General features: G+C 38.1%; 8 protein-coding genes across 9 annotated transcripts; 3 read left to right on the plus strand and 5 right to left on the minus strand.

Moving 5' to 3' along the window:
* The first annotated feature begins 2623 nt into the window (after nt 1–2623).
* LOC104084986 (large ribosomal subunit protein eL39x) lies at nt 2624–4714 on the plus strand. Its single transcript, XM_009588951.4, has 3 exons — nt 2624–2763; nt 2873–2976; nt 4393–4714. Exons 1-3 carry the CDS (start codon nt 2761–2763, stop codon nt 4439–4441), a joined length of 156 nt encoding a protein of 51 aa, XP_009587246.1. The 5' UTR covers nt 2624–2760; the 3' UTR covers nt 4442–4714.
* A 921-nt stretch (nt 4715–5635) lies between these two features.
* On the minus strand, nt 5636–11182 carry LOC104084987 (3-isopropylmalate dehydrogenase, chloroplastic). The gene is made up of 6 exons (XM_009588952.4): nt 10875–11182; nt 10326–10646; nt 10011–10247; nt 9743–9852; nt 9592–9664; nt 5636–6073 (listed from the first exon to the last, which is right to left on the minus strand). The coding sequence occupies exons 1-6, from the start codon at nt 11034–11036 to the stop codon at nt 5882–5884; spliced, it is 1095 nt and encodes a 364-aa protein (XP_009587247.1). The 5' UTR covers nt 11037–11182; the 3' UTR covers nt 5636–5881.
* Nucleotides 11183–13323: 2141 nt separating this feature from the next.
* LOC104084988 (ATPase 9, plasma membrane-type) lies at nt 13324–19616 on the plus strand. The gene is made up of 15 exons (XM_009588953.4): nt 13324–13664; nt 14277–14396; nt 14491–14589; nt 14683–14820; nt 15341–15655; nt 15766–16092; nt 16193–16312; nt 16405–16527; nt 16608–16712; nt 16807–17116; nt 17203–17717; nt 17801–17974; nt 18176–18358; nt 18451–18629; nt 19243–19616. Exons 1-15 carry the CDS (start codon nt 13614–13616, stop codon nt 19337–19339), a joined length of 2856 nt encoding a protein of 951 aa, XP_009587248.1. The 5' UTR covers nt 13324–13613; the 3' UTR covers nt 19340–19616.
* A 3149-nt stretch (nt 19617–22765) lies between these two features.
* Nucleotides 22766–27959, minus strand: LOC104084989 (uncharacterized). Its single transcript, XM_009588954.4, has 9 exons — nt 27753–27959; nt 27587–27644; nt 26822–26930; nt 26557–26680; nt 25916–25967; nt 25684–25830; nt 25478–25589; nt 24684–24810; nt 22766–23607 (listed from the first exon to the last, which is right to left on the minus strand). Exons 1-9 carry the CDS (start codon nt 27908–27910, stop codon nt 23148–23150), a joined length of 1347 nt encoding a protein of 448 aa, XP_009587249.1. The 5' UTR covers nt 27911–27959; the 3' UTR covers nt 22766–23147.
* A 771-nt stretch (nt 27960–28730) lies between these two features.
* On the minus strand, nt 28731–35453 carry LOC104084991 (DNA replication licensing factor MCM5). The gene is made up of 18 exons (XM_009588955.4): nt 35053–35453; nt 33681–33824; nt 33397–33576; nt 33214–33312; nt 32979–33115; nt 32768–32873; nt 32227–32361; nt 32076–32153; nt 31795–31899; nt 31604–31695; nt 31394–31526; nt 31201–31296; nt 30675–30766; nt 30493–30583; nt 29961–30070; nt 29611–29740; nt 29419–29520; nt 28731–29225 (listed from the first exon to the last, which is right to left on the minus strand). The coding sequence occupies exons 1-18, from the start codon at nt 35353–35355 to the stop codon at nt 29142–29144; spliced, it is 2217 nt and encodes a 738-aa protein (XP_009587250.1). The 5' UTR covers nt 35356–35453; the 3' UTR covers nt 28731–29141.
* Nucleotides 35454–41800: 6347 nt separating this feature from the next.
* LOC104093754 (dicer-like protein 4) lies at nt 41801–97349 on the minus strand. 2 transcript variants are annotated; one of them, XM_070188006.1, is made up of 25 exons: nt 97034–97349; nt 83207–83384; nt 82206–82316; nt 81258–81398; nt 81096–81168; nt 79705–79745; nt 79138–79272; nt 78926–79054; nt 72391–72529; nt 64926–65022; nt 64278–64470; nt 63971–64131; nt 63681–63887; nt 63260–63522; nt 62895–63169; nt 62397–62821; nt 61614–61708; nt 60143–60348; nt 59676–59885; nt 57897–58355; nt 57508–57780; nt 50004–50330; nt 47195–47504; nt 47010–47124; nt 41801–42272 (listed from the first exon to the last, which is right to left on the minus strand). In XM_070188006.1, the coding sequence occupies exons 1-25, from the start codon at nt 97189–97191 to the stop codon at nt 42119–42121; spliced, it is 4875 nt and encodes a 1624-aa protein (XP_070044107.1). In that variant the 5' UTR covers nt 97192–97349; the 3' UTR covers nt 41801–42118. The 2 variants fall into 2 exon arrangements, with proteins under 2 accessions (XP_070044107.1, XP_070044108.1); XM_070188007.1 differs by lacking the exons at nt 83207–83384; nt 97034–97349 and having other exon boundaries at nt 62397–62824; nt 81258–81342.
* LOC138900914 (uncharacterized) lies at nt 69520–71944 on the plus strand. Its single transcript, XM_070188575.1, has 3 exons — nt 69520–71222; nt 71310–71428; nt 71518–71944. Exons 1-3 carry the CDS (start codon nt 69833–69835, stop codon nt 71932–71934), a joined length of 1926 nt encoding a protein of 641 aa, XP_070044676.1. The 5' UTR covers nt 69520–69832; the 3' UTR covers nt 71935–71944.
* Nucleotides 97350–101126: 3777 nt separating the features above from the next.
* LOC104120606 (leucine-rich repeat receptor-like protein kinase TDR) lies at nt 101127–104704 on the minus strand. Its single transcript, XM_009632410.4, has 2 exons — nt 101985–104704; nt 101127–101617 (listed from the first exon to the last, which is right to left on the minus strand). The coding sequence occupies exons 1-2, from the start codon at nt 104581–104583 to the stop codon at nt 101313–101315; spliced, it is 2904 nt and encodes a 967-aa protein (XP_009630705.1). The 5' UTR covers nt 104584–104704; the 3' UTR covers nt 101127–101312.
* Between the last annotated feature and the right edge of the window lie 39475 nt (nt 104705–144179).

A 144179-nucleotide genomic window follows, 5' to 3' on the forward strand; every position in this document is an offset into this window, starting at 1 on the left:
ACTATTAACCATGCGGTTTAAACATAGTATTGTGTTTTATTATTTATAGAATAATTATTTATTTAATTTATTCAATTCAATAAAGTACTATTTTAAATAGATAATTTGTTACATGCATGTCCTTTAGTTATGTAGTAGACAATTTAGTGTATGGAATCTTAGCTCATGCACAGAAGATTAAATTGTCGGTTCTCATAATTAATAAACTATGTTCATAATCGATGATATTATTAGGCAAAATATCTTGATGATTGTAAGCACAAGATTATAGTATAATTTGTCTTGATTATGGGAGTGGTTTTACTCCGACTTCTTGTGACAGTATAACAACAATAACAACCCAGTAAAATCTCACTAATGGGGTCTGGGGAGGGTAGTATGTACGCAGACCTTACCCCTACACCGAAGGAGTAGAGAGGTTGTTTCCGAAAGACCCCCGGCTCAAGAAAACAAAAAGACAAAATGACAATAGAAGACAATATTAGTATCACCACAACAATCATAGGAAAAATAGGAACACCGTAAAATCTGGAAGAAAGATGCAAAGCAAAAGCGATAGCAAGTAAATAGGACCTGCACTGAAAAGCGAAATAGTAAGCCACAACATTGCCACTAGCTATCTTAGACAAAACCCCTACCTGGCTAGTCCTACAATGGTACGAAGTAAGGCAAGATTCAACTACCTCCTAACCTACAACCCTAATACTCGACCTCCACATCTTCCTATCAAGTGTCATGTCCTCGGAAATTTGGAGCATCGCCATATCCTGCCTGATCACCTCTTCCCAATACTTCTTAGGCCGCCCTCTACCTCTTCTCGTGCCCTCCACAACCAGTCGCTCACACCTCCGTATCGAAGCATCTAGGCTTCTCCTATGAATATGTCCGAACCATCTAAGCCTCACTTCCCGCATCTTGTCATCAATGGGAGCCGCGTGCACCTTCTCCCGACTTCTTGTGCCAGTATACTTAGTGTATATTGAACGGACCAAGTAGACAAAAGATGTTTTTGTACTGAATATATATAAAATATTTTCTCTAATTCATTGAATGAGCTTATACTCCTAATCTTGATATAATTATTATGATCAATGTGATTTGTTTGTTGTTTTGATTTATCAAAAGTACAATTATATTCAGAGTTAGTGTATGCCTGATAGATTGGACAATAACGAATAATATTTGTGAAATAATAATTAGTTGATAGAATCCATGATTCGTTTTTGAGTTTGATGATACTCCTTTATGTAAGTGTAACGACCGACTAGTCGTTTTGAGTATTACAACCCCGTTCCTCCATTTACTGCTCAATTTATGCCTTACAGTTGATTTATGACTTATCGAGTTAGTTAGTTCGGGTCCGGAAAGATTTTCATTCGTTCGATTATTCACAAGTTATTGTAGTGGGGCATAATTTTGGTACAATATTCGTTCTCCTATCTTGTTTAAAGGTACACATGTCCTGCTGGATTGACAAAAACTACATTTATTTACAAGTTATGATGGCGGGATATAACTTTAGTATCAATCTTAATTCTTATATCTTATTAAATTGTTCACATATTTTGTCGGATTAGTAGAACATGCATGTATTTAATTCTCCACAAGTTTTGACAGCAAGGCTTAACTTTAATACAATCTTCATTCTCCTCAACAACGCAAAAATGGCCAGTAGATGCAAATCTCCTCAAATTAATTTCACTTGAAGGCTTGCTCCCACACTATAACTCCAAATAGATTAGAAACATTTTTGTTTATTCCCAAGGATTTTTGTTTTCCAATCCCCCAATTAACCAATAAAAAATTAAAGAAAAAAGAAAAAAGTAACACTTTGAAAATGAAATGTGCTGTAATACCTACTACTCTTAGCTAGCGTTTGGCCATAGATTCCCAAATTTATTATGAAAAATCTGATTTGGGTGAAGTTTAGTTTGAAGATGAAAATGTGTTTGGACATCTGTTTTTGGTGAAGTTTGGTTTGAAAAAACATGAAACATGACTTATACCCACAAATTCTAAAAACTATCACAAATACCCAACAATATCATTATCAATAACATTCATTATACTATCGCAAACCATAGTCCTGAACATAAATTAATTTGATACAAAATTATCATTTTTAAAATGAACTACATGATACACTATCATATGACCGAGAAGACGAATCAACATCGTTACAAAATAATAAATGGTGGGCTCTTTTCTAAAATATAAAAGTTTGAGGCAATTTTTAAAAAATATAATAGTGATATTTTGGCCCAAAACCAGCTTAGGATTTAGAATTTGGCCAAAATGTAGGCAAAATCTATGGCCAAACATGTGTTTGTCAAATAAAACCCAAGTTTATTTTGGCAAAATCTATAGTCAAACGGGTCCTTAATGTTTGGGGATCTTTATAAAGATAGCCAACCAGATTCACTGTTTACTTTTTCTAGCCGTTATACATACACATAGAGTATTATATATGAATTATACATATATTATATATTCATCGGTTGTTATTAATTTAAGTGGTTGCGTGTGCGGCATTCTTCCATTATTATGTTTGAGCTGCTCAGAAACATCCTTATTGGGCTTACAGATTTCTGGCCCAAAACGTATTCTTATTGGGCTTCAGTTTGCCCACTGCACCTTCCAAACAAGGCACTATAAATAACCACAAACTAGGGTTTTTCCCCAAATCCTCATACGGTCGTCCGTCTTTCAGCTTCAGCAGCAGCAGCTCCAGCTCCGAGGAGGAAGTCCCCAACCGTGAAAATGGTGAGATCTTGTTCCATAAGTTCCAGCATAAAGATAGTAGCTCGAAAACTTCGTTTAATTTACCGATTTTGTTTATTTTATTTTGATCTTTCCTTATAATTTTGAGCAGCCGTCACACAAGACATTCATGATCAAGAAGAAGCTGGCGAAGAAGCAGAGGCAGAACAGGCCTATTCCTTATTGGATCCGAATGAGGACCGACAACACCATCAGGTATATTGATTTACCCTAATAATCTTACAAATTCATTGTCTTGTTTTATATAAAGTGTTTTTTTGTGGTCCGTCGGTAAATTCTGCCTTTTTTGCACATTTATCTTTCAATTACTCTTTAAAATGTGTATTTCTTGTTGCTTTATGTGTAGGAAACATGTTAAAGTTTGACTATTTTTAGAACTATATTATCGTATTACATTAAAAATCCTAATGTGTTTGTGAATATTCACAATATAATCTACTTGTTTCTTTTTGTGGTATAATAATACTCCATTTTTTGGTCTGTCGGTATATTCTACTTTTGTGCACGGTTAATGTTCAATTAGTTAAGATGTGTGTTTCAGGTCCCTTATGTGTTGGAAACATGTTAAGGTTAGACTATTTTTAGAATTATGGTATCCTAATACATGAGTAACAAAACGGTAGAACTGTAAAAAATCCTACTGCATTTGTGAATACTTCACAACCAAAAGGAGCAAAAGAGCACATTTCAATTAATTGAAGTGTTCAGTCGGTGCATACTGTTTCTTGTGCACAGTTAACTTTCAATTAGTTAAAAGTGTGTGTTTCTGGTCCCTTTATGTGTGTGGAAGCATGTTGTAGTTAGACTATTTTTTAGAACTTTATTATCCTGAAATTAAATGGTGAAATGGCTAAAAATCCTAATGCACATGTGAATATTCACAAGCTAAAGGATTAAAAGCGGCTGGAAAAAAGGATTAAAATCGCACATTTAAATCAATTGAAGCGTTTAGTTAGATATCGCGAGGACTAAAAGTTAGGAAGCATGTCTGAATTCGGTAAGTTTAAGTCTTCCCATACACTATGCCTGTTTTAAATGATTGCCATGCTGTATAAATAGGTTGTTCAAGTAATTAACCTCATAAGATGTTAACAGCTATGTATAGACCCTCATATTTCCTGTAATTGCATAAATTACTCAGGTAGTAATTGTCTTTTGCTTGTAATATATTTACCTTTGTCATCTGTAGTTAGAGTATTTTTAGAACCCTTAAATATGGAATAACAGTAAACTAAACGTAACCTTTGTCATCTGTAGTTAGAGTATTTTTAGAACCCTTAAATATGGAGTAACAGTAAACTAAACGTAACCTTTGTCATCTGTAGTTAGAGTATTTTTAGAACCCTTAAATATGGAGTAACAGTAAACTAAACGTAACACATGAGTAATTAAATGGCAGAACGGTTAATGATTCTAGTAAACCGTGAATATTCACAAGCAAAAGGATCAAAAGCTCAGATTTCAGTTCATTGATGGTTAAATCTTTTTAGTCAGATATTATAAGGATTAAAGTTATAATTTACCATCTAGGAACCAAAAGTGTTGTATTAGCCCTTTTTGTATTTTATCTTTCATTGATTGGGCTAAAATGTTGTGGTTGTGTTTTTTCAGGTACAATGCCAAGCGCAGGCACTGGAGACGTACCAAGTTAGGATTTTAAGGTGGAGGGCTCAAGTTTTGTTCAACATTTTATGGAAAACTTTCCGGGGTTCTGTTATTTTTGATTTTTGTTTACTAGGAGCTTATTCCGAAATGAAATCAAGTAGAGTTTTCTACTGATGTTTTGGTAAAAGTATTGGAGCTTGATTTTCCGCAGAGTTTATGTATTAAATGACTATTTTTGGATTTACTATGCTTTGTTGATCAATCTCTAGCATTTTAACTTGTGCATGGAACTCATATTAATGATCACAAAAGTGAAATTAGTTTTTTATGTCTGCACTTTTTCTTTTGGAAGGTTAGGGTTTATTTTATTGAAGGGCTTTAGAAAATTTCCTCTAAATTATTTTAGTCCTGTCTTCAACATTTGATATAGTTGTCAGCCATTAATACTAGAAAACGTTGTCAACATATGATTACCATAGGTCAAAATATTGTTCTTGTAAAACATCTTCGTACCTACTGAATATTGTTCTTGGAGATTCTTTTCGAACAAAAACCTGACTTGTGAATTTCTTGGTCTTGTGGTCCAAGTGATATTCTACTGAGTCTACATTTATGCATTTCTATCCAGCATTATACAATTGATATTTATGAGCTTAATTTCTACAGTCGTCAGTTTGAACATGGATATACGCCTGTTCTACTTGCAGTTTGAGAACTTTTAGTTTGGTGCTGGTGTTGTTTTGGCTCGCACCTTCTTCAAGTTAGGCATGAACTTATTTGCAATCTTCTGTTCTTATGGTCTTTATCAGTGCTTAACAATGCAATCTGCTTGCATTTTCATATAATTGTCGGTGTTTTTTGGATAATGATGTTTGAGCCAGCTTGGACTTAGCGCTTGGAATTCCATATCCAAAAAAAACTATGCGGTATATTTAGGAAAAAATTGAGTTCGTCCTTTGGTTCAAAATTTGGAAAAAATTAACTTGGTTATCTTTACAAAAGCTCTATTGCAATCTAACGTCAGACAGAAGAGTTATTCAATTTTTAGCAAACACAAAAGGAAGCATGCTCGACAGTCGGCAGAAAATCATGAATAGCGTTGAATGAAACATCAACACTAAAAACCAAACCAAACAGATCTGCCATTTTCCTACAGATACTGAAGAAAACCAACAACCTCCCCAGTATAATCCCACAAGATACTGAAGAAAACCAAACTCAGAAATTATGAATTGAACAGCAAGAAGCATTACAGGATTAAACTCTTATTCCCTGCAAATTAATGAGTCACCAATTACAGGTGGTGGATGCTATTCTTTGAAATATATCCTTTGAAAATGAATTCCAGTCCTAATAAGCAGATCTCAGAGAAACCCAAGGTAGTGTTGTTTGGGTCACCAGAAGCAAATATAAATTATTTCAATTGCATATTTGAAACAAGCATAAATTATGTCAAACCAATGCAAAAGTTGAATGTACATATGGACGAGCATGTTTAAAGATGGTCACAGATAGCATTTGTGAAGTCAGTAGTTGATGAAGTACCACCAAGATCACCTGTTCGGTACTTCCCCTCCGCAATTGTGTTTAGGACAGCACCTTGGATACGATCAGCTTTATCATGAAGCTCCAAATGCCGTAGCATGGTTACAGCACTCAAAAGCAAAGCAGTTGGATTTGCCAAGTTCTGCACAGAGAAAAGTTTGGTTGTCTAGTCAATGGAGAGCATTCAATAGGAAAAGATAAGCATGGCATGCCAACTGATAACAGATGAAGCAAATAGTGAACTAGATTAAGAACAAAACTCACTGAACAACTGGCATCTAAAATATTCCAAGCAACTATTTGGCAGAGGAATCTCTAGCAGCATATTATATAGTTGAAGGAGTGTCAAGCACATAATGGTTGCATCCTTATAGTCCAATTTATATCGGATGTCATCTTAGTCACTGACACCAATTTAGAAATAGGACCCTCTCAATTCCCAATGCAGTGTGTTTAAAAGCGAGAAGCGCAAAAGCAAAAGCAAAAGCAAAAGTCTCTCGAGCTATAAGCAAGAAATGAAGCACTACACTTATTTAATATTAGCCCAGAACTTACTAAAATATAAATGGCAATTCAGTACATACAATGTCAATTCCAAGTAACATCATTAATTTCAACATCCAATTTACAAAATGACAAATTCATCCCAACTCCTCAAATGAAGTATTATTATGTAACTTTCACTAGCCCAAGATAACTTAAATAGAAAATTTGATTTTTAGTTTTCAATTAATAAGCATAGGTTGTTTAATGTCATTTTAGAACGAAGAAGATGCCCGAAGAGTGGAGGTGGAGCACAATGGATCCTTTATACAAGAACAAGGGTGATATCCAAAATTGCAATAACTATCGGAGTATCAAGCTGCTTAGCCATACTATGAAAGTCTGGGAAAGGGTGGTAGAGCTAAGGGTGCGGAGGAGTGTGTCTATTTTCGAGAGCCAGTTCGGGTTTATGCCGGGGCGTCCGACTACAGAAGCCATTCACCTTGTTAGGACATTGATGGAGCAGTATAGGGAGAGGAAGAAGAACCTGCATATGGTGTTCATCGACTTAGAAAAGGCATACGATAAAGTCCCGAGGGAGGTTTTGTGATGTTTGGAGGCTAGAGATGTACCGGTTGCCTATGTTAGGGTGATTACGGACATGTATGATGGAGCAAAGACCCGAGTTAGGACGGTGGGAGGGGACTTAGACCATTTTCCGATCATGATGGGGTTGCATCAATGGTCGGCACTCCGCCCTTTTTTGTTTGCCTTGGCGATGGACGTATTGACGCGCCACATCCAAGGGGAGGTGCCGTAGTGCATGCTATTTGCAGATGATATTGTATTGGTTGACGAGACGTGAGGCGATGCAAACGCAAGGTTAGAGGTATGGAGGTAGACCCTGGAGTCTAAAGGTTTCAAGTTGAGCAGGACCAAGACAGAATACTTGGAGTATAAATTCAGTGGTGAGACTCAGGGAGGGGAATGAGAGGTGAGGCTGGACTCGCAGGTCATCCCTAGGAGAGGAAATTTTAAGTACTGTTGGGTCTATTCAGTGCTTTTGAGAGCGATAAGCGCAAAAAAGCGACAGGGGCTCGCCTCGCTTTTGCTCTTCATTGAAATGAAGCGCAATTCTTAAAAAACATAAAGTAAACCTTGCAAAGAGACAATATAAATAATCAAAAAGTTCAATATATATCCCTATTAAGATATACGAAAAACAAACATAATGAAATAATCTGAAAATATAACACGTATATATATATATATATATATATATATATATATATATATATATATAACTGAAATCAGCAACACCTTAATTAAATTAAATTTAATAACTGAAATCAGTAACATTTCAAAGAAAAAGAAAAAAACTGAAAATAATAATAATAATTAAGTTTAATATAAGCAAAACAGCAACATTTCAAAATATAATAATTAAGTTTAAAAACTGAAATTCACACAAATTAATAAATAAAGGCAAAATAAGAAGAATAAAAGGGAAAAAAAAGGACCACTAGAACCCTAGAGTGGGCAATAGTGGACGCGGCGGGAAGAAGAAGAAAGAAGAGAGAAAAAAAGGAGAAGAAGAAGAAAGAAGAAAAAAAGAAGAAATTACCTGGACAGACTTCTGGAACCCTAGCAGCAGCAACAACGATGCTCGATGGAATGGAAGAAGAGAATGAAATGTCTTCACTTTGGGGTTTATGCTTTGTATAATAAAAAAAAGACCCAATCTTTTTTTAAAAAAGAAATTGACCCTTTTGACTGAAGCGATCGCTTTTTCACTTCTCGCTTCAGATGTTGAAGCGATCGCTTTTGAAAATCGCGTCGCCTCAACTTCAGACAAGTAATGCACTTTAGCTTCGCATCGCTTCTCGCTTAAAGCGATGAAGCGATCATTTTTTTAAACACTCCGTCTATTATACAGGGGGATGAGGAAATTGATGAAGATGTCACACATCGTATTGGGGCGGGATGGATGAAATGGAGAGTTGTTTCCGGTGTTTTGTGTGACAAGAAGTGCCACCGAAATTTAATCAGACCGACTATGTTGTACGGGGCTGAGTGTTGTCCAGTCAAGATCGCTCATGTCCAGAAGATGAAGGTAGCGGAGATGATGTTGAGACGGATGTGCGGGCACACCAGGTTAGATAAGATTAGGAATGAGATTATTCGCGACAAGGTGGGAGTTACCCCTATTGAGGACAAGATACAGGAAGCAAGGCTTAGGTGGTTTGGAGATGTGAGGAGGAGGAGCACAGACGCCTCGGTGAGGAGGTGTGAGAGGTTGACATTGGAGGGCCTACGGAGAGGTAGATATAGTAAGAAGTGGGGTGAGGTGATTAGGCAAGACATGACGTAGCTTCAGCTGACCGAGGACATAACCCTTGATGGGAAGGTGTGGAGGTCGAGGATTAGAGTAGTAGGGCAGGTGGTCTAGATTGTTCATACCGATAGTATTGGTACACACTCTCGCATTCTATTGGTAGTAAATTTCTATGACTAACCGTTGTTTTCTTTCATTGTTGGTCATCTTACTACTTTGTTGTTTTTATTCTGCTTTTATATAGCTTTTTGGTGTTGTCCTTTCTTGTCTATATTTTCATTGATGTGGTGCTTATGCTTTCCTGAGCCGAGGGTCTATTGGAAACAACATCTCTATCCTCACAAGGTAGGGGTAAGGTCTGCGTACACACTACGCTCCCCAGACCCCACGGTGTGGGATAATACTGGGTATGTTGTTGTAATTAATCAGCATAGGAAAGATTAATTTGCAACGCTAACTTTCATATTTAATTGCTTTAGGAACAGTACTAGTAGTTAGCTTTATCTGCAAGTATCATTTTTTATTCTCCTAACAAACAGTTCATAAACAAAGAAGGGGACAACACAAGATAGTGATCGCCTCTTGCTCAGATCGCTTCGGGCTTTGCCGTCTGAAACACACCATAGCTCCACTATACCTATGAGAAGCAAATGCCCCCTTACTTCACATCACTTTCTGCTTTAAGTGATGAAGCATTCGCTTTAACTAATACTGCCAAGACCTGAATATATTTTCCAGTTGTCTTCATTGTTCACGCTCAATGCTATATAGGGGAAAAATAGAGATCCAGCATGCAGAAAGGAAAAGAAATATTCTGAAAAAAATCCTACTTCAATACAAACCTTTCCAGCAATATCAGGTGCTGAACCATGCACAGCCTCAGCAAGAGCAATACCTCCCTCACCAATATTGCAACTGAGAAAAATCGTCTTCAGGAAAACCGAACAAGAACTCAAATGGGACATTAGAATTCAAAGGCAAAAAAGCACATACCTTGGAGTTAGGCCCAAACCACCAATCAGACCAGCACAAAGGTCACTGATAATGTCACCATAAAGGTTAGGCATCACCAAAACATCAAAAAGTGCTGGATTTTTCACAAGCTGTAAAAATTAAAAGGGAAGTAGGTCATGCACAACGAGATTTCCATATAGTAATGGACATTTAAAATGAGGTGTCATTTGAATAGTCTTGTAAAACTTATTCTAGGTATTTAAATAAGATGTAAAGACTAGAATGGCAATGAAGTGATTAGTCCTACCATCATACAACAATTGTCAATGACAACTTCCTCATACTTTATCTCAGGGTACTTCTCTGCTACCTCTCGGCAACACTTAAGGAAAAGACCATCAGTCTTTTGCATGATGTTAGCTTTGTGAATTGCAGACACTCTCTCTCTTCCATGAGCCTTGGCATAGTGAAACGCGTACTCCGCAACCCTTAAGCTTGCTTGACGAGTGATGATCTTGAGACTTTCAACCACACCCCTTACGACCTGATAACAAATGCAAATGAATTTGAAGATCTAAGCTATTTTTCTATATTTAAATAATTATAGAAAGAGACGACTTACTTGATGTTCCAGACCACTGTACTCTCCTTCAGTGTTTTCCCTGATAGTGATGAGATTGACATCATCGTAGCGAGTCTTGTATCCAGGTAGGCTGTAGCAAGGTCTAACATTGGCATATAGATTTAACTCTTTCCTCAATGTAAGGTTCAAGGAACGATGACCTTTCCCGATAGGTGTAGCCATTGGCCCTTTCAAACCAACCTTATTTCTTCTCACTGATTCAAGACTCTCCCATGTCAGAAAACTATTGGTTCTAGGGTCTATCTCCTTCCCTACATAGTGTTCTTCCCATTCAATTGGTACCTCAGCAGTCTTGAAAATCTGTACATATTAATAATTTACTTATTCCTCCATACATTTAATGAAGTAATAAAGAGCCTAAGAAGCAAGTTATAAACCACATCCAAATATGTTCAAATTTTGGTCTATTCTTTGCAATAAGTCTGACTATTACATGTCAAAAAGCAGGTTATAAACCAGATCCAAATAGGTTGACATTCATCAAATCAATTGGAAATCAAAATATATGAGAACAAGTTCGAACCGGACCTGTCTGACGGAGTCGGCGATCTCAGGGCCAATACCATCGCCGGGGAAAAGAGTAGCGCGGATCAAATTCGAATTGGACTCCGAACTGAAGCTCCGATCCAAATACCTAATCGACGAACTAGCGCGGCTACGTAGGAGTCTTCTCGCAATCTGAAAAGCCATTGTCTTTGATTCTTTGAATTGCTCTCAACTGACGCAACAATTGTAGAAAATGGTTGAAATTTTTCCAGTAAAAGTCCGAGAGAGGAATGATAAGGGCTTGGCGCTTGGGCCGTCTACTGTTTGTTGGGAATGTGAAGTCGGGCGAAGTGAAGCAATAGCCACTTTTAACCCAGCTATTTAAAAGATATTCATAATTTATAATATATTTAAAGATTAATCAATTCACCCAAACTTTAGAACTAAGAGCCCGTTTAGACATAAGAAATTTTTTACTTTTTTCCGAAATCAGCATTTGTTCATAAAATTTTCAATTTTCACTTGAAGACGCATTTTGAAAATTTTTGAAAATTTAAAAAACTCCAAAAAATTATTTTTTAAAATTTTCACTCAAATGACTCACAAAACTTCAAAAATAACCCAAAATTATATTCATATCCAAACACAATTCTAAATTTCAAATACCATTTTCACTTTAAATTTTTTTTCCCTATTTTGAAATTTTACAATTCTTATGTCCAAACGCCCACTAAGAATCCTGAATTTGAAAATTCAGCACTTAGTGTCCTGAATTTTTGAGCTGCTAATTTGAAATTCAGGACTAAATGTCCTGAATTTCTGAACTATTAATTTAAAATTCAGGACATAAGATTCTAAATTCAGGACATAATTTTCAAATTTTAGGACACGATGTCCTGAAGTTTGAATTTTGAGATTTAAACTCTAGGACGCAGTATCCTGAAGTTTGAGCAAAATTGGCTAATCTTTAAATGCATTATAAATTGTGGGTATATTTTAAAGAGCATGCCTAAAAGTGGCTACATGGTGTCATTTCCACTGTGAAGTACGCTAACCAATAAAGGCCCACGATCCAATGATAAGGTTGTTGTTATACGAAGTGCAGCAATAGCCCCTTTAAAGCCCGCTATTATAATATATCCACAATTTACAATGTATTTAAAGATAAGTCAATTCATCCAAGACTAAGAATCCTTTTTGAGTTGTTAATCTAAAAATTCAGGACTAAGTGTCTTGAATTTCTGAACTACTAATTTAAAATTCAGGACATAAGATTTGAACTTTTGGATACAATTTTCGAACTTTAGGACACGAGATCCTGAAGTTTGAACTTTTAGGTTTAAACTCTAGGACGTTGTGTCCTGAAGTTTGAGAGAAATTGGTTAATCTTTAAATATACTATAAACTGTGGATATATTTTAAACAACATGCTTAAAAGTGACTACTTGGTGTCATTTCCACACTGTTGTTTAATGGCAAAATACAAAATTGACCGGTCAGCTGAAACTAATTTTATTTGCTAGACAGAATGTGTGTGTGTGTGTATATATATATATATATAGTAACTTATAGTACTTTGTTATGTATATTTTGAAATGTTAACTATTGTAACTTGTAGTACTTTTTATGTATTTTCTAAATGTGTAAATGTTATTTCAAAATACCTAAAAAAATCTATGTCTGAATTGACAAAAAAAAGTCATTTGGCCCTCTAACTCTGAAAAGGTTCAAACAAATTAAAACGGAAGGAGTGCAATTTATCGACTATTATTTTTTAGAGCCGCTGAAGGTATACATTTCTCTTGTTTAGTTGTATGTTAATATTGTAATACTCCTATATTTTATTTCATTGTTACTTTAAATACTTTATAGTTACAATTTATAGTATTGTAATACAAAGGGATTTGAAAGAAGTTTTCCTACTTTTCAAAGTACAAATGGAAAAGATATAACGATAAGCGCGCAGGGACTTCAAGATATTGTTATATACCGATAGTGTAAAAGATTCTTTTACCCTATCATGTCATCTAAACGATAATTATAGATAATAATCTATATATAATAAGTAAAATTAGTGACCTGAAAAATACGATAAATTACCTGTTACAACATATTAAAATCATTGATAGTGTGAAAAGTTCTTTACATTATTGTTGTATATGAATTAAATCCAAATTAAATCCAAATTAAAACAAGTATTTTCCCTTTCTTCTAGGTAATATCAATTAGAGACCAAAAATAAAATATAAAATAGTATAGTAGTTATTTGTAGTGGAATAAATTGAGTCAAATTTTTTCCAAGAAAATAGTACAAAAAAAGAGCAAAATAAGAAATTGTTGTGAGGTGATCCAACTTTTAAGGGAAAAAAGGAATTCAGACATTCAAAGATTTATTGAATGGTATCTCCTTTTTTGTAGACATTTTCAAAGGTAACCATAAACCAAAATTATATGGTTGTATATAAATGAATGGTAGAGGTTTCAAATAAGCAAACATTAATAATTCTCTCTCTTTCAACACCCGAGCCTTATAAATATTTAAGGGGATTGAAAGAGGGAGATAGAAACCGACGTTTTTGTGTATTTGGAGATTCCAAGAAAAGTGAAAAAGTAAAATAAACAACAAAAAAATAAGGAGAGAGACAGAGCAATTCTGCAAATAAGTCTCTCTCCATTTATTTTTTTTAACAAGAAAGCTTTTTTAGTCTTTCTTGTTTTTTCTCATGTGTTGAAAAAAATATTAATTTTCCTTCTCTTGGTTCCTCTTATTAAATTATCATCATGACGTCTAATTTATCATTAGAAGATATAAAAAATGAGCAAGTTGACCTTGTAAGTTACATCTCTAATTCTCCTTATCTCTTTTTTCCCCTTGTATATTTTTCATTTTCTTGAATTTTTTTACTACATATACCTCGCATTAGGGGCACAAGCTAATTCAGTTTCTAGAGTTAATGAGTTTAAAATGAATTTGATCGTATATGTATATATTCTATTTTTTTTGTTGCATAAATATATACATAGTTCAAGTCGAAAGCAATAAGTTTAGTTAAATTGGCTCTAATAAGATGCATGTCATGGAGACCACATATTATACATGCACAAGCACTTACCTTTGGAAAGAGTACATCATGCATTAGGGGCATGTCACGTAGACCATGTATTATACGTCGCGGACACCATGCATTAAGAGGCATGTCACGTAGACCATATATTATATGTCGCGGACACCATGCATCGGGGGCATGTCACGTAGACCATATATTATTCGTAGCGAACACCATGCATTAGGGGCATGTCACGTAGACCCTATATTATACGTCGCAGACACTTATAATGACAATGTAAATATTTTTTATATTATTAGTGTAATTTTAATATGTGATAACAGGTTAGTTATTTTTAATTAAGCAGTTGAAAATGATATATTGAATGAATGTGCAGGAAAACATTCCGGTGGAGGAAGTGTTTCAGCAGCTAAAATGTAGCAAAGAAGGATTATCATCTGAAGAGGGCCAAAAAAGGATCCAAATATTTGGCCCCAACAAACTTGAAGAGAAAAAGGTAGTCTTTTTTCGTTCATTAATAATCTTCATATTCTATTTTAATTAAATCTTGAATATTAGCATTAATAATTTATGTTTTTTTCTAATTGTAGGAGAACAAGCTTCTCAAATTCTTGGGGTTTATGTGGAATCCTCTCTCATGGGTTATGGAATCAGCTGCTATTATGGCCATTGTTTTGGCCAATGGAGGAGTAATTACAATATTAACTTATACAGTTATTTTTTATATTAATAAGGTTAATTAGTGCATAATTAGTAATGGAGAAATCTTCAAAAAAATGCAGGGCAAGCCACCGGATTGGCCAGATTTCGTTGGTATCACTGTATTGCTCATAATCAACTCTACTATCAGTTTTATTGAAGAAAATAATGCAGGAAATGCTGCAGCTTCCCTTATGGCTAATCTTGCTCCCAAAACTAAGGTATCCCATAATTCATTATCATACATGCTTTAGTGAGAGATCAGAAGCGGTAAGATTCAGACTTAATGAGTTCAATCTTTATGTTTTCATCGCTGAACTCAGTGGACTTTTGCAATAATGGCTTCAAGATTTAATATTTGTTAAAATTTTAATGATTTTCACGTATATATCTATGATCCGTGTGAAATATGATGGTTCAGTTGAAGCCATTGAACCTATATTGCTTCCGCCTCTAGTTTAGTCCTCTACAGAGACGGATACAACATATTAACACCGTGTTCATCTGAATCCAATACTTTCAGTTTGGAGTATAAATTTATGTGTAAAAATTCACTAAAATTGCTATATATAGTAGGTCTGAACCCATAATTTTAGAAATATAATAGATTCAATGCTAAGAATCTTAAAGATTGAACCTATAGAGTTAGATTCTGGCTCCGCCTTTGGTCCTCTATCGATTTCTTAATGTGCTATGATGATATTGATCATAATCTTTGAAAAAATTTGTGACTTAATTCAGATTCTGAGAGATGGAAAATGGTCAGAGGAGGATGCCTCAATCTTGGTTCCAGGTGATCTTATTAGTATCAAGTTGGGAGATATTGTCCCAGCCGATGCTCGTCTTCTTGAGGGTGATCCCCTCAAGATTGATCAGGCTGCACTCACTGGTGAGTCCTTACCTGTGACAAAGTTCCCTGGGGCTGAGGTTTTCTCTGGTTCCACTGTCAAGCAAGGAGAAATCGAGGCAGTAGTCATCGCTACTGGTGTTCACACCTTCTTTGGAAAGGCTGCTCATCTTGTAGATAGCACAAACCAAGTTGGTCATTTCCAAAAGGTAAAAGAAAATAACTAATGATTTGTGATCTGAAGTTAAAGATTCACTTAATTCTTGAAAAAACGATTGTGATTTGGGATTCTGAACTTTGGCTGGATTGCGATGATCAGGTATTGACTGCAATCGGAAACTTCTGTATCTGCTCTATTGCTGTGGGAATGGTGATTGAGATAGTGGTTATGTACCCAATCCAAAGGCGCAAATATAGAGATGGAATTGACAACTTGCTTGTGTTGCTTATCGGAGGTATCCCAATTGCCATGCCAACAGTCTTGTCTGTGACAATGGCTATTGGATCTCATAGGCTTGCACAACAAGGTGCCATTACAAAGAGAATGACTGCAATTGAGGAAATGGCCGGTATGGATGTCCTTTGCAGTGACAAGACTGGTACTCTCACCCTCAACAAGCTCACCGTTGACAAAAATTTGATTGAGGTTGGTAATCAGGACAACGTTGTACCTTTTTTCGTGATTATTATAGTTATATTTGAGGAAATATGAAGGCGAAAACGTTATCAATGTTTGGTGGTTGTAGGTTTTCCCTAAAGATGCGGACAAGGATACCGTTATGTTACTTGCTGCTAGGGCTTCCAGGGTTGAAAACCAAGATGCTATCGATGCTTGCATCGTTAACATGTTGGGTGATCCCAAGGAGGTAATATATTTTATCATGAGGTGATATTAGTAATTTTTTCACTATTCCAAGAAATTGTAAAATGGCATTATATGCTTCTTGGAACTTTGCAGGCAAGATCAGGCATCCAAGAGGTTCATTTCTTACCTTTCAATCCGGTTGAAAAGCGCACAGCAATTACATATATTGATGACAAAGGAAACTGGCACAGGGCTAGCAAAGGAGCTCCTGAGCAAGTACGATAGTGTTTCTATATTTGCCTTCACTTCATGTATTTCCTGTGTTCGGCATCTCATCTGCCGTTACCCTTTGCCAGATTATTGAACTTTGTGAGCTCAAAGGAGATATCAGGAAGAAGTCCTTAGATATCATCGACAGCTATGCCAACCGTGGTCTTCGTTCCTTGGCTGTGGCAAGACAGGTAAACTAACATACTGTTAGATAACTCTGTTTGGATAAGTGCATCATATTATTGATTGTCGTTAACTAAGCATGAATACATGATATTTATGCAGACTGTACCAGAAAAGAGCAAGGAAAGCGATGGTTCACCTTGGGAATTCGTTGGCCTTCTGCCCCTTTTTGATCCTCCAAGGCATGACAGTGCTGAAACAATCCGCAAAGCTCTTGATCTTGGTGTTAATGTTAAGATGATCACTGGTGACCAGCTCGCCATCGGTAAGGAAACTGCCCGTAGGCTTGGCATGGGAACCAACATGTATCCTTCTTCAGCTCTTCTTGGAGAGCACAAAGATGCAGCCATTGCTTCAATTCCTGTCGATGAGCTCATTGAAAAGGCAGATGGTTTTGCCGGAGTCTTCCCAGGTAAATATTAGTAGTACTATCATTGAACTACAATATAGAAAAGTTTAGGCAAAAGAACTAACATAAAAAGGTTTGATTTTGTGTAGAGCATAAATATGAGATTGTGAAGAAGCTCCAAGAAAGAAACCATATCTGCGGTATGACAGGAGATGGAGTGAACGATGCACCAGCACTAAAGAAGGCAGACATTGGTATTGCTGTCGATGATGCAACAGACGCTGCCAGGAGTGCATCTGATATCGTCTTGACTGAACCAGGTCTTAGTGTTATCGTGAGTGCTGTGTTGACAAGCAGAGCCATCTTCCAGAGGATGAAGAACTACACCATCTATGCAGTTTCCATCACAATCCGTGTCGTTATGGGATTCATGCTCATTGCCCTTATCTGGAAGTTCGACTTCTCGCCATTCATGGTCCTTATCATTGCCATACTCAATGATGGAACTATCATGACCATCTCTAAGGACAGGGTGAAACCATCTCCATTGCCCGATTCGTGGAAACTCAAAGAAATCTTTGCCACTGGTGTTGTACTCGGGACCTACCAAGCGATCATGACTGTTGTGTTCTTCTACCTTGCAGCTGACACTGATTTCTTCTCTGTATGTTATTCTCCCCCTAAACTTAAACAAAAAATGAAAACATAACATGAAATAAACTAACAAATTTTATCATATATGTGCAGGAAAACTTCCATGTTAGATCAATCAGAAACTCTCCAACTGAGCTTACAGCTGCACTATACCTTCAAGTGAGCATTATTAGTCAAGCTCTCATCTTTGTGACCAGATCAAGAAGCTGGTCATTCGTCGAACGCCCTGGCCTTATGCTTGTTGCTGCCTTCTTTGCCGCCCAATTGGTAAGGATCTTGAAAAATGAATTACTTGACTTGGTTTTTAATGTGTTGTTCTATCGGAAACAGCCTCTCTACCTTCTCGAAGGTAGGGGAAGGTCTGCGTACACCCCCCGACTCCACATTATGGGATTACACTGGGTTTGTTGTTGTTGGTTTTCAATATGTGGCTACCTGAAATTCATAATTTTCTCCTATTTTTTCCAGGTTGCTACCGTGCTCGCTGTATATGCAAACTGGGAATTTGCCAGGATCAAGGGAGTTGGTTGGGGATGGGCAGCAGTTATCTGGATCTACACTATTATTACCTATATCCCTCTTGATATTCTTAAATTCATCATCCGTTTCGCTTTGAGTGGAAGGGCATGGGATTCAATGATCCAGAACAAGGTAAAAGAAGCAACAAAAATTGACATAACATGAACATTTCCATTGAATTCTATTCTTGACTAATTAGTAATATCATTTCTTGAATATATTAGACTGCCTTCACAACCAAGAAGGACTATGGAAGGGGTGAAAGGGAAGCACAATGGGCTTTAGCTCAACGTACACTTCACGGTCTCCAGACACCAGAAAACACTGGCCTATTCAATGACAAGAACTACAGGGAATTGTCCGAGATTGCCGAGCAGGCTAAACGTCGTGCTGAAGTTGCAAGGTATATGAACAATATCATAGATGCTAAATTAAAAAGGGCAGTCAGGTGCACAAAACATCTTGCATTCATGCAGGGTCCAGGGAAGGGCCGCACCCCAAGAGAGTGTGATGTAGGCAGCCTAATGCAAGCATCAGTGGCTGATTCCACGGCTCGAACCCCTGACCTATAGGTCACACGGAGACAACTTAACTGTTGCTCCAAGGACAGCCCGGTGCACAAAGTATCTCACATGCACACAGGGTCCAGGGAAGGGTCGCACCCCAAGAGGGTGTGATGTAAGCAGTCTAATGCAAGCATCAGTGGCTGATTTCACGGCTCGAACTCCTGAGCTATAGGTCACACGGAGACAACTTGACTGTTGCTCCAAGGACAGCCCCGTGCACAAAGTATCCCACATTCATGAAGGGTCCAAGTAAGGGCCGCACCCCAAGAGGGTGTGATGTAGACAGCCTAATGCAAGCAACAATGACTGATTCCACGGCTCGAACCCCTGACCTATAGGTCACACGAACACAACTTGACCGCTGCTCCAAGGACCTATTGATGTGAAATTACTATGATAAATTGTTTTGAGTGACACAAACCTATACTTACAAGAACTATGTTATTGCAGGTTGAGAGAGCTACACACCCTAAAGGGACATGTTGAATCAGTGGTCAAGCTAAAGGGACTAGATATTGAAACAATCCAACAACACTATACTGTCTAAAGAAGCTGCAAATCAAATCAACTTTCTTTTTTTCCCATATAAGGATGGACATTTTTCAGCTGGCATTATGTTGGATGAGGATATTGTTTTGTTGAACAACAAAGGGATAGCTGTTCATTTAAAAAAAAATCTTGAGTATTAACAGTTATCTATAGAAAAAAATAGAAAATAAAAGAAAAAAATTGTAACTAGTAGTTATTTTGTATAGTAATTTATCCTATCTATATGTTGTATGCTATATCTTATTTGGTTAGAACAAATCTCTTTGTCTCCACAATCTTTTGAATTACTTTGTGTTGCAAATGGAGTTCCTCTATAGAAATGATTATTTTTTTTTTTTTTTTGCGGCAAATCAATAAATGAGAGTTGATGCAGATAAAGGGAGTAGAGTGACATGAAAAGCAATGGAAAAAATATGTAGTTATGTATATGTAATAGGTTGAAGATGTTATTGTAATAATGTAGTTTGTAAGGTTATTGGGAATATTAATAGAAATAACCTACTTATATTAATACTATTTATAGCTTCAATGTGCATGTTGTCATGCATGGTTTCGTCTTGCTTTTTTCAACTAAAAGAACAAGGAAATACAGCAAAGAGAAGGGGGGAGGAAAGAATTTCCTTTTTTTTTTAAAGTAGAATAAAATAAAGATGAAGAATATTATAAATAAATCTTGTAAAGAAAATTAAAGAAGCCTGCAATTTATGGCCTCACTTGCACAAAAAGAAAAGATTAATTAACCAATCAACTCTATCTGGATCCCAAATTATTTGAAGCAAGTTGTTAATAAAAGCAATTAATTTTGGTTCCAAGGCTTTCTAAGAAAACAAAGACATCCATTTTTTTTTTCAATTCACAAACTTATGTTTAAATTCTATTATTCCTGGTTATTATCAAACTTTATTAAGGGTGAAGAACTCATAGTTGACATGTAATATAGATCAAAACATTCTCTCTTATATGACTAACTAGTGGCAGTTAGCCCTTGCTTAGCACCGGCCCAATCCAAAACTTGAACTAATTTACATTGTTCTGTGAAAATGTAAAGTTTGGCACACTAATTAATACTTCCTCATGCTCCCTTTAATTAATTTTTTAATCTTTTTTTATAGTCCACAATATTTGATTTTTCAGATATCAAGAAAGGATTAATTTATTTATTTTAAGTTGGCCTTGGAATAAAAAGCCTAGGAGTATTTGTTATATTTTCAATGAGTAAATTAAGGTTAATATGGTCATATTGTTAATTAATGCTAAAAGGTGAATTCCATAATATATGAAAATAAACAAAAATTAAATTAAAGTAGACCGGAGGAGTATGTGGTTTTCGTGGCATATAAACAACTTCAATTACATGTGTTTCCTTATTAATTATCTCAATTAATATCGCCCTTTTAAGTAACCCCAAATAATAGTGAATACTACCTCCATTTTAATATGATCATATTGAGTGCATATGAAGTTGTAGGCCCAAATTCAACATAAATCTTTAATTTAATTTGGATGTACTTCATTTTAGTAATTTTGTAGATTCTTTTTTACTTACCAATTCTACGTATTTGCTGAGAAATAAAAAAAATAAGATAACCAAGAATTTCAATTGCACTCCACATTGTGGAATTCTTGTTAAATCAAGTTATTTAAGATGGAAAATTGAGATTTTAAATTGATAGAACAAAAATATTTTCACAGTCCAGATTATGTGATTCTTCTTACCAATTTCATATTAAGTTTCTCATTTCTGCTACATATACAAAGAATAGTAAATAACATATTTCAACAACACAATAGTAACAACCACAACTTACATTTAAATGTAAGGTCATACCTGAATTTATAAGTACACTAATAAAAATATTATTTGGTCCTTCCGTAGAAATAATATTATTTTTATAATGCACTAATTAATTTTTTTTCACAAGGGCTTCCCACTACAGTCAAAGCTATGGGTGCTCCCGAATAACTAATGTATAAAGATGTCGTGTATTAGAGAAAAATATACACAATCATAACTTGTCAAAGAAGCGAATTATTTCATTTAAGATAAAGTTTACTAATCATAACTTGACAAGAGTGAGTTGCTCTAGTGGTAAGCACCATCCACTTTCAACCAAGAGGTTATGAGTTCGAGTCATCCCAAGAGCAGGGTGGAGAGTTCTTGGAGGGATGGAGCCGAGGGTCTATCGGAAATAGCCTCTCTACCTCAGGGTAGGGGTAAGGTCTGCGTAAACTCCACTAGTGGGATTATACTGTTGTTGTTGTTGTTGTTGCATTAGAGAAAAATATACACAATCATAACTTGTCAAAGATGCGAATTATTTCATTTAAGATAAAGTTTACAAATATGATACACATGGCATTTCTTGCTATTTCCAAAATACTTGATACTCTATGAAAGAAAGAAAAAATAGTAGTTCGTTCTTTTATCCACTTCAACTTAATCTTCTCAACAACCATTCATAAGCGATGATATATTATTTTGTTCGTCATTTTACAGCCTGCTCTTCAAAAAGTAATTTTGTTAACTCATGATTTGTAAGAAAGGATACTCCACTAACATACTTAAAATATGAGAAATACATCACATAAGCATAAGGTGAGCTACCTATTATTGGCAATACAATCTAAACCATTCCTGAAATATTTGTAAAGTTCTTTGCTTCTTTTTGTGTTGTATGTTAGAAATTTCTTATGACATTCTAAAGTACCAAATAATTAGTGTAGATTTTCAAATAGGATCAATTCTAATAGCAAAAGAAAATAAAGTCTTAGTGTTATTCTCCACTCTGCACAAGAAATTTTCGAAGAGAATAAAAATTAAGCTCAAATATTTTATTGATTTAGTCAAACCAAGTAAACTCAATTAACCTTAAAATAATTGTCCACCTTCTTTTCTCTAAGAAATAAATTAAATCAAAGTTAAAGCGGAGAAAATACAAATTCAAAAAGGCTAAGGATAGAATTCAAAAGGCTTTCAATTTTAGAAAGCTAGGCACATATATCAAAAACCCAAAAGCTTAATGAAGGAACTGTATATTGCTAGTTACATAAATACCCTATAGGCCCAGGTTACAAAGTCAGCATATAATTGGCATTTTAACTAAGATCCTGATTTTTTCTGTCATTAGCCATGTTGACCCGAAGCTCCTTAAACTGTGCCGTATTAATAGTAGGAATGTACTGCTGATCTTCAAAAATAAAAATAAAAATAAAAATAAAAAACTTCTGTTTTACTTGCTAAAAAGCCTTCTGACTTAACACATAAAAACTACTACACTACATCATTGTTAAAAGTTCTGAACTTTAGTTACATCTTTTGTGCTTTTGCACAATACAATAATGACTGCGCCTCAATTCCAAGCAAATTAGATGTGACTAATAAGATTACACAACCAGAAACAAAACCAGATATGCTTTTGCACCATACAAAACATAAAGTAATTAGTTTTCTCTATTCTCTTAGCCACCCAACAACCTACCATTACATTAATATACATTTACATTAAAAAATTTGTTGTTACAATAATAGAGCAAGACTATCATTTCCCACTAGAAAGGAAGTGAAGTTGTCGGAGAGACCGCTAGCCACAACAGCAACTACTACGCCTCAATTCAAGTAAGTTTCTGGTCAATTATATGATTTCTCACTATCCATATCGCTCCATTAATAACTACTACAACGCTCAATCCCAAGCAGGTTTGGGGTCAGCTATATAGATATCATTGTCCATGTCGCTCCATTTAAGCTCGTTCTGGTCCAATATTATTATAAGAAAAATAATGAGGACATTTGACGTTCTCTTCTCCTACTGCTTCACTCTATGTTTCCATGAAGTTAGTTCAGAAGGGATCAAGTCTTCATTACATGAAAGAACAGCCTTTGCCATTAGTTTTCCAAGCCAAGCATGGTAGAACAAACCCCTGGAACCAAGGCCTGTAAATAACCAGTACTTACACTTGCTCCGACAACCAATGAATTCATCTATACAACCCAAGAGTGGAGGTGATCCTTCTGCAGTGAGTGGTGGCATTGCCCTTAGCCCTGCACATGCTCCTGTTACGGTCCAATCTTTTATTGCTGGATATACAGCAGATGCCTTTGGCAGTAACTCTTCAAGAGCTTTAGAAGCTTCTTCTTCTGGGACATGTCTGGAATAATTCTTCGATTTCCATTCCCACGTTGACCCCAAGTACAACGTTCGAGGTCCCTGAATAGCAAGCCATGCATCTGAAAGAATGGAAGGACTGTGCTCTGGATACTCCTCTCTGAAGTTTATCATTCAGAAAAACTTCTAATAAGTTGCATGTTGGAAGCAATGAATGTTAAAATAATTTCAACCAATAACTTTGTGCCTTAGATACTCGACATAGAAGAAAATAGCAGAGGACACATCAAAAAAGGTTTTTTTTTTTTTGTTTGGGGGGGGATGATGATGGTAGGTTGAAAATTGAACTAGGCAACAAATCCCTCATGCTAGAAATCAGAACCAACTAAACTCAATCTTCTCAAATAAATATTACTGTATACAGATATTCTGTTATCCAGAAAGAAGAATAAAGGGACACAAGGAGCTGGAATAGCTTCATGAAGCAACAACAACAAGAAGCCCAGTAATTTCCCACAGGTCCGAAATAGCAGTTTTTCACCCATTGGCAGTTTTTAGCTGTGGATTACCTTTTGGGGTAATTGTCTAAATTGTGACCATGCTTTTGAAAAACCCGTGTAAACAGCTCATTTGACACGCCTTGCTCTATGGAATGAAATGCAAGGTATGAAAACGGGAAAGTAATTACAATTAGCCTATCACAATCATGAGAGACTTATTGTCATCAAAGTCTGATGTACAATCAAGAAAGACTAATGTAAATACATCGACGTATTTAAAGATAGGATATTTCAGTATTCCCCATAAAAATGTCACTTCATTGCTAAAGAATATATTCATGATATATGGGAAAATTACAAAAGTCATTCAATGTCATATTTTCTTTATAATATTTAGCAAATAAAGTATGGATAAAAATGAGGATATCAAGAAAATGGAGATATCTGATGGACACTGTAGATATATCCATGTAAGAGATGTATAAACTATAAAGATATCAAGACACCCCAGTTCTCAAGGTTTGAACTCATCTTCTTGAGACAAGAGTGGGTTGGCATAGTGGAAAGAACCTTCCACCTTCAATCTATGAGATTAGGGGGTTTGAATCATCTGGGGGGGGCACTGTTTAGCCCTGGGGGTGGGGGGAGAGAGGAAGAGGCATGTGGTTGGGGTTTGGCATATTTGAAAGGAAATAGAAAAAGGAAATTCTGCTTGATATGGGAATTACACACGTACCTGATGTGATCAGGGAGCTGCAAGTGAGCAATAACACCTCTACATGTCCTCAAAGGAAGCCTTCCAGAGAACTCAGGAAGAAAAGCTGCTCTAGCACCTAGACATACGATGACTGCATCATATTCACCTGAAAAGAATATGCAAATCACTAAAATTGACAAGATCATGAAACAATAAAATCACCTAAAGTCATTGATCAGTCTGCTGTCATATTCACCTGAAAAGAACATGCTAATCACTAGAATTAGACAGGACCGCCAAAAAATAGAAAATCGCCTAAATAATTGATCGGTTTGCTTTAAACACTAGCACATTCTGCCCAAAGAAACCTATAATAGGTAAAAAAATCCAACTCCGACCTAGTCTAGACTCTTCACAAAATAAAGGTATTCACTGTTAGAAGTCTAAGTCTTAACAGTACCTTTGAGGAGTACAAAGAGAAGCAGCAAAGTTAATTCCCTTATTTGTTTAGGAAAAGCGGATGATAATGCAATCGTCCCAGTTAGCTTATTAACCCCTTCACTTTGGACAAAAGAGAAGAAATTGAATTAATTTTACCCTCATTCTGTTGTATGAAGCAAGTAAACAGTTCACCTAGAGAGTGGAGGTTGCAAGCTCTTGAATTTATTATCAACAAGATTTTTCTTTTTTAGAAAAGAAAAAACAAATGAAAGGAGAAATGTTTGTTTTGCTACTTCACTTGTATATGAGAAACCACTTCTTGACTACATTTTTTCTGGTGATACAAAGCTACAGTTGGAATCCAAGGAAGCTAAGGTGATTCAATAAAATACCTGCTAATTCTTGAAGATTATGAACTGATTTCTTGTGCAGATATAACTCTTTACATGAAATGCCTGAACTGCACTTGGATTCCACAAAAGTTCTGCATGCTAAGTAGAGAGCCTGAGAGATAATCAACAGTAAAAACACCTTAACGAAATAAAGGAATAGGGACTAGTTCAGAGTTCTATAGTTATTAGGACTTCTCCCTCCAGACCTCAAGATAATTCTGAGGATGAACATTCACAGCTTCACGCATATGGAACGCCAAGTCCAGGGGCACACACAAACCAGGTACCAGCTTCTGTGCAGCATCCTTGTGAATTGACTTTATTCTGCAGCTGGCAATGCAGTGTTGAGCATTCTACTCAAGGACAAGAAGACACATTCCCATAATCATGAAATTACATATAAGTTTCTTATTCCATGTAATAATTTGATGTACTCACATCATTCATCATGTCCATTTTCTTCACAGAGAGTGCTGGTCTCACGATTCCACTGTTAATCATTCAAACCAATTTGCTTAGACACTAAAAAGATGGATACACCTCTTCCGTATAATACAAAGAAAATAGAAGCTCAATGAAGGAATAAAAGATCTTGAGTCTAGGGCATTGGGTCGACTAAAGTGTACATATCAGTTTTCCAACTAATGGTAGTGAAAATATTTAAAGAAAGAAAAGGTTCACTTATACGCTCAGCTAAACTGCTTCAGTTCAATCATGAGTACATAGTAAATTGGCAGATAATACTAAGTACAAACTACACCAACGAGGGATTTGTTAATGGAATATGCTTAATGTGATGCTAAAGACAAATTGGATTCACAAGGAAAGCAAGTTAAAAACAGGATGCAACAGTGAATATCTTCCCCCCTTCTTTACTTTTCTTGTTGGAAGTAAAATTATTTGGACTTACTTTTCTTTCGGTCAGTGATTTAAACTAAAACGCTTAAAATCAAAGAAAAAGGTATCACCTTTTTTTTTTTTACATTTTTTAAAATTCGAACTCATTTCCATTATACCCAAAAGCATATATCAAGACATCTTCTTAGCAGCTTATATATAACATGCTTTACACTGCTAACCTTCTCCTGACTATAAAGCCACCTTCTTTTGCTACAGTTTCTGGATTTGATCGAGCATCTTCAGCAATATTTAGAAGCTTTAAACTTTCTTTCCAGCATTCTTCTCCCCGCCACAGAAGCTTAACTGCAAATTTTGAGTTAAATCTCAAAAAGGAATAACAGTAAAAATAAATTCTAAATCTTTAAGCAAATGTTGAGAGACAGTGTAAGGAATTAATTTGAAGGAAGAACTCTGAACCCAACTAGTAAAAGCGTTCACAACAACCTTTGGGAGAGTAGGGATGAAGGAGTCCACCAGACATTCCAGATGCACCTCCACCAACACCAACTTCATCATATATATCTATACGTAAATTCAATTCCTCAGAACTTTGCTGCAAAACATAAATAAAAGATGCAGCTGTAAGCCTATGACAATTGAACTAAAAAGGAGCAAGTAACTTAGCATTATGACTCATAGATAAAATAAGTTGTCAACGGATTTAAGTTATACAAGCTCAAAGATTTGGTAGACAGCTAGGGTACTTTAACTTGTTGTTGCAATTTACTTGTATTATTTAACACTATAGACTCAGATAAAATGAATTTGCTAAAAGAAGAAAACAATTGTAAAAGGATCTAAATATACTCCATCCATTCCAATTTGTTTGGTATAGTTTGACTCGACACAAAGACTTTTAAAACTTGTGGTCTTAAACTTGTGGCTATAAAAGTTTCTTAAAATGGGAAGTTTAAAAATAATTGTTTTCAAATACATAAATGTATCAATCTTTTTGGAACGGACTGATAAGAAAATATTGTCAAGCACATTGGAACGAAGGGAATATATAAATACACTGTAAATATTTTTTACATGGTGCTTACCTTATTTCCCAGGTTAGCAACACACTTATTATAGACAGTAGCGTGTAATTAGCTAACATATAACCTCAATTATAAATAACTTAAACCCATTGTAAAATCTGACTTTATGAACAGGATTAACTATTGTGAACTCAGCTAAGAAAGTGTAACACATACTGCATAATACCTGCAACAAATGCCAAGCAACAGACAGCCCGGCAAATCCAGCACCAAGAACTGCATATCTGAATATAAAATCCAAACAAAACCCAATTGAGAAGAGAAAAAAAAAAAGAAAAAAAAATTAAAAAGACAGTGTAATGTACACTCTCCCCATTGGCTTACTAACTAACCGGAGGGGCCTTTGTGAAACAGCAGAATAGCAACGGACAGAGAAAAGGGAAGAAGAAGAAGAAGAAGAAGACACAATTTTGGGAGAAGAATGTAAAAGGCCAAAACTTGCTGATAATTTCATTGAAAATACAGCTGGGTTTTGGATTATAAGCACCATTGTTAACCTCTAGTAGAGGTATTGGTAATAGTGTCTGGTTGCAGGTTTCTAAGGTTTAAGAAAACCCGTTAACCCGAATTTGTGTTTCAGCATATCGGGTTATAAAAACGGATAATTCATTTAAGCTCCTTGAAGTTTCTAAAGATTTTGAAATATCCCCTCAACTTGTATAGATATTCTTTTTACACACCTTTTCTTTTGTCATACGCCTTAAGTTGAAAATTGTTTTATATGACATACTATATTTACTAGTCCACTCAAAAAAAAAATACATTTCTATCTTTTGGAAATAATTTAATTTCAAACTTTTTATTTTATCTATTATAAAAGGTTTTATAATAACACAAATGTTATTGATCCCACAAAGCTTTTATTCATTAAACTTTTAGGATCACAAATTTCAAAAGTTCTTTTTTCTTATTAAATTCTATGACAATTGCTATAAAAAAACTCACACCTTAACACCAAAGATTGTTTGTCCATCTGATAATCTATGGATTTTTTAATTGACCTGAATCATTTTTGGATATGCTTTCCAAATCCATCTGAATTAAGAACTCTTTTTGGATTAAGGATGAAATTAAACTTTATGATTTCATTTTGTACTGTGAAGATCTCTTTGAATGTGAAATGATAACTTTGCTTTGAATCATCTGTATCCACATAAGAGTCCATAGCAAGTTACCAAATATTCAAACAGTAGGTGAAATGTAACCATAATTCTCTTATCTTTTCACGTTGTGTTTTACATTGTGAACTGTTGAGCTCCGACTTCCAAATTACAGAAAAGAAGGTAATCTTGATACCACGATACAAAATGTTGAAGCGAAGAGCAAATTTGGTACTAAACATTTGACTCTTAGGTTTAGAGTTTACAAGATAACCAAATTACATAAATATCCACTTCTAAATTCTGTTGAAATTGCAGAAAGTGCAGAATTCTTAAGCATTCTGGAGTCACACGGATAAATTACATTAGATGGCTCAAAGTAACTCAAACCATTTGACACGAGTGGACGTGCATTCCTACCTTGGACACTGCAGTTATCAGTAGACTAATGCAGAGGTGTTATCACAACACTAATTCCGAAAATTAAATATTTCTGCTTGATTTGCTGAAAGCATTAAAATCATCAAATTACATGTGATTTGATGACCAGTTGACTGGAGATAGTGTCCTTGTGATGTGAACTTGCTGAAAGTGCTTTAGAAGGCCAAGTAGAGCACATCATTAGGCTTTTCGGACTATGATTCTCCGTTCTCGTTTGTACTCCACTTCATCCCTTTGATGCATAATTATCAGCGCTCTCCTTACCTGACAATTTTTTAGCACTTGCATCAATACAAGGTGGCCTAGGAATATTGTTCTGGTATAATTTAGGAGGCTTCTACTGGTTTACTATCAAAGAAAGTCAATCAGATAGCACCAGAAATACAAATAAATGGAGAAACTAGGTGAATATTGATGACTAAATGGTATATAAGTGAAGCAGTGGAAGGACTCTTACAATTGATTCATTCATGCCCATCCTGGTCAGTTCATCAATTAGCCGTCTCTCTGATATATGGCTACCAATACCCATTCTTCTCTTAATTTGGGCTTCCGCTTGCTATTCATCGAGAAAAAAGTAACTTCATCAAAACAGTGACTAGAAGGACATATAACTGGAATATGAGTATTGATTGCCCAAGAGTCAAACCTTTATCTCATGTGCCATCTCAGGAGTAAGATTTATATGTTGATTGATTCCAGATCGTGCTGCATCCATTGTGGAATTTTGGAAGAGCCTAATTGCTTCCGTGACGTGATTCTCATTTGCAATTTGGGCGCTAAAATCATGATAAGAAAGAGGCAGATTATTGATCAAAGAACTGTTTATATAGGCGAATCTTATAAAAGGATAAAGAAAACAGTGAAAAGAAACACATGGAAAAAAGGAGGTTTCCTAAACAGTCTTAAATTGCATAGTTAATAGCAGGATGATTCAAGTCCCTGAAGCTTGATCCTATGCAAGAGACAAAGAAACTACTTATAATCGTGGTTACTTACAGTCTCATTCTTGCAAGAGCTTCACTCAACCTCACTATAGCCTCTAGTTGCCGCACAGTAATTGGTATTGCTGCTGCCTCCCCATTATCATTTGATTGCCGCCTCATTTGCTGCAGCAGATAACAGAAGAAGCAAATATCAGTGAGATGATGTACAACATTTTCACAGTCAAGAAAGGTTTTGGTAAAATGTTGCAGAAACGGGAAATCTAAGTTTTGAACAACTCCCCTAGTGAATCCCGAGTTTTTCAGACGGCCATTTGCAAGAGGTATACTTTTCTGTTATCATCCTAAAACAACTTAAACCTTTTATTAGAGGTATGGAGCATATAAATGACTAGAAAGTTAGTAAACTTCCCCACTTGAGAGCAATCCACCAGAACTGCGTACTTGAACAAAATAAACCAAAAAGTACCCACTTCTAATTTCAGTTTCAGTATTTGAAATTTCTTGATACATCCCATAAGCACTTTTTCAATAAATAGGTTGGTGATCCAGCAGACTGAGCATCAGGAGCCCAATGATGTAATTACCTGCCTAATTTTGACATAACTCTCTTGTAACATTGAGGCTGCAGCGGGTGATAGTCGTGGATGGCAATTGGTCCGACAATATTGTATATACCTGCACGAGGAACTCAATTGCTTCAACATACAGACCTTGACAATTACAACAATAGTGTAGTGCTCAACTTAAAGCCAGGTTAGAAACCAACCTCTTCAACCAATTATACTCCTTAGAAGTTCTAGTGTCATCCCTAGATGCCTCAGCAGATGCATGGACCTTGATGATATGGCTAGCAATACTCTGTAGTGAAAAAAATACTCAGTGGAAGCACAAACTTAAGGAAATATATATCATCTTTAGATGACATAGAAATTTCATTGCTAGCATCAAGTAGACGCAAGAAGATAGTACAAGGGTACTACAATTGAGCTCACAAGGATATTTTGAAAATTAATTACCCATTTATTTGCGTATTCATGCCCAGCATACTAAGCATACTATCTAGATGCCTAGTAGCTAGATTAAAATGAAGTCTACCATACAAATTTTCATTTCACCCACAGACTTGGGAGAGAATCTTTCTCTTACCTTGTCCTGACTACCCATTTATTCGTGTATTCATGCCCAGCATACTAAGCATACTACCTAGATGCCTAGTAGCTATATTAAAATGAAGTCTGTACCCACACAAATTTTCATTTCACCCAGACTTGGGAAAGAGAATTTTTTCTTACCTTGTCCTGACTGAACATCCTAATGTCTTTCACAATGAATATCAAATCGAATCTTGAAAGAATTGTTGTCTGCAAGTCAATGTTATCTTGTGCAGTCTGCAATGCAAACAGCACATCAACTCCTGTTCTATTGCCAACACAAGCTGCAGAAAATTGTAAAAACATTAAAACAATTGAAAGGAATTATATTGACCTTGAGATCATCATAGCGTCCAGATGGAGGATTAGCCGCTGCAAGCACGGAGGTTCTTGAATTAAGGACTGTTGTTATTCCTGCCTTAGCAATGGAAATTGTTTGCTGCTCCATAGCTTCATGAATAGCAACCCTAGGCACCAGTAAGAAGCTCTTTAGAAGAGCTCATGATAGAGTAGACAAGAGTATGATGTTCTAACTAAAATCTACCTATCTTCTGCCCTCATTTTGTCAAACTCATCTATACAGACAACTCCTCCATCTGCCAAGACCATGGCTCCTCCTTCTAGGTAAAATTCACGCTGAATTGTTTCATAAAGAAACTCATCATTTCAAGATATATTGAAAATGACACATTTATCTGAAATGGCTTCTAGACTAGGGAAAATATGGAAACTTACAGAGCTATTATCCCTGATGACAGAAGCTGTGAGACCAGCAGCTGAAGATCCTTTGCCAGAAGTGTATACGGCTACTGGGGCCGTCTTTTCCACAAATTTTAGAAACTAACAGGTAAAAATAAATAATTCAGACTCTCATTTGCATTGGAAATAAAAACTAGGATGAGTAACAAAAGAAAACTTTTGAACCAAATGCCAACTTAAATGGCTCCCTCATGAAGATGAAATTTCAATATTAACAGCAAACTGCCACCATTGTATTCAGTGAAAGTAAAACTGACCTGTGATTTAGCAGTTGAGGGATCCCCCAAGAGTAATACATTGATATCACCTCTTAATCTTACACCATCGGGCAAGAACTGCACAAATAGAGTTAGAAATAAACCAATAAATAAACAAAGAGCATTTAACATTGAAGGCAAAATGACATACCTTCCTTGACCCTCCAAATAAAAGGCATGCTACAGCTTTCTTTACATCAACATGCCCAAATATTGAGGGAGCAATCTTTGAGCATATCTTTTCATAAGCATCCTTATCGGATGCAAATTTCTGAAATTCTTCTTTCTGCAAAAAGGAAGGCCATGAGAACTGATACATACAGGAAAATCCAAACAGAGTAAAACAATGACCAAATTGGAAACTAATGCTGTCCAAACAGTACAGGAACGTCATCGGCGTACTATTAGCAAACTGTTATATCCTCTAACTGCAAGGCATATTCATTAAGTACTTGATCTGCTACAAAGAGGTAAACCCTCCCCCCAGTCCATAGCTTGACCGACATTACTTAATCTTCCCCATCCTTTCTCCACTCTATGTTCATGCTTCTTTGCATGTTTTTCTACTGCGACTTGTGGAGATATGTAGGTGGAGACAATTATCTGTATGCAGTCCACTCACTTGAAAGCATGTTGCTAGCTGTAGTTCAAATCTCTCAATTAGCACATTCTATTGATAATTTAGAAATTACCTCATCTACTGTGAAGTTGGCTGACCCTCGAGAATTGGCCTCATTCGTTTCTTCCATTCCAACAACTCTAATATAAGGCTGCCTAACAGCAACAGCTCCTTTGTGACTGCATCCCAGTTCAGAACATAGATCCCGGAAGTTAAAAGAAGATAACAAAGTGACAACACTACAAAAACAATTAAAGTTCATTTATCACTTGGTAGACTCTTACGATGTTGATGAATTTGAAGCCTGAAAAATACTGTAGATCCCCATTATAGTCAGCCTTGTACCAGGCACTATTGTTTGAACAAGATGGCGATCTATAGACAGAAGCATATTTCTTGGAAGCTCTCCCGTAGGGACATCCTACAATTACCCCAACAGAAAACACAAATGAAATGAGAGTATGATTATAAAGAAAGCCAGCAGTCAAGCTTCTATTCTGGAACTAAATGTTCCCTCACCTCAGGGTTTTCCTGCAATTTGAGCGTCTGCTGGTCAACATACTTACTTTTATCTGGAACCACTACCCATGGATCAATAGGACATGGGTCTTCCCCCACCTGGAAAAAATCCTACCATTAGAATGTCATCCAAATTACAACCTCAAATAAAGAGTTTCAAATTATTATTTTATTCCATCAAACCTGAGGAACATGATCACAAGAACGTGGTACAATAGCTCCTCCAAGCCCTGGGCGACATGGAACGATCTTCACATTTTTGCAGTTCTTACATAGCAAGGTTACATAAGTTGCTTTTGCCTTGGTCCTTGATGCAGCAATAACGATCCCAGATACCTTGACCAGCTTTGATATATATTGTGCCTAAACAAGACAAATAGGATTATAAAAATAGGGGGATAAGTAGATCAATTAGAGCAAAACTTAAGATAATAAAGAAAATGAAAAAGTTCAAACAGAAAACTAACCCCAAGGGAACGCATTGACATTGGATCCTGCTCTGACCTTAAGAGTATTTGTACTTCACCAATCTCTGGCTCCTCCATTTCTCCACTCTCACCAGCTACCCTCGATCTCAAACTAGCCAGAACTTCAGCTGCTGCAGTTTCAAACTAGATAACCCCGAGACCATCCAGTAGAGGACACAAGAAAACCAAATGTTATTCAGTAGTAGGTTCTTAAAAGCTTCCACATTAAAGAAACTACAGTATTTCATGCAATTGAAGACAATGATGCACTATCTAAAACACACTGATCTTAAGTGTACTTTTCACTTACAAAAAGCGTTTTAGTTCAACAGTGAATAAAGGACACAGCCACTACCTTCAGTTGTAACAACATACACACAAAAACTATGCCTCAATCCCAAACTAGTTGAGGTTGAATAGTATATGCCCCCTTCTACAACTATTCCGTAACCCAAAAATGCAACTACAGGGACATCCTGTAAAATGCATATACATTTACCTTTATGAAAATTCAAATTTGTCTAGAAACTCAACCCATTTGGTAAGCATGGAGTAAATGAGGCTATAGCATACATCAGTACAACAACCATCATTCACTCATTTGCCTCACCAAACATAACTCTAACTATATAAACCTCAAGTGCAGAAAGCTATATACACAAACTACAATAACATGAACCATAATTTGCATCAACCGTATCGTTTTCCCTAATCAACGCAATCATAATCCATCGTAATCATTCATTCCAGCAAATCCGGATATAATTTCAAGAAAAAAAAACATGTTACAACTAAGCAGAGCCTTGTGTTTTTAATAAACAATTGCTACTCCCTATACAACTACAAAGAATCAAGCATTCTAATTGGATTAAATTAATATCAAGTGGATCCTTTATGCGTCAACCATTGATGATAAATAACTACAAGTTCAATTCTCTATTAAGCTCTATAGTCCATCAATCACAAATTCACATCAACATATGCCACATATGGCTAACAACGCAGAGAAATGTAATTAGTGCATATTTAATATTTGTGTATCTTTTGTAGATTTCTTAACACGTATCTAGGATCTCCAAAGCTACTATTACCTTTGTACATCCACCCTTGTCAAAGGGTCATAGTACAACATAATCATACATTTCAACAAATCCAAATGTAATTACAAACAAACAAACAAAAAAACTAAATATCCATGGATCCTTTATCAGTCATTTATTGAATTATAACTAACTACCAAAAAATGCTAGGTGATTTATTTCTATTTGCCTAACCCTTGGTGGGCAGAGTATAACTACAAGTGCATCAGCCACAAATTCACATCCACATACGGCTAAAAACGCAGAGAAATGTAATTAAATTGGTTTCATACCAGAGGAAGGTAATCGGCAGGGTTCTGGCGGAGGAGTTCGGGTAGGGTTTGGTCCCGCTCGTACGAAAGGAGGTCTGAAAGGTTAATAATTAGGTAATTTTGGTTCTCGAGAAGTGCTTCTCTGTAAGGGAATACATTCGGCTGAGTTTTGTCGGGGAAGTTTCGTATGAACTCCTTGAATTTCCGGAGGATGACGTGGCGGCTCGCCACTCCATTTTCATTATCTCCGGTTGCTCCGCCGCCGCCGTGTGGAAACTGAGCTTGGTCGCTGTAGTATACTGCTCCTTCGTCCCAGCCTGACATCTCTCTTTCTCTCTCTAAAAGTTCTTCTCTCTTTCTCTCTCTGTTTAACTCACTTTCAGTTTCAGATCTCTCTCTCTTTGTGGCTTCAGCTTCAGACTTTGCGGAGGGTTTTAGAGGGAGTATGATTTTGGCGGGAAACACTTGGCGGGAAAATATGCACGTGAGTAGTGCGTGCGTGGGAAGAGGGGGGGCTCCTGTTCAAATATATAAAACTTGTGAGTCATAAAGAAAAATAGTGAACAATACACATTGAATGAGTGAAAATCATCTCCACCTCCCAACTTTTTTTTTTATATAATATACATTCTTCCCCCTCCTAACTTACGTAATATTTATTTTGCCCGTTGACATTTCCAATTCGCATTGTATGTAATACTTTTTAAAAAAATTATATATAATATTTATTTTACCCTAGATGATATTACTTATTATTTAGATTATTTTATATTTTATTATGAATTGATATGAGTTCAATAAAACTAAAAATACAATAGTTCTTTTATAAATTTTGTTACTGTATCTACCGCTAATTTTTATGATTATTATTTTAATATTATGCGCGCTACGTATATATATTTAAGTTCTACATTCTCTTACTGATGAAATATTTTCTAAATGTAACTTAAATTTCTCTGAAAGTATAAATAGATAATCACTAAAAATACATTATCAAATCTATCTCTATTTATTTTTTGTATTTCCTGCATTAAGTGTATGTAAGGGTTGACAAACGGGCGGGACGGGGCGGATATGTGTGGGTCGAAAATAGGTATGCAAAAACGAATAAATTATTTGACCCATCTATATTTAACATGGATAGAAAATAGGTTAATCGATGGATAATATGAATACTTGTATTATCCATGACTTCTTGAATGTGATCACTTTTGGGGAAATTTCTAGTCTTCTAAATTTAAGGGACTCCCGATTTGAGTCTTTGCAAATGTAACACATTGGTTATCCGTTGAGTATCTATTTTCTAAATGGATAATATAGATTTTATACATATTTGATTCATTTTTAAAAAGTTCATTATCCAACCTATTTTTAGTGGATAATATGGATGGATAATTTTCTTTTTTATCCATTTGTATGTATAAATGTGATGACCCGATATGTCATTTTTAATTTTAACCTTTATTTCTGTATTCCGAGACCTTAAATAGCTCTGTTTAGCCTTCCTCGATTTTGCGTGCGCTCCATATCTCTTTTCTGAAAAAATTTAATGTGAAAAACTAAAGAAAATGTGAAATTTTGTCTTACAAACTCATTGAGTTGACTTCGGTCAACGTTTTGTGTAAATATACCCGGATCAGTATTTTGACGGTCCCGATTAGTCCGTATCATTATTTGGGACTTGGGCATATGCCCGGAATCGAATTCAGAAGTCCCTAGCTTGATTTAACGCCATTTGTCGAAAACTATAAATTTAAGGGTTTAAAGAATTCCTAAGTTTGACCGTAAATTGACTTTGTTCATATCGGGTTCGGATTATGATTCCGAGAGTTAGAGTAGCTCTATTATATCATTTGGTACTTACATGCAAAATTTGAGATTATTCTGAATTGATTTGACATGTTCCCGCGCGAGTTATAGAATTGAAAATTTCATAAATTCATTAAGTTCGAATCGAGGTGTGATTTGTAGTTTTGACGTTGTTTGATGTGATCTAAGACCTCAAGTAAGTCCGTGTTATATTACCGGACATGTTGGAATATTCATACGGGGACCCGAGGGGCTCAGATGAGTTTCGGATCGTTTGGATCATTCTTGGTTAAGTTGGGCAGGTCTATTGTGGTGTGTCCGCATCTACGAGGGCTGGTCCCAGATGCGAGCCCGCAGATGCAGCACATTGATCGCAGAAGGGGAAACATACTAGGCTTGGGGACCATCGCATATGCGGAGAAATGAAGTGCACCTGCGTGCGCTTCGAAGCGAGAAACTGGCGCAGTAGCGGCCTTATATATGCGCGTTTACTTGTCGCACCTGCAATGTCGCAGGAGCGGATAGTTTTCTGCAAGTGCGAGAGCCATTTCTCCAATGACCTTCCGCAGAAAGCGGAACTTCTCTCGCACAAGCGACGCCGCATATGCGGCCAATATGTCGCAGGGGCGAACATGTCTCGACAGAAACACATATTTCGGGGTTTGGTATTTTTATCATTTTTGAGTTTGAAGCCTCGGCTTTGAGCGATTTCAGAGGGATTTTTCACGAGTATGAGGTGGGTAAGTGTTCTTTATCCGAAATTGATTATATTTCGTGATTTCATAACTATTTTATATCATTAGTGTCACGACCCAAACTCCCTATGTATAACATCGTGATGACACCTAGTCTCTACGACTAGGTAAGCCTAACAAAATGCGAAAAATAACAAAACGAAAGTAAAATTTGGCAACTAACAACACTGGATAATTGAATAACTAGTAATAATATCGCTCGACATGTACAATAACCAATACTCTATAAATACACAGTCTTCCCAAAATCTGGAACATCGTAAGTCACAAGCTACAGAAGAAAAATAGCATTTCTATACAGTAGAGTCTAATAAAAGGAATACAGGAAGTGTTTGACATAGGGGGTGAGGTACCGCCTTGTAGTGTCAAAAGTAAATGTGCAGGGAGAACTCATGAGGAACCGCTTCGTAGTCTCAAAAGTAAATGTGCAGGGAGAACTCCTGAGGAACCGCCACGTAGTCTCAAAAGTAATTTTACAGGGAGAACTCCCAAGGAACTGTCTCGTAGTCTCAAAAGTAAACACACAACTCAAACTGATAAATACAACAGTTAACAACAAGATTTCTATAGTTAATACTGATAAAGAACAAGGAAAAATAGAAAATCAACTAGGCATGCTTCACAGAGTTCAAATAAGCAGTTAAAGATTGTAGACATGCGATATTAGACTAAACAGGATAACTACACATGTTGGTATAACGCAAATAAGAATGAAAAGCAAATTACTACTTAGAAAATGGTATAACCCAAATTAAAAGGAAAACAGGTTGCTACTTAGTAAAATCAGGTTTTACAACAAATAGCTCGTGTACGTACTCGTCACCTCGCGTACATGGCGCTCACATATCACAACAGTACCAAATCCTAAGGGGATTTCCCCCGCACAAGGTTAGGCAAGCCACTTACCTCGCACCAAGCTCAATCAATCAGTAAGAATGCCCTTTCCTCAATTATCCGACTCTGAATGGCCCAATTCCAGCCAAAACAATTTCATACCATGAATACAACTATAATAGACTAATTTAATTAATGAAATCAAGACTTTAACAAGAATTTCGAAAATCGCCCTAAAAAGCCTCCCCGGCCCACATTTCGAAATCGGGTAAAAGTCAAAAAATATGAACACCCATTCACTCACGAGTCCACTCGTACCAAAATTATCCAAATATGATATCAAAATCTCAATCAAAACCCAAAATCTTAGTGGAAAAACTTCTTCTCATTTTCCCTAAATTTTCCACCCAAATTCGAAATTAAAAGATGAAATTAGTGATAGATTAGTGGGATATAAACAAAATCAAGGGAAGAATCGTTACCCAATTGATGTCTCTGAAAATCCCTAAAAATCTCGCCCAAATCCGAGCTCTCAAACTCAAGTTTTGATAAAAATGTCCAACCCTCGATTTTGGAAACTTTAACAGGCATTTCCTTAGCTTCTTCGCGAACGCGACCACACCCTCGCGTTCGCGAAGCACAAATTTACTTCGGCCCAAAATCTTCCATTGCAAACGCGATGTCCTTGTCGCGAATGCGAAGACCACTCAGCTCGACCCTACACGAATGCGGGACCAACGTCGCGAACGCGTAGGCAAAAAGGGCATGGGGACCCAGTTGGCCAATACCTCCACGCGAACGCGGGACCTCCGTCGCGAACGCGTAGACCAAGTACCTCAGTGCTTCGCGAACGCGAGACCTTCATCGCGAACGCGAAGCACAAAAATTTTGCCTGCCTCCAGTTCCTCTTCGAGAACGCGAGACTCCCCTCGCGAACGCGAAGAAGGAAACAAGAACTGAAGAACACCAGAAATCTGCAATCTCTCCTAAGTCCAAAATGATCCGTTAACCACCCGAAATCAACACGAGGCCCCCAAGACCTCAACCAAATATACCTACAAGTTCTAAAACACTATATGAACTTAGTCGAGCCTTCAAATCACATCAAACAACGCTAAAAATACGAATCACCCTCCAATTCACACTTAATGAACTTTGAAACTTCAACTTCTACAACTGATGCCGAAACATATCAAATCACGTTCGATTAACCTTAAATTTTGCACACAGGTCATAATTGACATTCGGACCTACTCCAACTTCCGGAATCGGAATCCGACCCCGATATCAAAAAGTCCACTACCGGTCAAAATCTCCAAAAATTCTACTTTCGCCAATTCAACCCAAAATCAGCTACATACCTCCAAAACACAATCCAGACACGCTCCTAAGTTCAAAATCACCCAACGGAGCTAACGGAACCGACAAAACTTCACTTCGGAGTCGTCTTCACATAGTCCGACTACGGTCAAAATCCTAAGACTTAAGCTTCCATTTTAGGGACTAAGTGTCCCAAAACACTCCGAAACCAAAAACGGAACCTCCCAAATCACATAAGCATAAAAAGATACGGGGAATGCAGTAAATAGGGGATCGGGGCTAATACACTCAAAACGACTGGTTGGGTCGTTACAATTAAATGGAAGAAATGAGAATTTTTGTAAAATCTTTCAAGAATTTAAAATGAGGATTTGAAGGGCGATCCGATATCAGAATTTGTTAATTTTGGTATGGTTGGACTCGTATCGGAACGAGTGTTCGGGCTTTGTGAATTTTATTAGGTTTCGAGATGCGGGCCCGGGGGAGGGGGAATGGGGTTGACTTTCGTTAAATTTTTCGAAAATGATCTAAATTGGACCTCTTTAAAATTTGTGAGTAGTTTCTAAAGCTTAATTTGAATTGTTGGCCGATTAATTGCTAGGTTTGGTTGGTTTGGAGGCTTGTTCAAAAGGCAAGGCCGTGGTTGAGTGATTGCTTGAATTGTGGAGCGAGGTAAGTGTTGTGGTTAACCTTGACTTGAGGGATTATGACTTGTTTGCCGATTTGCTACATAATTAACGTGTGGGTACAACGTATATATGAGGTGACGAGCATTTATGTATTGTTGTGGGATAAAGCATGCGGGTGAAATTTGTTTCCTTGTGATTTATTGCCTTTTTATTTATGATATCCATGCCTAGGTTACATTATTACTTAATTGATCATTTCTCCCATTATTATTGCTTAATTAGTAATGGTGGAGTATTTTGGAAGTTGAGGTTTGGTATCGTGGCATCATATTTGACATAAAACACATTCACTATGCTATTTTATCTTCCGAATTTATATTATTTTTACTAAGGGAGAGTGTTAAAGCACGAAGGGTGATGCCGTGCCATCTTTATACCGTATGTTGTCCGTCTTTATTGGTTGATGATTTATTTGGCTATCTTGTGATGTCATACCTGTTGCAGTTATCGTATCTCTTTCCCCTTTGGCATGTCCATTCCCAATTATACATTGTTAAATCTCTATTTTGTTGCTGTCTCGTACACACACACACATATATATATATATATATATGTTTGTACATGTTTATTTACGTGAGTGTCCTATCATAGCCTCGTCACTACCTCGTCAAGGTTAGGCTCGACACTTACGGGGTACATTGGGTCGGTTGTACTCACATTACACTTTCCACTTCTTGTGCAGATTTTGGTACTGGACCTAACTATACGTGAGGTGCGCCAACTCGAATTATCGCATACGGAGGCTTGAGGTAGATATATTGACGTGCGCAAACCTTGAAGTCCCCTTCTACCTTATCCTAGCTGTTTATTTCATTTTAGACAGTTTTACTTTCATTCAGACCATTATTTATATTATTCTAGTCGTTCGTGCACTTGTCACACCAGTTCTAGGATGGTATTTAGACATCATTGTTAATTTTTGGTTTACTCATTCTATTCTAGATTTATTTCGATTATATTGGTTTCTTTATTATTATTCAATTTGAAGTGTTAAAAATGGCTAAAATTATTCTAACGTTGGCTTGCCTAACAAGTAAAATGTTAGGCGCCATCACATCACGTTATTCTAACGTTGGCTTGCTTAGAATTGTATTTTCTACTATTATACCTTGAAAGAAAAAGAAGTGCCTATCATTTTCTTGTTAAATTAACGTTATATCATAAGAAACAATTAAGTAAAACTGATAATAGAAAATGACAGACTTGGTACAAATTAGCAAGTTCCTACATACTCTGTAAGGTAATCTTTTCCCTCATTTACACTCAACGGCAATAGCACAGGAATTTCAAGTAGCAGGCATCTGTGAGACTGACTGGTTTAATCAAGAAGAAAGCGAACAAAAAAATGAAGAAAAAAGAGAATTGAAATAAAAACACCAAGAATGGGATACTTTTTTTCCCACCAAGAATGGGATGACCTCCAAAAAATGGCAGGCCTGATATGATTTCAATGCCTAAAGCAATTTGCCAAGTACAACTAATTACATCATTTAGCACCTATTCTATTTGCAGCGACACCAGGAGTGAGTGAGAAAGACCCCTTTATCACCTGGTTAATATACAAATTATATACCTGTATACATATAGGATAGACATACAGCCGTATTATCGTTGCGCTAAAGATCATACATACATTTTTTGTTACTTTTAATTAAGTCAGTATTCAGAGGGTAAGCACTCTCAGTTATTGAACATATATCCTTCCTGCTTCAAGAACCAAAGTGCCCCTTCCGCTGCATCCTCAGCTGCATCTTTCTTTTTCGCCCGAGGAGCTCCACAAGACTCTATAACTCTCGAGGTTTCTTCAATTTCCACCACCACCCGAAAAGTAAACCTGAAGACGATTTTGTAAAATTAAAGAGGGGACATAATGTATGCAGTTTGGAGAACATGGGGGGGGGGGGGTTGGGCACAACATAAGCTATTTACTTTAACACCTCTCCCTCCATCCCTCCCTCTCACAATAAAGGTAGGTGCCATAGGCTATAAAATGTCAAGGATTTTCAGTGCACAGAAATAATCAAGAAATTGAGGATGATGTTAGTGGTTTTTACCTTTTCTGGTTAGATCAGATGACAAACTTAAAGACATGGATTCCCAAGGACAGCATTAAACCACATAACCAGCAAGGATTTTCTTTATGTTAATAGGTTCCAAGAATTAAACTTGAGAACTACAAGTGCAAAATAAAAATTTAAACAATCAAATAGTGCAGAAATTAACCAGATACAAAGTATGATTGCATATATCCTCCCATCTCAAGCTGAACTTTTCTTCTATATGGTGCATTGATTTCTACTTGGTAGATTCCCCACATCGGTTGTGGATGGAGTAATTGGTCTCCTTATATGGTCTTGGCCAATCTTCACCTTTTGAGCTAACTTTTCGGGTTGAATTAGGCTCAAGGTCCATTATCTTTGTAACACCCCGTACATTTGGACTAGGTGTGGATATGTTAAATGGGTATTAATTTGATATTTTAGACATATGAAGTCCCATCGGGATGAGTATCAGTGGAAATAGTTGTTTTGGAATCAAGATGGAGAGTGAGGTGCATAAGATTCAATAAAATCGACTAAGTTTATGGAAGGTACTGCCTTCTAGAAGAATGTCGTAAATTTATAGCCCTTTGAAATAGCTTTCCAACGATATATTATGGAGCCCAAACGTATCTCTGTGCAAAACGTTACGTGTGTTTTACAGAGCAGTGCACAATATGCGCGGCCAGGTGCGCGCCCAGAGGGTCACGTGCGCGGCCGCGCACTTGAGGCAGTGCTACTGCCATTTTGCGCGGTCAGGCCTTCAGGTGCGTACCTGGGGGGTCATTTTTAAAGCCCTACTTCGTCCCCCCCACCCCAAAACACAAAAATTTGCTCTAGAAAGGGAAGCTCTCAAGAAGCTCTCCCAAGGTCCCTCCACCATCCAAGGTAAGTTCGAATGGTGATTCTAAGTTGATTTCAATTCCTCAATACCTTATTAACATGGGTAAACCCTCCAAATTGTTAGATATTCGATTGGGGCATCATTGTTGAGAGAAGGAACCCTAGAACTCGAATTCAAGAGGATTGAACTTAAAAAAGGTAATGTCTTCACTCTCTAATTGATTATACCATTGATTATAGACTCTATGTTCATGAGATATGAGTTGATGAGTTTAATAGAAAAGCATGAACGGTTATAGGTTTGGGTTATTGATTGTTGATTATTGGTTAAAGGGTGTTGTTTATCTTACGAGTGATGAAGAATGGTATTGATTATAACAATTTGAGATTTTAGTATTATCTAGGAGCAAAAGAATGGGTTGTTGGGTGTAGAAACATCATTAATAAGGACTATGAAGCTTTATGCCTACCAAGTGTTTGATAAAAGGCCTAAGCGGCCAAAACATAAGTATTATTGCTAATATGGAATCCCTTTGACTTGTATTGATATAGATTAAAGTTGAAAGGGTTGGCGAATGTTGTATTACGCTCAAGAGAAGGAAGTTAAGGTATGCGAGGCTAACTCTCTACGTTTGGGAATGTTAATGATTCTCCCTACGTCTCATTCTTATGACTATTACAAATTTCCTCAGAAAGTAATTATGCCTCAGTTCCATGAATAGTTGTAGACGTTACTAATTGCCTCAGAAATATAGTTAAGCCTAGTTCCCTGAATAATTGCAGAACTTCTATTCTCTAGCTTCATAATTCGTTCATGACTTTCATTCCGAACGTTGTGGGCTCAGTGCGTAATCAATATAGACTTGTGTTAACTCCCATGAGTCTCAGCCTAGATTACCAGCATGCCATAAATAGTTGAAACATAAGTCCTCATAATCAGTTCATGAATACATGTCTTAGTTCAATTCTATTCATCATTCAAGTATCATGTAACTCAATATCGTTCAGTATCATGTATTACAGTACGATTCTCAGTTCATGTTTTTAAATCCCTGAATGTTGAACACCTGTATTTGGGCCTGAGGCCGTAGTTTATGCTTTATGCATGTTTGGGCCTGAGGCCGTAGTTGATGCTTTATACATTTTTGGGCCTGAGGCCGTAGCTTGTGCACATATATATTGGGCTCGAGGCCGTAGTTTATTCAGATAAACAGGTTGTTCATCATTCAGAAGAGAGAATATTCATATCCTTACTTCCTTTGTTCAGTTATCATTTCAGTTATCAATTCTCAGTTATCAGCTTAGTTTCAGTTTCAGCATTTATAATTCTTTCTTTCAGTTGCTTTACATACCAGTGCAATTCAAATGTACTCACGTCCCTTTTGCCCGGGGCCTGCATCTCACGATACAGGTAATGATCTACAGGTTGATGATTCAGAGCGCTAGGATTCTCGTACCAGCTATTTGGTGATCCCTAGTTCTTTCGGGGCATTATCATCACTTTGCAATCTTTCAGTATTTATAGATAGTCAGTATTTTCAGTACTTCATTAGAGGCTTCATAGACTAGAGTAACAGTTAGACAGAGTCACACACTTTTCATGTTAAGCAATGTTGGCTACAAATACGTTTCAGATTTATGTTAGTATTTCCGCACTTGATTTATATCATTCAAACTTTCAGTATATCATCATGTGTTAATTTATCTTCCGTATTCAGTATGGGCCCATATTATATTTACACTCCAAATGTCCAGTTCTGAGCTTGTGTGTCGGTGTGTGTGCGTAGGGAGGGGGTGTTAGAGACCTACATCAGTTGTGGATGAGACTTTTGGTCTCCTTACATGGTCTTGAAAAATCCTTACTTCATGAGCTAACTATTGGGGTTGAGTTAGGCCCAAGTTCCATTTCTTATCGGTACTTGTTGGAGGCATAAGTTTCCTAGGCTTCATTCATGAATGTCAAATAAGAGTGGCAAGTGGGCCGGGCCCATGGGCTAAGTGGGCTAAACGGACTGGGACTGTTAGGCCTGCTAGAGGTGGACCGGTTCTTAGCTAGGAACCGTTAGGACCGGACCCGTTTACCCGCCAAGAGACCGGGACCGGATCGGTCCCTTGGCGGGTCCAACGAATATTTTATTTTTAAAAAAAGAGCCGTTTGTTGTTTGAAAAAAAAGAGCTGTTGAGGGTTTAAAAAATAGCCATTTAACTCCCCCAACTTAGTTTTAACACCAAACTTTTTATTATTACACTTTTTCCCTATTTTCTACTATAAATACCCTCTCATTCTTTCATTTTCTTACAAAATCAATATCAATCTATCTAAATCTCTCTCTAATTTTGTTCTATATTTGCTACAATTGTTTACTTTATCAAAACAAAATAGTGAAAAAATTGTGAGGTTGCTACTATTACTTACTTTATTCCAAAAAATAGTAAAACAATATTAAGGTTGTTACAATTTGGTTCTAGTAGTAATTATTTTTCACAACTAAATGAGCTTGAAGTTTATATGTCGCAGCAACTTGAGGAAGTGAATCCCGATGGCACCTTTAATATTTTGCAATGGTGGAAGGACAAAGAAAATACTTTTCAATTCTTTCAAGGATGACCCGAGACATTTTAACTATTCAAGCTTCAATCGTGGCATCAGAGAGCGCTTTCAGTCAAGCAAGACTTCAAATCTGTGATTATAGAGCGTCTATGAGGGAGAACTTGGAAAATCAGTACTTTTCAGAGATTGAATCCGTTCGGAAAGAAGAAATTTTGGACTTGGCTGAATTACAACCAGAGGTAGACGAAGCTTACGAAGAAATGCTAGCTGAACTTGCTGAGGATGCTGCTTCGCCCGACAATGGAAGCGGCGATGACCAAGCTACTTTTCCGCCACCACCAACGGAACTTCCTCCGAACCTTGAAGGATTTATGAAGTTTGTAAAAAATATCATGTAACTTGTATGGACAAAAAATAGTATGTATTATGTAACTTGTATTTTGGCACATCTTGATTGGTTCCTTTTTCTTCTCAATGGTGTTATTAGCACCTTGTTGTGCTCATTAGCACCATGTTGTGCTCATTCCATAGGGGGAGGAAGACTAAGAAAGATATTGCCATATTTTTTATTGCTATAATAAAATTACAAGGCATTGCTTTGAATATCTTTTTACAATATTTTTGTCTAAAAATTTGAATTAAAAAATTAGGTCACAATTCTATAATAAATTTACAAGGCATTACCTTAGATATTTTTTTAACATCTTTTTGTCTCTAATTTTTATTTAACTTTTTTTAAAAAAATTGCTGCTTAGCCGTTGGACCCATTTAGCCCGTTGGGACCACGACCCCAGCCCGTTTAGCCCGGGACCATGAGCTCGTGAGCTCGGTCCCAGGCCGGTTCCTACAAAAAGCACGTTTAGCTCGGGACCGTTTAGCCTGTTTATTTAAGACCCGGGACCGGCCCACTTGTCACCCCTAATGTCAAATGTTATTTTCCAGTACAACTTGTCATTTTACAATTTTGGGCCATTTCATGAAACTCGATATTTTACAATGCTGAATAATTACTTTGAGATGAGTAATTAGTTAATGCATTTTGTTCATTACGGTTTAGTTTACGTTTTCATGATTGCAGGAATCTGCTCAAAATTCTGGAATGAAAATAAAAGCTACTTTTTACTAGTTCACTACATACTCTTTCAAGTGGCTTGGCCCTGTCTCCTTGCAACATTCAAATCTAGGAGGTTTCCAGCAGTTGGCAGCACAAACTTCATGCAAAATTGACTTTGCCGATCCATTTATTGCACCACCTGAATTATTTTGGAGTAAGAGAATGACAACATGGATAAATAAGCAGATAGAGATCCTTGTTATTGATACCTGTAGCTTTTGAATCTGAATTAGAACCATTAGGCACGATGGTCTGCTCAGAATTGCATTGTACAGCTGCCTCTGGGGCCAACTTTCTCGCAGGCTTTAACTTGAAATTGCAATTTCTTGCAAGTTCTTCACTAATAGGGAATACTATCAAGTCACGATCACTTTCAGAGGCTTCGTTCTTCTCCACGTCATTGCACCTAGCAGTAAGAACACAGGGTGTTTCATCATATCCTATCAGTTTAGCTTCCATCTTTTTAGCTGTTTTTACCACTTGCTCCAGCGATTTAGACTTGCGCCTATAGCCTTGAGCCTGCACATTGGAAGACATTACTGAACTGCAAAATAGCTATATAAGAGAAGTCCGATAAGGGAGGTACTAAGATTGGAATACTAAAATGGAAATCAAACTGCAGAAACAATGATAAAATCAGATAAGAAGAGCTGACATCTATAGTAACGACGCCTGATCAGCATGCAACTGCTGAGAGAAGCAAAGAACAAAAGTAGCATAAGTGTTGTCACTGTCTCACTGACCAGAGAGACATTTGAAGAAGAGAAGTAAAAATAGAAGGCAAAAGGAACATCGAAGCATACTTGATATTATGTAAACCAGTCAATAAATTATTTGCCAAAACTAGGTAATTTATCAACTAAAGTGAGAAACTTGCGAAGTTCTGCGAGAAATGTTATAGGTTTTAGTGATAAATCATTATCTTTCCTTATGCATAGAGATGCATTTCTCTACTCTGAATGCTCATAAGGCAATGTAAACTGATCCATGAAACTTGTCCCCATTTCCCATTACGACCTTGAACATTGTGAGGGTCCTAGTACCCCCCTAAAAAACTTTCAAGTGGAATTAATGCCCCCTTTCTCAGTCACCTGGCATAGAAAGTGTTCATCATTCTCTCTTTAAGAGTGTGAGGGACCAAAAAGAAGTTTTATAATTTGTTTTTGCAAGATAATTTTTTGTTAAATGCATGGCGAAGGTACATAGTTGCTCCTGAACTATGAGAAATGGTTTCCTTTTATAAGAAGTTGGGGTTGAAACTACCCCTGTTGTTACCAAAATGGTCTACACTTGCCCTTTTCTACTAATGGAAAATGATTAGCACCACAAATCGCCACGTGTTGAAGCTTAAAATTAAACCACAATAATTGATTTGAATTAAAGGACATGAATGATCCATTTCACATAGTTTAGGGGTAAAATGACAAAAAGTTTTTAAAATGAAATTGACACGTGGAAGCAAGAATTGCATGCTAAGCACTTCCTTTCCTTAAAACAGGGGTTGGCCAACAAAGGGGTACTAATACCACTTAGAAGTTGTTCAGGGAGTAATACGACCCCTGCAAAGTTTAAGGTTGTAAGGGGAAATTTGGGACAAGTTTGAGGGGTCCTTATGTATTATCCAAAATTATATACATCAGCTTATGCCTTGTTTTATTCGGCGGGGGGGGGGTTGTATTTCTGAAGCACAAATTAAGGGGTGCTAAGAAGTTCTTCCCCAAGGAGTTGAACAATTTTTATTACTTTTGAAGGTCTAGAAACGAAAATGGAGCAAGAAAGTTGGCTCCCTGAACTAATGGATAAAGCTATAGTCACTAAGTGCTTGAACAGCCTCTTTTGAGCTCTGTATCTGATGACTACCTACTGTCATAATCCTTTAGGCAAGACTCATCACTAGTACAGAGCGTGAATGCAATGAGAACATTCTCTGCAACTTGATCCACTACAAAGACCAAATATAACTTTGTAACACCACGGTGGTATCACATAAATGAAGAAAGCTGTGAGAGCAAGCAGTTCAGTGATCTCAATCATGCTCCTCCAGCAAAACTGCTGAAGAGATTATCAACATAAAGCAGCAACCTGATGTTGGGGTGAGTAAAGACTTGAATGATGGAATCAACAAGAAAGTCTGTGCTACAAGAACAGTGATGTCACGAGAAGAAATCAATTTGAGCAATAAGCCACCAAAATCGATGTTTTCGTACTATTTTATTGTATGAGGAGAAAGTTCGTTCATAACGAAGAAGAGCACAACAGCAGGATTACAATATTTTGGAGCTAAAAATAATTATTAAAGTTACAGAGATCTCAAAATTCTTTTAGGATTAGTCAACAGAACACCATGGGAGAGGCCTGCAACCATGCACCAAATTATTGCAAAAAAAACCACTCTTTCTCATACATGGCATTTGAAAGAAGGTGATCATGACATGGTCTAGGTTTGCACCCAAATTCAGCATAGTACAGCCACCAAAGCCCCTCACTGTAGGACCTTAGCATTCTAGCTAGTTGCTACAACCAATACCCAAATACCCTAAGGTTAAAATCTCACTAACAATCCACGCAGCATCAAAGGTTTTCCTGAGCAAGCCAAGTGATTCAAGTCATCAGTGACTTGGCGAGTACTTGGTATGAAAGGAAAATGTTTTCCACGGAAAATTTTTCCTGAAAAATAAGTGGTTTTCTTACTTATTTTCTGGTATTTCGTTAGTAAGCAAAAAATATTATCTCAAGAGCATTTATAACCTAGACAGACATTATGGGGGTGGTTTTTTTTTTGGGTGGTGGTGGTGGTTGGGGGGTGGGATGGGTCATGCGGTTAGGGTGTGTGGGGGGTTTGGGCGGGGGGGGGGGGGTTGGAGCGGAGTTTTTGGGGGAGTGGTGGTTTTGGGAGGGGGTTGGGGTGGGCAAGGGACGGGGTGGAGTGGGGGGAGACATTCATTTTGATCATGTAACATACAGGAAAAGAGCTCCAACAAGAAGAAATAACAGCACAGGAACTAGTAAGATGCATACCGTCAAGCTTGAAAGTACTTGCTGGGCAGCCATTCTTTTGGCAGCTTTTTTATTGATATTGGGAGCAGAAGCCGCTTCAGAAACATTCTTCCCACTCACATTGGCCTCAACTAGATATTTGCTATCTTTTTTTGAAACCAGGAACTTTAGATGCCAGCCATGAAACTGGCAAAGTTCATGGAGTTCTCTTTTTGGATTAAGCTGCAACCTGGTAAAGCTCATGACGGGCTTTAAGAAGGAGAGCATTATATGCCAAGCACGGTTCAAGTCAAACCCTGTGTCAAGCAGGATTGCACCCATACAAGACTCCACCAGGTCGCCAAGGGCCTGAACCAACCAGTAAACATGAGAGCACAATGAGGATTCATCTTTCAAAGGTTCAGCAAAAGAAATGATTGAACAATTTTCTTTACTGCTCAGGGGAGAGGGGAGAAGCAATCAACCCCGGTATTACTTGATATATACAAATGCTTCAGCAAAAGAAATGATTGAACAATTTTCCTTACTGCTCAGGAGAGAAGCAATCAACCCCAGTATTATTTGATATATACAAATGCTTCCATGTATACCATCAGAACCCAATTTACTTGACTAACATTCCTTTTCAGTAGCCCTAATCTCTTTGCTTTTTTACTGGACAACAAACTCTCTTTTAAACAAGGAGGTGCAATGATGCAAGAGACAACTTAAGAAAGAACATGAAAACATCTGCTTTTAGTAAGTTTGTGGCCCAACCTTTCAAGGATGCTTATGGTATAGGTTCAAATCTTATTTTAGGTTACGTTACCTGCTAACCATGTCTATTACCCTATCAATATCTTTATCTTGATAGGGTTAAATTTTTTAACCTAGGATTTGCAGTTCATCGATTTATAATAAATAGCACATTATTTAGTTAACGTCACCTGAATAATTCAATGATTCTCATTTTCTTTGGAGCCCTACCCATCCAAGAAGCTAAAATGCAGAAGTTCCCATATTGTTTAGTAGGAATGCGGGTAAACATCTTGCATGTAGTACATAGAATTTCATAATGTTCTACAAATAGAGGCAAGAACAACTCCATATTGTTCTGTACGTAGCCCATGGAACAACTCCATATTCTTTTATATTAATGGTTGGAAAATGCCTATGGCTTTGGCGAATCTTCTGTGGCTTCTCGGTGCTTTATGCATTACATTATCAGGACTCTTCATTTGTCCAGATGCACACCTGTCAATTGGGCACGGCATGGGCATTGTACCTCGTAAGAATCCTTCCATGTAAGGTTAAGGTATATCTAAAATTGCATGCACCTGAGTTAGATAAAAACATATATCTGATGCTCATGTTCAAGTACCTGACTCTGATTGCTTCTTCTTCTATTTCTCACTATTCTTTTACTCCAATAGACTCGCAATACCAAGGTATTCTTCATCTTTCTTCTTAATGCTTTAGCAAAGATACTGTCATGAACTATTAACAGGACCAGAGCATCCCTGAATTACAATGCTAGAGCCCAAAGCCTCCACTGCTTTACCCATTAATGAACTATTAACATCCACCTTTTCTCCTCACTATTTCAGCTCTAAATATACTGCTGCAAGGTTAGGCAATAAAGCTCCTTTCTCACTTACCTAGGAAAAGAAAAAAAGACTATGCTCAATTCTAAACTGGTTGCAGTCGACTGTATGAATCCTTTATATATCATTCCGCTCTAGTTGGGTGCATTCATTCAAATACTCAATAATTTATCTTTTATTACAACTTACAGATTCTCTAAAACTAGAGGTTCACTAAACCTTACCCTACACGGGTGTACAAATTTTTACACAAACTAAAAGACACTGGCAAACATTGGAGTCAAATTAGGTATACCAACACAACTAAGATTTATTTCCAACTAGTTGGTCTTGCATATATCAAAAGCTACTACACCTAATTTATGTTTTTTTCTAGAATGGACTTTAGGACTTTCCCTACTCTAGCACAGGATCTTTATTGCTGGTAAGCCTCGATAAAACGCTAATTGTTCAGTCGAGGCTTACCAGCAATAACAATCCTGTGGGAATGCAGCCTCAACCTGCTGGAAAAGCATTTAACTGGAGTCGTCTATTCCTGATCCAACAAAGGAAAGAAGCCTTGATCCCAATACTAGCTGTGGATTGGAATGTTATTTTATCCAACTGACTCTAATCATGATTATTACTCTAAACAACTGGATTGGATTTTCCAACTCTCTTTATAAATAGACTGCTTTCAATTTCACTTGCCCTAGAACCTCTTTTTATTGATATTGATCTAGAATCAGCTTATCCTAGTTTCTTTATTATTCAACACCATAAGCTATTGTCACGACTTGAACACATGACCTTCATAAAAGAAATGAAATAATAAATTTGTTTTCCAGGCAAGATTTGGTGATTTGGGACATTCCAGGTAAAAAGGTAGTGCATGTCAGAATATAGTCCATTTAGTAATGTCAGACTATTTTAGCTTAGCTAGGTTCGTCTTTTGAGACTTCTTTCAGTTACATCGCTATTCTGGCAAGGCCAATGTCAGAAAGCTGGAGCAGGAATAGAGTTTAGGACCTAAACTGGAAAACAATCAACTCCTGTGTGCAACAATATCAAACAATTTCGCGAGAAATAAGAGAAAAGGAGAATGACAGAGACATACGCCTTACACCTGAAACCTTTCACATCACTTTACAAAGTACATTCTTACCCTTATTTGTGGAGACAATGTCGTTTTGCCTAATACACAATCTGCTCCTCTAGCAATAATATCAAATGATTTGAAGACTCAAATGTCTTATACCTGGATTCTTTTATAGGAAAACTTACAATGACAATTCTTACTGTTAGTTTACAGATATGTATAGTGTAATCTTGTCCCACATTGGAAGAGGAGTAATATCTCCTTGTAGTGTATCGCTATAAATAGGGACCTCTTGTATTGTATTTTTTTTTTATAACCGTGGTGTCCGGGCCAGCTTGCGTGCACCTCGACTAATTCCACGGGATACCTGCCACCTCCCACTAGCAACAGGTACCAGGTAACTCTATCCACCAAGGCTTGGATAGATGGGAAGAAATCACCTAGTATTTGCTTCCGCTGGGATTTGAACCTGAGACCTCATGGTTCTCACCCACTTCATTGACCACTAGGCCACACCTTTGGGTTTGTATTGTATTTATCATCCAATATCAATAACATATTTTCTCCCGTGCCTTCTCACATGGTATCAGAGCATTAGTGAGAAAAGATCGCTGTGCGTCATTCCAACGTTAACCGGGAAGAAAGAACTTAGTCATCGTGCAATTTTTCCGGTGACCTAAGGCTTGTCTAAGTGAAAGTCACTTTCTGTCGGTGTTGTGCTAAAACCAACATCACCACGAGGTAGATCACCCTCCGACGACCAACCCCTGAAATTTTATCCGGCAAAAAAGGCGCCACGCTCCTCCACGCGCCGGCAACAACAACTTTTCCGGCGAGGGTTCCGGCCACTTTCCGGCCATTTTTTTGCGAAGCTTCTTCAGGACAGTGTGCTCTCCTCAAAATTCCGAGCTTACCCATCTAATTCAAATCAAATTCCGATCACTTTTATATTTTTCCGGCGTGAACAGTGACCTTTCCGGCCATTTTTTGAAAACATTTCTTCAGGACAGCTTGCTCGCAAAGGAATTCCGAGTCTATCCATCATGGTTTCGACAAATTCCGACAACTTTGGAATTTTCTGGCGAGCTACAGTGTTTCCGGCAAAGAACATTGTTCTGTTTTCCTGCTGTAAACAGTGTTTTTCAAGCTATTTCTTCAGTTTTCTAACAGGAGTTACTTATTTCTACTATTTCAAGTTAATCCTACTACTACAAATTGTAGCGACATGGGAACCGATGCTTTGAATAGTCGGATGGTTTCTTTAGCAGAGTATATTGAGTTCCTTCAGTATAAAGCATGTAAGCAGACATCTTCTGAGATAGCTTCTGTTGTTCAAATAGGTAATAACGTGACTTGTTTCTCCCAATCTTCATCCGCTGAGTCTTGGGTCATTGATTCAGGTGCATCAGACATATTTCTGGTAACAAATCTCTTTTCACTACTATTTGGTATTCTCAATCTCTTCCAAAAGTCACAATGGCCAATGGGTCTCAAACCATGGCAACTGCAATAGGTCAAGCAAGCCCACTTCCTTCCTTACCTTTAGATTCAGTCCTTTATGTTCCCAATAGTCCTTTTAATCTCATAGCTGTTAGTCGCTTAGCCAAATCACTTAAATGCGCTGTTTTATTTCTTGATGACCATGTTTTTATACAGGAACGTAGTATAGGGCGGATCATTGGTACCGGGCGTGAATCAAACGGACTTTATTACCTTATCCTTGCTAAATCACATGGACTCACATCTTGTTTTCCTTCTACAACTTGTTCTGTTACTGATTCACCAGATTTATTACATAAACGGTTGGGACATCCCATTTTGTCAAAACTTCAGAAAATGGTATCTGGTTTATCTCACTTGTCAGCTCTAGAGTGTGAGTCGTGTCAGCTCGGTAAGCATATCCGCTCCCATTTCCCTCGGCGTCTTGATAATCGAGCAGAGTCACCTTTTACTTTAGTCCATTCAGATGTTTGGGGTCCTAGTCGGGTCAGTTCCACCTTGGGATTCCGCTACTTTGTCAGTTTCATTGATGATTATTCCAGGTGCACTTGGATATTTTTGATAAAAAATCGATCTGAGCTGTTTTCTATTTTCCAGACCTTCCACGCTAAAATTCAAAATCAATTTGGGGTTTCTATTCGCGCATTTCGTAGTGATAATGCCCGAGAGTATTTGTCTTTCCAATTTCAGCAGTTTATGAAATCTCATGGGATTATTCATCAAACATCTTGTCCGTACTCATCTCAACAAAATGGGGTAGCTGAAAGAAAGAATAGACATCTTATTGAAACTGCTCATACCTTACTCATACAATCTCATGCTCCATTGCGTTTTTGGGGGATGCACTTCTTACATCTTGCTATCTTATTAATCGTATGTCATCTTCAGCTATCCAGAACCAAGTTCCATTCTCTGTCATATTTCCCCACTTACCTTTGTTCTCTCTTCCACCCCGTATCTTTGGAAGCACTTGTTTTGTCCATAACCTTACTCCAGGAACAGATAAGTTAGCTCCTCGTGCTCTTAAGTGCGTATTTCTGGGTTTCTCGAGAACACAAAAGGGGTATCGATGCTACTCTCATGACCTCCAACGGTACCTTATGTCCGTTGATGTTACCTTCTTTGAAACCCAATCATACTTCACAGGTTCAGGTCATCACTTAGATATTTCTGAGGTACTACCAGTTTCATCTTTTGGAGATTCAGTCACTCCAGCTCTACCACCTACAGCTCCAGTTGTAGCTCCACCACCTATAGCTCCAGTTCCTCCACATAATCCAGTTCAACCTTCTGCAGCTTCACCACTCTTGACTTATCATCGTCGTCTACTTCCAGCATCAGGCCCAGATGATTCACGCCCCGCATAAGATTCTGCACCTACTGCAGACTTGTCTCCTCTTAGTCAACCAATTGCACTCCGCAAAGGTGTACGATCCACACTTAATCCTAATTCCCACTATGTCGGTTTAAGTTATCATCGTCTGTCGTCACCTCATTATGCTTTTATATCTTCTTTGTCCACTGTTTCTATCCCTAAGTCTACAGGTGAGGCACTATCTCATCCAGGATGGCGACATGCTATGATTGACGAGATGTCTGCTTTACATGCGAGTGACACTTGGGAGCTTGTTCCTCTTCCTGCAAGTAAGTCTACTGTTGGTTGTCGTTGGGTTTATGCAGTCAAAGTCGGTCCGGATGGCCAGGTTGATCGGCTTAAGGCTCGTCTTGTTGCAAAAGGATATACTCAGATTTTTGGGCTTGATTATAGTGATACTTTCTCTCCCGTGGCTAAAGTAGCATCTGTTCGTCTCTTTTTGTCCATGGCTGTTGTACGTCATTGGTCTCTTTATCAGTTAGACATTAAGAATGCTTTTCTCCACGGTGATCTTGAGGAATAAGTTTATATGGAGCAACCACCTGGTTTTATTGCTCAGGGGGAGTTTAATGGTTGTGTGTGCAGATTGCGCAGGTCACTATATGGTTTGAAACAGTCCCCTCGAGCTTGGTTTGGTAAGTTCAGCACAATTATTCAGGAGTTCGGCATGGCTCATAGTGAGGCTGATCACTCTGTGTTTTATCGGCATTCCGTTTCTAATCTGTGTATTTATCTAGTGGTTTATGTTGATGATATTGTTATTACTGATAATGATCAGGATGGTATTACTAATCTGAAGCAACATCTTTTTCAGCACTTCCAGACTAAGGATCTGGGCACATTGAAGTATGTTCTAGGTATTGAGGTTGCTCAGTCTAGCTCAAGTATTGTTATTTCACAGCGGAAGTATGCCTTAGACATTCTTGAGGAGACTGGAATGATGGGTTGCAGACCTATTGACTCTCCTATGGATCCGAATGCTAAGCTTCTGCCTGGACATGGGGAGCTTCTTAGAGACTCTACGAGATATAGGAGGTTGGTTGGCAAATTGAATTACCTCACAGTGACTAGACTTGACATTTCTTTTCCGGTGAGTGTTGTAAGTCAGTTTATGGATTTTCCCTGTGATAGTCACTGGGATGCAGTTATTCGCATTTTTCGGTATATAAAGTCAGCTCCAGGCAAAGGATTACTATTCGAGGATCGAGGCCACGAGCAGATTGTTGGGTACACAGATGCTGATTGGGCAGGATCACCTTTTGATAGACGTTCTACGTCTGGATATTGTGTTCTAGTAGGAGGTAATTTGGTCTCGTGGAAGAGCAAGAAACAGAATGTAGTTGCTCGATCTAGCGCCGAAGCCGAATATCGGGCCATGGCTATGGCGACGTGTGAGTTAGTTTGGGTCAAGCAGTTGCTCAAGGAGTTAAAGTTCGGAGAAATCAACAAGATGGAACTAGTGTGTGATAACCAAGCTGCTCTTCATATTGCGTCAAATCCGGTGTTCCATGAGAGGACTAAACACATTGAGATCGACTGTCACTTTGTCAGAGAAGAAATACTTTCAGGAGATATTGTTACAAAGTTTGTAAAGTCGAATGATCAACTAGCAGATATTTTCACTAAGTCTCTTTCTGGTTCTCGTATTAGTTACATGTGTAACAAGCTCGGTACATATGATGTGTATGCACCGGCTTGAGGGGGAGTGTTAGTTTACAGATATGTATAGTTTAGTCTTGTCCCACATTGGAAGAGGAGTAATATCTCCTTGTAGTGTATAACTATAAATAGGGACCTCTTGTATTGTATTTATCATCCAATATCAATAACATATTTTCTCCCGTGCCTTCTCACACTTACATTTATTTGATGAAGGGCAAATACTCCATACTATAATAAGTGTAAACACAAACTATTATAAACTCTGTATAAGAAACTTCATGAATCCATCAATATTGAAGATTTCATCAACTCGTAAATAATGAATACCTTTGGACAAGATGGCTCTTCAGCCAGCCTTTTCATAGAATCTGGTCTTCCAATGAAATTGACATATCTAGTAATTGACTCACGGAGGTCACTAGAATCACAGAGTATACGGCTGTGGAAGCTTTGATGTACTGCAACAACTGCGAAGGTGTTGTTGTTTACAGAAACTGATCTCAGATCAGTCAACTGCCCAGGCTTCAGATCTGGGTACACAGAGTATAGATAGGATGTGATCAAATAATCGAGGACAGCATCTCCGAGAAACTCCAGTCTCTGCTAAAGGAATCAAATGTTCAAAGAAAGAAGTTGCTGCAAAGTACTAAAAATCGCCTACGCAACAACCAGAAAGTTACAGAAAAGTAGGCTATTGAAAAAGAGAAATTCCATACCTGATAGCAACCTCCTCCGTGGTTGTTATATGATGGATGGATGAAGGCCTGAATGAGCAAACCCTTATGGACGAATGGATAACCTAATAAATTTTCAATGGCAGGAATATCTATTTCATCAGCAAGTGGCATAAAGACTTTGCTTGCAGCGCAAATACTCTTTACTTGTGATTCTTCGAAATCTGTATAGATACCAATACATTTAAGAAATGCAATTGCTGCTTTGAAGCCACTGTCAACTACAAAAGCGCCAACAAGGGCTTCAACTATATCAGCAATTGTTTTCTTACGCAACCACTGATGACATTTGCTACACCTAACTTCAGTCTTTGCACCATCGGTTACACTACCACATTGACCGTGTATGCTTTTTTCTGTTTGTTTGTTACAGATTACAGGGCACGGACGGCCTACTACATAAAAGTGGTTGGGATCAAATGATTGATCACGAATAAATGCCTGGCACAAAGAAAAACTTAGAGATTCAATCAAATCAATTGACTTAGAGTATAAACATCTTAAAAGGAGAAAGCTCATAAATATATATATTTATATATAAACACGTAATCAAAACATATTTACACACATACAGTCACATTAATGTATATTCCATGACCTCCTCCCTCATAGGAAATCACAATTGCCTCTGATTTCTAAAAATTCATTAGAGATATGCGGTTTCATCTTATATTCATATTTATGTTCAATTATTGAGATACAGAATGCTAGCTGTCTTATTTATCACACAAAAAGAAAAATGCAGAACTGTCTAACTCGAGAATCCAACAACATAGCTCATTAGAAATTGAGGAAGTCATTTTAGTATGGTGAGTATGTTCATTTTATGTTTATGGCTTGCTCTTGACAACATTCGGATATTTGTGCAGCGGACAGCATACTCGTGACAATCAGAGTAAAACATTTCCTCATACTAGGAAAAGAAAATGTCAGCTACTACTGAATATTAAGGTGTATCAAGACAACATCAAACAAACGTAGTAGGACTAATTTTTCCAATGATGCCACAAAAAAAACATTCATTATCAGCTAATCAAATATCACTATCTTTAACATGTTAAATGTATGTATAGAAAAAAGTTTACTGTTCCAGACACAGAGGATATCCCCTCTTTTACTTGGTTGGAGAGGAGATCATCAAATCTTATAGCTCTCTTAATCCCAATTTATACGGTAGTCTTTCTATTTAATATCTTGAAATGTTTTAACCCATACCATGTTTATACAATTTTTCACATTTTCAATACCTTGAATTCATTGTCATTGTATCAAATAATAGGTTACTCATGAATGTATCAGATATTTATTACTCCCTTCGTCCCATTCTACTTTATGGTTATCGACTAGGTATAAAGTTTTATTAGTAAATTTAACTTGGTTATTATATTAGTTTAGTGGAGATAATATTAAAGTTATTTGATACAATGACAAATTATTCGAGGCCTCATATTAATCAACACAGATGAATTTCTTTTTTTCCTGATAAGTTTCAACAAGATATATTCTATTTCTGCTCTTTTATTTGTTTTTGGGGCCATGTGAGATAAAAGAGAGCCACACGTGCATCTGAGTTTGTGTTAAGCAATGGCAGTGTTTGCACTTTCTCACAATGAAATAATGTAAAATTTGCAAAAATTCAAAAGCCATGTTTTGAAACAAGAAAAAGCACGCATTCTCTTATCTGAACATAAAAGATGTGCTGTCATATCACTGAAAACCTGTCCATATCTAGCATTTAGAGTTTTCAGCAACACCATGTACCTGTAAATTGTTTCTGACTGCTATCGTGTACAGATAGGAATTGTTCACAATGTTTGAGCGCCTTCTAGTTAACTGTCCTTCGTCAAAGGCATCGTATGTAAGAAAGACATGCCTCCCAACTGCAAACTTGAGAAATGCATCACCAAGCACTTCAAGCCTTTCAAGAGAAAAAGGTTCATTGCATTTCTCTGTAGTAAGTGCTTCAAGAACCTGGTCCAGTTCTAGGCAATTAATAGTAAACTAGGTACTGTATCTGGCATGATTCATATGCTATGAACAAGTGAAAGATGTAAAACAGATGTGTTTGATTGAGAAATACTACTAAGCTATGTTGCTCGGACTCTCCCAAAGTGTCGTCGGTGTGGGTCAAATTCTCCAAAGTAGTGCATTTTAAGATCCGACACGGGTGCGGCAGCATTTTGGAGAGTCCGCGCAACATAGCTACTGAGGATGGAAGAATTCCTTACATGATCTATTGTTACTTCCCTTCCCTCAGGGAAAGAAGCAGATAGCCAGCCCTTAAGTTCAATAGCGACAAGTAAGCTTTCAAGACGATGCATGATCGATGGCAACAGTGATAATGAGCTCCCAATATCTTTGGAAAATCCAATTATCATGAGCTGGCAAATTTCAGCAGGTAGTTCAACAAAGTGCTCCTCTTTATCACGCAACTCTGTGTAGAGGGCCAGAGGAAAGTCATTCATTGCAAAATAATACACCACTTAAGTTACTGTGTTTCTCAGAATAATAGGCATAATAAAAATTGAACTTATTTTCAGGAGGGAATAACAAGCTGACATTCTGAAAATCTGGCAAGTTAAATAAAGAAGAAAGCTTATCATTTTCTCATGTCATTTCTTGGTGAAGCTAGTCCCAAATGACTTACTGAAGTTTTAGAAGAAAATATAGACCCTTCACCCTTGGAGCTGCTCGGCACATTATGCCAGTGCAGATATCCTCTAAAACCAAATATCCTTTTTTTTCAATAAATAATAACTATTAAAACCATGTATCTCCCCTCCATTATCCATTCTCCTGTCAAATCCCGGGGTTTCTATAAGTTTTGAGCCAGGAAACAGGCCTCAGCATTATTCACCCAAGAAAAATTCTACGCAACTGGACTTTTCACTGTAATACACTAGGTGGCGATTTTATTATCTTCTACCACTATTCCTATTGCTTTCACCGAAAGAGGTTACAACACAATTTGCCTGATGAAAGCTGATGTTGAAGCAAAGAGAAAAAAACCAATGTTCAGAGACTATGGAAGCAGCAATGATACTGTTCAAAGAAGTAGTGTAGCAAACCCTTTAAGCAATCTCTTGCAATTTGCACTTTAGTTAGTTTCATATTTATTTCATATAAATCTTTCAACTTATCTTACTTAGTTGATTTAGCAACCATTTGATGTCATTTTTTTTAAGTAGTTCCTTCATCGAATTTAGAACTAGGGTTCTTTTTTTCTTTTTGATGACCGTGGTGTCTGGGCTACCTTTAGCGAACCTCGACTAATTCCACGAGGTACCTGCTACCTCCCACTAGCATAGGACCGGGTAACTCTGTCCACATCTCCATTTTGATTTGAACCTAAAACCTTGTGATTCTCAACCCACGTCATTGACCACTAGGCTGTCCTTTGGGTGCCATTTAGAACTAGGTTTTTTGGATGCTCTTTCTCACAGATAAATAGAACTAGATAGAACTTTATCAGCACTCAATAGTCTAATGTCAATGATTTTGCCTCTGACTTTCGAGTTCTATAGTAGAGTTTGTGGTTTATTTGCATTCATAGCAGATGCCCATTAGTTTAATCAATATGCTTCAACATGTATCGGAGTAAAACCCTTTCTTTCAATCCCCCCTCCCTTGCATCACAAGTCTTAACGAGTTTTGCAATAGAAACCGCTCAACTATGCAGCTTGAATAATAAGCAATTACCTGAATAGCCTTTCTTTCGTAGTAAGTTGTCCAAACAGAAGAGTTGTTTTGCTTTTATTAGTGGTTGCTCAGGGTACGAAAGATGGATACCAAAACTGTAACAGAAATCTCTCACCCATTAGAATATACATGATATAAAGTAATGTAGCTCTAAACAAGAAGAGCACGCCAGTCCCTTTAGAGGCCAGTTAGGGTAACCCAGAAAACAAGCAGAGTTACACAATTGCAATGAAAAGAAGTCTCTCTTTCCCAAACTAAAGCAGGTTGTCTGCTTCCTAAACAAGTAAAGATACATCAATAACGGGAAGTTTCCCAAACAAGCTAGTATACGGGAGTTATCCCACATTAATTAAATTATTTACCTTATCAAAAAGGGAAAAGGAAGTTACATCAAGAAATTCTGTTAGTACTCAAGGCTCGCAAAAAGTATAAAATAGACATATAGTGACTGACCATAATAAAAAAATTCCAGAAGAAAAAAAAGAACTTCCAAATACATGTGAGGAAATTGTTTAATTGGTTCTCCAGCAGCAAGCGGTTAAATGCTAATCGACCTCATCAAAAACTCTTTTAACTGCCATTCTCTTTGCATCTAATTTGTAAATTTTCTCCCCTTTTGGCCACACCAGACCAAGGGCTCATTTCCACTTTATTAATACTTGAACTCCTATTCTGGTTTACAGTAGACAGAAAAAAATATCTGCGCATGCGTATGCTAGAATCAACAAAAGAACAGGGAACCAAGCTGGTAAGCAAAGAACAAAAATAAAGTCATTTACTTACGTATCATAATAGTGTTTGACATGGTTTTTTGAATCTTTATATATGCTGTATGCATTGCTTTCTTTGACAACATCAGATATGAAGAAAAATGTATCCTTGCATGGAACATATACCAAACTATTGGCAACATCATGTACGCTTTTGGAACCATTGGCAAGTTGCAACTGCTCATCAGATTTGGATATCTCACTATTGCCTGCATATACTGAAGTCCCAAAAATTGGTGATGACAAGCATCTTCTGACAAGCTCCCAGTCTATGGAAATTTTATTGTGTCCACATAAATTGACGGGAAGAAGTAGGTAAAATTTTGAAGCTGAGTCAACAGAATCTTGTTTTTCCAAAGATACGAATTCTGAAATGAACTCAGAGCGGTCAAGAATGATCTTGAGGAACATTCTCTGGAATTTCTCTGCTAGTTGTACCTGCTAAAAGAAAGTAGTCAAAATATTGAAGAGAGCCTTTCTGTTTATACTAGAAGAGGGTCAAATAGTTTACCTCATTGTTCTCAAAATTAGTAGCTCCTGATGGAATAAGCTCTGTCTCTACAGATCTACCTCGAGCCAAGTTGAGATCAAGTTTCATTCTCTCAGCCTCTTGGGGAAGAGGTGCTTTCAGAAATAGGCCAAACTTTTTATAAACCCTATCAATTGGACAAGGTGAAAAGTTAATGTAGTACGAGTTAAGGCAAACAGGACTCTCTGTCTCAGTCCATGGTTCTTTAAAGGCAGCGGGAACAATCATCTCATGGAGCTCTTCTCGTGCATCTTCGCCTATGACATCAACATTACAATGATGACAACAAGCACCAAAATAACACAAAGCATATTGAAAATGCTTTTATTAGAATAATTTTGCCTAACCATCTGAGCTTTCTGAGTCAGAAAAACCATGAATCAGGTCTTCATCTTCATCTGCTTGATCCGGCAAAAGATAGTCAGTGAGTGCTCCAAGTTCATGCAAGCTCTTGCAGGCTCTTAAACAGGCATCTTTCTTAGCTGCTTCTATAGAAGATTGAGGAGCACTCACGATTTGATGCATTGGAGCATTTGAAGGTAAAACTAATTTGCAAATAGTTCCATCTATGTCATCAAAGTAGAAGAACTGCGGCTTGGGGCAGAAAAACCTACAAAAGAAGCAAAACGAACAGAAAGAAATCGTGTTAACCCATGAAGATATGAGTTCCGAAAGCAAAATCCACCCATAAGTGATACAGAACAGAATAAACTTTAATTAGAAAAAGAGAAACAGAAATAACAAGTGAAATTCAGTAAAAGATCATACTCGTCACGTGGAAGCTTGGAACAATAATGGTGAAGCAACGAAATGCTTGATGCAGAACTGATGGTTGCACCAGTCATATCTACTTTGTATATATTTTCCTGAAAATCTATAACTGTCGTGCAAGATTTCCTGGAAGAAATCTCATCATTCATCCGAGCTTCATTTCTTGAAAAATGCTCGATCAAATTAAGCTCCCTTTGGTTATCACTGCCAAGAGGTTTGTGTCAGAGATATTGCTCTGATGAACTTGACAGGTAATAAGGTACAGAAAGCATAAACTTTGGAGATACCTATCAACCAAAAATGCATATTCAGACTTTGGCATGCGGGCACGCCCTCTAGACTGTATAAAACTGGCAACAGTTTCAGGAAGATCAAATCGTATAACGAGGCAGCATGTCTGGATATCAAGTCCTTCCTCGCCAACTTTGGTGGCAACCAATAAGTTGAGCTGTTAAATTGAGCAATGGATATGCGATCAATCTCACCTAAACTATCAGATGGAGACTCAAACATAAACATGGAGTTACCCTCCCAGAGGTCCTCTGGCTAAGAGAATCAAGCGAGCAGAGAAAGAATCTAACAAAGAACCAATACCTCACCAGAACGGAACTTATTGAGAATGATATCTGTATTTTTTCGTGACATACTCTTCAATCCCGAGTGCACTCCTACAAGAAACCCACACTTCCAAGAAGATAAAACTTTCAGATGCTGAAGCATATATGAAAGAGATCTCGCAGTCACGATCCTATTGACAAAAATTATGCACTTCATATCTGGTTGTACCCTGAAAATAAAGAGAGGGAGATACCAAAATGCAGAATATGAAGTTGTCTCTCGAATTCCTTAGCGACTGAACTCACTAAGAAGAAGAAATATACATCCATGATATCAAACAAAACGAAGCATTTATTATACGTATTGGGTAAAGGTATGGTATGAAAGCAAGAAACATACATCAATGACTTCAAACAATATTCTTATTATTTATATCGGGTAAAGGTACATTATGAAGGCGAAAGATCACGCTGAAGAATAAACTTTTAGGGGAAGAAATGTGGTTATCAACTAAGTTCACTGCCAATACTCCTTCGGTTGATTTTATTATAATCGGATACAATGACCCATAAGAACACCCCTCAAAGTGGAATTGCCTATTTTGTTTCCAGCTACTTATAAATCCTGAATAAGTTGCAGAGAACAGGAACAGGAAATTATTCATTTAGCTACATAATGACTAACCCGAAGTTGGAAAGGATTCCAATTAGACGTAAAAGCTTTTTGGAGAAATAAGGCTCCTTCAGAACTTCCACAATTGCCAAATCAGGATTCATACCATCTGCATGATAAAGCATATGTTAGACTTGTAATGTACAGAGGAAAACAACAAGAATATACTCGAGCCGCAACACAAGACATTCTTAAAATCAAAGGTTTTTTGATATTTCTGTTGGAACAGATCATTCTTTTAAGCCTACATTTGCAGGAGTTGACTTTTATCATATGCCCTTAGTCTTCATTAAAAGACCCTAAAGCACAGCAAATAAAATTCGAAATCAAGTCTAACTTTACACAGAGGTAAAAAAGAGGTGTGGAAAGATTTCTGTTAGTCTGAAACTTGATTCATCATACTTGTTCAGTCACAACATGATTCCCATCTAGTTGTCAAGCCTTTTTTCTTTGAAATGCTAACATCGCACTGAAAACTAAGGCAGCTTATATTCTTGCTTCATTGGTAAATTGAACATCAAATGATAACTTTCTTCCATGCATAAAACTTCTTGCATTAGTTTCTCCATTCTTTTATTTATTGCAATAGCGATTGTGAAAAGTTACAAATTATGTGGGGGAATAAACTCTATTAAGGAGACTTTTCCTATTTTTGATAAATATCGCATCTTCCTATCCTCTCCAGTCTCTTAGCATTTTTTTCACCTCTTATAATGGAATTAATTCCAAATTTGTAATATGGATGTGTAGCCCAATTGTGTTTGAACCCCCAAGTGTTCTACATAAGAAATGGATGTCTCCGTTTGGATCAACAAGATTAAAGTGCCATATGCAAACAATAGATGTGCGACATATTCCATGTCATGCTCTCCTCCAACAACCCGAAATTACACTAAGAATTCACTAGCTACAGATTATAACACTAGCTCTCTATTATAAACAATAATAACAACGGCAACATAGGTCTTCCTGCCGAATAACTTTTTGCTCACAATAACCCCCACCCCAGCCCCCCCACACACATATACACACGCAATGGGTATGCACTAGTTCTCCACTTTCTACAACTTTCCCCAAGAAACCATTCTGGATAACGACTAATCTAAAATAAAATAAAAAATCAATTGGCAAGGTCACATGCCTTCTCATGTCTAGTTTAACTAGAATTCCCAACTTTCCACAGATCAATACAGAATTCGTCAGTTCGTTTGAGATCACAGGAGCATCCATACCCTTCAACCAGTGAAAGCATCTTTTTTTTTGAAATGATAACAGGTTTCATTGATATATAGATAAATCTCAGCGCCAAGATAGTGCTGAGCGAAACGGTCCCTAGTTACAAGACTTCCAAAAACTAAGAGATTGATGAACAAAAACAAGTGGTGAAAAACTAGTCTTGTGGCATTTACAAGGACCCGATGAGATCAACTAGGGAATCTGCATCTTGTACTAAAGCTTCTTTACACCAAAAGTGAAATAAAAATATACAATTCATTTTAATCTTCTGTTCAGGGTTTGCTGAGTCTTCAAAACATCTGGAGTTCCTTTCCAGCCAGATAGTCCACCAAATGCATGCTGGAATGAGACTCCACCACCTCTCCTGGCTGCTTCCTGTAGCTAAAAAGTCCCAACTAGACAGCAAGTCCATAGTCTCTCTAGGCATCACCCAGCTTAAGCTTTTCATACTTATGAAAAGCTGCCACAATCTATTGGACACCTCACAATGAAGAAATAGATGATTGTAGGTTTCGATGGCCCTTCCGCACAGAAAACATCTGGAGCACAGAGGCATTCCTCTCTTCATTAAGCTCTCGTGTGTCAGAACAGCCTGTTTGACCACTAGCCAGCAAAACACATTAACTTTTAAAGGGACCTTCAACCTCCATATGTGCTTCCATATCCAAGCCTCTTGTTGCTGCGAACTTCTGTTTAAAACCTCATATACAGATTTCACAGTGAAAACTCCTTTGCTATTGTTTTTCCATAACAGTTTGTCCACTTGCTCAGTTGGACCTTTGAAGTTTTCCAAAAGTTTCAGAAGCTCAATTACTCTGATCACCTCCCAATCATTCAGAAATCTTCTGAATCTTAAATTCCAGCCTTGCTGATTCCAGGTATCAGCAATAGAAGCATCTGGCTGTTGCGCTAAAGAGTAGAGATCAGGGAAACTGTCTTTTAGTGGAGTATTCCCTATCCAAACATCCATCCAGAAAGAGAGTTTTTGCACCATTGCCCACCTTTATGCATGAATTGCTAATTAGGTTTTGCCAGAGAGATCTAATAGATCTCCACACACTCTGGATACAATGCTATTCACCACAAATCTCAATCTCATTAACAACACATTTACCATTGTTCAGTTTCCAGCCAAATTGATAGGTCCGAAGTCCTTATTTATTATCTGTTGCTTTCCTCTTCGGAATTAGAATAAAGAACAAAGAATTTAAATATCTCTTAAGGGACCAAACCGATGAAAATGACGCACGCACTATAAACATTGTAGTTTACCACTTTCCATTAGTGTTTAAAAGAGGCAAGAGTGAAACCATCAAATCCAGTGCCTTGTCTCCTAAACAACTCTTCATCCCCTACTCCACTCTTTCAGCTTCAAATGGTTTCTCTAGCTCCTCTATTTTCCTGCTGTCGAATTTCTAGAAAATAATACCACCAAATCCTGACATGTGTGCCCTTTCTTTAATGAAATTTATTACTTCATCAAAAAAACTACCATCAAATCCTGACCCCTACTCATCATATTTCTCATAACGACAGATATACCTGCAAAATCTACTCTTTATTTTCATTTTCCTTGGAGTACCTAGTCATCTATTTGCATCTTCTCAATGAGATTACATCTTCCATGTCCACTATGTGCATTGGCAGGTGAAAAGAATTTGGTCTTGTTATCACCATTATTCAGCTGAAGGAAATTTGGTAGTAGTGTCACCCAAGCCTATCTTTAACTTCCTCCCTCAAAATCTCAACATCATTAAAAGCAAACTATAAGACAGTTAAGTGTAAAATTTGCTATGCAAATATAGTTATAATCAATGTAATATAGCATTAGTGACCACAAGTGGGTAAATATAGCTATATGTGTTGATAGTAAATGATGACCATAAAAGGATTCAGGCGTAAGATATTTGATTTCATGTGTTCCCTCCATTCTCTTATTTCTCGCATAAACCATCACCTTCGACCAACTGCAATGTATGTACTCCTGTAATAACTCTGTAATGTTTGTTTCCACTCTGCCAGATATCTCCATGTTTCATTTCTTGAGGTTTCTTCTACTTATGAGCTTCTTGGCTACCTAAAATGTGGTTTCCTCTCGTGTACTTAACTATCCCACTGTCTTAACCATCTCTTTAAATCCTTCATGCTGAAGCCATATGTTCTCAGATTTGATGGAGATGGTCCTTTTATAACCACCAGTTCTTTAAGAGAATAGGACAATGATCCAACACTAATCCGTACGCCAAATCGGTAGAGTGACAAAAAGAATTCCCTCCCATTCAGTCGATACCAAGATCAATCCTGGAAATCGTCCTTCTATTCCTCCAAGTGAATCTTGTCCCAAGTGATGGCAAGTCGATGACCACAGTTGAAGATAAAGCCAGAGAATTCCTCTGGAACTTTACCACCAATGGTGTAAACACTATTCCTTCCTTGGCAAAATCAGCGGCAATCACCTATGTGTATTTGCCGTTTCATCTAACCTCAATAATTCCTCCTACAGTGTCCCCATTCCATTTATACAGTCCCCATACAGCGTTAAGAAGATCCGCGTAAATCTGGATTTAAATTTCATTTACTTGTTTTAGGTGTACTAGTTCTCCTCCCTGTATGCTTATTTGTCATTGGTGAAATGTGTTGTGCCGTCTAAGAACACGAAGGAATAAGAAACCAAGTTTAGCTTTGGCAAAGGACAGTGTTTAAAAAAGCGCTCGCTTCATCGCTTTAAGCGAGAAGCGAGGCGAAGCGTGAAAGGCAGCGCTTCAGCTTGCTGAAGCGACTCAGGTAGGTAAAAGCGACCGCTTCTCTATAAAAAGCGAGAAGCGGGGAAAGCGAAGCGAAGAGAAGAAGCGTCCGCTTCTCTATATTAAAATACCCAACCCTATTTTATTAAAAACAAGTTTTTTGGATTAAACACTGATCTTCAACAACAGCGACTAGTATTCTTCAACTTCCAACAGCAGCGACTTCTTCTTCATCACTTCTGATTTCTGAAAGAATCTCAAATCATCAACTAGGGTTGTTCTTCTTCTTCTTCAACTTCAAGTTCAAGACTTCAAGACTTCAACAGGTATGTTCTGAACTTCTGATTTCCATTCTTCTTCTTCTTCTTCTTCTTATTCTTTTTCTTTCTAAACGTCCAAAAAGCAGCGAAATGCTGGCGAATTTTTTCCAGAATTTTACTGCCCAATTTTTCCAGAATTTTACTGCCCCCATAATTTTACTGCCCAATTTTTCCAGTTATTAACAAAGAATTCCTATGATTTTTTATATCCTTTATAGTTTATTCTTAGTTCTTATTGCCTTTCTTATGTGTTATGTAGTTGTTCTTTTAATGGCGCCAAAAGAAGATAGGAAAGATCCGGCTTGGGCTTACCCTGAAAGAGTTTGCGAGACCAACAAGATGGCAATTAGATGTCTTTTTTTTGACAAGATTTCAAATGGAGGAATCTATCGTCAAAAAGCGCATCTAATCGGCGGTGATCCAAATGTCGCATCTTGTCCTAAAGTTCCGTCGCATGTGAAGGAAGATTTGAAAGCATTCCTTCATAAAAAGAGAGTTAAAGACTCAACTGATTCATGAACAAGAACTGTATAATCTTGATGACGATGATGAAACAGAAGAAGGTGACGATGCTTCGTCGCTTCCACCAAAATCACAAAAGCGGGGAAGGATACAACCAATGTCTTCTAGTTGTGGATCTACTGGCAAGACCAAAGGTCCTATGGATTGTTACTTCTCGCAAAAATCTGGAGATAAGGAAGGAAAAAGTGGTAATCCTCAAATTGATGCCAAAACGATTTTGAGGGATCGTGCAATTACAATGTTTGCGCGGTGGATGTATGATGCAGGTCTTCCTTTTAATTGTGTTAATTATACCGACACTTTTTCTGCTTTTATTGAGGCCGTAGGCCAATATGGTCCAGGAATGAAGCCTCCAACATATCATGAAGTTAGAGGGCCATATCTAAAAAAAGAGGTGGCAGAGGTGAACAAAATCGTAGAGGAGCACAAAGTAGAATGGAACAAGTTTGGTTGTTCCATTATGATGGATAAGTGGACGGCGAGAAATGGAAAAATGATCATCAATATCTTGGTGAATTCTCCTAAGGGAAGCCTGTTTCTTGAGTCCGTTGATGCAAGCGACTCTTCGACTGATTCAACCAAAATGTACTCCTTGTTCAAGAGTACAATAGACTCTATTGGAGCAGAAAATGTTGTTCAAGTTGTCACGGACAACGCCAGTGAAAATGTTAAAGCTGGCGATTTGATGTCTGCTGGGTACCCGCATATTTATTGGACTCCGTGTGCAGCACATTCCATTAATTTGATCTTCGGTGACATTTTCAAGGAAAGACCCTTTAGTTCAATCTTTAATCAGGCAATTAGAGTGCATTCCTATGTTGTTCAAAGGCCTTTGTTATTGAATATGATGAAGAGATTCACTAAACAAAGAAGCTTGGTGAAACCCGCAAAGACAAGATTTGCTACTGCTTTCTTGACTTTGCATAGGATGTATGAGCAAAAAAGCAATTTGAAGAAGTTGTTTGTTTCAGATGAGTACACTAACAGTGCCTATGGAAGGGAAGCTCGAGGGAGAGAATCAGCAGATATTATACTTTCTCCTTCATTCTGGAACAATGTGGTTCATGCATTGAAGATTGGTGGTCCTTTAGTTAAAGTGCTTCGTTTGGTGGATGGGGAGCAAAGGCCACCAATGGGCTACCTGTACGAAGCAATGGATAGGGCAAAAGAGGCTATTCAAGTCTCGTTTAGTGATCAAAGAAAATACAAAAGAGTCTTTGAGATCATAGATAAAAGGTGGGATAGTAAGCTTCATAGCCCTTTGCATGCAGCTGGACTTGTTTTGAACCCGGAACTGTTTTATGACGATGAAGAAAGGATTCTAGGAGATGAACCTTTGTGGAATGGATACTATGAATGTATTGAGAAGTTGATACCCGAAGAATCCGTGCAAGATAAAATAACAGAGAAGTTTAGTATTTATAGGAATGCTGAGCAACTTTTTGGAAAAAACATGGCAATTAGACAAAGAAAGACGAAGTCACCAGGTGAGCGAGTGCTTATATGTTGTTTTATAGTTAATAAGTTATTTCTTTATCAATATTATGTTTTGAAAATTTGTTCTACTTCTACAGTTGAATGGTGGAAGCAATATGGCCATTCCACTCCGGATTTACAAAAGTTTTCCATCAAGGTTCTAAGTCTAACATGTAGCTCATCCGGGTGTGAAAGGAATTGGAGCGTGTTTGAACATGTAAGAACTAAGAAGAAAGATTTAGTATATTGAGATAATTAAATTATATCTCAATTGTCCTAAACTTACTAATTACTTATTATTTGCAGATTCATACCAAAAAAAGAAACAAACTAACCTTGAAGCGTCTCAATGATCTAGTATTCATTAAGTACAATAGAACATTGAGGCGTCGTTACAACGCTCGCAATGTAATTGATCCAATTAGTTTGGACAACATTGATGATGCTAATGAATGGCTAACTGGAGTCCCGGAAGATCATGCAGATGAAGAAGTATTTGAGGAAACTTCTGATTTCACTTGGGGTGATGTTGCGGAAGCGCGTGGAATTGGGGAGAGGATTTATGGTTTGAGGGGGAGTACCTCAACTTCAAGTTCACAGAGGAAGGGAAAAGAGGCAGCTACTTTGTCCCTAGTTGATGAAGAAGAAGAAGTTGAAGAAGATGACGAGCAATATAATAATGATAGTGGAATACAAGAATTTGACAATCTTGTAGAAGAATAGGATGCTCATTTTGTGCTTTGATTGATGCTACTATTTAGTTTTTACATTGAAGAATTGAACATTTGCTTACAATTACATGTGTTGTCTATGCAATATATATATATATATTTTTTAAAATTTCGCTTCACTTCAATTTTTTTTTTTTAAATTTCGCTTCACTTCAAAAAAGCGAGCGCTTCGCTTCTCGCTTCTCGCTTTAAGCGAAATGAGGTTTGTCGCTTTTTCTCGCTTCACGCTCTTCACAACACTGGCAAAGGAACACCCTGCTTAATCAGCGGAATGCTATAAATTGATTCAAACTTCCAAAGCTAAACTTGGCTTCTTGAACCAAGTAATCCATGATCAGGCCAGTAAGAATAGAATTCTTGTTCAAGCTAGAACTCATAAGAATACTTGTAATGATGGAAAGAATACAAATAGCTATAGAACAGGAATTTACAATAGAATAAAACATACCATTAGCACAACCAGAAGTAAACACTGCAGCGACCTGACTCAGATATCTGTCACACAAAGAGTCATCACTAGCATTAACATCAGCTTCCACCATTTGATGGCGCTCATAGTGATCCCCCTTTAAGAGGATGCAACTAGCCTTCACCAAAACAAGGGTGCAACTTAGAATTGAATTTTCCAACTGTAAGTCTTAAAACTAATAAATAGAAAATAGATCGTGATGTCTTCCCTGTAAATTAATAGTGCTTAAATCATGCTAAGCATAACTAGGGAACCAACAAGATTCTGGAGTGCATACTCTACTGAAAATAATGTCTAAACTAGGGTAATGCATGTGAACTCTCCAGCTGAAGTGCTTTAACAATACACACAAAATAAAATCTGAAGTGCCTAAAGATGTCCGGAGATACTACTTCAGCAGCAGTAAGAAAGTAAAAACAAAAAGAGAATGGAAGGTCTACACCTAACTGATATGCAGTCAAAAAGAAGAAGCTTAGAGAGTTGTACAGTGAGCTTGCGGAGTTGTAACTAGCCGTTAGGATTAGTTAAAAGACGGGAGTTTATAGTTTTGAGGGTGTGACACTTTAGTCCCTCTTATAGTTTATTTAATACTTTTGTGTGTTTACAATTGGACCCATGTAATTAGACTTTAGCATTACTTTTGGTCCTATAGAGTTGGTTAGCTAGTTTTGTCTTTTAGCGAGAGTGGAGTATATATTCCTGTACCTTTTGGTCATCAATCAAAGAATTATTTTTTTGATAAGAGGGAAACCCGCAGCCGCTACACTTGGTGCGCGCTGGGTAAACCTCCCCTTGTGTAATAGCCTGCAAACCACACAAGGGAGGTAAACCGCACTAGGCAAGCCATGTGCGACAGGCTCAACCCAGAAGGCATTGAGGGGGATTCGATCCCAGGTCATCCGTATGGATGACTGCCCTCCAAACCAACAGGGCAATTACACAGGTCATCCGTATCAAAGAATTATTCTCTTACCCTAATTTTATTCCTTTTTAGCTTAGTTTTCTATTCCTTCTTTTACTGTTCCATTGACGGCTGCAACAGTGGTATCAGAGCACGACCTCGGCTCTGTGGATTAATGGCGGAATTGAATGAAGTAATGAAAATGTTACACCAAATTTCTACAGAGATGACAGGGTTTACAGTTAGGCAAGATCAGCTTGAAGCTGGCCATGAACAATCTTGCAGAAATCAGGAGGAAGCCTTGAATGAAATCAGAGAAGTGTTGAACGAGGTCATCCATGGCGGAAAGAGACCTGAGAGAGACAAGGACCTCAACCATAGTGGAGAGGAGCTGTATTCGCCAAGTGATAAACCACTCGACCTAGGTAAGGTAGCTACTCCTTCTGTTGGTGTTAACAGCTCAATTCCTCTAGGAACAAGTAATAACACTGTTCCATTGACTGTGAGCAACCAAATTCCCAACTCTCAGTTACCTCCACCTGTTATTCCTGTTAATTTCAACCCTCTCCCACTTCCTGTGAACACCATCTCTCAACCCCAAGCTCCTATGACACTAGGCCGAGCTGCCATAACTCAGTTCAACCAGCTCCAAACTCAACCAACGCAGCAAAGCTTCTCTCCCCAACCTAGATTTACCACTGTCCAACCCCAACCATTTCTTACTCCTCAAGGTGCCAATAGACCCTACTACTCTGCCCAGAACATGCCAATGTCATATGGCCCTTACCCACCAACATATTACCCACAACCTACACACATTTCACCATCCCTGTACCACCAAACACCCTATATCCAGACACCTCTTCAGCCTACCCCTGCACATATACCCTACCAAAACAATCCCATGTATACAAACCAGCCAAACACACAAAATGTAGCCTATCCTAACCTGCCTTTTACTAAGAACACCAAGGTTGAATTCCCTAAGTTTGATGGTGAAGATTTGAGAACTTGGTTGTATAAGGTGGAGCAATTCTTTGCTGAAGAGGAAGTCACCATCCAACAGAAAATGAAGCTAGTATCTCTTCACTTTGAAGGTGATGCCCTTCAGTGGCACTTGGGATATATGAGGAGCAGGGGACAATCACCTCTTCCTACTTGGGAGGAGTATATCTGGGCCTTGTGTGATACTTTTGGGACTGAATACACTGATCCAATGACTGAGATCATGAACATCAAACACACAGGGACAGTGAAGGATTGCCAAAGAGCTTTTATCAATGTTATGACTAGGCTCAACATATCTGTAGAACATGCTATCAGCATATTCTTAAACAACCTCAAGCCAGAACTTAGCCATGCTGTGAGAATTGGGAATCATTGTACATTGCCCCAGGCTTTCTACTTAGCTAGGCTACATGAATCCAGCTTTGCAGCTCAGAGTAAGGCTATGAAAATGGGCAACTCTGTGTCATCTGTGAATAGAGGGAACATGAGTCATGGTCAGAACAATTGGCCCAGGAGCAACTTGAATGCACTCAAGAAACCAATCACAGCTAAATTTGATAACAATAGAAAAAGGAGGTTGAGTCCAACAGAAATGGATGAGAAGAGGGCTCAAGGATTGTGTTTCTTTTGTGATGAGAAGTTTGTGCCTGGTCACAAATGCCAGGCTAAGAGGCAATTGTTTTCCCTAGAACTGGAAGCAGGTGAGGTACCAATAGAGGAGGAGGAAGAGATCCAAATAGAAGAAGAAGGAGAAGAGATAGCTAAGGAACTCCCTGAGAACTGTGCTATTTCCCTACAGGCTTTAAATGGAACCTTAGGTTATCAAACCTTGAGGTTGAGAGGGTTCACAGAGCAAAGACCCCTGGAAATCTTCATTGATTGTGGCTCTACACACAACTTCATAGATGAAGGAACAACAAAAAGGTTGGGGTGCCAAATAAGCAAGACTAAACCTCAGCTGGTACAAGTTGCTGATGGTAGGGAAGTGCCCACAGATAGTATATGTAAGGGGTTTCAATGGTTAATGCAAGGGGCTGTGTTCCAGGATGACTTTCTGGTATTTCCAATTGGCAAAAGTGATATAGTATTGGGAATACAATGGCTCTACCCCTTAGAGGATATTAAGTTCAATTTTAGGAAGCTCATGATTGAATTTGAGTATGAAGGGCAGCTGCTCACTTTGCAAGGGATTCAGCCTAAATTCAAAACAGTCCAAGCAAAAGCAATGAACAAAATGGCCATCGAAGGATCCCAGTTCTTCATGGTCAAGGTAAGAGAGGCAGAATGCAAGGAAGTGGAGGTGACAGAACTTGAAAAAGCTGAGGAATCTAGGAAACTCAAGCAGGTTCTTGATGAGTAAGCAGGGATATTTGGAGAACCTACACAGTTACCCCCCTCAAGAGGGGCGTTTGATCACCATATTCCCTTGATGGAGGGCAATTTACCAGTTAACTCAAGACCTTTATAGGTACTCAGCAGTCAACAAACGGTCTCAATATTTGACAATTAGACCCTTCATTGTTAAAACAGACCAAAGGGCCCTAAAATTCCTTTTAGAACAGAAGCTTCACACTGGAACCCAGCCCAAATGGATCACTAAGTTGATGCAATATGACTTTGAAATTGAATATAAGAAAGGAAAGGAAAACAAGGCAGCAGATGCCTTATCTAGGATTCCACTGATCCAACTTGCTGCTATGACCTTATCTACTGTGAGGACTGATCTGCTAGAAATGATTATGCAAAGCTGGGAGCTAGATGAAGAACTGAAGGCAGTCGTTCAATCAATACAACAGGGAGAAGCTGATGCAAAGGGATACACTTTTATACATGGCCAACTCAGAAAGAAAGGAAAGATAGTAGTTGGACCTAATCTTCAACTTAGGAAGGATATCTTGCAATTGTGGCTTAGTTCAACAGTAGGAGGGCACTCAGGGATAGAGAACACCTACAGGAAGGTAGCTGCTCTTTTCTATTGGAAGAACATGAAGCAGGAAGTTCAAGAACTGGTCAAGGCATGTGATGTTTGCAGGGGCACAAGTACGACAATGCTCCTTATCCTGGGTTGCTGCAACCACTCAAAATACCAGTAGCAGCATGGAGTAGTATTAGCATGGATTTCATAGATGGCTTGCCTAAATCTAAAGAAAAACAGTGATTTGGGTGGTGGTGGATCGACTAACCAAATATGCTCATTTCATAGCCCTTTCCCATCCTTATTCTGCCAATGATGTTGCAAAACTTTTTATGGAAAACATATACAAGTTACATGGAGTACCTGAGGATATCATTAGTGACAGGGATCCAATCTTTACCAGTAAAGTTTGGCAAGAATTGTTCTCTATGATGGGAGTAACACTCAATACCTCTACTGCCTATCACCCTCAAACAGATGGACAGACAGAGGTAGTGAACAGGTGCCTAGAGACCTACCTAAGGTGCTTCTGCTCAGACTCACAATCATGGTCCCAATTCTTAGCCTCTGCAGAGTGGTGGTACAATACAACCTTCCACACTTCTATACAGAGCACACCATATGAAGCTCTGTATGGACAACCACCCCGCTACATTTACCCTACATGGCTGGAGATTCTCAAGTAGAGGAAGTGGACAGAAGCCTATTGACTAGAGAATTCAAGACACAATTGCTGAAGTATCACCTCAAAAGAGCCCAACAGAGTATGGAAGAACAAGCCAACAAACATAGATCCGACAGACAATTCAAGGAGGGAGATTGGGTTTACCTCAAAATCCAACCATACAGGCAACTATCCATGTCAGGCAGGCACTTTACTAAGTTATCAGCAAGGTACTATGGCCCTTACCAGGTGTTACAGAAGATAGGACCAGTGGCATACAAGTTGTCCCTTCCTGCCCAGCTCTTGTTGCACCCAACCTTTCATGTTTCCCAGCTTAAGATCTGTCATGAGTTACCCCCTACTATAACACACCCTCCTGTCATCGAGTTGTCTAGCCCTTATTGCCCACAACCAGAGAAAATAATGGATAGAAGACTGATTCAAAAGGGAAACAAGGCAGTGGCACATGTGTTGGTTAAATGAAAGGAGTTACCATCAGAATTGGCAACATGGGAGGACTATTCAGCTCTAAAGATACGCTTTCCATCTTTCCTTCCTTGAGGACAAGGAAGATTTCAACAGGGGAGAACTGATATGCAGTCAAAAAGAAGAAGCTTAGAGAGTTGTACAGTGAGCTTGCGGAGTTGTAACTAGCCGTTAGGATTAGTTAAAAGACGGGAGTTTATAGTTTTGAGGGTGTGACACTTTAGTCCTTCTTATAGTTTATTTAATACTTTTGTGTGTTTACAATTGGACCCATGTAATTAGCCTTTAGCATTACTTTTGGTCCTATAGAGTTGGTTAGCTAGTTTTGTCTTTTAGTGAGAGTGGAGTATATATTCCTGTACCTCTGCAGATTTGGTCATCAATCAAAGAATTATTCTCTTACCCTAATTTTATTCCTTTTTAGCTTAGTTTTCTATTCCTTCTTTTACTGTTCCATTGATGGCTGCAACTCTGCCAAAAACTCTATGCCAGGTCAAGAGAGTCGATTAAACTGCACAAGCTTTTCAAACCAGTCTGCACTCTCTTGTTTTAGAAGAGAGCTAGGAGTCTGGTCAGGTCTTGATCCTAAATCATGGGTTCCATATGGTACGCAAGTTTCTCCTTTATAATGAAATTCTAAATGATACTCAAGTAAAAAGACCATTTATAAAGTTTGCTTGTTGGAGGTGACGGCAAGGCGGGGCAGGTCTTCCCCTGCTAATTTTTTTCTAATATAATTGGGAACACAACAACAACAACAACAAACCCAGTTTGATCTCATAAATGGGATCTGGGGAGGGTAGTGTGTACGCATACCTTACCCCTACCTCATAGAGATAGAGAGGTTGTTTCCGATAGACCCTTGGCTCAAGGAACAGACCTACATCAATCTATTAATATAAAAAAAACTTATAGAAAGAATAAATTCTACCCCCTAAACAAAACTCCCTAAAAGACTATATTGTGGACGCTATGTTGTTGTCCTTGTTACGAGAAGAAAACGTCAATTTATAGAAGTACAAAATTTCTCCTCCAAGAAAACGATAAGGCATATGAAAGAGATTTAACCCTTTTAGGAGTCTTTTTCCTTTCCTTCAAGAAAGAGAGTCCTAATAGAATAGAAATTCAGGGCAAAATCCTAACAATTAGATCTCCTGGTAGTGCTTCAGATAACTTTACTTCACTAATCTTTCAATTTCGGTTTTGCCATTTCCCCCTATCTCTACTTCTTATGAAGCTTCAGCCCATAGAATTCGTAATGTTTGAGACAATGGAATGTGCGTACTATAAGATAGGTTGTTAATCCAATGGAGAGAAGTGATAAAGAGATAAATAGAAGAAAGCTCAAAAATGCAGCAGGAAAATACCTTGCATCCGCAAGAGAACTGAACATATATTGGAGTAAAATTTTCGCATCCCCCATTTAACACGAATAAAATATTAAATGTGAGCAATAAAATATCTGATAACCTAAGAGTCATGAAAGATCAGGGCTTGTGAAAACGGATTAGGGGACAAACAAGAAGAAGTGCAACAAAACCTGTAATGCCCCAAAGACACCTAGGTTTTCCAGAGAAAAAATTAGATGTCCATGCAGTCTCTTGAGCATCTTTTTTGTGTTCCTGAGAGTGCTATGATCAGCTGCTTTCTTGTGAAGCACCATCACACACTGTCAAATCATGAAAACACCAGGGAGTATTTAGTCGAAGACTAATTAGAAAATAGCCATCTCAATTACTGACCAGATAATACCTGGCTTTTAATCTCTTCAAGCTTCTGAAAGTAAGCTTTAGTTAGGCACGCGGTGCCAGGACCATAGTAGTATACATTCACCTTAGGTGATGCAACAAACTGTTCCAGTTCATCCTTGTCTTCAACAGAATACACCTGTGATCATACATAGACAGAAATTAAATATAGAAATGTTAATGTTCCTATTTCCCTCTACGCTTCTACAACAGTATGGGTATGAACCAAGGTTAGCAGTCCAGCTCAGCCCAGACAGGTAAAATGCCGCCAAGCTAGTCATTTGTTACCTAACAATGAAACACCCACAGCAAGAGACCCAGGATACAAAATGATATCTAGGAAATTGGAGTCGCAATCTTATGACAGTTCTTAACAACTCCAAGAACTAATAAACCAAATGACAGAAACCCATCCTTCACAAGTAACTGTTTTTGGACTTTATTGTTCCCATAATAATGATGTGAGGAAACTGTAATCTTTTATAGTCATCCTTTTTTTTTTTCTTTTTTTCTTTAGAAAAATAATTTATTGATGATGGAAAAAAAAGGCTTATGTGTACAATAGTAGCACCTTAGAGCGAAGTAAGGTCTCAAGGCCTTCAACAGTAGCACCTGCAATAGTAAGAAGACAACATAATATCTGAGAGTTGAGGAGCATCCAAAAACAAATGTAGCTTAAAGGAAAGATACATCAGTTTCGCCTGGCAGAATGATTAGTATTGAAAGCAAAGATAAGATAGCAAGAACTATCAATCTGTCACAGCAATTGACCAATGCATGTCATGGCAAGCAGATTTCTTTCCAAAAAGGCACAGACCCCAGAGATCAGATGAGTTTTTTAATACAACTACAATAGACCCAGTGTAATCCCACAAGTGGGTCTGGGGACGGTAGTATGTACGCAGACCTTACCCTTACCTTCAAGAAGGCAGAGAGGTTGTTCAGATTAGTTTTTTTTATAAGTCCAAAAATCAGATAACTTGAAGGCATTTTCAGATTTATTTTCTGATAATACTCCTGTAACTTCTGTTGGTCCAATTTCTAAATAGAATTCATACAGGTCATGACTTTCTCTAGAAGAATCAACTACGTAACGAAGATACATATATTGTCATGCATAAGGAGGTAAAATTCCACATATGCAGATGAGAGACACTTAAAGAAAAAGGAGGTAAAAAGGGTGCGCAGGGACATTTTCCCAGTCATACAAGGCTATATCAGACAGCCAATGATGTTTGACCATTAACATAGACAAAGAAATATCATAACAACAATTCCTCTGCTTCTCCAGTCAGTTTTCAATCAGTTTGACCAATTTTACATGGATAGGAGACGGGGATAAATTCATCATTTCGAAGTAATAATTAAAGATTTACAGATCTCACAAGATGGAAAAACTTTTTCGTTTGTAACAAGTAAGAAGTTGTCCAGAGAATTGACCCCTGGAAACCCAAGAAAGAGACACAAATTATCAAGTAACCTCAAGTGTCAGTTCCATGTCAATCCCATGTGACATTATATCATTCTGCCGAAAATTACTGTGTTGAATCTCATAACAGTTACATTCCATGACAATCCCTAAGCATCTTACAAGCACTGTGAAGTACTATTTGTCAATTTTCCCTAGATTAATAAATATATTTACATTATAAAAAACGTGAAGGGTTGTGAGGCTGGACCAGGTACGAAGAATGAATCTATATCTGTGCACGGAAATTGCTGGCACTAGCTAGCGCCTTCCTTATACTAATATAAAACGTTGGGCCTCTTCCCCTTATTTATTAATATTAGGCAAGTTGCTCGAAAATTGTCAAGTTTAAAACACGAAGGTAACATATGAAATTACTGATGAGCTATCTGATTGGATCCAGCTAGTTGGAGAAAGTTACAACATATTGTCACCGGGTGAATCCATCCCAAAAAAGCAACAATACGCATGAAGAGTACAGCACAATATATTACCTTTTCCTGATATTGGAGATGCAGTCATGCCAAATATACGGGGCAGTTTTACTACATCAGGTTTGTAAAATATCTGTTAAAAATAATATACATGAATAAGAAGGCTACTACATACAAAACAAAGCATGTTTCCCAGCGTATAACACCAGCTCAGCTAATTACCTTCATAATCTCAGCATAAGGATGATCACTCTCAACTTGTGCATAGTGGCACTCATCAAAGATCAGAAGAGCAATAAATTCAATCCTGATATAGCAGTGGGAAAGATTATGTAATAGTATTTGAGGGGTCATAACAAGGACCTGAACAAACAAAGTGCAAATTTGTTGGTCAAAACATTCACATAGTGTCAACAAAAAAATAATTTACAGTATAACAGTCAGTCATCACCAATATCCACACTCATGCACAGTCCAAAAAAGGGCCTAAGATGAGAAGACCACAGTATATAACACATAACATGGTTCAGTCAATCTACTACATATAGTTAACAGAAACCATGTTGATTCCTTTTTTTATTCTTAGTGACTATAAAGGATAATTTAAATTAATAAAACAAAACAAGCAAGTGTTGACGTCAACATTTACGAAAGAGAGAACAAAAAACTGTAGGTCCCTACCAAAAAGTGAAAGGATCCAACAAACTCCATCAAACCATCTATGTCATGTATAGATGTACAATGACACTAAGCTAAGTGCTGTAAACAAAAAAAAATCCAAAATGTGTAGACTTTCTATTTCTTTCAAAGTATCCGTGACACCCTCGAAATAACCCATGTAACACAGGAATTCCAACCCGTACTTGTGGCTCTTCTCAGAATCTCCCTTTCTCAAGCACATAAGCATCATCCACTATCTTCAAAAAGGCTCAGAAAATTATGTAAGATTTCAATTGTAATTGGACAAGATAAGAATACATTAATTTAGTTGAAATCAGTAATTCAGGTTATTTTTATCCCTAACATCAGTTATTCAAGTTTCAAAGAATATTTGCATTAAAATCTGTAATTGGAAGTTTGCATACCAAGAATGCCCAAGGTTCTGTCTCAGACAAATAACATTCAGGAGACGATGCCCATCACTAACAAAAAAAGGTCATGCAGACTTACCTCATACTGTTCCATTTCTTTTTCCCAGTCTTCGTGGCTCTTCAAATGCTTGGATTTCCCGCAGTATGTCCCAACTTTGAAGTCGACAGAGTCTTCTATGACCTTGGCTTGCTATTCCAATTTCAAAAGCACATGAAAAAGAAAATAACTTTTATGCCCATGCTTTATCAAGTTTCAGACACACTTTTTAATTCCCCACCCTGCCCCAAGTTGTAAGAGTACACTCAGAAAACAGAATGGGTTTAATAGGAGTAATAAGATTCTAACGAAGAGAAAATTAGTTAAACATAACAAATGACATTCTGAATTGAAGAGCGCTTTCTTGTTCTCTACGAGATGTAAGACTATAGGCCTTTTCATGCTAATCATTGACCAATTTTCAGCAAAATCGAAAAACTCTATATACTTAATTATTTTGTCTAGACTGAAACAATTAGTCTTCGATTATTTAATAAAATTTCTTTCGTCATATATGCGAAGAATATTGCTTACATACTAGCCACAAAATCAATAAAAATTTCGATGGACAAATACGACAAGTAAAGAGATAAGTTGAAAACTCATTAATATGATGAATACAAAGCTGGAACAGCCACTGGACAAAAGGAGCGATGCCATCAGAACAGTAGCCGCAAAGATATGTGGTGCCTTTGAAGCAGCAGAAAGCGCAACGGCATCAAAGTGGTCACCCAAAAGAAGGGCTTTGATTGGGCCGGTGACATAAGAGAATAAAATTGTCACTTCTATTTTAGTGTCCCCATGAATCAACAAAATTATTGCTTTATCAAAAAAGAGACTCAATTGAAAGGAGAAAAGACAAAAAGGGAATTGTGTAAAATAGCTGGCGGAAACATGCTTAAAGCTCTCATATACCACCTCAATAGCAAGGAAGATATTTGATATTTCAGCCATCTGATTTCATGTAAATTAGTTTTCATCTTTGATATCATAAAATTTAAAAGTTTGAGCAAAAGCCAAAAAAAAATAAAAAATAAGGAAACCTGTTGCACCAACGCCACAGTGGGAGCAAGAAACACGCAAATGCTCTTCTGGGGTTTCCTTATCAGCTGTCCCATCTCATAGATAAGCAAGACGGCAATATGAGTTTTCCCACAGCCCGTTCCCAGATATACAACAACATTCTCCTCTAATGCTTTTTTACAAAGATCCATCTGATACCTGATAAGAAATAAAATCAGCAAAGTCTTGCTATAAAATCATCAAAGCACCTATCTCATTGTTTTTGCCATTACTTAAACATCATTATTCAGTAAAATAGAGTAGTTAAATTCTGCAAGCGTTTGATAATTATAAAGAACTTCAGCTGTTTGAAAGTTCAAAGGTTTTATTGTAACAACACCTTAGCAAAAAAAAGTTCTTTTTTTTATAAGAAAATGTAGAGATTTTATTAATGAGTAACAAGAAGAGAGAGTACAGAAGGAATGAGCTTTTCCTCCTAAATATTGAAGGAATATATCAGATCGTGAGAAATAATACACTGGAAAATATTATGTTATTGATGTGCCCTAACTATAATACAAGTACCCCTATTATAACAATATACAATACCTACGCTACTCCTATTCCATGTAAGACTACGCTTATTTACATAACAACTAACTAACTAACAAAATAGTGAAGCAAAATCAGTTACATCTTTCTTACACCACAAATAGAGAATATTTGAACACCTAGACTCTAAATGAGAAATGAATTCTTTTTTTCCGGGGAACCATTTCTCTCTAACCAGGTGTTCCAGAAAAATACAACTAGACACTGCATTCCAGTAGAATCTGCTTCCCATCACTAAAGTCTTATTATACCAGCTATTTAAGGCATGTATTGTGCTTCTGCATGACAATTTATTCTCAGAAATAAACATAGACCAAATCTGCTTGATGAAAATGCAATGGAACAGTAAGTGATCAACAGATTCAGCCTCCTTCACAAAATACTGCATATAGTAAAGCCCCTATTTTGTAGGTTTTCACGAGTGAGATAGGCACCATGATTTGCAGTCCAGGTGAAGAGGCAACCTGGGGCTGCGACAGTCATTCAAATTATCCTCCATGGCTAATTTACATGGCTTCCTCCAATTTTTAGCAAAAGAGTTTTGTTGATAAGAATGGACCTTGGGCCTAACTTAACCCCAAAAGCTAGCTTATGAGGTGAGAATTGCCCAATACCATATAAGGAGACCAAGACACCCATTACCCACCGATGTGGGACACAACTCAACACCCCCCCCCCCATGCCCAGGCCTGCAACTAGAGCGTGGTCAATATAAATGGGGGCCCAACATCGGTACAATAAATTAGGACGGGCCTAGCTTTGATACCATGATAAGAATGGACCTTGGGCCTAACCCAGCCCCAAAAACTAGCTTATGAGGTGAGGATTGGCCAAGACTATATAAGGAGACCAAGACACCCATTACCCACTGATGTAGGACACAACTCAACAGTAGCATGCCCTGACAGAAAATGTCTTGCCCTTCCAGAGTACAGAATTTGCTATATGTTCATCAATCCTTACAGTTTCAAACTTTAAATTAGTTCCTTTACATGCTCAAACTCCCAATCATTGAGATTTCTTCTCAATATTATTTTTTATAAGGTAGATTTTTTCTCAATATAATATCAATAAACCAGAAGAATAGCAGTCAACAATAGTGCAATTCTTGTGGGTAATTACATATGGTCAGGTAATTGCTCACGTAGAGGAGTATCACCAAAGCACTTCTCGGCCACATTTTAACTCTCTTGCTATTTCTAACTTTTTACTAAACATTATCAAAGAATCATCCCATAGCTTTCTAGTATATTTCCACATAGAAACTCCATATACACCATTTGCACTATCAGTGCACCACTCTTCGGTCTTCCTATATTTAACAATAACAAGATTCTTCCACAAATCATTTTTGTCATCATTGAACCTCCGGTGCCATTTCATCAGCAGGCTTTTGTTTTGAAGTTCTAAAATCTTTGAGTCCAAGTCTCCAAATTTCTTATCCCAGCAAACTGTACCCAACTTGATCAAATGAATTCTCGATTGTCTTGACATCCTTCCCACAAGAAATTGCTTCTCAACATGTCCAAATTGCCTTTCCACTTTTGAGGCATGGGAAATAAACACATATATGAGTAGGAATCTCATCCAACACGTTATTTATTAATGTTAATCACCCTCCAAAGGATATATACAAATTCTTCCAGGGTGCCAATTTCTTTTCACATTTTCAATCACATTTGTCATATATTAACATCCGTTCCTTTAGCACCCAAGGGTATACCCCAAATATGCGGTAGGAAAGCATCCAATTTTGTAGCCAAAGACATCTGCTAGCATGTGTATAACATGGTCAACATTGACAGATATAGCTTGTGCATTACATGTAACCCAGCTCCTAGTCAAAAATATGTAACCCAGCTATAGCTTCAAAGGTTAGATGTGGCAAATGACTGCCTACCGATAATCGCCAAAATAAACTCTTGAAGTGGTCACATTAAGAAATATCTCTGACTTGGGAAATGTGCCTACTTTTTCATTCACCTTCCGGCACCCTTCCGGTGGAATTTCACTCCTTTTCCGGTGAATTTCCTCCTTCGCATAACATGGGGGAAAAGCTTTTCTTTATTTCAGGTGACAAGTCCTATGAGCTTATCGACATCAGTGAAGACAATGAAAGGTGGTTCTTATGGATCGAAAGGGGCAGTAGATTTACAAGTAAAATTAAGATTGATGAGGACAACATCAGATGGGTATGTGAGCAAATGTACCAAGCTTCACGGGGCGCCGGGAATCTTTACAAAAGGTGGGGGAGAAAGATACAAGCCTATTTATACAGAGGGTATCAAAATTACAATGTCTATGGCAGATTCATCAGAATTGAAACTTGGGTTGGAGACAGGAAATTTGCAATCATAATACCAGAAAACGACTACAACAGGGGGTGGGGAGATATAGCAGGAAGAATATTACAATTTTTGGGGAAGCCTGCCAACTACAAGTTCAAAAAGTTTGCAGATGTGCAAAAGAGATCCTTTCTAGTGGCTGCAAAGATTCACCACACAAGTCAACGAGCAAGAAGATGTAGTGGCTGCTACTGGAGATGTTGCTGCTGCCGATGAAAGCTCCCAGTTTCTATCCAAGTGCCTGATTGGTTGCTTCAACGACCCTTTCAATCAAAGCCCCAAAGCTGAAGTCATCCAAAAATGGTTTATCACAAGGTGGAAAGTAACAGCAGGTCTCATGGTCACTCCGATGGCCCATAATTTGTTCCTCTTCGAACTACCATCGAGACAGGAAGCAGCTAGGGTAAAAGCAGGGGATTGGTTCTGGAATGGTACACACTTACTCTTGAGTGGTGGTTGCCGGAATCTGGGTCATCTTCAACCAAAGGTGTAATGGGACAAAAGTGGATCAAAGCCTTTGGAATCCCTCTGCATGGCTGGACATCAAAAACCTTCAGTTTCATAAGAGATAAGTTCGGAGGATTCATAGGCACCGATGAGGACATGAAAAACAGGGCACATATGTTCTGGGCCAGAATCTGTGTAAAAGAAAAAGAGATGAGTTACCCAGGGATCGTCTAGTTAAAAATAGGCAACTTGAGCTACAAGATTTCAGTTTTGGAGGACGTACTCACAAAATCTGCAATTTTCGGCGAGGTTTCAGTCGCCGTCAGAGTAGAGAAGGCGGCAGTCTCTGATAAGCCCTAATCGAGTCAAGCGAAGGAACCAACGAACAACCCAGTGGTCTTTAACCAAAATAGACCCATCATCTTTAATTCAAAAGAGGCTGACGTGGCTGCCTCAAACTCGGGGCATACGTACAGGATGCCAGTTGGAGGCACATTAAATCAAACGGTGGGGTCAAAGAGAGGACTCAAAATTTGGGCCTCTTAGTGGACCATGAATATTACAAAAAGGGCCTAAAAGGCAAGCATGCACAGAGGGGAAAATTAACAAAGCAAAAGCAAATCTGGAGAGCAACTGGGCCTAAAATTGACCCATGTGTTTTGAATCCCAACCCCTATATCTCTGTAAATTATTTTGACCCACTAATGATAGAACTAGAAGCCTCCTTCTCAGAAGGGCCCAGTGTTAAACCTTCTTCAATGACGCACTGCGACTCAGAGGCAGATGATGAAGGAGAAAAGGTTCTGCAAAATATTTGCAGGAAAATGCCACAACCAACTGAAGCTGTAGACAGTTCAGATGTCGAGCTCTCTTCTTGCGACACACTTGCTCTCCCATGGTATGAACAAGGCTCTTCAAACATGCAAGTAATCGATACCCCAAATATCTACAAGCATACAAGATGGACAAAGGTTGTGATGTTAAAGGCATGCAAGGCTTTTGGGGTTAACGTAGAAGGGTTTGAGCATGAGATTATGGGCATCATCCTCCGGATGGATCAAAAGAGGCAAATGCAGTTGCAGAAACAAAAGTCACCTTCCGGAGAAAAAAAAAAGGGTAAGAAGAAGCAAGAAACAGAACTGGAAAGACTAAAATGGGGCCTAAATTACGAGGGTAAAAGGAAAGGGGATATGGACAGGTTTTACAAAGCTTTTTCTGGATGAATGTTAAAATATTAAGCTGGAACGTGCGGGGATTGAATGAAGCAGATAAAAGGACTACAACTTCATCACTGATTAAGAAGTGGAAGCCAGATATTGTTTGTTTACAAGAAACAAAAATAGAAGAATTCCCAGCATCATGGATCAGACAAATATGGGGCAATCGTTGGGTAGAGTGGGCAGAGTTGAAATCTGTAGGGAACAGTGGAGGTATTATCATCTTATGGGACAAAAGGCAATGGGCAAACAGGGATACTCATCAAGGTTAGTACACTCTTTCATGCATGTTAGAAAGCTTGCATGAACAGTTCAGATGGTGTTTTACAGGAGTGTACGGGCCACACACAAATCCTGAAAGAGAGGAACTATGGTTAGAACTTGCAGCAATCAGATCTCTCTGAAATGAGCAATAGGTTATAGGGGGTGATTTCAATGTTTGTAGGTATGAAAATGAAAGATACAATTGTGTTAGAAGGTCCAGGGCCATGGTGTCCTTCTCAGACATCATCCAAGACCTAGGAATTATAGACTTGCCTCTACAAGGAGCTTATTATACCTGGTTCAGAGGTGAAGACTCATTGCAAGTTTCGAGAATAGACAGGTTCTTAATTTCCCCTGAATGGTGCGACAATTTCAAAGCTATCAAGCAGCTAGCCCTCCCAAGAGTGATCTCTGATCATAGGCCCCTACTCCTTGAGTGTGGTGACTGGGAAGCCACCCCCCTTTTTTATTGATAAGGTAAATCGAATTAATCAAAAGGGAGTGAACTCACGTATACACGAAGTATACCAAAGACGTAGAGAATTTACATCAGAACATGATTCTCTACAAAAGACGCCCAATCTTCTATACAAGTATGGGCTAAATGAGTGCACAAAAAAGCGACCAAAGATAAAAGACTATTCATAAAATGTGAAAAAGGAGATTCAATCTCCTCAAAAGCTTTCCTATTTCTCTCCCCCCATACTACCCACATGAGAGCTAACGGGGCGAACTACCGCGCCTTTTGCTTTCTTCTTCTACAAAAACCGCCCCAACTATATAACATTTCCTTTACAGTGCTAGGCATCATCCATTGAACACCAAAAAGATTCAGGATTGCCCTCCACAAAGCAGAGGACACAGGACAATGCAACATAAGGTGATCAACTTCTTCCCCTGAGATTTTACACATGTAGCACCAACTAACAAGTGTAATTCCTCTCTTTCGGAGATTTTCAGCAGTCAAGATCACTCTCCTCGCCGCTAGCCATGCAAAAAAGCACACCTTCGTGGGCGCCCAAGGAATCCAGATCGAGGAGTATGGAAAAGTGGTCTCCTCTCTCACCAACATACTCTGGTAAAAGGACTTTACGGTGAACAAACCATCGCCACGCAAGCCCCATCTCCAAGAGTCGCAGGATGGCTGGAGCCTGTCTTGCCCGTATAGCAGTGCCAACAAAACTTGGAGCTCCGCAATCTCCCAATATTGCATGTTCCTTCTGAATGAGAGGTCCCATACTACCCCCCTTCATACTCCTTGCGAATCTGTTGGACCATCAGTTCTTCTGGTTTGAAACTCTGAAGACGTGGGGGAAGGAGACCCTCAGAGTATCCTCTCCACACCACCTATGATTTTAAAAGCTGATTCTCCTTCCATCTCGCACCCTGTAAGTGATGTTGCCACTGAATGCTTCCCAATTTTTCATGATGCTCCTCCACAAGCCACACCCGAAAGGCGTTGTGATCGCCTTGGTCCTCCAACCCCCTCCCGTTGAATCGTACTTTTCTACTATGACCTCACTCCATAGAGCATGCTCTTCTACCTCGAATCTCCACAGCCACTTTCCCATTAAAGCTCTGTTAAATACCCTAAGATCTTTCACTCCAAGTCAACTCTACTTCTTTGGGGAAGTGACTGTCTGCCAATTCAATAGATGAAACTTTCTAGTTCCATCCGCCGCATCCCATAGAAAGTTCCTTTGAAGTCGCTCCAGTTTTTCTGTGATGCTCACCGGTGCTTGCAACAGGGATAAGTAATAGGTGGGCATACTCGATAAAGTGTTTTTGATAAGCACCTCCTTACCTCCTTTTGACAAATACCGTTTCTGCCACCCTGCTAATCTTTTTTCAACCCGCTCGATCACTGGATTCCAAACCGTAGTATCCTTATATGAAGCGCCCAAAGGGAGGCCCAGGTAAGTAATGGGAAGGGAGCCCACATTGCATCTGAGAACACAAGACAAGGCATTAATATTAGTAACCTCACCTACCGGGAAAATCTCACACTTGCCGATGTTGATTTTGAGTCCTAATACTAACTGAAACCACTGCAGGACCTGCTTCAGGTAGGTCAACTGATCTATATCGGCATCATAGAAAACCAGTGTGTCATCCGCAAAAAGCAAATGTGAGACTCTTCGGGCACTGAGCACCCCAATCGGAGCTGAGAATCCTCTCAAAAAACCTCTGTCCGCCGCACGATACATCATTTTGCTCAGAGCATCCATCACTAGAATGAATAACATGGGGGATAGGGGGTCACCTTGCCTGAGACCCCTGGAACTGCCAAAGAAACCACACGGGCTACCATTAACCAGGACAGAGAATCTGACTGAGGAAATGCAGAACTTGATCCATCCCCTCCATCTTTCCCCAAACCCCATCTGCATCATAATGAAGTCCAGGAACTCCCAATTGACATGGTCGAAAGCCTTCTCAAGGTCCAACTTGCATAGTAAGCCGGGTTCTCTATTTTTCCTTCTGGAGTCTACAAGTTCATTTGCCACCAAGGCAGCATCCAGGATATGCCTACCTTCCACAAACGCATTCTGGGAGGACGAAACAGTCATGTCAAGAACCTTCTTAAGTCTATTGGAAAGCACTTTAGAAATAATCTTGTAAATGCTCACCACGAGACTAATAGGCTTGTAGTCTCTGATACAAGATGCACCTTCTTTCTTAGGCACAATAGTAATAAAGGAAGCATTGATACTTCTCTCGAAAATACCATTCGCATGGAAGTATTCAATGGCTTCCATCAACTCCCCATTGATGGTGGTCCGGGGGCCTTATCACCAGCACAACTCGACACAGCCTCGTGCACCCCCTCTTATTTCAAGTTCGAAAATATGTGGCTACAGGCAGAGGGTTTCATTGATAAGGTTAAAAACTGGTGGCAGAGCTATGTGATAGTAGGCAACCCAGATTTTATACTTGTGCAGAAACTGAGAAGGCTCAAGGCAGACATCACTAATTGGAACAGAGAGGAGTGTGGCAGACTGGAAACACAAAAGACTAAACTACTGGAGGAGCTAGCAATCCTGGAGCAAACAACAGAGAACAGGGCCCAAACACAGGTTGAAAAGGAGAAACTAATGCAGATAATAGTGGAGTTACAGAAAATAGCAAAGGTTGAGGAGGTCTCATGGAGACAAAAATCAAGATGTCTATGGCTTAAAGCAGGTGATAGAAACACTAAGTTCTTTCAGAAAATGGCTAACTCCCACAGAAGGAACAATTATATTAACAGATTGAAGATAGGGGAGGAAATTACTGAGGACCAAGAAGCCATCAAAACTGAAATCCTAAGCTTTTATCGGGGCTTATATTCAGAGAGTGAGCAATGGAGGCCTAGTGTCAACTTTGAAAACTTAGCCAGGATCTCGATGGAGGAAGAAATATGGTTGGAAAGAGCTTTTGAAGAAGAAGAAGTGATGGCAGCCATCAATTCTTGTGCACCAGATAAAGCCCTAGGGCCCGATGGCTACACAATGGCTTTTTACCAAAAAACTTGAGAATTTATCAAGCCGAACATCATGGCAGCAATCGACTATTTCCACCATAACTGTCATATGGTAAAGTCCAGCAATGCCTCCTTCATTGCACTGGTCCCCATGAAAAAAGGTGCAGTAGAGCTCAAGGATTTTAGACCAATAAGCCTTATTGGAAATGTGTATAAGATAGTGGCTAAACTTCTGCAGAAAGAATGAAGACAGTGATGGGGAAGCTAATCTGAGGGGAACAGAATGCATTCCTAAAAGATAGGCAGATAACTGATGCATCACTTATTGCAAATGAACTGCTAGATGAGAGACTTAAAAGTGGAGTCCCTGGAATTCTATGTAAACTAGACATAGAGAAGGCATTTGATCAAGTCAACTGGTCCTATCTTCTGTCTACTCTAAGGGGAATGGGATTTGGTGAAAGATGGATAAGGTGGATCAAGTTCAGTCTAACCACTGTCAAATACTCGGTCCTCATCAACAGATCTCCAGTTGGCTTTTTCTCCCCTCAGAAAGGGATTAGGCAGGGAGACCCTCTCTCACCTTTTCTCTTCATCATAGCAATGGAAGGTTTGAGCAAAATGCTTGATAAAGCAAGGCAATTGGAATGGATTGAAGGGTTCAAGATAAGCAACAACTCAGGGATTTCAATCTCAATCTCCCATCTGCTATACGCAGATGACACACTAATCTTCTGTGGGGCTGAGAGACTGCAGCTGCAGTACCTTAATCTAACCCTTCTTATTTTTGAATCTATTTCAGGTCTACGTATGATATATCCTGTCAATGTGGTACCTGACTTAGATGAGCCGGTAGGTATAATGAGTTGTGGCATTGGCTCATTTCCTACTACCTACCTTGGACTACCCTTGGGAGCAAAACATAAGTCAGTGGAGGTGTGGAATGGTGTGATTGAGAAAGTGGAGAAAAGGTTAGCAACTTGGCAGATGCAATATCTCTCAATGGGTGGAAGGGTGACTCTGATCAATAGTGTCTTGGACAGCATACCAACCTACATCATGTCCCTCTTCCCTATGCCAAGTAAAGTCCAAAAGCAGCTGGACAAATTGAGAAGATCCTTTTTATGGAAAGGTAACAGTGAAGGTCACAAATTCCATTTGGTGAAGTGGGCAACTGTAACTCAACCAAAGTCACTAGGTGGTCTGGGCATTAGAGATCTTTCAAAACACAACAAGAGTTTGCTAATGAAGTGGCATTGGAGATATGGGCAAGAAGGCACAAGCTTATGGAAAGAAACAGTGAAAGCCAAATATGGTCACCTGAATAATTGGAGAGCTCCTCATGGGGTTGGGCCCTGGAAGCACATTAACAGCCTAAAGGAAGTCTTCCAACAAGAAGTATCCTTCAAAGTTGGTAATGGAGCACATGTGAAATTTTGCAAGGATAAGTGGCTAGGGAACTTCACACTTCAAGAAACCTACTCCACTCTTTTCCACCTAGCTACTGATCCTAACTCAACAGTTGCACAGAATAGATCCAACAACACTTGGGAGGTCCTTTTCAGGAGAAACATCCAAGACTGGGAGATAGAAGAAGTGCTTGATCTACTTGGAAAGTTAGCAAATTGTACAACGAGTATCCAGCACACAGATAAGCTAAGATGGGGCACTTCTAAGGAAGGGGCATATACAGTGAAGGCAGGTTACAATAAACTTTGTGCTTTGAATGAAGTTATTGACATGTGGCCTTGGAAGCTAATCCGGAAAACCAAACTGCCTACAAAGGTCAGCTGTTTTGTATGGACTACTCTTAAAGGTGCTATTTTGACACAAGACAATCTCTGTAGGAGGAGCTTCCAGATTGTGAATAGATGCCACATGTGTAAGCTAAACTCAAAATCAATCAATCACTTATTTTTGCATTGCACAGTGGCTACTGATCTTTGGCACATTTCTTCTCAATTTTTGGTATCAGCTGGACAATACCTCAGAACATTAAGGAAGCAGTTGAAAGCTGGAGCTTTTGGAAAGTCAGCAAGGCCATCAAAAGTATCTGGAAAATGGTCCCTGGTTGCATATTTTGGTGTCTTTGGACAGAAAGGAATCGAAGATGTTTTGATAGCATTTCAACTCCTATTCACTTTTTGAAAGCTAGATGTCTAGTGTATCTTTTTAGTTGGAGTAATACCTCCCCTGTAAATAATGTTATTCCCTTTCTAGACTTTATTGGCTCAATGAGCCTAGCCTGATGGCCCATTTTTTTGTGGTTAGCTCCCTATGATTAGAATAGCACATGATGTACTGGAGCTAACATCCCTTCTTTTGTACTTATTGCATCTTCCTGATGCCAGCAATACAACACACCAGCAATACAACACCTTACTTCATCAAAAAAAGGTTAGACAGATAGCTTTCACATGCAGCAATAGGTCTTCATCAGCCTCACATAATCAGCGTGTCATCTGCATATAGAATATGTGACACTTCAACACTGCAGAGGAGCATGCATTTGGAAGGTGGTAGCACAGAAATATGACACCATGGAAAGGAGGTGGATAACCAAAAACATCATTGTTCCTTTTGAGTGCGGCCTTTTTAAGGAATATTAAGAAAACATATATTTAGTGGTTGTATCTCATTTAAGGTAAGAGAGAAACAGGACTTTTAGGGGACAGGTAGTCCAGGGACAACAGGCTGAGGATCATTTTTCCAAACATCTGTAGAGATTCATGCCATCTACAGATGACAGTCCAACAAGTCTGGATATAACATGAGGGAAGTGTATTTGGGATCTTAGATTAAAAAGGAACCTTCTAAGATGGAAAGACGACAAATGTTGAAAATCTACTTGAAATGCTCTATAAAAAGACTTTACTGCTAGACAACCAAGATTACTGGAGGTCGGAGTTAGGGGGTGGTCAAAGGTTAGAGTCGGATATCCGTAAAGAGCTACTATTGTAAGTTTCTTGCTAGACAAAAGTTGGGTTTCCCTCGTTTTCCAGTTTGGATCCCAAGGACTCCAAGAAATGTGCGCTTTTTTTGAATGGTTGGTGGCTAAAAGAGCGATTTTGAGAACCGAAAATTTGAAGAAGAGGAGAATCACATGTCAGTTGGTATTTCATGTGCAAAGATTCTGGAGATGACATGGATCATATCCTACTGCATTGCCAGGTAGCATTACGTTAGTGGTAGAGTATTAAGATGGTTCGAGATACAATGAACCGTGCTGGATAATGTGAAGGCTGGCTCTAGTTAGTTGGGTCTAACACGGGGCATGGAATGTTGCTCTATTAGCACTTATATGGGTAACATGGAGAGAGAAAGAGCAGAGCTCTTAAAGGACAAAGCTTGCTTGGTACGTTTAAGGAATAGCCTCTTGTTTTTAATGTGTTTTTGGTATACCAATGAGATTCCTTGTTTTATAGAAGATTGGTGTCTTTCCTAAATAATCACATCTTTATATAGATTCTCTATTTTTTACTTCCTTTGGCATTAAAAAAGGCAGCCCGGTGCACTAAGCTCCCGCTATGCGCGGGGTCCGGGGAAGGGCCGGAACCACAAGGGTCTATTGTACGCAGCCTTACCCTGCATTTCTACAAGAGGTTGTTTCCTTTTGCATATGGGAGCTTTTTCCTTTTTCGTAAAATTACACTTTACTTCATAATTAAATAATATACCCAAGGGAATGGTTTAGTGGCCAATGAAGTGGGAGGAGAATCATGAGGTCTCGGGTTCAAATCTCAATGGAGGCAAAAAAAACTAGGTGATTTCTTGCCATCTGCCTAAATTTTGGAAGATAGAGTTACTAAATGTTTGTGCTGGAGGTACCAACTATCCCATAAATTAGTTGAGGTGCGCATAACTTGGTCCGGACACCACCGGAATAAAAAAAATAAAGATAAAAATAACAATAATAGTAATATTATAAAATAGTATGAGATAAGGCGAAGATCCTATATTCAAGCTATGTTCCTCAGACTCTTTACAAAATATTGTCGGGTGCGTATTGGATCCTCCAAAGTAGTGCATTTTCGGAGGATCCGAAACGGATGCAACAGTATTTTGGAGAGTCCGAGCAACATAGAATTCAAGTCAATACACCCTTATAAACAAGAATTTTCACGTGTTTGATCCCAAAAAAAGGTGCTTTAGCCTGCTCGCCTTCCAATCAAAGAGGCTGAGAGACTCGAAAGCTTCACTTCATTCGCTTCTCGGAAGCTGCACAACTCTGCACGTGACAAATGCTGAGTCTCATTGTCACTTGTTATCAAAAACAATTTCCTTGTGTTCAATCCCCTGAAGAAAAAGGGCGCAAGCCCGCAGTGAGGAAACATTAATGTGTCCCTTCTTTAACAAGCTTACACTTTTTGAGTTGGTCAAACTATTCAACATCATCCACCTCGCCTTTGAATGATATATACACTTGAAAAACCTTTATTTAATATATATTACTATAAATTTCACACAAACCACCGCACAGCTCAACTATATGCGTACACACAAATAATTATTTATATACACAAATAATCTATAAAATATTTCTTTATCTATTTTGACGAGGAGCTTTAGCTCAACGATAAAAGTTGTTGCCACGTCACTGGAAGGTTGCGGGTTCAAACTACTGAAACAACCTCTTGTGAAAATGCACTGTAAGCAGGGGCGACTCTAAAGGCTCGGGCAGTGAGGTCGTTGCCTTAGGCCCCAAGAATTTGAAGGCCCCAAATTTATTTTAAATTATTATTATTATTACTCTATATTATATAATTTATATAAATAATTACTATAAAGAAAAGTGTTACAGTATATTTTTTCATTGAGGTTATTTTATACCAATAAATTTATAAATTATGATAATTTTCTTGTCAGTTAGGGGTAGGTATAAACCTTCATTCACTGATTAATTAGTATATTTGTTTCATTCTTCAATTTTAATTTTATCCTTTTTATATATGAACTAAGTTATATATATCGACAACATAATAAATATTTTTTACAATGTTCTCTGAAACTACATGAACACAAAAGTATTCATGGACCGTCTTTTTAGAGTAATTCGACATATTATATTAGGTTGTTTACAATCTATTTTAAATATTCACCAATAAGTGCTAGTTAATAGAATGAAGTATAATTATTGCTTAATTGATCAGAAGGAGTAAATATTTTTGACACCGTTAATGCTCAAAATTTAAGATATTACGTTATGTACATTTATTTCTTTTTCTTGTTTGTGATGATAGCCAAATCAAAATTTGTGCACCAGTCCACCACTTTATTTTTTGTGCTCTTCTTCCTATTTTGTTGTTTAAAAAGCAAATTCTATTGTTAGTGTAAATATGGCAGCCTATTTCTCTAAATTTTTAAGTTGGGCAAACTATTTAACATCACCACAAAGTTTTAGTTGATAGTGTATGATTCTATAAAATCTCACAAACCATGACACAACAAAAATATATGTACAAAAATAATCTTCAAAATATACATTTAGCAATTTTGCACCCACAAGAGCAAAGAACTTACTTTCTAGCAATTTTTCTGGGGTCTTTCTCTGGTTTCTGAACTGAAACAGGGGAATCTGTGTCGCCATTGAGAGACAGAGCAGAAAGCTGCTCAGTGATCGGTGAAGTTGCAGCACTTCGTGGACTCTCAGTGTCGTTCTCAAAATCGCCGCCTTCCATGACGGTGGCAGTGGCGGTGGCGGTGGCGGAAGTACCGGTAGTGTGTCGGCGGCAGAAAAAAAGGTGATTGACTTTCAGTTGACTGGGAGAAGTGAATGTTTTCTTTTTGTTTAGCTTACTTGGAGAAGTGGGTTTCTTCAGGTGCGCCTTTTGAAAAAGAAAATATGCTGACACTGTTCAATGATGTATCAAACGCATCTCACTTCCTACCAAACTCCTCACCTTTTTTATTTTGGTTTTTGTCTATTTTTTTTTAATTTAAGTATAAAGTCACCATAATATAATTTTTGTTACGTGGTGAGGCTTTGGATTTCCGAGAACATGACTTTTGATAGGAAGTTATGAAGATCGAGTATTAGGATTGTAGGTTAGGAGGTAGTTGAGTGTACCTTACTTCGTACCTTTGTGAGACTAGTATGGTAGGGTTTTTTACCGATGTCAGCTAGTGGCAACGTTGTGTCTTACTACTCTTTTATTTTCCATAGTGTCGCGTCTATGTACTGTCTATCACGTTTACTTTGCATCTATTTTCTCATTTCCATGATGTTATTTTTTCATATTGTCTCTTTTAGGCTTCTTGAGCCGAGGGTCTTTCGGAAACAGTCTCTCTACTCCCTCGGGGTAAGGGTAAGGTCTGCGTACACACTACCCTCCCCAAACCCCACTAGTGGGATTTCACTGGGTTGTTGTTGTTGTTGTTACATTGCAGGATATATTAGGGAAAATAATATATATATATATATATATATATATATATATATATATATATATATATATTATTAGTTATATATCTTATTCAATATTATTTTTATACATACCAAACTATGATATTAGCTATACCTTGATTTTTAATACATGAATAATCATGTATAAAGATGTAATTGTTTTTTCAAAACCTTTTTCAAATTCTTTCTAACGTTTTTTGAGGGTATCTTTGTAAACAAATAATTTTTAAAAAATAATAATGTGATGCATGTTATTTTTAATACATCAAACCAAACACTCGATAAGAAATAATCCCAACATACCTAATCCAGCACTACTTATACGTTATATTCAATACTATTCTTATATACCCTAACAAACGACCCTTAGTGTAACTCTATTTCACTTATAACCTATTTGGCCAAGGTTCTTTTTGCCCCATATTTTTTTTTTTTTTTTTTTTACCAAAAGTGTATTTTTCAAAGTTAAGGTATTTGACCAAGCTTTTAGAAATTTTTTTTTTTTTTTTGATTAGAAGTACAAATAACTTTTGATAGGTAGAAAAAATATTTTATTTTCAAACGTACTTTTCTAAAAATCACTTTTGAGAAAAATACAATTAAAATTACTTTTGAAAAATTGGCAAAATACTAATTGCTTCTTAAAATTGCTTGTAAAATTAATTAGCCAAACACAAACTGTTTTTTTACCAAAATAAATTTATTTTTGTAACTTCATACATTATTCATGTGTATTTTTGTTTTTTATTTTGAGGGGGGAGGAACCTGCATACCAATTGTAATTTGATATACCAATGGAGCCCACTTTTACCTATTAAAAGTTCAACTCACATATCATGCTAAGCATTCAAATCAAACTAAACAAACATGAAAGAGTTGTATGTGCTTCAATTTTTGTCGACTATATCACAACATTTTTATTTCATAACATACTTTTTCTGGTTTACCTATATAGTTTCATCTTGCTGCTCAAAGGATGATATCTGGTTTACCTATGTAGGTCACTTCAGAATGGGCTAAAAGATTTGCGGCCATATGCACTGGACTAAGTGGGCGTTTGGACGTAAGAATTGTAAAATTTCAAAAAAATGTGAAAATGGTATTTGAAATTTAGAGTTGTGTTTGGACATGAATGTAATTTTGGGCTGTTTTTGAAGTTTTGTGAATAATTTGAGTGAAAATTTTGAAAAACAGTTTTTTGGAGTTTTTCAAATTTTTGAAAATTTACAAAATGCATTTTCAAGTGAAAATTGAAAATTTTATGAACAAACGTTTATTTCGGAAAAAAGTGAAAATATTTTAAAAAAAAGAAAAAAAATTCTTATGTCCAAACAGGCTCTAAAAAAGAGGTAATCCCTTTTCTATTCAAGAAAATGAAAAGAATGAAATGATGCTAAAACATGAAGCAAAAAATGAAATGAAAAATTCTTTCATCTATCTTCCTTTTGTGGGTTATGAACCTACATCAGTCTATATTTTTTTTGTTTTCATTAGGTACCCTTACCAAATAGTTCAAATTACACGTCAAGATTTGGAAGGAGAAGGCCTAGAAACCTGTTGTATTCAACAACTAATCTAAGATATAATATCACTTTAGAATCAATCCCAAATGAAGTGGGGGCATTTGCATATATACCCATTTTTGGGCCACAATTAAATTTATATCCGTATTGCACAAAATTTTGTAAAGTGTACCCGCTCGGATCTGAAACAGTTCAATCTTTCCAATGCAATGTGAGAAATCAAGTCAGAAGTTTTCTTATTTCAACTGCAACTTCGGAATCCAAATCTTAAGTAGTTCAAGCTTTTCAAAGCAACTTCAAAACATAAACTTGCTTTTCGAATTTCAACGGTCCAACACACGATTCAACACGCAAATCTACTCCAAATGAATTTAAATTTGAAACATAACTTTCAAATATCATAAAGCAAAAATCTCAATCATCAAATTGTTAAAACAACAACAATTTTAACAAACTCATTTTGCAACTAAAGAAGAATTAGAGAAAAATATATGTATATAAAGTTATTAAAAATTGGGTATCAGTTAAACTTTTTTTTAAAAAGTGAATACAAATTCAATCGGTGGCGCAAAACTGAATCCACATGAAAATTTTACAACAAAATAGGCGATACATAAAGTATAAGCTCATCTTGAGAATAAGAATCTTTATAATGTGAAAGCTTATCTTGAGTACACTTGAGAATAAGAATCTTTATAATGTGAAAGCTTATCTTGAGTACGCATATTTAGATGATGACATTGACATTCACATGTGAAAAAAAAATAAAAAAAATAGTGACATCCAGAGGCGGAGTCAGAATTTTAAGTATATGGCTTCTGAAACCTGGGACATGGTAAGTTACTGGGTTCGGGAAATTATTTACGCATATTAAGTAGATTTCTTAACACAAATACAAGGTCTGAGCCGAAGCTACTGAGTTCTATAGAACCCGTAGCTAGACTTGTAGCTCCACCATTGAGTGACACTATATTGCTACATAAAGAGACAAGCCCTTCACCAAATAGTTTGTAGAAATACGAGCTACAACAACAAACAACAACTACGCCTCATGCCTTGTTGTTGCCATTGCACATCCACCTTTACATAGTCCAAGAGCTATGTTGCTATGATCCTCCAAAATTGCTATTACACAGTATCGAATCCTCTGAAAATGCAAAACTCTTAGAGGATTTGACACGCACCTGAGGTTTTTTTTTGAAGGATTCAAGCAACATATGTCGAGAGAAGATAGGGTGTATCTACACTTGTTGCGCCATTGTACATCCACCCTTATATAGTACAAGAGCTATATTGTTCCGATCCTCCAAAAATACTACTACACCTATGTCGAATCCTCTAAAAATATAAAACTCTTAGATGATCTGACACGTACGTGAAACATTTTTTAAAGATTCTAGCAACATATGTCGAGAGAAGATACTCTATACTTATAGATAAAGAGGGGTTTTCAAGAAATGATGCTAGCAAGCCTAGCCAAGGCACAAACCTTTTTGTTACTCCATATAAAGTGACTCTTGTAGGAATCTAAGTTTGAGTAATTTATAACTGATTATGACAATATTCTGAAGGATAACTTTCAGTTACTCAGTAGCATAAAGTACCACTTTAGCATCAGTACCATATGAATATGGGAATAGTTACTCTATAATAGTATTTCATTCTCAAGAATAAAGCACATCCAAAAAAAGATAAAATAGCAGACCTTATATTGCTGAGGACAGAACATACTTACATTCCTCTACTTTACATAAAAAAACACTCTATTGAAATCAACTGAAAATAACAAAGATACTTTACAATATACTTATGCTTCAGAGTTATCTAATCATGTCTAAATATTGGCCTTTGGCCTTCTAGTTAAAGAGCATTATTACCCTTGTTTCTTCAATCCAGAGAGCTGTTTTAGCGCTTCTTCCATTGATGGCCGATCTGAGGGTCTATTTCTGGTGCAAAGCGAAGCGACTTCAAGAACCAATTTTATTTCCTCTTGGACCGAGTTCGATGGAGCAACATCATTCTCATACAAAACCTCTCTCAAAAGAGCCTCTTTGGAGGTATTCTGTAGGCTCGTCGCTGCATTTGACAGCTTTCCGTTTGTTAAGATTTCAAGAATGACCTCACCAAAGTTGTATATGTCCCTGTAAAGTTCTTCCTTTATAGCTCGGTCAATTTCACCTGTTCGATACAATTAAACACGATTTACAACAAGAATACAGGCTAATAACTTATGTCATCATTCAAATTAAGATCATTAAACACTTTTTATGGTAAATAAAGGGCAACCCGGTGCACTAAGCTCCCGCTATGCACGGGTCCGGAAAAGGGCCGGACCACAAGGGTATATTGTACGTAGCCTTACCTTGCATTTCTGCAAGAGGCTATTTCCATGGTTCGAACCCGTGACCTGCTGATCACATGACAACAACTTTTCCAATTACGCCAAGGCTCCTCTTCGCTTTTCAACAAAAAAAGCTTATGGTAACTACTTAACAAAAACATTTACTGCAGACGGCATCTTCTAATAGAAAGTATAAGTGCATACCTGTTTCATTTCCAGCTCTTGCTAGAAATGGACCATTATTTAGCTGATTCAAGAATGTAACACCGAACTCGGTCAAATGTGGTTCCATGTTTTCATCAAAGACAATGTTATTTGCCTTTAAATCCCCATGAGGGATCGCAGGGTAGCAATTGTGATGCAGGAAACACAATCCCCTAGCAATTCCCACAATGGTTTTATACTTGGTCGCCCAATCTCTCTTCGTTCGGATCCTTTCGACCAAATTTCCATTAGGCAAGTAATCATACAACAAGTAAGCCATTTGCTTGTTGTAGCAAAATCCTAGCAATCTTGTCAAATTCTTGTGCCTTGCGCTGCCCATCCTCGATATCAAGTCCAACATAGCATTCATTCTTTCGGGTCTCCATTCGATCTTCTTCACCAAAACGGTAATTCCTGTTGGCAGAACAGCTTTGCAATCAGAACCTGCCAACGGCGGCACCAAATCTGTAACTTCTTCAACAGAACTGAAGCTCCTCAAAACATCATTCGCTGTAAACCGAGGAAGTCCACTAAAAGAAACCATTTTCCACTTCCCTTTACCTCGTCTTCTGAAGTGAAGCACGCCAAAAACAGCAGCTGTAATAGCCAATACTACGACTCCACAAGTTATAAGAACCCAAGCCAACTTCTGTGTCCTTCTACTTCCTAACTCTAGTCCATTCGGTCCGTGGCGACAAGGCCTCAACGGTTCCCCACAAAGCTTAGGATTACCCCAAAAGGCACTACTATCCATCACCTTAAAACTCTTCTCAATTGGGATCGAACCCGATAGATTATTGAACGACACATTAAGAAGTTTTAAGCTAGAAGAGCTTCCAAACTTAGCAGGAATTGAACCGCTAAAACCATTGTGTGACAAGTCTACAACACTAATACTAGGAAGACTAGCAAGTTCAACAGGTATATGACCAGTTAAGTCATTGTTGGCCAAATCTATACTCACAAGACTTTGGCAATTGCTGATACTTTGTGGCATAATACCTGAAACATTGTTCATACTCAACTCGAGAACGAGTAAAGATTTGCATGGTCCAAAAGGAGGAAAATCTCCTGAAATACTACAATTAGTAGCTGAGAAATTCTGTAGTGACAAAGACAATGCCTTTTCTGGTATTATACCTCCAAGATTTGGATTATTAGACACATTGAAGTATTGAAGCTTTGAAACTAAGGCAATATTAGCAGGAATCCCTCCACCAAACCTATTTCTAGACATATCAACATATGACAAATCAGGAAAATTGCCAAAGTTCAAGGAAATATCACCTGAGAATGAATTATCTTCGATTCGGATTCGAACAAGAGAGGAACAATTGGACAATGATGGAGAAACTCCACCACTGAAATTGTTAGAAAAAAGGATCAATTTTAATAACACCCCATTTGAACATATATCTGGTGGAATGTTACCAACAAAATAGTTTGTTGAAACATCTAAATATTTCAACTTTGAATACTTTCCTAAGTCTTTTGGTAGTGACCCTGAAAAGAAATTGTCCCAAATAAGAAGAGTATCAAGCAATGGAAGCTTAGCAATACCTTTAGGAATAGTTCCACTCAAGTCATTATACATAACACTAAGAAGTTTTAGATTTTTCAACTCAGAAAAACTCTCAGGAATAGACCCTAAAAGCAAATTATCAGAAAGATCCAAACTTGATAAAGATATGATTTTTCCAAACTCAAATGGGATTTTTCCATTAAGTTGATTTCTGAACAAGAAAAGTGATTCAAGATTTGTCAAATTACTTAGCTCTTTTGGTATTGAACCAGATAAATTTGCACCAGCAATATCAAGATACTGAAGCTTACTCATATTCCCTAATTCCCAAGGAATACTTCCTTCATATGTATTATAACCAATTTCCATATGAGTAACTGTTTTCAACATTCCTAATTCTGATGGTATTTTACCACTTAGTGAATTTCCAGCTAAGTGAATAAAATCAAGATTCTTGAATGAACCAAATTCAGAAGGGATTTGACCACTGAAATAACTACCTGCAAAATTCAGTACTTTGAGTGACTCAATTTGTGAAACATCTTTAGGTAAAGGACCTGAGAAACTGTTACTAAAAGCATCAAGAATCACTAGATTAACAAGATTTGATATTCCACTAGGAAAATGACCAGAAAAATTGTTTCTACTTATATCCAAACTTTTCAGCTTTGTGAGGTTGAAAATCCCAACAGGAAGTTTCTCAGAAAATGAGTTGTGACTCAAATTCAGATCAACAAGGTCAGTAAAATGATTGAATTGACCTTCTGAAAAAAATCCACCAAGATTTTTCACTGAAAGATCCAAACCAATGATCAAAGAGGAATTTTCGTTGCATTTTACACCAGACCAAGAACATGCAAATATTTTATCAGTAGGACTAGTGACTCCAGAATCAGAAGGCAAGATCCAGTCACTTATACTGTTTGAATGATCAAGAATTTCAGATTTTAAGCTCAAGAGTGCTTCTGTAAAAGGATCAACAGCTAAAACTGGGACACAAATTAGAGAAAGGAAAATCAAGAAAGTAGTAGTAGTGATGTACAAAGGCTGATAAAGTATCCCCATTGGGACTTGCATTAGTAGTAGAAGTGAAGAATAAGGGAAAGAAGAAGAAAAAAACCAACACTACGAAAATAACCAAAACTGTGTCACAGCTTATGTTATACTCTAGTACTAGTATTCCACAAGTTTTTTTTTGTTGCATTGGGACTAGAGAATGATTGATAAAAGAGGAGAATGAATTAAATTAAATTTTCATTAAGGGGCAAGTAAGGACACAACGGTACACTAAGTTTCTGCTATGCGCGAAGCAGGGTCTAAGAAAGGGCCGGACAACAAGTATCTATGGAAATAATACGTAGTCTTACCATATATTTCTGCAAGATATTATTTTCACGGTTCGAACTCATGACCTTCTAATAATATGACAGCAATTTTATCAGTTATGCCAACACTCTTTCTTAATTTTTATTTTTATTAAGGGGTGATTAGTTGAAATGAGAATATGATTGAGTTTGCTTTTTGAGAAACAAATAGGGGACCATTTGAGGGAATAATTTAGTTTATTAGAATTGTGTTTGCCATTAAAGAATAAATTGAAGAACTTTTTCCTGTACGTGGGCATCTTTTTATCTACCTTTTTATTAATTCATCCAAATCCATGCACAAACGGTTATTAATCCAACTTTTCTTGGAATTTTGCGGTGCAATTATTTTGGTCAATAACTGAGAAAATAGTAAAACACTATTTTTGAGGTAATTAATGATGTGACACTCAAACAAAAGGTTTCTTGGTTTTTGAATATTAAAACTTTTTATGTACTTCATTACTTACAAGTTGTGAGTTGTCCATAAACTAGATAAATCACAAAGGTCAATGCTAAGAAAGGGTAATTTTGGAATGACAACGTTCAACTCACATAGGTGTATTAACTTATGCTCCCTCCCTCCGTCTCATATTATCTATTCGTGATTTTAAAAAATAATTATCTTAAACTATTTATCAATTTAGATAAGATGAAATTAATTATTTTTGCTCATTTTACCCTTAGTAGTAATTGTTCATGAAAATGAAGATGACTCATAAATAAAATAAATATTCAATGAACATAGAATATATTTTAAAACATAAATAAATGTAAAATAGTCAAAAATCCCTTCTAATTAATATTTTTTAAGGGTCTTGTAAAAGAAAAATATGATAAATAATTTGAGATGGAAGGAGTATAGATTAGAGGGTAACGAAATTTTGGATTACTGAATAGTTTATTAGCTGTAAAAGATTATTTTGTTTCCTCATAATATTAATATATAATTGCTATAAATAATTATTAGTAGTTGACTTTAGGTGGTATAAGATGAGCTTAAAATAAATTGACATAGTTAGTGAGAATTTATATTGTTCGAAGCGTGGCTATTGTTGTCGCGAACTCTTAAAAGGAGTACTATATAAAGCTCAAGGATATGGCTAAATGTGTTATGAATTTGGTGAAACCAATTCTACATTCCAGTAGAAAAAATAAGGTCGTAAATGATTTTTTCTCGTCGACATTTTAATAGTTAGTTATTCAATATCAATATATAATTAGAGACGAATGAGTCGATAAAGATGTGCAAAAACTAACTCAAGTATATATAAAGAAAGAGAGTGTGGTAAAGCTATATATATATATATATATATATATATATATATATATATATATATATATATATATGTGACATTGTTGTCATGATTGTTATGCATTAATTATTTGCGGACTTAGCAACTTAGTAATAATTGTTATTCAAGAACATAATTAGTAGTACTATTAAGGAATATATGCAATGATTACTAGGTCATACCTAGATCAAACCTAGTTCCTTTAATTTGTTCTCTTTTGTTTTAAATCTTGCTTCCTCCAATGGGTTACAAATGATAATTTTTTTAATTTATAGTTTTCTGTTATCATGCACTCATTTTAAGATTCGATTCATTTGTATTTGCAAGGCTTAATAAATGAAAAATGCTCTTCACCAGAATTTTTTTCATTTCTAGAATTCAAATCCGAAATTTTTAGTTAAAAGTGAAAGAATTTTATTCATGTCACTACAATATTTTTTCTTTTCTTCATATTTTAACAAGGAAAGAGAAGAGGCTAAACTATAGGTTATAAATGGTGAGGAAACCATTGCAATTGAACTTGTGACACTAAACTTCAAATTGTGACATTGACTACTGAAGTATCTCAGCAACAACGACATTGTGCTTTTCTGTGCTTGTGTTTTTTCCTACGTTTTAAGTGAAATTGGATATTTATCGATAATTATATAATTTCACATAAAAATATATTCTTTTACACACATAAAACGAAAACGTGAGACGAAATTCCTACTCATATATATCCACTTGCAAGTAGAGGTGTTCATCAATCAGTTCAATGTAATTTTAACACAATTCGGTTCAATTTTTTAATTATTTTTTAAAATTATAAATTGAAATTGTAATAATTTTCAGTTATAAAATTTTAACTTTTTCCTGAATAAAAGTATATATGTCCAAATAATTCAACTTTCAATTCAATTTATATTTATATTTTTTAACGTCAATCAAATAATATTCAGGGGCCAATCGGCATATGCAGTCTACCGATTACGGGTTAATTTGAACTTATAAATTTCGATAATGGAGTATAAATATATATATGTAAACTTAGTAAAATCTTAACAAATATTATAATTGAGCCCATAATTTTAATAGTAAAATAAGTTTAATGCTGAAAATTTTAAAAATTAAACACATTAAATTTAAATCTTGAGTCTGACTCTCATAACATCCGTAACGGATTCATTTAATGAATCATGAACATGCTTGCTTACAAGAAACTAAAATGGAACACGAGGGATAGCAAAGAGGGAGGTCAAAAGAGTGAGTAAAAAAGGATTACAATTATGACAAAAGCAACTCTCTTTCCCCACTTGCTTTCAAAAAATAGTTATTCTCATGCCTTTATCCTTTCGTGTCATTGAAGCTATGTGTAATACTCTCCGATCCATATTTAGTTTTTGATATATCCCCTAAGAAAATCCGAACTCTTAGAGAAAAAAAATATATTCATAAAATTACTTTTAATTAATTGTTACTTTGACATATTGGGATATGTAAATAAGGATAAATTTTGAAAAGATAAAATTAATTTTTTCTTGATTATGTAAAAAAACACTTATTTTGGACCAAAATAAAAAGGCCAAAAAATCAATTATTATGGACAGAAGAGAGTATTACTTTTTTTTCTCGAATATTCGGTATTCGCTTTGGGATTTTGATTAAATCTAATTCGTGCCATGCAAGGTTTATTAAAAAGAAATGCTTCATACCAAATCCCGAAGTCAAAATATCTAATTAAGGATGAATAAATCTTTTCTATCTTCTCTTGCCTAGATCATTATGCCTTTCGTGCATGTCGAAACTTACTCGACAAAAAAATTTGCTACCTTATGGTTGTTATAGTTACGGTCGCCGTTCATCAAAAGTTTCGTCGCCAACTCTTTTATTATCATGTCACCAACTTTCTTGACCTTCCGGCGCTGAGTAGCTTCCATACATGATCTTACGAGTTTGCGGATTATACAAAAACTAAAAACCCTCGAGATTACCCTTTGGACCTTGCCATGCATGCATTGATGTTGACCACTGCATGCTACTTTGTGACCCTTTTACATTAATTGCTCTACTATTTGACCCTACTGCCCTACTACGTAGGGTTAGTTAAGTAAGCCACTGCCTATGTTTTTTCTGAATTAAGAAAAGAGGAAAAGTTTGTGGAAAAAGAAAAATGATAAATATTTATTAATCTTTTAGACAAGTTTAATTAATTATTATGCTCAATTAGAAGTGAAATATATGAGTTTTTGTTATATTTGATCACAATTAAACTACTTTTAAACTAAAAAGAAACTACTAGTATTATAGTAGGTGTCAATCTACCATAACTATTCTTCTTTATCCAGATTTGAAATGGAACTTAGACGTGGAGGTAATTAGTGAAATAAAATATAACCTGATTATCACCTGTAGGTTAATTGGAATAATTCTATATAAAGCAAAGTTAAATAATTAATCTATATAAAATTCTTTAATTAGTAAAATTTTGTTACATCTAAAAAATTCTGTGACAAATGGAATATCTTATTTAACTATTTTTTGACCTTCGAGACTATGGGTCACCAGAAATTACGCCGCTTTTAAATGCCAAAGCCATTTTAATATGATATAATTTGTCGTGATTTTTCATACAGTAAAAGTCAATTTTTTTGAAGTAAATTATTTCTCTTTTCCCTATAAAAGAAGAGAAGATTTAGAGAGGAGAAGAAAACAAAGTTACTTTTGGAGTGACAAAATACAAGCCATAGTTAGAGAAGGTGGTTTTAAATAATCCAAAAATATTTGCGTATAATAGGACAAGAAAAAGGAACCTCTTTTTTTGTATACATCAATTACATGCAATTGCACTCGAAATTGGTGAGGAGTTTGTCATTATTATTCACAGTATCTATAGAGTTCTGAATTGCATTTACTAAATGTGTACATTTTTCACGGGTTCTATACACAATTTGATGTACGAAATTAGAAGAAAGAATTGTTACTTTCAAGCGTGAACCAGGTCGGGCGGACACATGCGGATTAGTGTCCGAGCCAATTATTCAATTCGGCCGCGCAAATACTTAGTTAGACTCCTTAACCTTGATAAGAAAGTGATTATTTCATTGCTATTTTCCCAATTGAAAATTTTGTATGAATTAGGGGACGAAGGTGGATTAATAATGTGAAGTTTATGTATTTTTATAGCGTTTTTAAGTTCATACATAATAATAATTAAATTTATGATCAAATATTTAATAGAATTTCTTTTAATATATACTGATATGAGATCTTAACAAAAGCTACTTGTTTGACAAAAAAATATAGATCTTTGTTCAAATAATTAAATTTATATAAATAGGGGTTAATCTTAGCTAACAATAATATCCCTAGATGGAGTTCTTAAATAAGCAACAGATACTACATAGATACCGCCGGACAGTGACAGAGGCATACAATAAATATTCTAGAAATCATAGGCAATAATGTAGCATTCAATATCAGTGAATAGAAATAAATGACATTTAAGAAAATATAATGAATGAGTCACCCAAGAAAAGATGGAATAAGTGGATGTTCTTTCTCACAATGATGAATGATAGGCAATCCCTTGAATATTTGAGTTATTCTCGGATCTTGTGGAAAAGTATGAACAAGAATTTCAGCGAAAAGGTGTTGTTCGTCTCTTAGCAGATGAGATCTGATTCTCTTTCTCAAGTCAAAGTGTGTTTTTTTACAAATGAATATCACATGTTCCCTATCATAGTGTCTTTTTCTATTTATAGGGAACATGCTCCTTAAAAATCATAATAATACAAGTGCAGAGAATATCCACTAGAATATTCTCTGTAATATCCTATCTTGAAATTAGCCGTTATAACTTCGCCAAAAGTACTTGGCCTCTGCCTTGACCCTTGTTGACTCCCCGACTTCGTCCCTTGTTGACTCTTCGACCACAAGCTTCGCTGCTTCTTGGGCCATTTCAGCAAACGACGACTTGGGAACTCTTCCCCTAGTACTATCTTGGCTTAAATATTCTAAGGATAGATTTGACACATACAGTTAGTCCCTCCGCTTATTGAGGCCGGCTTCAGGCGGGTTCGATGGGCGAATTTTGTTCTTTGTGGTCGAAACAATTGACCGAGCTATGCAGGTCATGGTGGTTACGGCGAACTGGCAGCGTGGCCTTACGTGGGCCACACATTTCAAATGCTTCAGTTTTCCCACGCGATTTGCTGGAATTATGCTGTAAGTACCAAATTTCCTTGTTTGTAGGTATCTGATTTTTCTCATGTGCTTGGTCGTGGGATTTGACCTCTTGTCCTCTTCTCATGCAGCCAAAACCTCGCCTCCTCTTTTGGTCGGTCTCATTTCTGATTGGGTCAATCGACTTCTCCCTCACATCGCTGGGATTTATGAGTGGCCAAGTTTCTTCAGGAAGTTTGGGCTTTCTCTCCCTTCGACTTGTAAGTCCCTTTTACCATAGGTGTCTTAGTTTTTTTTTGTTTACCTTTGATGACGTTTCCCTTTCCTTGTATTTTTTTAGCTTCGGCCAAGGGATCTTCGAGGAGGCCGAGAGCTCTTGCACCCTCGTTCTAGAAAAGGAAAGCTATTACGTACTCGGCTACTGCCCCTTCTTCGACTGTGACTGATGCTGCTTTTGTCCCGGTCCCTCTCGTTGCCACGTCAGAATCTATCCCTCTTTCAGCCATGGAGACTTCGGTTGTGGAGACCTCGGTTGTGAAGACCTCAATTTCTCCCTTATACGCTCTTATAGATGAGGATGACGAACATTTGCCCAGTGATGGAGATTTGATGCCTCGTAAGATGAGGGTCGTGAACGTCGGGGGATAGGGGTCGGCGACCGCCGATGTAGCATACTGCGGTTTTATCCTTCGGGAGACGGCAACAGTGCATATCGGGAAAAGTCTAGAGGCTAGTTCCAAGGCCATTTGCTTGGAGGATACGGATATATAGCCTACGGGGGATGTGGTCGAAGGCATGGTGGGCAGTGGCAGCCCTTTTCTTCCCAGATGCGATGAGGCCTCGTCTTCGTCGGTTGCAGCGGACGTACCCTCTTCGACTGATGATAGAGGTAAGGTTGTTGCTGAGGAGGATATTGGATCCGATTCCGACATAGATGTAGACGAGCTGAGGATGATCGACGATGGGCTTACTTAGTTTGAAGTGAGGTACGAGGACTATTACGATCCCGATGGACCATAATATTCTCGTGGATACCGAGAGGATTATCCCCTCCCTTGTTCCTCTTAGTTCTGAAGTTGAGGGTATTACCCTCAAGACTATGAATGGTAGCGACCTATCGAATAACATTGTCGGCCTCGCCCTTCGGGTAAGTACATTTGCTGTTAGTGATTTCCCTTTGGTTTTGTTCTTTCATGGTCTCTAACTTCCTTTGTTCGTTTTGTAGACTGTCGTCTTGGAAATTGAGAGTGCTCATAATGAGCATAGGCGTAAAGATATCTATGTGAAGTTGAAGGACAAGTACTTTAGAGTCCTCGAGAAGTATTGGGAGCTCCGGTGTTGGCTTCGTGAAGGCGGCGATGTGCGCCAACTGAGGGAGGACTTAAAGGCCAGAGAGGAGGAGCCGATGCAGATGGTGGGGAAGTGCAGCATCATGGAGGGGACGTTGAGGAGCAATGATGAAGAGCTCGAGCTCAGCAAGGGGGTCGAAGCCTAGTGCAGTGATCTTCAAGCTCAAGTGGTTTTGCTACGAGCCCAGCTTGAGGAATGTCAATTTAGGGCGCAGGGTCTTAGTGGCAAGGTCGCCGAGAAGACGGAGGAGTTAGAGAAGGCGGAGTCTGCTTGGTCGGAGGCTTTGAGGAAGGAAGAGTCTCTTGAGGTGGTGATCCAGACTCTCCGTTCCGAGAGCGAAAATGACTTAACAACGTCCAGGCTTAAAGAAGAGCGACTCGATGGGAGGATTGGAGAGTTGGAGAAAGAGACTTCTGGCCTCTACAATCGAGTTGCTGGTTTAGAGGCCGAGAAGGCCCGATTACTGGCACATCCGTCCTCTTCCCGTACATCAGATTTTCCTAATGTTACTCAGGAGTTATATGAGGAAAGGATTCATGCCGAGGCACAATTGGATATCTTTCGAGATTTGCATACAACGGAATCCGTTTATGGGGTTCCTCAAAGATGTTCATGTTAAGGATCATGAAGTTCGAGTCGTTTGTGGGTATGATCCCGCTAAGCCTAAGGCCGGTGAGGAAGAGGGGGACGAGGGTGTAGATCGACTCGAGGAGAATGCCTGGTATGGTGCCGCATATCCTAAAGGCAAAGTTGGCGATGGTAAGGGTATTAATGGTCAAACATAACTTTTCATTAAATCGCGGCCGAGGGGTGGTAGGTGTTTGTTCGATCGTAATCGAACATAACCTTTCATTAAATCATGGACGAGGGTCGGTAGGTGTTTGTTCGAGCTTGGTCGAACATAATCTTTCTTTAAATTGCGTTCGAGGGCTGGTAGGTGTTTGTTCCAGCTTAGTAGAACATAACCTTTCATTAAATCGCGGTCGAAGGCCGATAGGTGTTTTTTCGAGCTTAGTCAAACATAACCTTTTGTTAAATCGCGGTCGATGGCCGGTAGGTATTTGTTCGAGCTTAGTCAAACATAACCTTTCGTTAAATCACGACCAAGGGCTGGTTGGTGTTTGTTCAAGCGGGGTCGAACATAACCTTTCATTAAATCGCGGTCGAGGGCCGGTAGGTCTAACATAACCTTAACACGGAAAAGGTGTGCTAATAAGTGTAAGTTTCTTATTGCTTTGACATTGTTGCTTTGGGTACGTACTTGGAGAAATTTTCAGATTTTTGGGTGTTGGATGGCGTTTCAGTCCCAGTCCCAGTCTATCTAGTCCCTTTATTTGTTGACCTGGAGAGTATTGAGAGGTTGAGCAATGGAATATTAACCACGACCCTACCTTTGCGTACTTCGACTTGAAGCGTTCCCTTCACCGCCTCGTTAAAAAACCTTCTTGAGAAAACCCAAATGGGATAAAACTCTAAGTGAGGAAAAAAGAGTACGACTTGGGGGATGCTTTTTCTCTCAGAAGTTGAAGTATTTGGGGTGGATGATATTCTAGTTGTTTGGTAGTATTTCCATTGTCTCTAGTTGGAATGAACCCTTCATTTCTTTGGCTGTGATTTTGTACGGAAAATCCAGTTTGTTCCCAACATGCCTTCTCGGGGATCTTTGCTCGTTTGAGTTTTGTCTTTCAGTATATAGTCCCCGACTTTAAGCGGCTGGACCTTTGCTTTCTTGTTGTAATAACATTCTACTTATTGTTTTTGGGCGACCATTCTTATGTAGGGAATGTCTCTTCATTCGTCAATTTCGTCGAGTTCCTGCATTCTGCTCTCGTCGTTGCTCGTGCCGCTTTCATGGGAGTACCTTAGGCTGGATTCTCCGACCTCGACTGGTATTACTGCCTCAGTCCCATAATCCAAAAAGTAGGGTGTCTCTCCTATGCTCGTCTTCGGAGTTGTTCGATAGGCCCATAATACTTTTGATAGCATTTTCGGCCATTGTACCTTAGTGTATTTTTTTATTCATGATGTTTAGGATAGACATATTGGATGACTCTACTTGCCTCTTACTCGCTAAATGGTATGGGGTTGAGAGTATCTTCTTGATATGCCATTTCTCAAAAAACTCGGCGGTTTTCTTCCCAGTAAACTGTGGTCCGTTGTAACTACTGATTTCCTTGGGTGGGCCAAATTGGCATATGATGTTTCTCCATATAAAGTTGATTACCTCATATTCCTATATTTGGGCGAATGCTCCTGCTTCTACCAATTTAGAGAAATAGTCAGGTAAAACCAAAAGGAATCGTACATTACCTCGCCCTGCTGGGAGGGCCCCACGATATCCATTGCTCATTTGATGAATGACCTAGGAGAGGTGACCGGGTGGAGGTGTTCGCTTGCTTGGAGAGTCTTTGAGGTGTACTTTTGGCACTGTTCGCATTTCCTCACGAAGTCTGCGACATCCTTTTTCATGGTGGGCCAGTAGTAACCCACCCGAATGAGGCATCTGACCAGTGCTCGATAGCAGGAATGAGCTCCGCAATGGACTTCGTGGACTTCTTCGAGGACGCGCAGGGTTTGGTTCAGCCCTAAGCACCTCGACAGAGGGCCGCCGTATGTCTTCTTGTATAGGTCGCTATGAAGGAGACTGTATCTGGCCATTTGCATTCTTTGTTTCTTGTCCTCTTTTTTGTAGCCTGGGGCTGGGAGAGTGTCGTCCTGCAAATATACGATAATGTGATTGCGCCCGTCCCAAGTTAAGTTTATGGTTCTTACCCCGATCTGGTCTAGTGATCAGTTGAGGAGGTGGACTACGCTTTTATATCCGGTTGCGATGCTTTTGGTAGCTGCGACTAGTTTGGCGAGGCCATCTTGACTTTTGTTCCGAGTTTCTCAAGAGCGTATAATTATGAGCAGGTAAGAAAGGAGGAATGCCCCTTTCATCCCGATGAGTCCTTGTCCTTGGTCTGGACGGGCCTTCTTTATAGCGGAGGGAGGGTGCGGCGGCCGCCCTGACATATGGTTGGTACCGTTCTCTGTTAGGTCACAGAATCGAATGATATCTTTTGGTACTGTCTCTTCGTTCTTTTCTGGATTCGGCTTGTACCGAGGTTAGCCGGTGAGTTGGTCCATTGAGATCGTCCTCGTCTGCCCATACCTCGGCACAATAAGCATTGTGCATTTCGTCCCAAGTGGTTGGAGGATACTTCATCAATCGGCTCAATAGTTTTCTAGTTGCTCTTGTGTTACATCCCGTACTTTAATATTAGGATGAGTCGTAGTAATCCATATGAGTTTGAAGGGATTAAGACCATTCACAAGGTTATAGAGGATTAGTGACTATGTTATTGTAAGACCCCGTAAGTTTAACAATATTGATATTGTTATATACATATGATATGTTATTTTGAGTGGAACATTTTTGTAAAAAGTTTAAAAATTATGATGTTATATAGTTATTAATATTACTACTTCCGAATATGCTTTAAATTATACACATAATATGAGGAAGTTTATGAGATATTCTTTATTGTAAAGATTGAAATTATTTTCTCACAAGAAAAGAAGGTTATCTTTTTACCATTTTAAGAATTAAGCGTACAAAAATTTATACACTTTATATGAGATTAGAAAAATTAGAAGTTGATAAAATATATGTATTTTTATATGGATGTTTTAATGAAATAATAGTGTATGCATTGATTTTATATGATACCATAATTTATTAATATTGTAATATTTTAATAGTAGTACTTTAGGATGAGGACAAGACTATTTTCGAGGTTATAAGTATTTATGATATGTCAAACAAGTGATAAGTAAGTGTTATAAAGGTAAGAGGGTAAACTAATAGAAGAAATTGAGTATTGGCGAAGTTTGTCAATTTGTTGATAAATATTTAAGTTAGATTTTTGGATAATGATTAAAGAGGCAACATCCACGTGGGATTATAGGAATTTGGCAACAAATTGTCAACTATTTATGTGCTAAGGAGGTGGTGGCAATGTTTAAAGACATTTGCACCTTTATCTCACTTTGTTAAGAATTTTATTAAGAAGACAAACATTATACGGTACTAGATTTCTTTTCTTATAGTAGCAACGTCCCATTCTTAGCATCAATAAAATTTTTGTTGAGATTTCACCTTAGCAAAACTAACCATGAAATATAGAAACTCTATTCCACACGAAATATTGCTCCTAAGTTTCAAAGTGAATCGGAATTACTTCTTAGTGTTGTAAATTAACGTGAAGCTATCAAGAACGCAACCCAAGTTTGATCCAACGTTTATGACCTTCAACGAGTTCGCATGAGCATTCGAGGTTAGATGTTATCAAAAGGATTTACTAGTCGTAGTCATCAAAAAATAGAATTGAGGTATGTTAAGGCTATCATTCCTTTTTTTTTTGGCATGATCCAAGTAACGATACGTAAACGTAATGTTATTCCATAAGTAGTTATAGTCTTAGCAGTTAAGGATGTCTATGTTATTCATTCCCGTAAAGTTATATTCAAGTAGGTCTAAGTACGTTCCTAAGTCTCTATTGAGGTATATGATAAAGATATTAATGTTTATAATATAGTGATACATACATCTTCATGCATTTACCACCGTGCTACAGCCGTTGGGCAGACATGCATATTCATTTACCATCGTTCTACGGTCGGTTGGGTAGTTACACATTTACCATCGAGCTATGGCCGGTCGGGCAGTCATGCATTTACCACCGATCTATGATCAGTTGGACAGTTACACATTTACCACCGAACTACAGTCGGTCTGGCAATTACCATTGATCAGTTGGGCAGTCATGCATCATACGATATGGATAAGAGTCTCAAAGGGAATCATTATATATATATATATATATATATATATATATATATATATATATATATATATAAGTATAATATGTATGCATATACAGTGGCACTTCAGAAATTCCGGTTGATTCTTATATGTCTTTAATTAATGTTGACTTATTGTTATATTTCAGTTCCGCCTTACATACTCGGTATATTATTCGTAGTGACATCCTTTTGTTGTGGATGCTGCATTCATGTCTGCATGTATATATAATCAGTTTGACGAGCCCTGATAGTAGACGAGGTTAGCATTTATCGAAGGATTGGTAAGACCCCGCCTCATTCAGAGTGCAGTCGAGTCTATGAGTCATTGTGTCAGAGTTTTGCTACAGACTTATGGGTAAGCCGGTACCGTGTCCCATTTGATGTCAAATAATCTTAGAGGCTTTGTAGACAGAAGTTCATTTTGTACAGTATGTCAGAGGCCTTGACGACCCATATGTATTCATGTTTTAAGAATAATGGTTCATTGATACAGAGTTTGCCCACTTATAGTTATACATTACGAGTCGTGGCCATGTTGGCCCATGATAGTTACAGACGAAAAAAAAGAGTTAAATAGTGGTTCGCTCGGGCCATTACGGAACAGGTTCCAGCCACGCCTTCGTAGGTTTGGGGCGTGACATTTTGAACCCTCTCTACTCAGCCCGTTTTGAAAAGCTACGACCGCCATCCCTTCAGATACGTTTGGCAGAGTCATCCTTACTTTGTTGAACCGGGCGAGGAAGTCCCTTAGTCCCTCTCCCAGGGACTGCTTAATGGAAAATATGTCGTTTACTCTCGCCTCATCTTTCATATATACGACATGGGTTGTTACGAATGTATCGGCCATTTCTTCATAAATTTCTATGGAGTGTGCTGGTAGTTGCGAATACCATGTTAATGCCCCTCCCATGAGGATCTCGCCAAAGTTCTTCAACAAAATGTAGGACACTTGTTCCTTGGCGAGGTCGTTGCCTTTCACGACGGTGATGTAGTGAGTCACGTGATCTTCAGGATTAGTTCTTCTATCGTATATCCTGAGGTAGGGCGGTATTTTGAAGGTCTTCGTTATGGCATGCGGGGTTGCATCATCGTTGTACGGCTGCTCTACGAACCTATCGGCGTCCCTTTTCGGCAGCAACTTAGGATCACCTGGTATCTTTTCAACTCATTCTTGGTGTTATTTCATCTGGTCCCGGAGTTCCTTATTTTTATTCTCTATATCTTCCATCCTCTTTAGAATGGCGGCAATGGCATTGTCACATGCACTATCAGTAACGTTGTGAATTATACATGTCGTTGGAGGGAGAGGTTAGATGCACTGCTCGTTTGTTTGTTGTATTATGCTAGCCTTTGCAGTTTCTGCAGTCATTCCTAGAGCGGGTGTTAAGGACGTTTGCTAGCATGTCGGTCAGCCATGTCTTGAGGAGCTTTTCACAGTTAGGGGCGTCCCTTCCTCTGTAGACATGGAGGCCCCTTTTCCGATGGGTTTTGTTATGCTGCAATGTGGGGGTGGCGACCTCTCTCGCCTAGGGGACACGTTGGGCGTCGTGTCCTCACCTATTATTTTACAGATTTCGTTGATGACATTCATAAGGTTGGTTGGGAAGTCACTTATTATTTTTGTCCTTATGAGGTTGGTTGGGAAGTCACTTGTTATTTTTATCTGTTCTCATTGGTTAACTGTCATGTAGGGTTATGTATACACAAAGAAAGGAGATCTCGGATTTTTTCGACGTTACTGACTTGTGTTAATTGTAAATCCATAGGAAACTAAAAATTTAATGAAGAAGTCTCCATAGACGGTACCAAATTATTTTACAAAACAAATATAGATCTTGGTTCAAATAATTAAATTTATATATGTAAGGGTTAATCTTAGCTAACAATAATATCCTTAGATGGAGATCTTAAAGAAGCAACATATACTATATAGATAACGTCGGACAATGGTAGAGGCATACAATAAATATTTTAAAAATCAGAGGCAATAATGTAGCATTCAATATCAGTGAATAACAATAAATAACATTTAAGTAAATAAAATGAATGACTCACCCAAGAAAGGATGGAATAAGTGGATGTTCTTTTTGACAATGATGAATAATAGGCAATTTCGTGAATATTTGAGTTATTCTCGGATCTAGTAAAAAAGTATGGACAAGAATCTCAGCGAAAAGGTGATGTTTGTGTCTTAGGAGAAGAGATCTCATTCTCTTTCTCAAGTCAAAGTGTGTTTTTACAAATGAATATCACATGTCCCCTATCATAGCGTCTTTTTCTATTTATAGGGAATAACAACAACAACAACAATAACCCAGTATAATCCCACTAGTAGGGTCTGGGGGGTAGTGTGTACGCAGACCTTACCCCTACCCTATGGTAGAGAGGCTGTTTCCGATAGACCTTCGGCTCCCTCCCTCCAAGAACTCCCCACCTTGCTCTTGGGGTGACTCGAACTCACAACCTCTTGGTTGGAAGTGAAAGGTGTTTATCTCTATAGCAACCCACTCTAGTCTATTTATAGGGTACATGCTCCTAAAAAGCCTAATAGTACAAGTGCAGAGAATATCCACTAGAATATTCTCTGTAATATCCTATCTTGAAAGTAACCGTTATAACTTCGCCAAAAGTACTCGACCTCGACCTCGACCTCGACCCTTGTTAACTCTTCGATCACATGCTTCGTCACTTCTTGGGCCGTTTCGACAAACGACGATTTGGAAACTCATACCCTAGTACTATCTTGGTTTAAATATTCTGAGGATTGATTTGACCCCATACACTAATGAATTAATGTGTTCATAATTAACATTGAGAATCCGCCCCTTCGAGGGAAAAGGACATTAGGTGTCAAGTTCACATACCTTGTATGATAAATTTCTACTCTTTCATGCAAAGGACGAATGTTGAATTGAATGTCTAACATTTAAAGAAGTAACAAATATATAAATTATTATAATAACAAACTTTGTCATTTTTTATGTTGTTGTACCAAATAAAATATTTTCAAAGCTAATTCGTGAATGATAGCATTATACTAAAAGTATATTTTTCACTTTTGCTTATTCATTTTAGTAAATCAAGAGAAATAATATTTTTTTCATATTTTACCATTATCATTAACTACTAATTTTTCAAATTATTTCTAAAGACTTTTTGAAATGTTATCATTATTATGGATAAAATGTAAAATGCCTACTTGATTTTACTTTTTTTAAAAGTAAGTGCAAAGTCAAAAGTGAACAACTAAAATTGAACGGAAAGAAGGAGCAATTAACTTAAAAGAGTCACTCGTTTCCTAATAGATAATTTATGGAACTTTAGAATTCTTTTAATTAAAAAAAATCATTCTTTTTCCAATGCGGAATTTTATGAGACTCACAATGAGTAATAAGTGTCCCACAAATTAATGCGTAGTGATTGGACGGCTAGTTTACGTTAAATACTTTCCAATTGAATTTATCATAAAGTGCGTCTTGGTTCTTTGGTTTCATATTTTCTAAATCAAATAAAATCATTAGTCAGTGCTTCTTTACATATAAAAGTTGGTTTACAGTAGTAAATTTCATAGACGTTTGAAATTTAATTTTTTTGTGACAAGTCGGTATTTCAGAAAATGATCAAGAAATGAAATAGGACATTTTAAAAGACGTCTAACATAATCTTATTATTATGATTATTGCAAAGGGGGTTAATAATTTCTCCCAAAATTATTATACTAGTTGGTAATCTGCCGATAATTCATTTTTAATTTACCAACTAACTCTTTCCGTTGGTAAAACATTTTTTTCATACTATTTTATTGAAAGCAGAAAGGAGAAGTTTAAACAAGATTATTACAAACAGGAACTCGTCTATTTGAAATTGACACAGTCCCTGCTAATTCAGTTCGGAAAGTAAACAAATCATGTAAAGGTGAAAGATCCCAAAATAAAGTCTATCGTTCCAAGCCATTTATAGATCTTGATCTTCCAAAAAGAGCCAGAGCATCTGCGATCTTATTCGCCTCCCTATAAACGTGTTGTATGTGCGAAAAATTAATCGTATATAGTAGAAATCTGCAATCATTTAACATACATAAAAGTAATGCTACGTACATCACAGTAAGAAGCGCTTTCCTATTTAACGAGCCTTAAGTTGCACGAATTAAAATTAATAAGATTCTAACACAAATATTAAAGTTTGAATACCGAGCGCAAAAACAAAAAACAAAGTTGCATATTTCATTATCAACTGCATGAGCATGACACCAAATAAATAGAACACAAAAAACAGTTTAATTTTTTTGAAATGAAGCTAGCTAAAGTGTAAACAGGTATCAAAAATTTCAAAATCACCTGTGCTATGTTTAACAAATGTTATATAATTTGCATTAACCAAAACCAAAAAGCAAGAGTCATAGGGTAAAAAGGGGGACAAGAATTCTACAAAATGAGCTTCCCTAGACAAATTGGAATTGGAATGAAAAAGATAATCGAATTTCACTTCCTCCGTGTGGATTTGTAGTTGGATAAGTACACGTCTTTTTAGGAAAAAAAGGGAAAGCAAAGTAACTGAATTCGATTCCCATAAATATATAGGCGCACTACTATCCGAGACACGGAACCCAGAATTCTAAATTTTAGATTTGAATATTAATAATCGAATTCAAAATTTAATATTTGAAAATAGAAAATAAATGTTTTAATAGAAATACATTGTTCGAATAAAATTATTTAATTCGTCCGAGCACATACCCGAACTTCTAGTTCTGCCCCTGAGACAAGTGATAGTTGCTCAATTGGTAAAACACCTTCACTCACGAATGTTAGGTCTTAAGTTCGAGTCACGCTGTAGAAAAAGAATGAAAACATAATAGATTCTCCTAATTTTGGAAGTAAAAAAAAAAAGTTACGCCCCTGACCACTATGACCTTTTATTCAGGTTTGATGCCAGCAACACCAGTGTCCAAACTTCTAAACAAACTGCTCCTGAAACGAAGGCCATTACTCTTTTTCTGTTACAAAGAATATAAAACAACATAAGTATAATGGGTTCTAGATAAATTGGAGTCGACTAAATAATTTTTACTGACAAAATGTGTGTCTAGATGAGCATGTCCTCACGATATTTATACAATAATGATAAATTGATTAATTTTACGCTCGTTTTTAACTTGCTATAACTGTCCTCTTTTATTCTCGAAGGATATTAAATATACACTAGTTAACTTATATATATATATATATATATATATATATATATATATATATATATATATATATATATATATATACACGATTAAAATCAGGTCCACCCGATTTTACTATTTGACCGAGACCGGGAGTTTGCATCGAAGGACGACCTCATAACAGAATAGGCCATATCACGAGGATAAGGTACCGAGTTCAGAACCGAGGTACCTGTCAAGATAGAGGCTAGTAGCGATCGAATCCAAATGAGACAGACATCGAGCAAGATCGAAGATAACATAATAACAGAAAGACAAGATATCCGTGGCTGGTCGAGGATCATGGCGTAAATCTTGGTGACTGGTCGAGGATCATGGCGTAAATCTCAGAACGGATCAAATCAGAAACAATTCATTAGCTAATCATGGAGTTTCTTTCTATAATTAGAATTGTACCATAAGTAAAACCTTTATACTATATAACCGGGGGGGGGGGAGGGTTCTAATCATTTGTAACACACTGTTGACACACATAAAAAGCAATATAATTCTCTTTCTCGTTCTCACCATTGTTCATCAGCTTGTTATACTTTCATAGTTCTTGCATCAACCAGTTCGAGGGTGTCCAAACTCGAGGGCTGAGTTTCATTGTAACACTGATTTGTTTTACTTTATTGTTAATTTCTATTACTCATCCTCACATTTATTAATTGGTATTAGGTGAAATCACGTGTCCTTAGAACCATATTATAGGTTTAATTGTTATCCAATTTTAAGGGTAAATAGTTTGGTGCCCACCGTGGGGCTAAGAATAATAGTGATTGCTTAATATTGATTCCGATAACACACACTGCTTTACACTTGTTCTCGTAAGAATCTTTGTTTTCAGGATAAACATGTCAAACTCACAAGCAGCGCCTACACATGGTGACAACGACCTAGGATTTCACGGGAAAAATGATAATATAGCCGCCCTAGGGATCGAGGTGCCTCAGGCTGACCTCGAGGAAGCACTAATTACAAATCCCGTCGATGTCAGTTCACATGTCTCCTTAAACGCAAATTTGGGCGTTGATCTCGAAGGTAGCATACACAGAGAATTTCGATCAGGTGGTCGAGGTACGCAGGGTGGAGAAGATGGTGGAGTTAGCCTCCAATTGATATTCGAAATATTATAAGCTCAACAAGCCGCTATAGCAAAACTACAAAATCAGCACCGAACACCGAGTAGGATCGAACCAGAAGTCGTTCACAGGACCGAGCCTATGCCAGAAAGGTCGAATGCCAACGAATCGGGGACTGACCCCGCCATTATGAAAATGCTCGAGGAGCTCACTAAACGGATTGACTCGGGAGAAAAGAAAATCGAGGCTAATGACAAGAAAGTGGAGACATACAACTACCGGGGGCACCACCGATCCTAAAAGGTATGGATTCAAAGAAATTTGTACAAAAGCCTTTCCCTCCAAGTGTGGCTCTAAAACCCATTCCGAAGAAGTTCCGAATGCTAGAAATTCCTAAGTACAACGACACCACCGACCCTAATGAACATGTCACTTCTTATACATGTGCAATAAAAGGAAACGACTTGGAAGACGATGAGATTGAATCTATTCTATTGAAGAAATTCAGAGAAACCTTGTCGAAAAGAGCAATAATATGGTACCACAATTTTCCGCCTAATTCCATCGATTCCTTCGCCATGCTTTCTGACTCATTCGTAAAGGCACATGCCGGAGCAATAAAGGTTGTGACTAGAAAATCGAACCTCTTCAAAGTGAAACAAAAAGACAACGGAATGTTGAGGGAATTCATATATCGGTTCCAGATAGAACGCTTGGAACTACCACCGGTCACAGACGATTGGGCTGTTCAGGCCTTTACTCAAGGTTTGAACGAACAAAGTTCGGTAGCATCACGACAGCTAAAGCAGAATTTAATTGAATATCTAGCGGTAACCTGGGCCGATGTACATATTTGGTACCAGTCAAAGATCAGGGTCGAGGATAATCAATTGGGGACCTCTTCCGGTTCCGCTTATCCAAACAGGCCCATCGGCAGAACTCAAAGGGATATCGAGAGAGAACCCCGGTTGAGCAGAGATCGATATCTACCATACAACGCAGATCATAGAAACATCAGCCCAGGACGCAATTCCATCCAAAATGACCGAAGGAACGATCGAAGACAGAGCTCTCGAGGGCTCATGAGCAAAAATGATTTCGATAAACATGCCAATCCCACAGAAGCACCACAATTATCAGAATACAACTTCAGCATCAACGCATCAGGTATTGTGTCAACCATTGGGAGAATCAAAGATACTAGATGGCCCATACCCGATCCATCCCAAAGGAACCCCAATCAAACATGCAAACACCATGGTACACATGGTCATAAAACCGAAGAATGCAGACAACTAAGGGAGGACGTGGCACGTCTATTCAACGAGGGTCACCTTCGAGAATTATTGAGCGACCAAGCTAAAAACCATTTCTGAGACAGAGATGCAAACTGGAAAAATGAGCAGGAAGAACCACAACACGTGATTCACATGATCGTTGGTGGGGTCGATATTCCACAAGGGTCCGTGTTCAAATGCACTAAAGTATCAATCACTAGAGAAAAACGAACTTGAGACTATGTGCTATAAGGCGCTTTATCATTCAATGATGAGGAAGAAGAAGGGATCTCACAACCCTACAATGATGCTTTGGTAATCTCTATCCTTATGAATAAAATTTAGGTTAAACGTGTTTTGATTGATCCAGGAAGTTCAGCTAATATTATTCGATCGAGGGTCGTGGAGCAGCTCGGCCTTCGAGATCTGATTGTACCCGCAACTCAAATTCTCAACGGCTTTAACATGGCAAGGGAAACGACTAAAGGTGAAATCATCATACCAATAAATGTAGCCGGATCTATTCAAGAAACAAATTTCCATGTGATCGAAGGCAATATGAGATACAACGCACTACTCGGAAGACCCTGGATTCACAATATGAGGGCGGTCCCCTCAACCCTTCACCAAATGTTAAAGTTCCCAACATCGAATGGAGTAAAAATGGTGTATGGGGAACAACGTGCTGCCAAAGAGATGTTCACGGTCGACGAAGTGATACCGGTATCGGCGCTTTCGTCAACAAAAGGATCGGAGCCCAAAGGAAAATAGGAAGCTAAATAGTAACCACAACTACTAGCCTCGACTCAATCGGAGAAGTAGGGAACGGACGAGGACGATGACTACTGGATCCCTTGATCCTTCATAATCCCCGAGGACTCCGACGCCATCAAATAGACAGTCGAGGAGTTGGAACAAGTCGTACTGATCGAGCATCTAACCGATCAAAAGGTATACCCGGGTACGGGGTTAACCCCCGAGCTCAAGAAAAAACTCATTAAATTTCTTATCAATAATATGGATTGTTTTGCTTGGTCCCACCTAGATATCACAGGGATCCCGCCGGAAATCGCTACATATCGACTGCGAAGTTCTGCCCAGTAAAACAAAAGAGAAGACCCCAGTCCGAGGTAAAACATGCATTCATCAAGGACGAGGTAACCAAACTTCTCAAAATATGATCCATTCGGGAGGTAAAATATCCTAAATGGTTAGCAAACGTAGTTGTAGTCTCTAAAAAGGGAAATACACTTAGAATGTGCGTAGACTATAAAGATTTAAACAAATCATGTCCTAAAGACTTTTTTCCTCTGCCAAATATCGATCGCATGATCGATGCCACGGCCGGCCACGAGATCCTTAGTTTTATAGATGCCTACTCCGGGTACAATCAAATACAAATGAACCCGAAGGATCAGGAAAAAACTTCGTTCATCACTAAGTACGGCACCTATTGTTATAATGTAATGCCGTTTGGACTAAAAAATACTGGTGCCACTTATCAATGCTTAGTAAATCGAATGTTTTAAGAACTAGGTAAGTCAATGAAAGTTTATATTGACGATATGATAGTTAAGTCCCTACGAGTAGAGGATCATTTGACACATTTGCAGGAGACTTTCGATATACTAAGAAAATACAACATGAAACTCAACCCGGAGAAATGTGCATTCGGGGTCGGCTCGGGCAAGTTCCTCGGCTTTATGGTATCAAATCAGGGTATCGAAATCAACCCCGATAAGATCAAGGTGATCGTAGACATCACAGTCGTGGATAATGTTAATGCCGTACAAAAATTAACAGGGCGCATAGCCGCCCTAGGCCGATTCATCTCGAGGTCTTCAGATAGAAGTCACAGGTTCTTCTCACTGCTCAAAAAGAAGAACAGTTTTGCATGGACCCCGGAATTCCAACAAGCATTGGAAGAATTAAAGCGGTACCTCTCGATCCCTCCAATGCTTCATGCTCCGAAAGCGGGGAGCAACTCTACTTGTACTTAGCAGTCTCAGAAATAAGTGGAGTCCTAGTTCGAGAAGAGAAAGGTACGCAATTTTCTGTTTACTATGTTAGTCGAACTCTAGGTGAGGTCAAGACCCGGTATCCACACTTAGAAAAATTAGCGCTTGCCCTAATAAGCGCCTATAGAAAATTAAAACCATATTTTCAGTCTCACCCGATTTGTGTGGTAACTACTTATCCCCTTTGCAATATTTTGCATAAACCCGAACTTTTGGGCCGATTGGCCAAATGGGCCGTCGAGATCAGTGGGTACGATATCGAGTATCGATCCCGAACGACCATCAAGTCTCAAGTCTTAGCGGACTTTGTGGCCGACTTTACACCAGCCCTCGTACCCGAGGTCGAAAAGGAACTGTTATTAAAGTCGGGTACATCATCGGGGGTGTGGACCCTCTTCACAGACGGTGCTTCGAATGTGAAGGGGTCCGGGCTAGGCATCGTTTTGAAGCCGCCCACGGGTAATACAATTAGACAAGCTATCAAAACTTCCAAGTTAACTAACAATGAGGCCATGTATGAGGCCATAATTACAGGTCTCGAGCTAGCTAAAGGTTTGGGAGCAGAAGTCATCGAGGCCAAATGTGACTCCCTGCTCGTGGTAAACCAAGTCAACAGAACTTTCGAGGTTCGAGAAGATCGAATGCAGAGGTACTTGGACAAATTACAGGTGACTCTACATCGGTTTAAAGAATGGACCTTACATCATGTGCCTCGAGAACAAAGCAGCGAGGCCGATGCCCTTGCAAATTTGTGGTCATCAGTCGAAGACAGTGAGATTAGCTCGGGGACTGTCATACAACTTTCAAGGTCAGTAATCGAAGAAGACCATACCGAAATCAACTCCACAAGTCTGACCTGGGATTGGAGGAACAAATATATCGAGTACCTAAAGAATGGGAAGCTTCCATCGGATCCTAAAAAAATCGAGGACTCTATTTACGAAGGCCGTACGATTCACATTGGCCGAAGACAGAACACTTTATAGAAGGATGTTCGATGGACCATTGGCAATATGTTTGGGACCAGGAGATACCGACTACGTCCTACGAGAAATCCATGAGGGCACCTACGGAAATCATTTAGGTGCCGAATCATTGGTTCACAAAGTCATCAGAGCAGGATACTATTGGGCTGATATGGAAAAAGATACAAAAGAGTTTGTTCGAAAGTGCGACAAATGTCAAAAGTATGTGCAATGACCCGGACAGTCATTTCGAGAGTTATAGCCCCATTTTTCCCATTTCTACTTCTTTTTGTGTCATTCAGCTATATTATGTTGTATCGGGTTAGTTGGTTCGGGTCCGGAAGGAACTCGGAGTGAAATGAGACACTTAGTCTCATAATTGAAAAACATTAAGTTAGAAAAGTGGACCGGATATGGACCTATGTGTAAACGACCTCATATTCGAATTTTGATAATTGCAATAGCTCCATATGGTAATTTTGGGCTTAGGAACGTGTCCGGAATATTATTTGGCGGTCCGTGGTAGAATTAGGCTTGAATTGGCAAAATTGGTAATTTTACGATTTCAGTCGGCAGTGGAAAATTTGATATCGGGGTCGGAATGGAATTCCGGAAGTTGGAGTAGGTTTGTAGTGTCATTTGTGATATGTGTGTAAAATTTGAGGTCATTCGGACGTGGTTTGGTTGGTTTCGGCATCGGTTGCCGAATTTGGAAATTTAGAAGTTCTTAGGCTTGAATCCGAGGGTAATTTGGTGATTTGATGTTGTTTTGAGTGATTCGAAGGTTCGCCTAAGTTGGTATGTTGATATATAACTTGTTGGTATTTTTGGTTGAGGTCCCGAGGGCCTCGGGGTGATTCCGGGTGGTTAACGGATTTGTTGAAGTTGGAAATTGCAGTTAGAGCTGCTGCTTATGCTATTTCCGCACCTGCGGAAGAAAGGGTCACAGTTGCGAGGCCGCTGGTGCGCAGGTGCGGGAGACGCTGTGCCAAGGCTGGGAACGCAGGTGCGAAGAATTGACCGCATCTGCGAGCCCGCAGGTGCGAAGCCTTGAGTGGAGATGCGGAGATGAGGAGTGTGGACTGGTTTCGAAGATGCGCAGCTGGGACTGCAGATGCGAGTCCGCAGGTGCGAGGAAGTGGTTCGCAGGTGCAGAATCTGGGTGATTAAGTGAGTTGAGCAGGTGCGGCTTCTTGGACCGCATGTGCGGTCGCGCGGGTGCGAGAAAATGGCAGTAGGTACGAAAAACCTAGGCAGAAACCATAAATAGAACCCTTCGCGAATTTTGGTCATTCTTCACAATTGCAACTCGGTTTTTGAAGCTTTTGGGAGGGATTTGAAGAGGGAATCAAGGGGATTTCATTGAGGCAAGTTACTTGAACCCTAATACTTGTATATATGGTGATTTTCTATTGTTTAATCATGGTAATTAGTGGAAATGAGGGGTTAGGGCTTGGAATTTTTGGAAAGTAATTTAAGAATTTGAAGGACCAAACGATGTTGGATTTTGATGAATTTGGTATGGTTAGACTCGTGAGTGAATGAGCTTTCTAGTTTTGTAATTTTTTTTGAATTTCGAGATGTGGGCCTAGGGGCCGGGTTTGAGCCAATTTCGGGTTTTGGTCTAATTTTGTAGTTTTTCTTGTGGAATTCATCCCATTAGCACGTATTGATGGTATTCTACTGATTGTGAATAGATTCGGAGCATTTGGAGGCCGAGTCCAGAGGCAAGATCATTGCGGGTTAGAGATTTTACCGGTTTGAGGTAAGTAACGATTGTAAATCTAGTCCTGAGGGTATGAAACCCTAGATTTTGTATCATTCTATTATTTTGAAGTGACGCACATGCTAGGTAACGGGCGTGTGGGCGTGAACTGTTGGAGATTTGTTACTTGGTCCGTCCCGTAGCAACTGTAAAGTTGCATACTTTGTTGAAACCATTTGATACGTATATGTTTTAGAAAGAATTTCTGTAAATTGGGCTGAATGCCATGTTTGGGCCTTGTGCCAATGCTGTTTGGACCCTTAGGGGCTGTTTCTTACCATCCTCTCATTGTTTTCGATTGAAAATATATACTTAGTCATGTTTATACTTGTTTACCGCATAACTCAGTATTATGACTCTATTTTGATGCATATAAATGTTTTAGGCCGAATGCCCTGTTTTACTGAAATGCCCGAGTGGCTTGAGAGATTTATGACTGAGTGAGGCCGAGGGCCTGATTGTGAGGATGAGTGTGGATCGGGGCTGCCCGCCTGCAGCATATTTATGACTGAGTGAGGCCGAGGGCCTCATTGTGAGGATGAGTGTGGATCGGGGCTGCCCGCCTGCAGCATACTTTATTATTACAACACATGAGTTGTCCGTGCAGATTATAGCGCTTGGGCTTAAAGAGCCCCTCCGGAGTCTGTACACACCCCAGTGAGCGCAGGTACCTACTGAGTGCGAGTGCCGAGTGCCGAGTGCCGAGCGCTGAGTAACTGGGAGGCATGAGTGATTGTGAGGTATGCCCGAGTGGCAAGAGTGATTGCGAGGTATGCCCGAGTGGCACGAGTGACTGTGAGGTTTTCCCGAGGGGTTGTATATGAGTGATGTTTTGCCCGAGTGGTTGTTTATGATTTCACCATTTTTTCTCACCTTTGCATTGAGCCTTTGTTTGAAAAATTGTTGGAAAAATGTCTTTAAATGATTTTTACTAGAACTGGGTTTAAACGAGATGTTTGATTCAAATCCTGATTTTTAAAAGCATGTGGTATTTTACTGAGATTTCCTGATATGAACATTATATGCTTTATTGCTCGTCACTAATGCTCAGTCTTTATTTATTGTTATTACTTACTGAGTTGGCGTACTCACGTTACTCCCTGCATCTTGTGTGCAGATTCAAGTGTAGCTGGACACGGTAGCGATTATTGAGTGTTCTGGTTGCAGATTTTCTTGGAGATAGCAAGGTAGCTGTTTGGCGATCGCAGCCCCTGCTCTTCTCCCTCTTATCTTCCTCTAGTTGTATTTAGCTATTTTCCAGGCTGAGATAGCCTTGATATTGTTAGACAGATTGTAGCAGATGTTCATGACTAGTGACACCCCGATGTCCGGCTTTTCTTTTCCACACTTCTGTTTTTCTTTGATTTGAACTCTTTAAATGGAGGTTTTATGTTAAATAACCTTGAAATTATCTTCGAAATGAATAAATCGATTTGTTTTGTAAATGAGTCAGCTTGCCTAGTTCCACGATAGGCGCCATCACGACAGGGGTTAGTTTTGGGTCGTGACAGATTGGTATCAGAGCCTAGTAAACTCCACATTCTTGAATTCTTGTCGTGCAAATCTATTTATTCTTGTAACTAAACATCTGTTGTTTCATTCTCTCACAGATGGTGAGGGCTCGTACTACCGGTCAGGAAGACCATCCACCAGTACCACCAGCCAGGGCCGCGAGAGGCCGAGGCCGCGGTAGAGGCCGTGGTAGGGGCAGAGGTGCAGCTCGTACAATAGTTGGAGCAGTACCTACAGATCCACCGGTTGTCCCAGATCAGGACCAAGTTCCAGTTGTTGATGCACCAGCTCAGACACCACCTGTGCCTATCGTGATTCCAGGCCTTTAGGATGCCCTAGCTCAGATTCTAACAGCGTGTACTCGCCTTGCTCAGGCAGTTTCTATTTTGACGGCCGCATCCACTTCTTAGGCCAGGAGAGGCACTCAGACTCCCGTCGCTCGCACACCTAAGCAGGTTATTCAGGGACTTCAGACACCGGAGGCACCACCAGCCCAGCCGATTGCTGTTGCTCAGGATTATGTGGTTCATGCTATGCCTGAGGATGATCAGCGTAGGTTGGAGAGGTTTGGGAGACTTCAGCCACCACCTTTCAGTGGTACAGAGAGAGAGAGAGGATGCTCATGACTTTTTGGACTGGTGTCATAGGATACTCCATACTGCTGGTATTTTGGAGACTTGTGGGGTCTCATTCACTACCTTTCAGTTTTCTGGGGCTGCACTCAGATGGTGGGAGACTTACGAGAGGCGTAGGCCTGTTGGCGCAGCACCCCTTACTTGGCAGCAGTTCTCCGTGGTCTTTTTGGAGAAGTTCGTGCCTCGATCCTGCAGAGAGGAGCTGCGTAGACAGTTTGAGCAGCTCCGCCAGGATGATATGTCTGTGACGCAGTATGAGATGCGGTTCTCCAAGTTGGCCCGTCATGCTATCTGGTTGGTTCCCACGGACAGAGAGAGGATCATGAGGTTTATTGATGGCCTCACTTATCAGCTATAGTTGCTCATGACCAGGGAGCGGGTTTCGGGTGCTACCTTTGATGAGGTTATCGACATTGCTCGGCAGATTGAGATGGTTCGCGGTCAGGAGAGGGTTGAGCGGGAGGCCAAGAGGCCTCGTGGTCAGGGTGGATTCAGCGGTGCTCCTTTTGGGGGTCAGTTCCAGCACGGTAGAGGTCGTCATTTCAGACAGGCTCAGTCAGCTCGGCCATTTCATCGGGGTGCATCATCTGGCCATGGTTCTCACAGTTCTCATCAGGGCCACTCATCACTTAGTGCCCTTCCAGTTCAGAGTTCGTCCCGTGCTCCACCTATTCAGGGTTCTTCCATGCCAGGGTCTTCTACCAGTCATCCCGGTACTAGGGGTTCCCTTCAGTTTCTGCCGCCAGCACTAGGGAGTTATTTTGAGTAAGGGGAGCTGGGGCATATTTGGAGGCAGTGTCCTCATCGTCATGGAGGTCTATCTCAGCAGATGAGTCAGCCTCCGACTACAGCACCAGTTACCTCACCACCCGCCCAGTCAGCTCGGGGTGGAGGTCAGTCAGCTAGGGGTCGCCCTAGAGGGGGAGGCAGATCAGGAGGTGTCAGTCCCGTTTTTATGCTCTCCCTGCCAGACCAGATGCTATTGCTTCAAATGCTGTGATTACAGGTATTGTCTCAGTTTGCCACAGAGATGCCTCAGTATTATTTGACCCTGGTTCCACATATTCATATGTTTTCTCGTATTTCGCCCATTTTCTAGATATGCCTTGTGAGTCCTTAGTTTCATCTGTACATGTATCTACTCCTGTGGGCGATACTATTATTGTGGACCGTGTATATCAGTCATGTGTGGTGACTATTGGGGGTCTGGAGACCCGAGTGGATCTATTGTTGCTCGTATGGTTGACTTTGATGTGATATTGGGTATGGATTGGTTATATCCATGTCATGCTGTTCTAGATTGTCACGCTAAGATGGTGACATTGGCTATGCCGGGAATTCCGAGGGTTGAGTGGAGCGGTTATGTAGATTATGTACCAAGTAGGGTGATTTCATATTTGAAGGCTCAGCGCATGGTTGAGAAGGGTTGCCTATCTTATTTGGCTTTTGTGAGGGATGTTAGTGCAGAGACTCTTGTCATTTATTCTGTTCCGGTGGTACGTGATTTTCCAGATGTGTTTCCTGCAGACCTACCGGGCATGCCGCCTGACAGGGATATTGACTTTGGTATTGATTTGGTGCCGGGCACTTAGCCCATTTCTATTCCTCCATATCGTATGGCACCGGCGGAGTTGAAGGAATTGAAAGAACAACTTTAGGAACTCCTCGATAAGGGGTTTATTCGGCCTAGCGTGTCACCTTGGGGTGCACCGGTTCTATTTGTGAAGAAGAAGGATGGTTCTATGAGAATGTGTATTGATTACAGGCAGTTGAACAAGGTCACAGTCAAGAACAAGTATCCTTTGCCTCGTATTGATGATTTATTCGACCAGCTTTAGGGAGCGAGGGTGTTCTCCAAGATCGATTTGAGGTTCGGTTATCACCAGCTGAAGATTCGGGATTCAGATATTCTTAAAACAGCTTTTAGGACCCGATATGGCCATTATAAGTTCTTGGTGATGTCTTTTGGGCTGAACAATTCCCCAACATCGTTCATGAATTTGATGAACAGTGTATTCCAGCCCTATTTGGACTCATTCGTCGTTGTATTCATTGATGACATCCTGGTGTACTCTCGTAGCCAGGAGGAGCACGCTCAGCATTTGAAGATTGTATTACAGATATTGAGGGAGGAGAAACTTTATGCGAAGTTCTCCAAATGTGAGTTTTGGCTCAATTTAGTAGCATTCTTAGGGCACGTGGTGTCCAATGAGGGTATTCAGGTGGACCCGAAGAAGATAGAGGCGGTGCAGAGTTGGCCCAGACCGTCCTCAGCCACAGAGATTAGGAGTTTTCGTGGTTTGGCGGGTTACTACCGTCGTTTTGTGGAGGGATTTTCATCTATTGCATCTCCCTTGACCAAATTGACCCAAAAGGGTGCTCCATTCAGGTGGTCGTATGAATGTGAGGAGAGCTTTCAGAAGCTCAAGACTGCTTTGACCACAACTCCAGTGTTAGTTCTGCCATCAACTTCAGGTTCTTACACCTTGTATTGTGATGCCTCGAGGATAGGCATTGGTTGTGTTTTGATACAGGAGGGTAGGGTGATTGCCTATGCCTCGCGCCAGTTGAAGACCCATGAGAAGAACTATCCTGTCCATGATCTTGAGTTAGCAGCCATTGTTCACAATTTGGCGTCATTATTTGTATGGGGTTCATTGTGAGATCTATACTGATCACCGGAGTCTGCAGTATCTATACTGATCACCGAGTGCTGAGTGACTGGGAGGCATAAGTGATTGTGAGGTATGCCCGAGTGGCAAGAGTGATTGTGAGGTATGCTCGAGTGGCACGAGTGACTGTGAGGTTTTCCCGAGGGGCTGTATATGATTGATGTTTTTCCCGAGGGGCTGTTTATGATTTCACCATTTTTGCTCACCTTTGCATTGAGCCTTTGTTTGAAAAATTGTTGGAAAAAGGTTTTTAAATGATTTTTACTGGAACTGGGTTTAAACGAAATGTTTGATTCAAATCCTGAATTTTAAAAGCATGTGGTATTTTACTGAGATTTCCTTATATGAACGTTATATGCTTTATTGCTCGTTACTACTGCTCAGTCTTTATTTATTATTGTTACTTACTGAGTTGGCATACTCACGTTACTCCCTGCACCTTGTGTGCAGATTCAGGTGTAGCTAAACACGGTAGCGGTTATTGAGTGTTCTGGTTGTAGATCTTTTTGGAGATAGCAAGGTAGCTGTTTGGCGATCGCAGCCCCTGCTCTTCTCCCTCTTATCTTCCTCTAGTTGTATTTAGCTATTTTCCAGGTTGAGTTTGCCTTGACATTGTTAGACAGATTGTAGCAGATGCTCATGACTAGTGACACCCCGATGTCGTGCTTTTCTTTTCCGCACTTCTATTTTTCTTTGATTTGAACTCTTTAAATAGAGGTTTTATGTTAAATAACCTTGAAATTATCTTCGAAATGAAAAAATCGGTTTGTTTTGGAAATGAGTCAGCTTGCCTAGTTCCACGATAGGCGCCATCACGACAGGGGTTAGTTTTGGGTCGTGACAGTATGCACCGATGATTCACCGGCCCGGAGAGCAACTCCACTCAGTCTTATTCCCATGGACACTCATAAAGTGGGGAATGGATATCGTCGGCCCTCTACCATCGGCCCCAAATAAATCTAAATTTATTTTGTTTATGACTGACTATTTTTCTAAGTGGGTTGAAGCACAGGATTTCGAGAAAATTAGAGAGAAAGAAGTCATAGACTTCATTTGGGACCACATTATATGCCGATTCGGGATGCCCGCCCAGATCGTATGCGACAATCGAAAGCAATTCGTCGGAGACAAAGTGACAAAATTTGTCGAAGATCACAAAATAAAGAGGGTCCTATCGATGCCATATCATCCTAGTGGGTACGGACATGCCGAATCGACAAACAAAACATCCATTCAAAATCTAGAGAAAAGGTTGAACGACGCTAAGGGAAAATGGAGAGAAATATTGCCCGAAGTTCTTTGGGCGTATCGAACAACGTCAAAGTCAACTACGTGGGCAATACCGTTTTCTTTAGTATATGGCGTCGAAGCTTTGATCCCGGTTAAAGTCGGGTAACCCAACATCAGGTTTTTATATACAACGAAAGAGTCAAATCACAAGGCTATGAATACAAGCCTCGAATTGCTAGATGAAAAATGGGAAGTCTCCCTCGTTTGAATGGCCGCACAGAAATAACGGATCGAAAGATACTACAATCGAAGATCTAATCTTCGACACTTCAAAATCGAGGACTTAGTTCTGCCCGAACTGGGAGGGACCGTACCAGGTCCTTGAAATCATCGGAATGGGATCCTACAAACTTGGCACGATGAACGACGAACAATTACCAAATAATTGGAACATATCACTCCTCAAACTATATTACTGCTAAGGTACGGCCTTCTCCATTTTCATTTATATTTATTACTAACCATTTGCAGGTGCTTGATTGAAGTCATCGAAGGATTCTTCAAACACAAAGTCCTTAGGTCTGATAGCACACATTGCATTTTTTTTTTCCTTAGACCGGGTTTTTGTCCCAAATAAGTTTTTCCGGCGAGGTTTTTAACGAGGCAACCATTGTTCGTGCTAACTTAGAGCAATTCAACAGTATCCGAGGCTCCTTTACAATCAACCTCGAATACTGGGGGACATCACCCTCAGATAGTTAAAAGAAAAATACTTCGTGTCGACAGGGTCTCGATAGGTAAATTTTGTAGAGGACCAAACGGTCAAATGAACCGTGTCCATGTAGATTACTCGAACCCTAATGGAAAAACATGTACGCATGTATAATCTATTGAAAGAAGCATTTTTCCTTGCCAAATGTTTCATGCCTTAGAAAAATTTATACTTTACAATTTCATACTTATGATCTATTGTGGAAACTAGCTTAAGGGCCGATCACAATTGAAGTTCAAACAATTTACCCTATACTCGGGGACTGCCGTCGATCGAATTACTAAATCTCGAAATCGTAAGACCTTAAAAAGTCAATCCTCGATTTTATAGGCCACGGCCACGGCCACCCCACTCAGGGACTGATACTTCGAACAAGTTCGAAGTATAAAAGGGGAACAAGCCCAAAAGGCGAAGCCCAAGTTTAAGGCTACGACCAAATTAACACGGTTCAGAGACGACCGATTTCCGTTATAAAACAGGCCTTCAAATAATTTCACAAACCAGTTAAAAAGGCTACCCTCGGCTAAATTACTAAGGGTCTCGATAATATCGACCCTAAAAAATCCTAATGGGTACAAATTCATTCGAACTCTCGAACAAATTCTTTATTTTATACTAAGGCACAACAGATTTTATATGATTAAACAATAAACTTTTCGAGCCGAAAAAGGGGAGAAACCCATTCTTTTTACTATGGTCGTATGAGCCTAATTCAAGAGCCTAAAGGGCCATTTTATTTTTGAGTTCGAGAAATCATTCTCACTCAATTAAAACCTAAGGATCAACCTACTCCGAGTTCGAGCAAGTACTCACTCAATTATAAAAACTACACTAGTCCGGCTTCGATCAAATTGCCTAAGCCTCGAACTTATGAACAAAATTTTCATAAGGTATAAATGAAACAAAATTTTTACAAGGCAGAAAATGAAATAAAGACAAGTAGGAAAGGAAAAAGATCTTTATATATATGAGAATATTTACAAGGTCCGATCAGGATCCTAAACAAAAGATCAAAAGTGAAAAATACTAAGGTTCCTGATTTTCTCCGGGAGAAGCTTCTTCTCCATTGTGGTCCTCCCCATTTTCGGACCCGCTCTTGCTGCCATCATCATCATCATCGTTGGAAGAGGTCAGCACTCCACCTTCAGCTTCGTGCTCTCTTGCCTTTACTATCTCGTTGGTAAGATCGAACCCGAGTTTGGATCTCCTCGAGGGGTTCCCTCCTAGATTGGCATTTGGCGAGTATAGCAATCCAATATGCTCGAGTTTGACCGGTCTCGGCTGCCTCTCTTTCTTGGACTTGAGCGGCTTCAGCATCGGCCTGGTACATGGCCACGATCGCATCTGCCTTGTCCTTTGCCTTTTCGGCTTCAGATTTGGCCTTGGCAAGTTCGGAAGCAACCCGAGCCTCCAGCTCCTCTATTTTCCTTGCTTGAGCCGAGATCTTCTCCTTCATACCTTGAAGCTGACTTTCAAAAGATGATAATTGGGCTCGAGCAGTCTCTTTTTTTACAGCAAAGCGGCCCATACCTTCCTCCCCCCCCCCAAGGACTCCGCCTTTATCGTGTTGACCTCCTCGCGAAACTGCTCGATCCTCTCGACCTTCTACTGCAGCTGTGAGATTGAAATGTTAGCCACCGTTCCCGAATCGAGCCCATGAGCTTTTAAGATTTTTATTACCTACTCGATCAGGTCAGTCTGATCTTTGTGAGTCGTGGCCAATTCGGCTCGGAGGTCCTTAATATGTTTTTCTTTTTGAGGACATTCCTCTCCTCGGTAAACCTTGAATGTCGGCCTCGTACCGACTCAGCTCGGCTCGAGACCGAGAAAATAATTCTCGGTGAAGCGCTGAGGCCTACGCAGAAAGAAGAAAAGAAGTTAGACAAAAAGAGAAAAATGAACACAAGGGTAATATCAACAAGGGGAGTTAAGGCTTATCCAATTTACAGCTTGTTACGCTTTATTGAAAACGCTCAATGCCTTGCCCAAGTCCTTCCTCGAGACCTCCAAGTCACTCAGGTTGGTAGCATCTTCGACCCCAGTGAAGTAATCACGGAAGGGGTCCTCCCTTCCGTGGGCTCCTTCTATGGAAATGGTCTTCAAGGCTCGAGCCTCTTGAATCATCTCCTCAAAAAATGAGGGGAGCAGCGGGGAGCCTCCAATTTCTATTGCCCCAAGTGGATCACTTGGGGCGTTCTCCTCATCTCGAGGGGCCTCGACATCCGTACCCACTGGTATCTTCCCGAGGCCCCCTCATCTCGAGACGGAGTCTTTGCAGCCTTCATCGAATCAGTGGCCTTTGGGGCCTCGGTGCTCATTCCCACTCGGGCCACCAGCCCGGAGTCGTCTTCTTCCATTTCTTCGTCTTCCGCCCTTAGATGCCGAACAGACTTTTTGGTCAGGAGGATGATGTTCTTTCTTGGCTTATGAGCCTTCTTCTTCTTAGGTTCTGGATCCTCGAAGGGTGAGGTCTTTTTCCTCTTTTTGTTCTTCGCCGGTTTCGGTGCCGGGATCGAAGTCTCCTCCTCACCAGATAGGGCCCTCATAACAACGTCTTTGCCAAGGCCTGTATGAAAGGCAATTAAGTAAGAAAAACTTTAATAAAATGATCAAAGACGTGGAAAAGGGGCTTACCATGAGTTTTGGCCTCCCATCGGTCCTTTGATAAATCATGCCATGAGTGCTCGACATATGAAGAGGTCGAGGCCAGGTCCCGAACCCAGCTCTTGAGGTTAGGAATTGCACCGGGCATCCAAGTGACCGCTACATCACGGAAAAAGATATCGATGAGAAGAAGCAAAGGAGCAAAATAATAAATAAGAGCTAACAGTGGGATTGTACTTACGCTTCATATACCATTCCTCGGGAAATGGCATCTTCTCGGCCGGGATTAGGTCGAAAGTCCTCACTCGAACAAACCAGCCCATCCAGCCTCGATCCTTGTCCTCGTCTATGCTCGAGAACAGAACTTTGGTAGCCCGACGTTGGAGTTTTATTAACTCGCCTCGATAGAGGCGGGGGCTGTACAACCTGATGAGGTGGTCGAGGGTAAAAGGCATCCCCTCGACTTTGCTCACGAAGAATCGGAGCAGAATGACGATTCGCCAAAAGGAAGGGTGGATCTGGCCTAGGGTTATTTGATATTGACGACAAAAATCAATGACAACGGGGCCGAGGGGGGCCAGTGTGAAATGGTAAGTGTAAACACTTAAAAACCTTCCACATGGGTGGTGATGTCTTCTTCCGGGGTCGGGATCACCACTTCTTTGCCCTCCTAGTTGCAGTCTTTCCTTACCTGCTTAAGGTACCCTTCAGTTATCGAGCATATATACCTCGACACTGGTTCGCATCGACCGGAAATTGACGAGGCTTTATCGGTCTTAAAGTCATAAGTAGGGACACACACCCCGGGAACACACTCCTCAGGTCGTGGCTCCACCAGTGTTTTGTCGCCGGCCGGCCGCGATGAAGAAGCGTTTTCCTTTTGAGGAACAGTTTTTGATGTTTTTGCCATTTTTGTATGGATTTGAAGTTAAAAATAGATGAAGATGATAAGATTTGGTGTTTTGAAAAGAGGTTAGTAGTGAAAATCGTAGATTTGCAGATGAAGAACTTAGAAGATATAAAAAGCTTTGGAGATTAGAAATTTGAAAGTAAAAGTTCAAAATGGTGGAGAGAGGGGCTATTTATAAATTTCACAATGACGGTTCAAAATTGGCGGAGGCCGACCATCGACTGACGTGCATTTAATGCTTTGGTAGTTATACAGACGGGACGTTTCAGTCACTTCTGTCGCTTACATCACAAGGATGCCGTCATGACAGGTCGAGGTAGAAAATTGAAGGCTCAATTCGTTTCTTATCATTACACTCCAAAAAACGAGAGGACTATCTGTATACGGTTAAAACCAGGTCCACCCAATTTTACTATTTGACCGAGACTGGAAGTTTGCATCGAATAACGGCATCGTAACAGAATAGGCCATATCATAAGGATAAGGTACCGAGTTCAGAACCGAGGTACATGTCAAGATCGAGGCTAGTAGCGATCGAAGCCAAATGAGACAAACATCGAGCAAGATCGAAGATAGCATAATAATAGAAAGGCAAGATATCCGTGGCTGGTCGAGGATCATGGCGTAAATCGCGGTGACTGGTCGAGTATCATGGAGTAAATCTCAGAACGGATCAAATCAGAGACGGTTAATTAGCTAATCATGTGGTTTCTTTCTGTAATTAGAATTGTACCATAAGAGGAACTCCTCTACTATATAAAGGGGGGTTCTAATCATTTGTAACACACTGTTGACAAACACAAAAAGTAATATAATTCTCTTTCTCGTTCTCACCATTGTTCATGAGCTTGTTATACTTTCATGGTTCTTGCATCAACCAGTTCGAGGGTGTCCAAACTCGAGGGCTGGGTTTTATTCTAACACTGGTTTGCTTTACTTTATTGTTAATTTCAATTACTCATCCTCACATTTATTAATTGGTATTAGGTGAAATCATGTGTCCTTAGAACCATATTATAAGTTTAATTGTTATCCAATTTTAAGGGTAAATAATATATACATACACACACACATATATATATATATATATATATATATATATATATATATATATATATATATATATATATATATACGAATATTTCATATTAAATATTGAGTGACTAAAATATCTTTAAAATATTAATCGACTTTTATACCCTTAACTATTTATATTAATTTTGTCAAGAAATAATAATGGGAGGATACAATTAAAAATATACAGTTTATAAGATGAAGATTCGTAGTAGAATAGGGACTTAATAGCGGAAGAAGTAGAACTATGAATGAATAAGAAAAAGTAAATCCTATAACTAAATATTCTAAAGTTTCCTCTAGCTAAACCTGGAACAAATATGTTGAATCGAAGGAAGTTATAGTTCAATTGTGTACAGTCAGATTTTTCGAAGTATTAAAATTAAAACAATTAATTTACAAAATTGAAGGAAACTTTTTAGTTTTCATTTGAATTCCAAGACGTGAAAAATAAAGGTTCGGCTAATTTTACTTTCTTAAAATATTTTGAGTTCGAAACTAACAACTCATTGTTATTCAAAAGAATTTTTGTATATTTTACACTGTATTTTGTTACAAATCCAACGTACTTAAACGGTTTTGTCTTTGATTTTATAGTTTTAAAAATCTGATTTTGGCCCTCTTTTCCAAGTTTCGGACATTATACTTTTTTTATTTTTTATTAATAAGATAACTATATTAATAATTATAAGCTAGCAAAATAGTAGATCAAAGGAAGGACTATATGATCACATTTACAATGCACGATCAAGACTAAAGCACATTAGACTAAAAAAAAATTAAAATTTATTAGGATTACGCTTAAATTATTTTTTACATAGATTATTTCACATTGAATAAAATCGTTAGGACTGCCTAATATTTAATATTTTGAAATAAACTAGCTAAACATTAAATTCTTTAAACTGAAGCTCTAATTTATACTGATTTCACAATATATTGTTGAAAAATGGTTAATTATCCACTCACTAACTCAAATTAATTTGCACAATAATTTATAAATTTGATGGAACTTTCTCTCATAAAGTTTGAACAAGATGTCTACTATCTTAATTACTTTATATAAAGAAAATCTCAATTTTAAGTTGATAGTTGACAACAAACAGATGTGTATTGGATGATTAGTCGCTGAAGATGCTGGTGTTACGACTCTTCTGTTGACCTAAAAAATTATTTGGGCTACATATAAATTACAAAGTAATGACCCATTATGCTTTGAATTGAGATATTTATTTACTAACGATGGTAGTTAATTAGATACATTAATTAGTTCATTATATTACTCTAACAAATGATACTATTAGAATATATATATGATTAAACTTTTATTATATTTTGTACAAATTATGTGATACTAAATTCAAGATATTTGTGCAACGTACGAGTATAGAGACTAGTATTTATCTATATTATATTAAAAGTACGAAGACCCTTAGCGTAATGTCGGTCGCCATTTTTACCCTTGTAAAATTGAGTTTACATTATAGAAGAATTATTTAAGATGTCCTAATATATTTGGAACTTTTGAAGTTTACTATAATTATAGAAGATTTAACATACTAAGTAATAATTATACAACTTTGACTTTTTCTACACCGTTTTACCCGGAAAGAAAAAGGCCGTATCTTAGACTACTAGATGACGTTTGTCGGTGCTAGCACGAGCCCAACAATTTGTGTTATATTATTTTATTCGATAAATATTTAACGTGGTGATTAGTTTAAATTCTGTTATTTGAGTTAAATTTAATTTTTTTTAAAATTGTGTTTGGACTTAAACTTTACTCAATGAGAAATAATTTTCAAATAAATTTTTAATTTTTAATTCTCTATTTCAATCTTTGAAGTTGAAATAATGAACCAAAATCTAATGCATGCATTATTTTTCAAATAATATTTCAAGTTGGAGGTGGAATATTATATATCCAATTTAACCAAACTTCAAAATATTATTTTGTAATTTCAAGTAAATATTATCCAAATGCGTACCATAAGTTACAATATTTTTTATGTTATGTAATTAAAAAAACAAAGTTAGCACAAAAAAAACGTAAAAAAAGAATTACATAAGAATATCAAGATAGTAATTGGGCAAATCAACGTTAGATAAATAAATGATATTAATATATTGTCACGACCCGAGATTCTCACCTTCGGGACCGTGAAGGCGCTTAACATTTCACTTGCTAGGCAAGCCAACATTAGAATATAATTAGCCATATTTAACAAAATTTTAAATTAATTAATAACAAAAAAATAAATGCGGAAATAAACTCTAAAATAAAGTGAGTATTCCATAATAATCACGATATCTAAATACCATCCCAGAACTGGAGTTACAAGTGCACGAGCTTCTAGAATAATACAAATAAAGGTATGAATAAAATTCAAGCTGTTTGAAATATAATACACAAAGATAAGATAGAAGGGGACTTCAGAACTGCAAACGTTGTGGAGTTATACCTCAAATCTCCACTGGTAGCTGTATTCGGGAAAATCTACAGTACGCTGCTGGGACCAACTCCGAAATTTGCACAAGAAGTGCAGAGTGTAGTATCAGTACAACCGACCCCATGTACTGGTAAGTGCCGAGCCTAACCTCGACGAAGTAGTGACTAGGCTAAGGCAGGTCACTTACATTAACCTGTACGCAATAACAATAATAACAACAATAATAGTAATAAAACAGGTATCTCTTTCCAACAATTGAAGCCAACTCGGCAGTCATAACCAATTATTATTTCAATCAGTTTCCGTTGCGGCGTGTAACCCGATCCTCCAATATATTCATTTCAACTCTTATGCGGCGTGCAACTCGTTCCTCCAATATATTCATTTAAATCAATTCTATTGCGGCACGCAACCCGTTCCTCCAACATATTCATTTCAATCAATTCTGTTGCGGCGTGCAACCCGTTCCTCCAACATATTCATTTCAATCAATTCTGTTGCGGCGTGCAACCCGTTCCTCCAATATATTCACTTTCATTTCCGTTGCGGCGTGCAACCCGCTCCTCCAATATATTAATTTACCAATTCTTATAAAATAAATTACTCCAATAAATACAATAATTAATATAAAATTATAAGATAACAAGCATACAATAATTATGATTTATTAGAAATAAGTGATGACAAGTAACAATTAATTGTGAAAATTAAGGATGTAATAGGTATTTTAATAATTAGTATGCTAAACGTCAAGTGGAAATTAAGTCACATAAATCAAATAAGCATGTAGCAATTATAGTATGGATTCAAGGCATGATATTGAGCAAAGAACTCGAGAGAAATAATTAATATATTTATTAATTCATGATTTAAAACGATTTACGATTTTTCAAGTAATTATGCAAACTATTAAGTTGATGACGTATAGACACTCGTCACCTTGCCTATACGTCGTTTACATGCATTTCACATAACAGATAATTTAAGGGATCTATTCTCTCAAGTCAAAGTTAACCACGACACTTACCTCGCTTGCAACCAAATTCAAGATTTCAATAAACCTTTTCTTCACGAATTCATGTCCGAAATCCTCAAATCTAGTCATAAACAATTCAATATACTCAATACAAATCGTAGGAATTAATTCCGTATGAAATTATACATTTTCCGGAATAAAATCCGAAATTCATCTCAAAAATCAACAATGGGACCCACATCTCAAATCACGAAAAAACTTATGAAATCCGAACACCCGTTCCGATACGAGTTCAACCATACAAAAATTATCGAATTCCGACATCATATTGACCTTCAAATCTTAATTTTATATTTTTGGAAGATTTTATAAAAATCTGATTTTTCTTCCATAAATTCACGGATTCATGATGTAAATGAGTATGGAATCATGGAATATAATCAATATAGGATAAGAAACACTTATCCCAATGAATTTCTTGAAAACCCACGAAAAATC

This window comes from Nicotiana tomentosiformis, chromosome 11 (genome assembly GCF_000390325.3).
Source record: "Nicotiana tomentosiformis chromosome 11, ASM39032v3, whole genome shotgun sequence".
Taxonomy (NCBI): Eukaryota; Viridiplantae; Streptophyta; class Magnoliopsida; order Solanales; family Solanaceae; genus Nicotiana; species Nicotiana tomentosiformis.

Excerpts from the sequence above, each read along its gene's own strand:
- LOC104084986 (XM_009588951.4), top strand. Across the intron at positions 2,977-4,392 it reads AGGACCGACAACACCATCAG|GTACAATGCCAAGCGCAGGC; the intron begins GTATATTGATTT and ends GTGTTTTTTCAG.
- LOC104084987 (XM_009588952.4), bottom strand. The coding sequence starts at position 11,036 with ATGGCTTTTCAGATTGCGAGAAGACTCCTACGTAGCCGCGCTAGTTCG. Across the intron at positions 9,665-9,742 it reads GGTTTGGGCCTAACTCCAAG|TTGCAATATTGGTGAGGGAG; the intron begins GTATGTGCTTTT and ends GATTTTTCTCAG. Across the intron at positions 6,074-9,591 it reads CACCTGATATTGCTGGAAAG|AACTTGGCAAATCCAACTGC; the intron begins GTTTGTATTGAA and ends TTCTCTGTGCAG.
- LOC104084988 (XM_009588953.4), top strand. The coding sequence starts at position 13,614 with ATGACGTCTAATTTATCATTAGAAGATATAAAAAATGAGCAAGTTGAC. Across the intron at positions 13,665-14,276 it reads AAAATGAGCAAGTTGACCTT|GAAAACATTCCGGTGGAGGA; the intron begins GTAAGTTACATC and ends ATGAATGTGCAG. Across the intron at positions 16,528-16,607 it reads GCAAAGGAGCTCCTGAGCAA|ATTATTGAACTTTGTGAGCT; the intron begins GTACGATAGTGT and ends ACCCTTTGCCAG.
- LOC104084989 (XM_009588954.4), bottom strand. The coding sequence starts at position 27,910 with ATGGTGCTTATAATCCAAAACCCAGCTGTATTTTCAATGAAATTATCA. Across the intron at positions 26,681-26,821 it reads TCATCCCTACTCTCCCAAAG|TTAAGCTTCTGTGGCGGGGA; the intron begins GTTGTTGTGAAC and ends CAAAATTTGCAG. Across the intron at positions 23,608-24,683 it reads CAGCTCCCTGATCACATCAG|AGAGGAGTATCCAGAGCACA; the intron begins GTACGTGTGTAA and ends GATAAACTTCAG.
- LOC104084991 (XM_009588955.4), bottom strand. The coding sequence starts at position 35,355 with ATGTCAGGCTGGGACGAAGGAGCAGTATACTACAGCGACCAAGCTCAG. Across the intron at positions 31,696-31,794 it reads TCATCAGGGATAATAGCTCT|CGTGAATTTTACCTAGAAGG; the intron begins GTAAGTTTCCAT and ends GAAACAATTCAG. Across the intron at positions 29,521-29,610 it reads AGATGGCACATGAGATAAAG|CAAGCGGAAGCCCAAATTAA; the intron begins GTTTGACTCTTG and ends CTCGATGAATAG.
- LOC138900914 (XM_070188575.1), top strand. The coding sequence starts at position 69,833 with ATGTCTTCTAGTTGTGGATCTACTGGCAAGACCAAAGGTCCTATGGAT. Across the intron at positions 71,223-71,309 it reads AAGAAAGACGAAGTCACCAG|TTGAATGGTGGAAGCAATAT; the intron begins GTGAGCGAGTGC and ends CTACTTCTACAG. Across the intron at positions 71,429-71,517 it reads ATTGGAGCGTGTTTGAACAT|ATTCATACCAAAAAAAGAAA; the intron begins GTAAGAACTAAG and ends TATTATTTGCAG.
- LOC104093754 (XM_070188006.1), bottom strand. The coding sequence starts at position 97,191 with ATGGAAGGCGGCGATTTTGAGAACGACACTGAGAGTCCACGAAGTGCT. Across the intron at positions 81,169-81,257 it reads CTTATGCTGAGATTATGAAG|ATATTTTACAAACCTGATGT; the intron begins GTAATTAGCTGA and ends TATTTTTAACAG. Across the intron at positions 47,125-47,194 it reads TTCAGATTCAAAAGCTACAG|GTGGTGCAATAAATGGATCG; the intron begins GTATCAATAACA and ends AAAATAATTCAG.
- LOC104120606 (XM_009632410.4), bottom strand. The coding sequence starts at position 104,583 with ATGCAAGTCCCAATGGGGATACTTTATCAGCCTTTGTACATCACTACT. Across the intron at positions 101,618-101,984 it reads AAGAGCTGGAAATGAAACAG|GTGAAATTGACCGAGCTATA; the intron begins GTATGCACTTAT and ends TGTATCGAACAG.